This window comes from Pholcus phalangioides, unplaced genomic scaffold, assembly GCF_987345545.1.
Source record: "Pholcus phalangioides strain wild (caught in Gottingen) unplaced genomic scaffold, Ppha-v1.0 ptg000009l_1, whole genome shotgun sequence".
In the NCBI taxonomy this organism is placed as follows: Eukaryota; Metazoa; Arthropoda; class Arachnida; order Araneae; family Pholcidae; genus Pholcus; species Pholcus phalangioides.
The window spans coordinates 17,727,524-17,871,702 of NW_028301602.1; the positions used below are offsets into that span (position 1 = coordinate 17,727,524).

General features: G+C 37.1%; 5 protein-coding genes and 1 non-coding gene across 10 annotated transcripts in view; 3 read left to right on the forward strand and 3 right to left on the reverse strand.

The window, feature by feature from the left end:
* Nucleotides 1-11,774: 11,774 nt before the first annotated feature.
* Nucleotides 11,775-28,834, forward strand: LOC149082158 (uncharacterized). Of its 4 annotated transcripts, none has more exons than XM_089235674.1 (2): nucleotides 11,775-12,023; nucleotides 26,895-28,834. In XM_089235674.1, the coding sequence occupies exon 2, from the start codon at nucleotides 26,895-26,897 to the stop codon at nucleotides 28,548-28,550; it is 1,656 nt and encodes a 551-aa protein (XP_089091800.1). In that variant the 5' UTR covers nucleotides 11,775-12,023; the 3' UTR covers nucleotides 28,551-28,834. The 4 variants fall into 4 exon arrangements, with proteins under 4 accessions (XP_089091800.1, XP_089091797.1, XP_089091798.1 ...); XM_089235671.1 differs by lacking the exon at nucleotides 11,775-12,023 and adding an exon at nucleotides 14,874-15,227 and having other exon boundaries at nucleotides 26,895-28,833; XM_089235672.1 differs by lacking the exon at nucleotides 11,775-12,023 and adding an exon at nucleotides 21,078-21,370.
* A 21,081-nt stretch (nucleotides 28,835-49,915) lies between these two features.
* Nucleotides 49,916-103,219, reverse strand: LOC149082159 (uncharacterized). 2 transcript variants are annotated; one of them, XM_089235676.1, is made up of 23 exons: nucleotides 103,042-103,219; nucleotides 100,061-100,149; nucleotides 95,785-95,887; nucleotides 91,828-93,750; nucleotides 82,342-82,517; nucleotides 81,917-82,061; nucleotides 77,145-77,206; nucleotides 76,097-77,006; nucleotides 75,483-75,573; nucleotides 74,114-74,252; nucleotides 73,002-73,089; nucleotides 72,516-72,577; nucleotides 69,963-70,042; nucleotides 69,447-69,576; nucleotides 65,200-65,272; nucleotides 63,392-63,465; nucleotides 62,181-62,240; nucleotides 61,930-62,050; nucleotides 60,396-60,488; nucleotides 59,847-59,898; nucleotides 56,996-57,145; nucleotides 56,164-56,251; nucleotides 49,916-50,093 (listed from the first exon to the last, which is right to left on the reverse strand). In XM_089235676.1, the coding sequence occupies exons 4-23, from the start codon at nucleotides 93,692-93,694 to the stop codon at nucleotides 50,037-50,039; spliced, it is 4,518 nt and encodes a 1,505-aa protein (XP_089091802.1). In that variant the 5' UTR covers nucleotides 93,695-93,750; nucleotides 95,785-95,887; nucleotides 100,061-100,149; nucleotides 103,042-103,219; the 3' UTR covers nucleotides 49,916-50,036. The 2 variants fall into 2 exon arrangements, with proteins under 2 accessions (XP_089091802.1, XP_089091803.1); XM_089235677.1 differs by lacking the exons at nucleotides 91,828-93,750; nucleotides 95,785-95,887; nucleotides 100,061-100,149; nucleotides 103,042-103,219 and adding an exon at nucleotides 88,378-88,460.
* Nucleotides 98,255-98,328, reverse strand: TRNAS-GGA (transfer RNA serine (anticodon GGA)). Its single transcript has one exon. It is a non-coding gene; the product is annotated as a tRNA-Ser (tRNA).
* A 2,936-nt stretch (nucleotides 103,220-106,155) lies between the features above and the next one.
* On the reverse strand, nucleotides 106,156-113,490 carry LOC149082161 (tRNA-specific adenosine-34 deaminase regulatory subunit adat3). Its single transcript, XM_089235678.1, has 7 exons — nucleotides 113,437-113,490; nucleotides 112,211-112,281; nucleotides 110,220-110,436; nucleotides 109,866-109,965; nucleotides 109,013-109,166; nucleotides 107,848-108,007; nucleotides 106,156-106,727 (listed from the first exon to the last, which is right to left on the reverse strand). Exons 1-7 carry the CDS (start codon nucleotides 113,484-113,486, stop codon nucleotides 106,514-106,516), a joined length of 966 nt encoding a protein of 321 aa, XP_089091804.1. The 5' UTR covers nucleotides 113,487-113,490; the 3' UTR covers nucleotides 106,156-106,513.
* A 20,139-nt stretch (nucleotides 113,491-133,629) lies between these two features.
* LOC149082162 (uncharacterized) lies at nucleotides 133,630-136,305 on the forward strand. The gene is made up of 3 exons (XM_089235680.1): nucleotides 133,630-134,412; nucleotides 134,520-134,630; nucleotides 136,010-136,305. The coding sequence occupies exons 1-3, from the start codon at nucleotides 134,173-134,175 to the stop codon at nucleotides 136,088-136,090; spliced, it is 432 nt and encodes a 143-aa protein (XP_089091806.1). The 5' UTR covers nucleotides 133,630-134,172; the 3' UTR covers nucleotides 136,091-136,305.
* A 1,662-nt stretch (nucleotides 136,306-137,967) lies between these two features.
* LOC149082163 (uncharacterized) overlaps nucleotides 137,968-144,179 on the forward strand; it is a 9,627-nt gene continuing 3,415 nt past the window's right edge. The window contains exon 1 of the mRNA XM_089235681.1: nucleotides 137,968-138,438. Coding sequence (XP_089091807.1) covers nucleotides 138,211-138,438 — 228 coding nt within the window. The 5' untranslated portion in view covers nucleotides 137,968-138,210. The remainder of the gene's footprint in view (nucleotides 138,439-144,179) is intronic.

The window sequence follows — 144,179 nt, forward strand, 5'->3', positions numbered from 1 at the left end:
AAAAATAATTTTTAAAAAAATATGCGCTAATCTGTGAGAAAATATTTTTTCCCAGCTAAATTCGCAATATGGTTCAGTGTGCGACACTCTTGAGAAAGATTGGTAGCGCCCCTAGAAGCCGCGACGCACACTTTGAGAAATTCTGCCCTAATAACGAATTAAAGACTTTCATGTGCAGAGTTTTGATTGCCTCTGATTATATTTTCCGTCAAAAAGGGCCTTGAAAACGTCGATCTTGTTTGAAATGACACCTCGGTTATAACGACAAAATTTCGTAGTATCTTCAATGTCGTTATAACCGAATTTGACCGTACATAAGAATTATTTTAGTTGAAAATTGTTCAAAAGAAATCTCATTGACACAATAGTTAATAAGACATGATAAATAATTAATAAAATCCATGTCCATTCTGCGCTAATTACCCTCATAAAAGGAATCATGAATTATTCTATCTCGCCATCAAATTCCTTTAAATGGTAAGCAATGCCATTAAATGTCGTCCCGTTTCCAATGAGACCTTGTATTTGAAATTTCTCACACGCACCATATATTCACTAAGCATTTACACTTAATAATGACAGTTTGGCGGAAAAAGAAAAGAAGAACACATATTAATTTCTATAAACATCGGCGACAACATCATTTTCAGACATCTTGTCATGTCGCCACTCTGGTGGATACCCATCATCAGAAGGAAAGAGAAAAATCCTTGACTAATAGAACAATTCAATCCGGTCTCACCCGTTCAATACATAGTCATGCGTTTTTAAACCGCTCCCATAATATACTAGGCATTTTCTGTGCCAGATATACATTCTTGAGGTGGCAGGACCGCGTATAATAATGTCATTAAGTCATTTGTGGACAAGCACTCTCTCTCACACACCACATCCTTCAAATACAAGATGAGGGGAGAGAGAGACACCGCAAACAACAACCCGCCATAAGAAATTCATTAATGCCCCATCATCATTTTATGCGTAATACGGTTTGGGGTGGCTTCCGGTGGATGATGTTCTTGTTATTGCAGCAATAATGACCGCAACCTGTTAACTTTTATAGTGTGATGAGTGTGGTGGTGGGGGGGAGGGGGAGGAAAGGAGAAGATAAAAAGAGGTATTAATGTGTTATTACATGCTTGTAATGACCCTTAAAAAGTGCTATTACTGTACTTAAGGCGGTCGGTTAGAGAGATGGAAGTGAAAACACTGAAGAGAAATAGAAGAACCACCTTGTAATATTCTGCTGTCATCGCTACATAGTAGTTAGTTTGGTTTATTCATTACCTTTTTTTATGAGTATATGGTTCTAGAAGGTTTTCCTTTCGATTTCGGAAAACACCATGGGAATCTGTATCTGGGGCAACTCGAGCGCTATACGAATACGTAGGTCACATATTTTGTTTATCGCGAGTCAATATTGAGCCCAAATGATGGCATTATACAGCCTTGCTTTATTTTTAAGAGAAACTTTTGTCTGAGACTGAAACATTCTTCTAAATCACAAAGGGCAATAAGGAAACGATTTAACAGCGCATCGAGATAATCAGATTGGGACTGAGTTGGGAAATTTTTTAGGGATCTCGGGGTCTGTGTATTAAATATTGCTTCTTAATTCACGATTAGATGATTGGGGATACAGTAATTCCTCGGTTTACGTTCGGTTTGGTTTGCGAACTAGTCTTGGTTTACAAGCCCGCAAAACAGTCTTAATATCGAAGGAAACATATTTCAGAGAAGTGTCTAGCCACCTGTCGATTTTTTTAATTGATAGAATTGTTTGAAGCATTTGATTTCATCAGAGATGACAGTCCCGAATAGGACTTCTATTATCCACCCTGTGATCCACGTATTAGTAGATCACTTCTTTTCAAAAATTTTCTACGATAATTTGACTTTTCGAAACATTTTTTTCAATATTCTACATCGTATATTTTGAATATTCAGAATTTAGTATTGCTTATGCTAGCATTGACAAAGCTTGCAGAAAATGTTTTACTGAATTATGGATTTGGCTAGGAAGATAGCGTGCTTAAATTGTATTGCGAGCTGAGATTTTGAGGGCTGTCAACTCTGTGTGTTAACCTATTGTCAACACTGGGGTTTATAGATGATATTAATGAAACCAGGCATGGCCCCTGGCATCATTGTCATTTCCTTTCCATATTGCGGTTACTTTTCAGTCATGATTTTATTGGTTTCACGTTGTGCACAGGAGCTGCTGCAAAAATTATTGCTAGAAATTTTGGGGCGGGGGAGTGTCACACAGGAACAGATTAATTGATTTTACATTGATTCCTAAGGGGAAAATTATTTTTAATTACGAATGGACTTCAAAAGCGAATTAAGTTCGTAAACCGAGGGTTGGCTGTAATTAAGGGACTTTTTTTGGATCAACAGACTTTCGGAATGGCTTATTTAAGCTTCCAACAGTTCCTCAGTACTATAAGCAGTAAAAATCTTTGTTGGGTTGCAATATCTGTCTGTAGGAATATCCGTGTGAGTTCCTCGAAATAGTCTAATAATCATCACGGAGTTCAGCGCGAACTAAAATGTTGGAAACTTCTGCTGTAAATCGAGCACCGTTGAATCTGGAGCCCCTTCATCTTGAAGAAAAAAAGAAATCAAAGTGTCCAAGGCAAAACTCCTCAGGATAGCAGCAGAACGAGGCAATTTGCTTTTAATCTAATGGAATAGAGGGTCTATAGAAATCTCGACTTGAGAGAAGAGATTTATAAATCACCCTCTCGAAAAGTTATTAAGCCCCAAATCTGTCTTGCACCATATAGTCTATATATTAGCCTGAAATAGCAACTTTGTATCAAAGCGGATAGTACTTGAAATGCTTGTGGAAACAGCTCTGTGGAACCCAGAGCTTTTTTTTCTTTAACTGCTATGGAAACTCAAACAAAATGCGTATAAACATTGAAAAGCGAGAGAGGGATAAGCGTTGTAACCTTGTGTGTGTGTGTGTTATACACATACACTATTATTGGGATCCACATGGAGAGAAGATCAACAACGTCATCAGATGACGTTGATTTGTCTGTAGAAAACGTGCCGGATATAATGGCACTCACGAGTGGAGGATCGCTCGAGAAAATCTAGACGACAGTGATGAAAGAAAGCGTCGTGTGTATTTGTGTATGTGTGTGGTGTGTGGTTTGTGACGTCAATAAAGAAATGTATAAGGAAATTGTCTGGGGAGTGTTTTGCCGATTTTGTGGCGGGAAAAATCGACATTCAGAATGGATTAACTCAGCCAGACTTTTCACACACACACTCGCCTAGCTGGCGCGTGTGGTTAGAAATCTAGCCCTAGGCTCAACAGGCTTTTGTCCGAATGGCTGAGACAAAGTGTCTGCGTCCATTCGTATTTAATAGGACATGGAAGCGGAAGATGATCGTGGTATATCGGTTATGGAGAATCGAAACCAGTCGAGGTTGAGTCGACAAATCATTTATTAGGTGATATCATAAAGCAGTATACTCGACAAATGCCCAAGCACCAGGTCACCATGACCGCTAAAAAATTTGCACCCAGTTAAGAAAACCAAAATTTTCGAAATTATGTCAGTGTGCTTTAACAACATAGTGAAGGGATAACTAAGTCTTGGAAAAATTAAAAAAACATCTCACACACCGGTTTTTTTCCCGCAGTTAAAAAAAAAGTCTAGCTGGTGCCTAATTTTTTTTTTCTGGATTTGTCAGGCCCTTCTATCAAGTTTTCCAGAAAAATTTTAATATTATTCAACGCATGTGAGTTTAAAGAAAAACATGTTAAGAGAGGGTTTTTCAAAAAATACGAATTTCATTAAAGATAACATGCGAAATGACGAGCCATTTAAGGGCCTTGCTGAGGTTAGTAACTCAAAATGTCTGGAAGAGATTCTCTGCAGCCAGCCTCTTTCCATCCACAAGTGTACCCTCCAAGGACGTAGCGAGGGGGGGGGGGGACTTGGGGGGGTCTAGTACCCTTCCCCCCCCCCCTCCCCGAAATGCGAGAAAATGTCTGAAAAAAGGGAAGAAGATGGCCAAATCTATTGTTCTATCACATTGGCTTCCCTCCCCCCCCCCCGAACGAAATTTTTGGCTACGCCCCTGGTGCCCTCAATAAAGACAAGAAATCTTGCGTATGTCTCGGCCAATTTTGTACTCTTCTACTTATGATGAGCATGGAACAGATGTCCGAACTTTTTACGTACGCGGCAGCCTTTGGAATTTGAAATACCTCATAGCATCCCTGTATGATCTCAAGGCTCTCCGATGGCACCTTAAAGTCTAGTGACACACTGTGGGTTAGGGGGAATCTCTATCTTTATTTTCACAAAACGCATCATAATTTTATTGACTTAAAATATCTCGTGGTAGATAAGCATCTTGCCGTGAAGTAGCACAAAAATAGCAGCATTTCTTCAAAAAAAAAAACAAAAAAAAACACACATAACATTCATTCCTCATAAACAAATATTACGTTAGACACAGAACACATAGGCTACACGGCACATTCCCACATGCACGGATTCGTCAGAAGTTCCTCAGAGGAATGCTTACGAGGTGCATATGTAGTTCGGTGTTCGATACTAGAAGCGGTGGTATTGACGTGACACCACTGTAACAAAAATTCTCCTAATATTTCAAAAATATCGGAAATCCCCCTCCTCTATTTCGGGTAAATTAGCAGGATGCGCATCGGTATTTTCAATGAGTGCAAGCGCATCTTGGTACTTCAAGGGGGGTGTCTCAACATCGGATAGGAGCACCTTGAGACATTCGAATCACTAATCTAGTGTTTACTAAAGTGGGTGATATCGTCCTTTGGGGGCAATGGGGTGGATTAGGGGGAGGTGATCGAATCTGTAAATATATACAACAAGGGATCCTATGAGTTGACTCAGCAAAGAAACAATTGGAAGGAGTTTTTTCAAGGGAGGGGGACGAGACAGAAAAGTGTGGAATAATTTACTCTAATCTTATGCCCCATACATTCATAGAAAGTTTGCTAATCCCTGATATAGATAGAAAGAGAATGGATCGTAAATCATACAGTCTTTGCAGACAGCAAATTACTGTCAAGGGAGTTGAGTTAAGACGAATAAACGGTCACATCATTCGTAATCTAGACCCTTTATTTAGATCCAAGCAAGACTCGTTGGAAGCAGCAGCAGTAGCCAACCCATCAGACTGACGCTGGTTGCTGATGTAAAAGAGCAGGAGGGAGGGAAGTGGTGACTGACTCCTAAATCAAGACTTTGGTGCCGGATCGATTCTCTGAGATACGCCAGGACTAGGCGCAGCCGTAAACATGAATGTAAATTCTTCTGGGTCTGACATGTCGATAGATATGTTACGAATAAATTAATCAATTCCATTCTCAAAAATAACAGGAAATGCTGGGGACAGTGAGACTGACTACCGCACTCTCTTTATAATGATAACCATGGTCAAGAAAGTACTTCCTTTCGATATCTGTCAATAATGTTTTCGCCATCCATAATAAATACATCTAGTCAGCATGAATATTGTAAAACTATTGTGTTTAATCCATGATCAAGTTTTAAGCTGGTAAACGACAATAATCATGGTAACAACAATTTCAAATATCTATCCATGCCTGATGGATATTTCCATACTTTTATGAATAAAAAAAATCCTTCACGGCCATCACGATTAGCAATTCTTCAATTATTATGCGCATATCCATCGTTTCGCAGCGAGGCACTCACCATCACCACTATCATCAGTGAAGACAAATGACAACCGTGATAATGTAATACAAGGCAAGAAAAATTAAAAAAAAAAAAAATTAGAGGATAGGTAAAAACATGGTGACATGATGTCGCCATCTCACATTATTGCCGTAGCGTTAACAAGATTTCAAGTTGTCTAAAAAAATATCAAGTTGTCTTTTTTTTGAAGACACCTGGATTGAAGCCAATTTAAGAAAGAAAGGAAAAAGAAATGTTTTTATTATTATTATTTTCGTCTCAGCTGGATAAGTGTAGTAACATGGCAGCAGCAGCAGCCATTCCAAGACGACGTGTGATCATGGGGATGGTGTTGGCACGCGACGTAAATATGGCTGGCGCCCACACAACACGGCTCCAGCCGAGATTCGACAAGACCTTCTTCTTTTTCTTATACACGATATATTTTATTCTTTCACGTAGACGTGTTCTCACGCTTGTTTATTTTATTTTGCGTTTAATGCACTCATTCAAGTCCACGCGGGTTTTTTTTCCCCCCTTTTAACCTCCTGCCATTCACTTAGATTTTATACGTGGCGCCAAAATCGAGATCATTTTTTTTTTAGAACATTATCGCCATATTTGGCCTCTTCGCTGTTTTTTGAGACTGAAATTATCTACATAGAATTTTAGGAATGGGTGATCATTTGGTCATTCTAGTCACGCCCCGGTCATTCCATGAATATGGATGTTGATTAGACCTGGACCTGCAGCTAAAACCTAGTTCTCGGCTTTGTTTTTATGACTCTTATTGCGATTCTATCTCAGACTTGTCGACCCGGATGTTAATGCACCAAGGCAGCGGAAGGATAATATCCAACCTTTCGAGCACTATTCATGTTCAATATCAGAAGAAGAGTGCACCCATATGCCAGTTCTTAGGTACAGGACCTGTATAATGTGGATTTATTTGAATATTGGATCAAGACCGCAAGAAATTAGATTTAAGCATCGAGTACTTTTCAGTTTCTTGAGAGAGTACCCCAGTGCTTGCAAGCAACAGGTCGGAGATACCTGTACTGACCAGAGTGCTGAGGTAAATAAACCATGACCACAGTCCCAAATTTACATGTTTTGGAACTTGTATATGAACCAGTTTGCAAGACGCATTAAGTTTCATTATCCCAGAGGTTCTGAGAGGCGAAGGATTCATCGATGGATCGTACAAATCCACTTACGACCCGGTTGTAAATTATTTTGTTGTGCCGCTGGTTTTGAAGAGGGGAAAAACAGCCATTTATTCAGATGGATCAAAAACAGATGCTGGCACTGCAGCGGCATTTGTAAGGGTATCAAACGACTCCATTAACCATACTTTGTGCGTCTCTGCTTACAAAATGATAACTCTGTATTCCAGGCAAAACTGGTCGCCATTCTCCACGCTTAGATTTCTGTAAAGACTCCAAAAATAAAATTATTATTAAACCTTGCCAGTTTGAAGGCCATTCGAAATCCGAAATCCAGGCACTTCCTGGTGATACATTAGAAATCTACTAATAAGTAACAACCTGTTATACTTATCATGGATCAAAGCACATAAAGGTATTTTCGGTAATGAGGCCGCAGAAACAGCTGCAAAAGCAGTCACTCAACTAGATGAGTTAACTGAACTCCAACTTCCAGCTTCGTACGCCACAAAAAACTTCTCAAAACTTCATTATTTGCAGCTTGGCAACAAGCATGGAATGTCACAGAAACATCTACTAATGTCAACCTCATTGTACCAGAAGTAAGTCTCCTAAGTAATGCATGGACAAGAGAAAATACTATTTTTATCACCGAACATGGGCCCCTACCGACTTGAAAAGATTCCGAATTTCTTGAAACAAATTTTGTAATTGCGGCCAAATTGGGGACGTGATGCATTGTTTTACATCACGCCATTGCACACGAAGGCTTTTCATTTTCCGCGGTTCGAACAGGCTAATAAGATCACTTGGAAAAAAACGTATTATTCATTCTCAGATGCTATCAATTCAAGCAGCTTCCATCATCAGACAACTGGAGAGAGAGATTACCACGACAAAAGACGTATAGTACCCCACACTGATTCGTCGGAGACTTCAGATGTTGAGGACAGTTACTCTCCCCCCAATCACACGTAACAGGACTAGAGCTCGATGCCCGGTGGTCGAGCACGAGCAATGAAAATTCGGATCATCACCTGTCTTATTGCACCTGGACTTGGAAGTTCTCTGATTCCCCCAAGGCAAATGTGTTCACAGCATAATTTTGGACATTTAATGCTGTCCGCATTTTTATTTACCCAAATCATATAATTCTACATAATTTTTGAATCGTATGCTTTTTTTTACCTTCTTCTTCTCCTCCCACTATGGAAATTATATGAGTTTACACCTGCAATATATCCCGCGCCACATATTTACGTTCATTATGATCTACTACTAAACCACACACACACGTACCTCGTCCATATTCCTCTGCGGAACTTCTAACGAATTGGTACATGTTGAAATATGCGTGTCCGTATTGTAAATATTGTTTCTGTGTAATGCTTGTTATAATGCTGCCATCTACCACATATTTTTTGAACTATGAGTTAAGTGTAATGTTTGAGGATTTTACCGTTGTAGGCCTGTTGCTCTCTGCGGCGAGACTTTTTTTAATGGGGAGATCGGCTTGCATTCACACCTCGAAGTTGGGAACCGCAAAAAATCAACTTCAGCCGACCACCACTGCGGCGACGGTGGGATTCGAACTCGGGACCTCGCGATGCGAGTCCGTCACTACGACCACTCGACCACCACAGCGGCATTATGATCTACTGCATTATATGTTCACTTTTTTTTTTCAACATTTTTGAATGATGCAACCTGTGTCGCTCACCGCACTTCTCACATCACACGGCTACTTCAGCCCTTAGTTGATCTTCCGGGTTACTACCCTCAGCGGGGATGGTGACTGAGATGTTGTTTTGGCTTTGCTACCCCCGCCAGGGTCGCGGGATGTTGTTTTGGTTCGTCTAACTACCTGTAGCAAGGAAAACCGGGAGATGTTCTTTTTTCAACATTTTAGCGACACTATTGTAATGTTTTCCAATGTTAACTATGCTTCGATAACGTATTGATGAGTAGTTATATAGTTGTCTCTTGGTCTCTGGTTGGCATGCTACAATATCGTCTTTCAGGACCTGTGAAGTGCCGCTGTGGTGGTCGAGTGGTCATAGTGACGGACTCGCATCGCGAGGATCCTTGTTCGAACCCCACCGTCGGCGCAGTGGCAGTCTGCTGAAGTTGGTTTCCTGTGGTTCCCAACTTCGAGCCGATCTCCCCAAGTCTCGCCACAGAGAGCAACAGGCCTACCGAACGGTACAATTATTCATTCATTACACTTCCCTCATAGTGGAAAAAACTGGTGGCAGATGGCAGCACACTAAGAGTTGAGAAAAACTCATTGTTTGAAAAAATTGATTGCAAGTGGCAGCAGTACACATAACAAGCATTACACAGAAACAAAATTCCCGTCAAGTTTCACTACACGTACACGCACATTCCAACATGTACCAATTCGTTAGAGGTTTCCCAGAAGAATATGAGCGAGGTACATGTATGGTTTAGTAGTAGTAAGACCTGTGAAGTGCCTTATTCGGCTCCCACAGCTGAGTCGCGCTTGTATTAGTGTCTCTAGCTCAATATATGATCCTCTGGTTGGTGGGCGCTCGGGAGTGCTCGTGGTCGCACTGGGGGTTTGTATTTGGCGGGCAGGGGAAGTGTAAATACTTAGTGAATGAATATATGAAAGACAAATTTCAAATATAATGTCTCATTGGAATCGGGAATTTAAAGTAATAAAAGAAATACATGTGTGAGGGCACTTTGAAAAAAGTGCGCAGGATTCTTATTTGATTAAGAGTTCTGGACTAAGAACCCATCGGCCCATTCATTAAGGGGCCTCACTGATTAAAATTTTCAAACCGGATTCCCCCCCCCCCCCAGATGTATATTTTCAGTCCCTTCTTGAAAATAAATATAGCAGTTTCAACCCTACGAGGCTACAATATTCATTTATTTTTTAACACTAAACTTGCACAATCCCTCACGTCAGGCCTTTAACTAACTGAGGTCAAAAGAAAAAAACTCTATAGTGAGAACAAGCAACCCACATACATCTGTGGCACCAGGGTTAGGAATACATTAAATAAGCCCTTTTAAATTCGAAATAGACCCATGGGTAGCGAAGTTGATCGCGTCGCTAATTTTGGGTCACGGCTGAAAAACGTTAAGAATCCCTGCATTATCCCGTGCATTTTGCGGCCAGGCGTGAAAACAATTTTTTGGCCCTGTACAATATCTTTGCGTGTGTTTAATATAAATCGTAAGAATAAAAAAATGTTTGTTGATAAGCATAATAAGTTAATGGAATTTTAACCAAGATGAAAAATCAATATGAAATCTAGGAAAAATTCTCTCCATATTTTACACCTGCATAAGTTCGCCCGATTGCTGAGAGATTCCTAAATTTTTCACGTTCCCTGCAATCTTGAGAAATAAGATTGTAATTTTAAAAGTAGGCCTACACTAAATGGTGATTTTCCGATCTCGAAGATATTCGGGAGCACCTTAAAAATTGTCGTGACATATTGTTTTGGAATCACCGTCCACTATTTACCACTTTGAATACGATTTTACTCCCAAAATAGCTCACGGCAGAGCCGCCCTTAAAGGGGGTGTGCGACAGTTGTGCCCGCATTTACGGTAACAATAATTTCTTTCATAAGTTTTGATTTTTAATCACTTTTGTAAATCTGAATTTCCATCTAGAAAATAATTTCGGCGTTATTTCTTTCATAAATTCGGAATTTCTACCATGTCTGGAACTGGGTTCTTTTAAATTAAATTCTGAACTTTCATCAGTTCGCTGGGATTCTGAATTTTCATTAGATCTGAAACTATTTCCTTCATTTATTCTGAATTTTCATCAACTCTGGAATTCTGAAAAAGTTTTCATCAGTTCTCTGAAACTATATATATATATTTCTCTTTCATTTATATTCTTTTCTTTTTCATTTATTCTTTATTGTGAAAATTTTCATGAATTCCGAAATTATTTCTTGCATTCATTCTGAATTTTCATGATTTTCATCTTCTCGATATTTTTGATTTCCCTCTCTCACAGGAGGAAAAAGTCGGGGCTAAGGGGCTCCGCGTCTGGTAAGGTCGGCCCGACTCACGGCACACCTTTTGGGAAATAGTGCTCGATTGAGTAATTAAATCCGATGTCAATATGTGTTTACGGCAATTACCTATTATGCTCTCAAATCATTATGCGAAATTCCATAGCATTTATTTACAAAGCTTGGAGCAGGCAAACTAGGTGGTTTTATTGGAACAAAAATTTACCATTTAAATGACTCGTATAGATGGAAAATTCAATTACCGCGCGCTAATTGTATCCGTAAATTATAGATAATTATGATGACGTGATATTGAAAACCAATGCCGGAGCGAGGCGAGGCGTTATGATGATATATAAGCTGTATAATATTGTCAGAAAGCTTCTCAAAGGGATAGTAAGACAAGGGGGTGTTCACCAACGCAGAATTGATTGATTCCGAGGTGATCAAGGTGCGGTCGATTTCGTTTTTATTTATTTATTCACGTCAGGTTGTTTGGTGCGCTTGCGGAGTCAAAGTGTAATAATGACGAAGCCCCGCCTCCGTGTTAATTCTCGTACGTACTAAATACTACTTCAGGGTTACTCATTCACTCACTCGCACCGTAGGCCGAGCCACAAGAGGATTAGTGTTTCTCATTTTTCTCCCGTACTCCATTAATTACAACACTGTCTTAACATTGCGGTTGCCACGTTTGGCTTTTCATCTCACCCTCCCCCCTCCCCTTTTTACTCACTACGCGTTACATCACTAGCTTTTTTTTTTATGAGCTAAAATTATAAGTGTGTGAATGATCGTATTATTATTTATAGTCTTGAGAAATCGTATATAAATGATCGAACTCTATTTAAGATGAATGAAATAAGTCTGTGCGGTATCCAGACGTGAGAACCACATACAGTATAACACGGAAATACGATAGCATTAACTACGTTTCTTCAGTACTATGTATAGAGTTTCATCAAGTGCATGAAATAAACTGGTGTTAGCGCTTGTGGATTTCACGTGGTATAACTGTATTAAATGGACATGATCCTGCACGATGTGGACAAGAAATTTCGTTTAGGTGATAAGCTGGATGGTTATAACTTCGATTATAACTCGTAATCGGGTGACGTCCAAGGACCAAAGGATTGAAGAAGGTATAATTTCTAGTGCCTGTTTTCTTTATTTACTGTAATATGATCACTGCTTTAACTCTCTAGCCGAAGGCAACGCGAATTTCGCGTTTCACGTGTTCTGTAAAATTTCGCGGGGTACGCAATTATCGCGTTCTATATACAAAGCGGATAAAAATGCCCCGCGATTTTGTACAGAAAAATTCAAAAACTACCCCGTGGCTGGAAAGTTAAATCGTGAATCTTAGATCATTATTTCTTAACTTCTTTTTTTCGGCGACGAATTTTGCAATCGATACTTTTTCTTGTGCCCCCCCCCCCGCCTTGACCAGAGCCCCCCCCCCCTCATCCGGGGGGGGGGAATAAATCTGTTCTATTTAATAAATTGATATCTGAGTACATTTGTTGGGTACAAAAGTTTTATAAATAAATCTGAAACTTCGGACCCTTGGGCTAGATACACACCGAAATCTTTTTAGTGGGGTTTTTCCGGGTCGTTCTAGTAGTAGTCAAACTTTCACCATATTTTACTTGAATGCTTCTTTTTTTTCACAGAAGTGTCTGTGGCCTTCTTAATCAATATGAAATGGTTTCCCCCCTTTGACTTGTTTTCATCTATGGCTTTCCCCTTATAATATTCCAGAACCACAAGGGCCTGGAATATATTAAAAAATATATTTAAATAAAATAATATTTAAGTTGAAAACTACTATCTTAGATAATTTTGTCGTCACACGAGCTTCATATATGGATATACATTCTATATACATGGGAATGGTAGCTTAGGTTTAAGTTCCCACGAGAGAAGAGCGGACGTATCAGTCATGTTGGTTTTCAGTAAAAGGGTCTTTATCTAAGTAACCTTTACGTTAGAGGTTCCGTAAGGAATATTAACGTGGGTACCTGTTTGGTAATTCAAGTTCAAGCCATAAGTCCAGTGAGGCCTATATATCGGTTTCTTTATCCAAAGGAAACAAGAACCAAACAGAATTTATAGGAATTCGACGCTCAAAAGCATACCATTTTCTTATTGTCCAGTTCAGACATACCGTTTACGATGCGATAAACGGTAAAACTCCTCTTTCTCAGACAACGGTGGGACAAAACGGGGTACTTAAACGAGGTCCTCAAAATAAAACTTGATAACTATTCGGCCGAGTAAGTGACCGTCAAGAGGGGTTTCACTGTATTAATGTCTCGGGAATGGGTCGAACGGGGTGACGGTATAGAAGTAACACTAAATCAGCGGTGAATGCAAAAAATAATTGCAAGAAAATTGAGAAAAAACTATTCTGTCCGCAAAATTCAAATCATGAATGTATTAGATGGAATGATTTTTGGAAAAAAACTGTAATTTTTCAGCTTATTTTATCTAATTGGGAACACAGCTGCGCGTTCACTTGGTCATGTTACGGGTGAGACGTATGAACCGGAGACGGTACCGAAGCGATGTTGTGCATAGTTCAAAATTTTATCTTAACCAGCCTTTGGACACAGGGTGGCCGTTACCAGACGCGAGGCCAGGTGCATCTCAGTAATTTCGGGACAACAAAAATGTTTATATATATTTGAGTTTTCAAAATTTTATATATTTTGTGTGTGTGGGGGGGGGGGGGGGATCGACATCCATTGTTTCAGCACGTACAGGAATGCTGAGAAATATCCATACAAATGTTTTTTAAAACAAAATAAAATGTAGATAAACACAGAAAAAAAAAAAAAGGTAAAAATTTAGTGCTGAAGATAATTTTGAATTAATGAGAGAAACAATTCCTGAAACTAATGAAAATTTTAGAATTTAGGACTTGCAAATAAAATTGAAAGAAATAATTCCAGCACCAATGAAAATTCCGAATCGATGAAGAAATAATTCCAGGGTAAGAGGAAAATTAAAAACTAGAAAAGAACAATAAGAACAACAATTCCGTAACTGGTGAAAACTCAGAATGAACAGAAGAAAAAAATTCTTTAGAATATTTATGAAAATTCAGAATTAGTGAAAAAATAATTTCAGAATCAATGAAAATTTTCAGAATATTAATGAAAATTTTCAGAATAGATGTAAGAAACAATTTAAGAACTGGTGAAAGCCTTCAATATTTTACTGTAAGTGAGGGCCTCACAAAGCTCGGGGCCCGCTGCGACCGCAGCTGTCTCACGCCCCTAAGAGCGGCTCTGCCTGGACAAGCACTCCAAATTAGACCACAACTGTTTATTATTAATTGGTTGCTTTAATTAAGTTCAAATAAGTGTCTGGTGTCGGTTCCAGTTACTGGACTATTTTATTTGAATCGGCACCCCTGGCAGGAGAAGTTTTTCTTTCGAAAATCAAAACTCCTCTCCTATTCACGATGAAAGCATGCCTTCAATTATATGAAAAAAAGCGACAGAATAAATTTATAAAAAATCCGCGAAGTATTTCATTAGGAAAATAAATATCTCATTATAAAAAACCTAATATATTCAATAATTTGAATACGTATGTTGATTGAGTCAAGGATTAATTAATGCATTGGATTCACATTCATACGTGTGATCATTATTCCGAATGTAATCTGGATATAATGAAATTACAATTCAAAATTTTACACACGGATCATATAGACGACCTTTTTATCAAGGAACCTAATATACACAAACACACACGCGAGGCCGACAACAGCGGCGACATCAGTCCGCAAGGACATACATTACAAATTACATACATTGCCATTCTCGTTAGTGTCAGTTCACTTTATGGGGTTTTTCCTTTCGGTTTCACAATCGCAGCCAATGGTGGACGCAATCGCCAAATGGCGGCAGCGCCGAAACGGCGGGGGCTTGACCCCCTTGAATGTACCTGGAGTACCTACTTACTTCCCTAATGGAAAAGTTTTCTCTTTTGTCTTAAGGTTTCTTGTGAATCCTTGGTGTTGTTCCCATCAGGAAATGATGGAACCGAATCTTCTTCAATTATCAAATTCATTTGGTGAATTCGTGGGTTTTTAGTCTTTTTTTGTGGATTATAATTGTTAATAAGTGCTCGTTTTTTTTGTTTTGAGAACCATTCAGAGGCAAGTTTCGTTTCTCGCGAGTTATTAATTTTGTTTTCACTCGAACAAGACATTTATGTGACGAAGCTGATAAGTGTTTGGCTCTTCTCATATATCACGATGCTATCTAAAAACTTTGTGTCCTTTTGTGAAGGGAAAATGGATTCATGGATTGATACGTGAATTTTTCGTAGAGGTGAGTTTGAAAATTATTTTGATTGAATTTAAGAAATTTGAAAGGAATTTCAAAATTTTTTGTCTGTATTGACACAAGTAATATTTTCGGTGAAATTTTTATTAAATTAAGTTTTGGAAGTTGAAATTTTGATTATTAATGTGAATCAAATTTCATGATTGTAATTAGGGTCTGAATCTGGGAGAGGAGAGAGATTCCCGACTTTTTCTGTTTTTTTTAACCTTCGCAGCACCCCTTGAGAGTTAGATTGACGTTCACAATAACTCAGGGCACCTTTGCCCAGTTTCGAGTGCTTTTGCGGTATCTTGCAGCGACATTCTAGTTGAAATCAGTATCTTAATAAGATTGCTTAGAATATAATTTTATTTCATCAACCAAAAGATTATCACAAAATCCACTTGATTTCGCATAATTTTATCTTTGAAATACCTTTCAACGAACCTGCTCGATTACCAGGCACTTTAACGGCTTTTCTGTTGCAGCCTTGATTTAAAGGCACACTTTTAGTGCCATAGTCATACATACCGTTTGGAATTATTGTCCTAATTGCTGAGTTAAACCCCTAATGTCGATTTATTTGTGTACAAGAATAGATATGATTTCATAATTTTCATTTTTTACTGAATATATCATTTTTTTGTAGGTGTATGAAATTTTATAATTTAATATATAATTTTCACTGATTTTCCCTCGGTGTGTGCTTATTTTTTGTCATCGTATTATACTAGAATTCCATTAATCTGATCACCGGTTTGATTCGAACAGCTGGAAAAAGGTGCGTGGAAAAAGAGGGGGGGGGGGAAGGATCTACCCTGTATGTAGGGGTCACCTATGTAGGGGTAACCTTAAAAGTATATGTTATTGTGATGTGATGAATCGTTAAATTCAATTAAATAATGATAAATTTTCTTACATTTATCACTTTTTACCGGCGATTATGCACAATTCCCAAATGAAGTAGGTAATTTTGATGTATATGGGAAAAAATCATCACTCAAATTCAACTATTTATAGGTTTCCCCCGATTGGTGCACTATAAGAATTTTGCCATGAAAATCAAACTCAATTCAAATAAGTGAGGAGAAATTGGAGACAAAAATTGTGTTAACAGTCGTATAATGTTGGCTTTTTTCGCATTCATCAACATGTATGTACGCAACCAACATTACCATCGAATTCATCATCCTAGCGTAGATAGAAGTGTGAGCATAATGTCCGGAAAATGTAAAGAATTTATTGATGATTCATCGTAATTACCAATATTTAGGGCCGTCTTAAGAGCATCATGGGCCCCCGGACCAAGTGGTTTTCTTAGGCCCTACGTGGTAAATTCTAGAAAATTTCGACCAAATCTCATTTTTGTGAGGCCCCTCTTCACTTGAGGCCCCCGGGCCGTGCCCTAGTGGGCCCATGCATTAAGACGGCACTGCCAATACTAGCTGGGGATTATATAATCGGTAAATGTGTAATAAGTTCACAAAATTTATCAAACTTACCAAAATGGTCGGTGATTATGTATAATCACTGAATTTATCACATTTACCGTAACATATGTATTTAATGTTTTCATAGGGTTGAAACAGAGATATATTGAGGACTTTTATTTGTCATAATTTTTTCTTCCTTACTTCAAAATTTCATTCTATCCTGTTATTTGGAATTCTCGATTCAGTGTTAAACCACTGAAAGACATTTTTTACGGAAGTTGAAAATTACCCTAAACACTATTGTGCCGCGTGTCTCTGAGAGCCTTAAGACAGCTTTGGTTAAACAGAACTATTAGGTCAGTCTAATACAGTGTTTCCCAAAGTGGACAATATCGCCTCCTGGTGGGAGATGGAATGGTCCAGGGGTCGATAGAAGCTACGTGTATAACACAGGACCTTATGGGTTCGCTTGAGTTGGGGGCGATGAGAGGAAAAAATTTCTGATGAAGATGGCGAGATGGAACAAAACGTTTTTAAAACTATGATCTAGCCCAGTGTTTCCCAAAGTGGGCAATATCACCCCCCTCCCCCGGTGAACGATGGAATGGTTCGGGGGGGGGGCGATAGAAGCTACGTATTTAAGATAGCATCCTATGGGTTCACATGAGTTGGAAGGTGATGAGAGAGAAAATTTCTGAAGAAGGGGGTGATGGAATGAAAAGTTCGGGAAACTACGGTCTGACACGTACAGATAACCCCCAATGTCATTAAATATTTTTAAAAAATCAAGTTTGAATGATGAACCCCTGTAAAAGAAATTACCGCTGAACCGAAAAGATCCCAGTTCCAATTAGTTGAGATTAGTGGGTTCTACTGTAACTCGTTATTATTCCATAGAAATCGAAGCATACGGCATACTGTATTTTTCTTCGTAAAACAATAATAAATGAATAGCACTGAAGATAACGATCGTACATGTTTTTTTGAAAGATAGATCTTCAACTAAAATATTTGCTATGTATCGTATGGAAACTGCCCGATGAAATAAATGTTGACGATATCTTGAAGAGTAATATGTAATGATTAAATTTGAGAATCATATTAGCACGACCGCTAAAGGAAGGGATACTGACAGCTGTAGCGTGTGGAATCACATAATTATTTTTTACACGATCTTACGCATGCCCCCCCCCCACACATCCTGAAGCAGGGCCCCAAGGCTGGGATCTTTTACGGGTCCCTTTAAGATGAATTTATAGCGTGAAAAAACAATAAAATGATTAAAATCACCACGGGCCCCAGGGCTGGAGCCCTGTCAGCCCACCCCTTGTGGGGGCCATGATCTTACGCTATGATTTTGCTTGAAAGGCAATGTGTGAATTCCTAAAATATGAATTATTTAAAAATTCGGATCAACCACGTTTGAATTAAGCAAGGTCCCTGGTATTTAGGCAGAAGCAACGACCACTATATAGGTGCTTCGTTGAGCAACGGGTTAAAAACTGGGGAGGCTCTTGAGTCCCGCTCTAAGAGGGGCACCGAATCCGAGTTGAAAGGGCTAAAAAATACTTTGTCAACGAAAAAAAAACAAGGGCAGGGTTGGCCAAATAATAGGTTCTCTGCACGAGTGGAGATTTTTTCTCGAGTCGAACCTAGTTGAAAACGCTAATCTCTTACCATTCTGTTGAGTCAATGTTTTTTCACAGCAAAAAATATATTTGAATTTAAATCAAATAAATCATTTCGGATCAAATCTATTTCATTTCACTCGCGTGTAATTCAATGTAAAAGATATATTCTATTTAAATATGAAGTAATACTTATGCATGTAAATTACTCAAATTTTAGGAAGTTATCGTTTTAGTAAAGCGTGAACACTATTTCTACAGATTTCCAAGTTAATTTTACATGTAAAAAAGTATGTATATATATATATATATATATATATATATATATATGTATGTGTGTGTGTGTGTGTGTGTGGTCTTTTTTCATATTTCAAAAACGTTTAAACTCTTTCCCAAACTGGGTATTCAACAACATTGTCTTCATGATAGATTGCCATGGCCAGATATAATATGCATTTTCTGTGATTTTGAGAAATGCCAAAGTTCCGCGTAAATTCCAAGTATGGTATTGGAAAACGGAGGCACATAATTCACCTTTATATCTATGGGAGGAGGGGGGGGGGAAGGATGTCGGTGCATATTTAGAAATTGAGTTCAACTTGTATAGTATGTAGTAGATAAGTACATTGATTTTACAGAAGGAAAAAAGAAAACGAAGGCGTCTACAAGATGCCGACGACTGAGCGGCAAGAACCGAAACCGAGGCGCCTACTATATCATATCAACCTTCCCTCTAGTCCTATGGTTGCCGTGCGTGATACTACATATCCCTGTATGGAGGCAAAAAAAGAAGATATTTTTTTTTTTGTAAAAACTGACAGCAACTAAACGCCCCGTCAATGACGCCAATGAAGTAAAACGATTGTAGGACTTGGGTTCCTAGTCGAGCCTCATCGACGTCGTCATCATCAACCATTAACTTCTTGACTACCGCTCTGCCTCGAGGAATTTTCCACACCCTCGGACGCCCCAAAGGCGATTCGAACATGAAAAATGGATGCTGCCAATGAGGGAAAGATCGCAACATATTCATCCCCGACGCAAAAGAAAAAAAAAAAACAACCTCTTTCCCTTTTTAATTTAACATATACAATTACCGTATCAGTTGCAATGAGACTTACCATTCGAGTTTATTCTTCCGTTCTGAAGTGGTTTACCTTCGTTTAAAGAAAATGGATTTTCCCACAGAATTGATGGAATGCTATAAATACATTAATTAATCGTTTTTCATTAAAATGTCTCGTTTTTAAAAAAAAACTAGGACTGTTTGTGGTTCGTGAGGTTTTGAGCTTGTTTAATATTCTCGCACGTGGAGCAAGAGAGAACCTGGTTTTAATCCATTTCTAAGAGCATTTAAATACCAAAACTATGCAAAAGAATTTTTGTTACATTTTGTTACATTCAAACCGGTGACCCCGCAGTCTTTTTATATAAAACACTTCGAAATCCGATGAGGTTGCCGCAAGATATTTTGTGATAAAAACTGAACTTAAGTAAGGCATTGATTCAAACGAAACCTCGAGATCGGGCGAGGGCAGATTTTTCTCAATGGAACTTTTGCCCTACATCCCTTAGTTTATACCTTCTGAAATCGGAAGAAAGCCTATTTCAATAAAAAAATATGGCATTTCGAAGGAGGTTTAGTTATTTCTGCTGTGCTGCTTTAAAAAAAACCACAGTTTCCCAAACTTCTTATTCCATCGCCCCTTCTTCAGAATTTTTTTATCTCATCCCCCCCCCCCCACAACTCAAGTCAATCCATAGGGTCCTATGTTAAATCCGAAACTTCTATCGCGTTTCCCCGGACCATTCCATTGCCCACCGGGGGGGGGGGGGCTATATTGCACACCGCTTTCATTTGCAGAAGTCTAGGTTACCGCTGAAACGCCTCGAGATAGCCACTAGATATCTTGTGGGAAGAACTCAAATTAATGAAGCCATTTATTCCAACCGGGGTACCGCGACAGTCTGGGTTGGTGTAAAACTATACTTTTGAAAATCACTACATTTGGCCACGTTTTTATTTTTTAAATTTGAAGGAGTTTCAATTTTCTTGAGCAATCAGCTATAACAAAAGATCCTTATGTGACCACGTTGGTCGCTACAATCAAGCCCTGTCCCTTCCCACCACGGGAATCAATCGCTGTACCTATACGATTTTGTGAAAAATAATAATTACATCGTAGACTTTTTTTTTATATATAGTATTACCATATTCCCGAAGGTTGGGTAGAGTAGATATTCATTCATACCGAGAGTGTGGAGAAAAAATCGCATGATTGTACGAAAACTGTCGACTCTCCACGGTTGGGGTTTTCAATACTGTCTATAAAGTGTATTTGACCCCGACTCGGGGGCGACTGACTATTTCTCGTTGCACATAGTGAGAGAAAGAGACAGAAAATGTGTTTTCTCCGCAATATATGCATGAATACACGCAGGTTACCCCGCTGTGCTATCGCATGAAAAACCCTTGGTGGCGTTTGATATACGATGTTGTTAAGGTCTTGGCGCCACTGATCACATAGAATGAAGACACTGTGACGGCCCTTGTTATGTTTTTCTTATTTTCATGATTATTATTAGTATATTTTTCTGGTGGGGGGAATGTAAACATACAAACAAGCTTATACTTACTTACACAGTCATACAAGAAGAAGAGAAAAAAAAAATACTTAAGGAAACGGGACCGGGAATTAAATCAACGACAGAGATGTTGAGCGCGATTTATTTATTTATTTTTTTTATTGCCACACGACTTGCCAAAGATGTAAAGCGATTCGCGAGTAGGAGACACCAGAGCACTTAAAAAAACTCTAGTTATTACACAGTCGCAACTTGTTTACCACATCATCATCATCACTGATTTGCCGCTATAAGCTCACACGCACACGCTCACCGGGACTTATGAGATTCGTTAAGTATTCCACCAGTGTGTGTATGTGATCCGCCGCCTCTTCATATTCATCTGTTATCTAGTCTGTGTGTGTGTGTATGAGGGTCCATCCACTACATCTGTCTGAGATGGAGCCGTCGGTGCTGTCCGAATGCAGTCCTTGACGCCTTTCTTCTTAATTGTATTGCTTAGGTAAGTTTTTCCTGAAGGTTTTTATTTGGGTACCGACTATATAAGGACCAACTTCATCATTGTCTCCAAATTTAGTTATAGCTATAGGATTGAAATATCTTTCAATAAAATACCCGTATTAAAACTAAATTTCAGACCTTGACATGTCTATGCACTCATTGTGATTTATAAGAAAAAAAAAAATCGAAAGAAACAATACGACTGTGAACTTAGGTCAGTGGTTTTGTGAAACTTTTGTCACTTGTGGCTCCTTTTTTGGTGAAATTTCATTTACGGCTTCCCAGAATAGTCTAAATGTAGGCCAGCGGCCAAAAATTTATTTTTGAGGAAAACTGGTGTTTAAGGGGGGGGGGGGGGGGGGAGACTCAGGAGATAGAACCATAGACTTAACCATATTATTCATAAATTTCAACTATTTTCTCACGTTTCGGGTGGGGCAAAGGTCCCCCCCCCCTGATACGGGACAAGGGGACCCTCCAAAACACCGAATAGGCACACATCAATATCGTCAGCTCACTGTGACGCACACTTTGAGAGGCACTGTCGTAAGTGAATCCAAGAGTCAAATATATGACTCTGAGGTAGTCGATAGGTTGTATTAAAATTAATTCTGAAACTTTCAAATCCAATGATAACTTAAGTCATTAACTCAACCGTGACAAGACGTTTAGTGACAAAAAAAAATTGTGATCATAAATTTATCTTTGATTAATATCGTCGTTTTTTCCCCTAAAATTAAACGAAATCCACCAAAATTTCACTGAAATTTTGATGGGATGGGGACTTTCTATATTTTAGTAGCCAGAAGGTCTATCGAAAAATATGAAAATAATTTCGAACAAAATTATTTCCATTTAAATTACATACACGATTACTTGTTTCATTTTATTGAATACAGTGATTCCAACATGTTGCTGTCACTCTTCATAAGAGTAGAAGAAACCTCTTGAGAGAGGTGCTGTTCACATATACCCCGTCCTCCGTCGCAGCTGCTATAATTCAATGTTTACAAGATTGTTTAAATTTTAAAAATAAAAAACTGACGGTTCCATACACCCTCTGCGCCCATAAAATAAAGGCCACGAGCCCCTTTACAATGTAATATTCAGTATATAGAAATTTAAAAAAAACAGTGACTTGATTGTGCTTTATTTTTTCTTCAATTGCTAGATCGGAATTCCCGCGGTTCCCTTGCCCTCTGATCATATACCTGCAGCTCACTCAAGAAAATACTACCGCATAAACTCTGTTTCCTTCCTACAACTATCTATGTACACACAAACATCTTTGACTGGCCACGCCAATTCTAGGAGCTTCGACTCGCACTTTGAGAGCCACAAAGCTGGACCAGTGTTCTTAAACCGAAGGTACACGGACTAGTACCGGCTCTGAGAATTTCCTGCCGGTCCTCGCAACATTTTGCTCAATCCATGTAGCCACTATATAATTTTAGGATTTAACCCCCCCCCCCCCCCAAGATATCTCGGCCCTGTGTAAATGGAAGAGATATGCATTCAATCACTCTCCCTTCCTTCGAGACTCTTCATTGGTAACTCTTTAAAAGAAAATTGTCTTTTTTCCCCTTTACTTTGCATTATCTTTTTATTAGGGCGATCGATTGTTAACCACAGTTAAAAATTTTAGTTGAGTTAATCGACTCGAAAAATCCGATTAAAATTCGATTAAAATAATTATTAAAAGTTTATAATTTAGCTTGATTTATTTGACTAAACCGGTTAAATGTCTTAAACTATGTTCCTATACATGACATTTTAGATAAGTGACCGTATTTAAAAATATTTTAATCAATATTTTGATCAAATTTTTCGACATGAGGAAACACAAGTCGATTCAGCGAAAACTAGTGATTAAAGTTACTGATTTAAAAAAAAACCGACAAGATCCAAATTATAAGAAATTCCAGGACATGCTGAATCCTGATTTCAGCGTATCGTCCCCCTTATGCCAGACAATAAGAATGTGCGAATTTTCTCTTTTGGGTTTATCAGCTGGTTGGATCACTATTTTTCTAAGCTTTGACAGAAGCGCGCAAATGTATATCCCCTATTGAAACACATTTTACAAAACATTTTAGAACAACTTCCATAGAGTAACACGGGTAGAGAAAACATTCAAAAATCGTTTTCCATGTTCTATAAATTTGCTACACATTCATGTTTCTGGCAAAGGAGGACGACATTAAATAGCTTCAAGCGTGTGGCCTTTATTTGTTAAATCTGTTTCTATATTTATTTACATCTATTCAGTGGATAAATGCGTTAAATGAATAGAATATATTGCTATAGCATCGGTTAACATTATATAGTTACCAACACTACGCTTGCTATGAATGAATAGCATTTGAAAATATTCGATTGAAATTTGATTAATCGGTCGATTAATCGATTAAAGATTTTTGATATTTTTTTCTATATTTTTTATCTTTTCTCTCTCGCTACGGTTTAACGAGTAAAAAAATATAGTATTACATAGTGGAAGGGTGGGGCTGGGAGAAGGAGGAAGTATGAAGAAACTGCTCCTCAGAAATCGCAGTGGTTTCACTTTGTGGTCTTGTTTTCTGTGGTTCCTCTTTTCATTCACTTCATTAATATGGTCGGTCGATTTTAATGTAGTGACCGCATTAATAATACGCACGCAAAAACGTAGAAAAGAAGTGCTTTCGTTGTTTTTTCATGGGTTTGGAAAATCTTTGAAAATGCATTTAGATAGGCTGTGTGTGATGGAGACAAAATGTGAAACATCGTATGAGAAACATCATATTGTACGCACACATGAATTGGTAAGAGAATAGGGAGCAATAATAATAACTTCTGAAAGAGAGATTGTTACTTATCGCGATCTCAGATCTCTCTTTTTATGTGCGATATCAAAAGAAAAAGGCGTTGCGTTGTTATAAGAAGGTGGCGTCATGGATCAGGAAGAAGACTTCTTCTCCAGGATAAGATTCTCATTTTTATTATATTACCTTATTATCGCGGTAGCACAAGAAGAAGAAGAAGAATAGTAATAACACAAAAAAACAATTTTCATTTGTTCTTTTACGAAAAAAAAAACCGTGACGTTTAACATGTTGTTGCTAACGTTCTAATCGCAAAAGCAAAAGAATAGAATAGTAAAGAAAATATTGTACACGTTCTTGAGAGAGAGAGATACTTGGTGAGATACATGCGGTGTGTGTGCGATACATGCTCCTCCTTCTTACAATTATTTTCCGAATACGATTGATTACTTATGTATGGATCGACGTCATGGTCAGCGTATTTCCACCATGGGTACCGGAATAAATATGATATATGGATTGTTAATGGATTGGTTATGTAAATGAAGAGAGAGGGATTCGTAATGGATCATGCCGTGTCAAGTTTAGAGTGAGTCTAGTATTATAAGTGTATTACTTTATTACATATACGTATAAATATGAGTGTATAAGCGTACTTATATGAGGATATAAGACTCTTAATGATGGGTCTATGATTGAATATTCATGGATGGAGAATATGGCGTATACTTGTCATTGTATAGTTTATATTTTTTTATATCCTCTGGCAGTGTTTCTCAAAGTGTGCATCGCGGCTCCTAGGGGCGTCGCGATAGGCTGGGAATGTTGATTTATGTGTCTATTTATGTTTGAAGTAGTTGTTTTTATAAGTGAAAAAATATTTACTAAACTATTCTGAGAAGCCACGGATGAGCCATGAATTGGACAAAAGAGCCGTGGGTGACAAAAGTTTGAGAGCCACTGTCCTATGGGAATAATTTGGTTGTATAGGGTTATCGCTAAAAACTTTTTTGCTGATGAAAACTTTTCTTATTTGTGTGTGTGATGTGAAGCAAGCATCTTCAACCAGGGGTGTATCTAGGACTGTGCAGCAGCACTAGAAACTCGCGCGAAACCCTGAATATGCACTGAAACTATTAGGTACACATCAAACTGTTATTATGAGCACACACCTCCGGCACAACTGATTTGCTGGTGAATTACTCATAGCGATATATAGACTGGAGAGTTGCTCCCGATTTTAATAAAAGAAGGGCCGTGGAACAGCACGGGTTGCGGCTGTGTGAAGGATGCCAAATCAGAAGGAAAGGAAAAAAAGTAATTGCAGAAAAATTTAAAAAAAAGTGCTTTTCTGCCTAATGCAAATTATAAATGTTTTAGTGGGAACGATTTCGCAGAGACAACTGCAATTTTTATGCATTACATCTAGCCTCACTACACAGTTCCGAGTTTTAATGGTGAGACTTATATGCCGGCCGAGGGGAGAGGGGGCATGACCCCCACAAGGAGGGGCTGACGGGGCTCCAGCCTTGGGACCCGGGATGATTCTCATTTTTTTTTTTTTTCACGCCATAAATTCAGTATAAAGGGGCCCGTGAGAAGTTTGGTCCTGAAGCCCGCGAAAGTCCCAGCCTAGGAGATCTGCTCCAGGATGTGGGGGCCATAGGAGGGAGATAACTATACCTCATAAAAACTTTGTTTCGAGCCACCCCTATCTTCAACCTGTAGCTTGTGAGCATTAGAGTGCTCGATTGTCTATCCATGATTGTTTGACACCCATTATCAAAGACACGATGCTGACATTGTTTTCCGGAACACGAGTCCCACGTGTTGGAAACTAAGGCATCCGGCACAGTCCACTTTGTAAAAGCGTAGTAAATTTCCCTGTGGTGATCCAGTAAAACCCATCACATTCGGCCAAATAATAATTTCCCATTGTATAAAAAAAGTATGCATTTTGAACCCCTGATTAACGGTCACCCCTCTTTTACGGACGAATTATTTTGTCCTGTTTGGTCCATAAAAGAGAGATTTTACTGTATATATATTGAATCTACGTTTCGACGGTATCGGACTCAAGGTCTAGGGAATATGAAATATCTATGCTTGACATGATTTAGAATTTATGAGGAATTGTATTAATTTTACATGCCTTCCGAACAAATGATTTGGAGAGACAAAAAAAATTCTAATGAAGATTCGCCCCCCACACACCGTTTTGAAAGCCATATGATGAATCACACCACGTGATCCGTAAGATTAACGGACTTCCAATGAAATTATTGATAACTGAAGTCGTTTGAGTTATCAATAATTTAAATTGTGTACCCCTCTCTCCCTCTCCAGTTCCGGAATGTACCACCTCCTCATCCTTGGGAAGCATTTAAGTCAAAGTCCGGACCCGTTCTTAAGGCTATTAAAATTTTACTAATAAAATTCTTTTTTTTTTTGTCCTTGCTAAGGACTAAAATAGGGTGAGAGGATCGTGTATGAGTACGTATGCAAGATTAAGGGCGAAAATGGTTTTGAGCTATATATTCTCCCGGTAATTCAAAATGTGGTTTTAAAAATTGCACATTTCCATGATTGCATCAATATGAACTCCAGTAATTGCCAAAATACTGTATATGAGTTTGTATGAACGATTATTGGTTATTATCATTAAAATTTTATTTTAATTAGTTTTAATTGATTTTCCTGATGGTTTTTCTTTTTTCGTTCCAGATGCCGTTGCTTGAAATGAAGCTATTAAAAACGGACTGCGTATCGAAATCAAGATTTCGTGTGGCCCTCATGTTGTTTCTCGTCACAAGCGGAGGACTGTCTCTACCGCAGCACATGAAGGCAAAAATACGAACCAAAGAAGTAGCCGATGCTCACGACAATGCGATGTCGTCTCGACCTCTGAGTACCAGTGATAGTGAATCGTTAGATCTGATGGACACCGCGAGGACATTAGCTAATAACAGCCAAGTGCGCGCGCGTGTCAAAAGGAGGATCAGTGGCTCTGATAACCCTCACTTAGATCGTCGAAGAAATTCACTGGTAGAACCAGAAGACTACGATTCCAAAGACTCCTCCTCTTATCTTGAGAAGGTGAGAATGAAATCCCGGGTCTCATTTCCCAATCCTGTCTCGAGCAAATTAAGAGAAGAATCTTCTGACCAAGATGCCCACAGTGTCCACCATCACCACCAACAACAACAACACCATCATAATCATCACCTTACGAGGCAGCAGCGCGAGGAATTACGTCCAGGGTCCGAACACAGATCCGATCAGGAGCTTTCCTCTGAAAGATCCCCAATAGACTCAATTTTGAACGATGTACATATCGACAGGGGATCGGACAACGTCATCGACTATTATTTCGTCGACGACGCGTTGTTGAGAGAGGACGAGCAGCACCACGTTCGTCACGGCAGTAGCGTAAGACACGGAGTAATTATCAATTTGACGGGTTTGATCGCGAACGGTAGGGAAGAACCCGAAGAGGAGGAGCCGGATTCGGACAGGGCGGCTTTTATCGGTGCTCAACACGACGAGATCTTGGCTTTCAAAGCTTTCGAAATCCGTCCAAGTTTATCGGGAGTAGATCGTTTGGCGTCCATGATGGCGGATCCCGACGACCACTTAGCGGAAGAGCCGCCTAGTGGCGCTTCTATGGACTATTACGCGGATCACAGGGAGTCGCCGAACGATCATCGTCGTTCAAGGTCTCGCAACAAGGAGGAAGACGACGACGACGATGGAACAACGCCCGTCGTCGACCCGGCTCTCAGTGAGAACCGGAACTTGAGCCGGAAGAGGAGACAAAAGGCTCTTCCGAGCACCGAAGATGCCGACCGTCAAAGACGTCACCACTTCGGACGAAGACGTCGTCGGAAGCGTAAGCGTCGTCACCGCAACCCAGCGGCGTCGAGACTGACTCCTTCGAGTGACGAAAATAGCCACTCGAGAGCAGAAGTGCAGCCGGAAACACTTCCGACGATGACCGGACATCGCCGTCATCAACAAGAGAGGTTCCTATTGAAGTCGAACAGTCCTGCCTATGTGATCACCAGCGCCAGTGAAGTCAAGAAGGACTGGTGCAAAACGGTGCCCTTCAAACAGAAGGTCGTCGAGAAGAACTGCAAGGCGCGGTTCATAACGAACAATTTCTGCTACGGGCAGTGCAATTCCTTCTTCATACCTCACGTGGGCAGAGGCGCCACGAACGGCGCCGTCCCCGCCGCTTTCCAATCGTGTGCCTTGTGCAAGCCTCACAAGTACAAATGGACAACGGTGACATTGTCCTGCCCGAAGCAGGAACAACAGAGGGTCGACAAACGCGTCCTCATAGTCGAATCTTGCAGGTGCAAGACAGAGACATTACAGTGAACAAATTCCTCTCGCATCGTTAATTACTCAGCGATGACCAAGCGTCATCCCCAATTAATACAAACATTATCATCATCAAAAGTACAAAGTACGCAGTACACAATCCGAAAACACACACTCGAAAAATCAGTCTAGTCCAGTCCATAAATGAATGTATTGCGATAGAAATACTCTGTACATAAAGATTCTTTAATTACGTTCGATACGCAACTCATACGAATTCTAATATAGACATACGGTAGTAGTTCTCGAATTTTTATCTTACTGATTTAACAGGGGCTGAATTACTTTACCCCCCGCCCCATTTACAAGTGGATTCCTCGCTCTATTGCCCACGACTTTCTTACCCTATCCTCCGTAATTCATATCCGGGTCCTTTACCTTGGCCTCCATTTATCCACAACTCCCTTCTTTCTTACCCCAAGTGGCCAGTCACATGTGCCCGCGACTGTCTCATGGGAGTATTAGTTGTGAAAATGATCGGGTAAATTCTAACTTCTCTACTGATCAAAGTGTAAGCGTGCATCATTATGCTCTGCTCAACTTGGCACCCCGTGGAAGCCGTGACACACACTTTGAGAACCATTGTATTAGGAAAAAATCTTCTTTTTTTTTTTTTAATTCTTTCGAGTCACGACACCTTCCGTACCCAGCCTCAAAAGAAGGGCACCTATTTGGCGATTCCAATGTCTATCAAAATCTTAGCAAAATAAATTAATTCTTCAATGATATGATTCGATTGGGGTATCAATTAAAAGGACTCATGAGCACCACTTGAGTGAGCACAAACTTAGAACACTGTTGATGAGCAACAAAAATGTTGCACAACCTCGATCACTTCCTTAAGATTGTAAATAAAGAAAATATAGAATCTGTATACACATTCAGTGAGGGAATGTTATTGGAAATATTGGAAGGGGGGGGGGCACCTCGAAAAAAAAAAAACAAGGTGCGTTCTATAACAATTTAGAGTAAAATCATAGAAAATCAAGAAACATAGCTACAGCAAAAAATAATTTTTATAAGTATCTTCCCTTAGATCAGGTGTTCTTAAACTTTTTTTTCACCCGTGGCGCTTTTCTTTCTCTAATCAAAGCTTATCCACGGCTTCCCAAAGCAGTTTAACAAAGAATCGCTTCGAAAATCTTTGTCACAGCCACAGTCCCTTACAAAAGTTGATGGCACATCAGGGCGCCGCGCTGCACAGTTTGAGAACCCCTGCCTTAGATGATAAGCAATAGTCTCATCGTTCAATCCAATTTTTAAAGCAAGGAAGAAGGCTTTTTCTGGAAAATGCCTCAGTGAATCTCTGCCTACCTGCACAAATGAAATTTTTTCCAGTTTACGAGACTTTCTCGATGCGTGTTTTCGCAAAATTTTCAAAACTGAAACACATTATGTAAATACAATAATAAAATTATGCAGAAACTCCCCTTTAGATCCAGATCTCGCACCATGCGACTTTTGGCTGTTTCCGACGTTGAAAGGGAAGCTCTGCGGGAGAATCATTAGTATTTTCAGTTGTGCTTTGTGTAGGATTCATTGTGGCAGCTTCTGGAAAAAACCTTTCTCTACTTGCTTTTAAAAGAGGATTGAACGATCAGACCATTTCATATCATCTGAGGGAAGACACTTTGAAAAAAGAATAAATTATTTTTTTTTCTGTATGTATACAGTAGAATCTCTTATAACGGACGACCCGTTAATGGACACTTTTCTGATCCCCGGTCCCGTGGAATGGGGCTTTTAATGTATTTCACTCCCCGTTAGCGGACAGCTAAATCAGGCACAAACTCTAATTTATTAAGTTTTGGTCAAATCGAGATTTTATCACATTCAACTAAGTTTATGTTTAATCCCAAGCTCGTGTTGATAAATATGATAAATCACCAATTGATTACTTAATTAACAGAACATAACTACAGTCTAGGATGGTGAATTCGAATGGTAATGTTGGTTTTGTTTGTTGATAGCGTGTGAAGAAAGCCTACAAGACTGATAATGTTGATATGAATGTTTTTATCTTCTTCACAAGTATTTTAATTTAATTTAATTTTTACTGCAAAATATGTGTAGTGCACGCATCGTGTACGGGGAAAAATAATTATTTGGTTTAATGAAGAGAAGAATGGTTTAAAAAGGTTAAATTTTTCCATGTTTATCAGACTTTCCAACTTCATTTGGGAATTATGCATAATCATTGGTAAAAGTGATAAATGTAGTGAAACTCGAAAAAACTTTCTTTATCGAGATGACTGTTGACTATGCATAACCACCGGCGTATCGCTTTTACACATGACACATGCACAGTAACATATACATTTTAACATTAAAATTCTATTATTATATAAAATTGCGACCGAAGCCAGGCGTCGCATAAACGTAAAATTCTATTAAACGAATTTAAAACCTCCACATTAGCGGACAAAATTTTTTGATCCCCATGAGTATCCGTTATCAAGAGGTTCTACTGTATTTCTTGATTATTTTTTTTTATATGATTTCACTCAAAGTTCTTATGGAACGCTCCTTGTATTTGTATTTCTATGGGTATTATGGAGATGGTGGCTAATAGGCTCGGGGTCTATGCTCCTAATACAAGTTTACGTTTATGGTGTGAACATCTTAAAAAAAAAAAATCCTTGAACTTTAGATATCGCATTATTTTTCTTTCTTTAAAAGAAACATGGCGTCAGTCGCGTGTGTTTCTCCATATTTCTTTCTAACCTTCAAGACAATCTTATATTCGTCCTGGAAATGATTTATTTCTTCGGAGGAAACAAAAGAAAATTTTAAAACAAAAGGAAATTCGAGATAATTTTTTATCGTTTTTCTTTCTCTTTTTTTTTTTTGTAGCAGCAGCGACATTTTGCCGGGATCTTTTTTTGTTTTATTTTCTTTCGACTCTCTTTTTATCTCTATTTTGTGTTCAAGAGATAATATTTGATCTCCTATAAGAGAACGTGTACTCCTTCTTTAACATACATTCTCTTTCTTTAAAAAAAACCATATTTTGTAATTGATTCTTAATCAATTTTAAATTCGATTCATAATGAAAATTTCCGGATAATATTTGTTCCATAGAAACTTTTTTTTTTTGATTATAGAGAATATTTTTTTATATAATTGTATTATCTTTATAATAGTCATGATTGTCTTTTTAAATCATTTGCACGTGTTTTTCATGTAAATATCAGATTTGGGAATTTTGTTATCGTTATAAAAATTTAATTTATGGATCATTTGATTGTAAATAATATTATTCCCCCCCCCCTGTGTGTATGATAGTTTGATAGAGAAATTATTATTAATAAAAGTATAAATTTTCTTAGATATGTTTTAGTGTTTGGTGTTATTATTTCACTTCTTGGGAGAACAAGGGAGAATTTTTCATTTTAATTATATTAAAATTTCAAGTCAGTCGTTTAGAACTGCAATTTATCGAAGCTGATTCTGAACGGGCAGACCAAAGATTTTCGGAACACTCTTCTCACATTCTATATTCGTGGTACCCTTAATTGAGGCGTTCAGAGCTAAAGTGGATCAAGTCCAAAAGGATAAAAAAATTTGTTTGTTGCGGATTAATTCTTTTAATGGTGTATATTTTCAGAGCCATAGTGAACCAAGTCCCTGCTATTGCTATTTTCTAACAGATGGCAAGAAAAATACCTTAAATGCAGATATTGGCTTCTCGAAAGTAACTATGCCTACAAAAATTTCTAAATTTATTGAGAAGCAAGACCCGCCATACAAAACTCCAAGAGTGGTCACTGAGGCAAAGGAAAAGGATATGCTTTCACTTTTACCATTTCTTCCCCCAAACACCCAGGCCCATTTCAAAAGCCTACGGAGAGAAACTGCCACTAGGTCACAAACATCCCTGAATGAGGAAATTGCAGTAATATAATGACGAATCTCTCTTTGATTACACCACACATTTAAACACACACACCCCACACACACACATTTAAAGTTTGATTTCAAACTTTTTAGATTATTTTATGATACAGGTGTTAAAAAAGTAATAAAATGTTTCCATTTTTTCACTGTGTCGTATTCATTTGATCGACCTTATGCAAAAAAAAACATTTCAGGGAAAAAGTGGATCAAGTCCAGTAAATTCTGATTTAAAACTGAATTGCCACCTTGATTATTGTTTTCGAATTTTCAAAGTATGACCCATATTTAAGTTAGCCTACATACTACAACAATAAAAGGAAAATTATCCTCTAAATCACTTTAGGGTTCAATTAGTGTTAATAAACTTTAACCTTGATTATCTCAAAACTATAATTTACGGACTTGATCCACTTTAGTCTCAATTTTGAACCCACCACAATTGAGAATATCTCGCAGAAATTAGAGGGAAAATGTCTTAACGGGTGAACCAAAGACATGTGTACAATGCTATCATAATGATGATAGCAATGATGTTCTTAAGTCAGCCACCTCGTTGGGCAATTTGCCTGTTGTGGCGTGGTATTTGTATTTGTATAAATTGTTTCTTATTTTTAAATAAAAATCTTCCGAGGCATTCCCAGCCCCTTTACTGAGGTAAATATTTTCAATAGGTGGATGTAGCCTGAACTATTCTCCGTTGGTATGGCATGGCTGGGCCGAGCAAGGTCTCGAGCCCCAAATCCTTGCAGATTTTTTAACAGTTCTGCATTTTATTTTTGTTCTGAATTTTCATGAATTCCCAATGAAATTATTTCTTGCATTAATTCTGAATTTTCATTGGGAATAAATTTTCAACTCCCAATTTTTATAAATACTGAAATTATTTCTGAAATTACTTTCCCATTAATTCTGAATTTTTGTATTAATTTTGAAACCACGTATTAACTCCAATTTCTTTAATTCTGAGATTATTTCTTGTCAATTTTGAAAATTTCATTTATCATTTCAGCATTCTGTATATTCTGCTAATATATGTTTTATAGAGGTACTGACTCATAGGCGTAGGCGAGAGGGGATTTTTGGGGTTAAAACTCTTTCTTGAGCCGTGATTACTGCGTATTTCTGCAGTAAAAATAATCCCTCCCCGGAAGAAAAATTGAAACTCCTTTCCCCCCTCGCGAACTGAGAAAATTCTACATACGCTACTGTACTGGCCCTCGGAATTGAATTTGGGGCTCTAAAAAAAATATCTTTGGGCCACGGATTACTTAAGCCGACCCTGCTTGCGAAATCCTTTAAATACACTATTACTACTACTACAAAAAAAAAACCACATACATACATTACCTTGTAAACATGCTTTAGGCTTCCTCATTGTCTGACTGGGATCCTCGCTTGAGTGTGCTAATTGAAAAACACCGCTCTAGTACCAGCATATATTAATTCACCACAGCTCTTCGTTGCTATTTCTCGCGTAACCCCACGTTGTCTCTGAGAATCCAAGGGTTCCATCGAACTCGATTAAGAAACACTGTTCTAAGCCCATTTTCGGAAGAAGAAGAGCACCCATACGGTAATCCTGACATATTGCTTCAGCTCAAATCATCGTTTAACAGTGATCCTTAAATGGGGGGTTGTCAATCAAAATATCGAGAATATCGGGTTGCCGACGAGATACAGGTTAAAGATGCCACATATATAAAAAGTCGTCTCTCCGTATTCGCGGGCGTTATGTCCCAGGGATGCATGGCCCCCACATCCTGTAGCGGGGCCCCTAGGCTGGAATCTTTTGCGGGCCCCTCGGTCAGACTTTTAACGGGCCCCTTCTGTAGTTAATTTATAGCGTGAAAAAGCAAAAAAATGATGATAACCGTCCCGAGGCCCAGGGCTAGAGCCCTGTCAGCCCCCCCCCATGTGGGGGACCATGCAGGGATGACGCTGGAACGTAATTTATATTGTAATTTAATTACTGTTAGAATAGCCCAGTCCTTTTTGCTCTCTATTTTTACAATATCTGCTTTGTGTAGAAGTAGAAGTGGGTGGGGGGGGGGGGTTCAGTGATTCAAGGCGATGCTTTCAGAAAAGAACAGTACAATGTCTGTTAGTCGTTTCTTCTAAATTTCAGTTAATTTGTTAGAGTATAGTAACAAGGCTTCCTATACCAATTTTTTTACATGTGGGGGGAAAACGTACCACAGATGAGTCTATTTCATATGAACAATCCATTGCCAATTTAAACTTACGAAGCTTTTGCTATGTTTCTCATAATGAACTTTGTCTTCTATAATTCTCAGAATTTGCAAATTAAATAATGACGGCTGTAGTGTGCAAGTTATGCAATAAGTAACTTGCATACCTTTTTTTATCGCTCCCACAGAAAAACATCACTTTTTACATGAGAGAAATATGGATCCAGGGCTACATAGTAGCAGGTGTAGCTACAGCAACGGCTGATCGAATCTCAAGTTCTTTTCTCTTGAAATATTTGACTGTAGGCTAATAACGCGAAACCGCAGCAATGGAGTTAACCTTTGTCAATATTTCGGATTTTCGAATCGGCAATAAATTGTAGGTCCCGGTCCAATTAGCCCTCGTGTGCCGAAAATGACCGTGATGCGACAAAAATGATCAAATGATTTCGAATTTTCCTTGAAAGTTTTTCACTTTTAGAAACATTTAAGCAACAGTCTTGTATAAATATTTTCAGAAGAGGAACCGAAAAACTTTTAAGAGGGCTTTTTCTAAACGTTTATTTAACGCGTACAACTTATATGTCGTTCCGATACGGGAATTATTATCTCAACAGTGTTTTCTAAAAAAACTGGGAAAGAGACCGAGAATACCGAGGGCCGACTGCACTCCTTTTTCCTTTTACGACCGATAGATTGAAAAATTGTATTACCAGTCTCATAGAAGTACCTCCTAGGAGGCTTTGGTAACCTCCTAGTAGTATCTAGGAGGCTTTGGTATTACCCCTTTGCTATATGCATCTATACTCAAATTGCGAATTATCTATGTCATCATGACTGATAACTATAATGAACGACCCGTCATCTTCAGCGATTACAAAGGTGTTGCCAACCGTCACAATATCTGGTTTTTTTTTTCTCTGCCAATAAATCGTCAAATAATATCATTTTCAAGGTACAGGTTGCCGGTTTAATTACACAATCTTACAAATACATCGCATTAATAATAATAATAATAATAAAACATGAATAATGTGCATAACTTCGTTTCAAATCGCGTCTTTCTTCCCCCCCCCCCTTCTGATGCGCATTATTACGTGCCTCAGCCATAATCTCTAGAACATGATGAAGCCCTTAAAATGAATTGATTATGATAATTAACCTCTTTCTTGATGCCAATTAGTCTGACAAATAGGTGTTTACGGTGAGATTAACCAATACAAGGTAAATAAGATGTTACGCAGTTGACAAACGATGTCGATGGCGGCATCGCCATTACCCTGATTATTTCAAAAAAAGAAAGAGACGAGTATTTAACTTATTTTGTATTTGTTTCTTTTAAATTTCATTTATCGGTGTTAATGATTGTACACATATCCTTGGATACTGATAGGCAACCATTAAGTTAATGATTATGTTCGAATATACATAATCTCCATAAACATTATACAGTATAAAATCCGTCGTATTTTGAATTATTGTTTCGAGAAAAACTTCTCTCTGGCGGAGCGGAAGTCTTCATAAAAGAATATCAATTTCGAAATGACGGCTAATAGCCGTTTGGATGAGCCCAAAGTGTGTTCCAAGGATGGTTCCCAAAGTGTGTGCCGTGGCTCTCGAGAGGAGGGGCCGGGTGGCGAATCGATCAAGTAGAACTGGGGTATTCCACTTACAGCTCGCAGCCACACACATTTGGCTCACGAAGTTTTTTGTGGTGGCATACCGATTATTCTCAGAAAATAGTTGGAAACATTGAAAATTTATTCCAGTTATATATGATTCCATTGTTATATCGGGTATCGTTGTAGCGATGTTTCACTGTAAAAAAAAACCCGTCTCCTATCTATATATATAAAATTGATTTTCTGTCTGTGTGTGTGTGTTCTCTATACAAATCTACAATTTTAGATCGATCGTCGCCAAATTTTGCATATATACCAAATGGAACCCGACTTGAACGATAGGCTACTTTAAAATTTCGTCAGAGCAGGGCAAAAGCCCCAAACGGGCAAAAAAACTGTCCGGCAACAATGGTTTTTGGGCCTCAACAATCACTTTCCGAACGTTTACTTTGGTTACCGTGGTTCCCTAGCAATGCGTTTCAGACGTGTTTTATGCCTTTACAACGGTTTGTCACTTTAATTCTGTTAGTATATGTATATGCATAATAGTTTATGTCTTTATAATGGTTTGATACATTTTCAATCCTGCCAGTAACGAGGCTTTTTGAATAGACGTCATAATCATCATCAGCATCGCTTTGAGGGTCAAGAAAAGGGTGATCCTCATAGAAATCAGTGTTAAAATTGCCGATTTTACTGTAGAAATGATGAAATTTTGTGGAGTTTTCTGTCACATCAATAATTTTAAAAATTGTATTGAATTCTAGATTTCTGAAACATTGAGTTCTATTAGAGATATACGAAGCCCGGGAGATTAAATATTAAGTAATTATCCGGACCTACTTTTCAGTTGGATATCCATGCAATAAAATTGATTTAAACTTTTTATTTATATCTTCTCAAGCATGAAAATTAATGTCTCCGTATTGTCTTTTGATATTTATTTGCATCAATAGTTTAGGATGTTTTAAAATTAATTATGGGCCCGTAAAGTACATCGACGAAATTCCACATCTTCAATTAAGCATTTTTGAAAGCTGAAACAGGCAGAAATAGATAACTTAAAGTTGAAGGGGCGGGGGGGGGGGGATCGAAATACCTAGCGCCCCTTAAAAAAAGGAAAAACATATATATTCGTTTCTATGTTTCTTTAAATCTAGATTTGTTTATTTCATGAAGTCGCGCAGGAAGTCGCCATATTGGTTAACTTAGACACGGTTTGCATGAAAGAGGGAGATATCACGTGATTCAAACAGCCTCATTGAAGAAAACCCGGGCAGCGCCGGGTATTATAGCTAGTAATTCATAAAGAGATTGAGAAACATCATTCATATACGCATTTTTCCCAACATAATTACGGTAATTGATTTTTTTTCATCCCCCACGGTCATAAAAATCAGCTGGGCATGTAAGAAGGTAAGAAGCATATTATGCACAAACCTTTTCCAACAACTCCAAAATCGATCGCCGCCTCACGCTTGTTCAAACGGGCTAAACAAATGCCACACGGTGATGAGTTGGGATTGATAGGTGGGGAGGGGGGGGGGGGGTAATGTTCCGATGAAAATTCCAGTTCAGTTTCTGTAACGTCTTTTGTGTTGCAGCAGTGGCGTATAGCGCTTTACTTTTCTTCCTTTACTGTGGAGTAATCGCACCTTTGGACTTTAAAGCCACTTTTAGTCTCCACTAATAGACCATTTCACTCCACTTGCCATGCTTGTGATTTGGACATCATAATGTTGTCAAACCGCGTACGCAATCTACGCAAAGATTCGATTTGTTTCGCGTTCTTGTTTGCTGAAAATTCCACAATAATGTATTGCGTGACTGTAGACGGGACCTACAGTCGGACCTGACGCTGGCTCAAAGTGATCGTTACTAAACAAACTGTAATACTAATTCCGCAAATCTAAACATAAACATTACTTCCGAAAGAGCAGACGACTTTTTACTGTTGCCGAAAGACTTAAAAAATGGTTGTCGTCTGCTGTAGAAACGGTTTCGTTTATCTAGCGCATGTAGATTTTGTTCTTTAAATCAGTATTTCTTGACTTTTTTTTTCACCCACGGGTCCCGTTGGACCAGGGCCATATAACAAGGGCTGTTTTATGAGGCGCTGGAGTCGATTCCAGCTGACCTCACGGGTGACGTAATTTCTCTGCAGAACCGAGTACGAATAGGCCTACAACGGTAAAAATCATCAAACATTACACTTCACTCATAGTTCGAAAACTATGTGGTAGATGGCAGCACTATAACATTATACAGAAACAAGCTTCACGTTAGGTTCACAACATTGACGCGCACATTCCAACATGTTCCAATTCGTTAGAAGTTCCGCAGAGGAATATGGACGAGGTACATGTGTGGTTTAATAGCAGTAGTAGAACCGAGTACGACCGCTTTGCTACCATATTAATTACGATAGTTTGCAATTGATGTTTTGCCCATTTGACTGAATTACTTCACAAGTTATCTTTTCGACTATTGTCATAAGTATCTGCCTATTCACTCGTTTGCTTTTCTCAACTGTTTCAAAATTTAAATTGACGTATAACTTCCACTGATAATATTTTTACTCTGATCTATTTCAGTTGAATCGCACACGTTAACTCATCAAACAAATATTTTCAATTATCTTTTGAACTTTCTAATAATTTTTTATTAGCTTTTTGTTCTCATTTGAATTAGGCGTAGCTTTTAGAAGCCTGGACTTCGTTATTATCAATACAACTGTAACAAACACGGGAAGCAAATATTGAAAAAAAAAAATTCTAATATGTTTGAAGTTATCTTTTTTTTTTTTTGCCTAATATCAAAAGATATTATTCTTACCAACTGTTTCTAGGATTTAACCCATTTCTTAGCTCATGGATTACAAAAAAAAAAATTATAAAAATATCACACGTGCATATTTGTGACATCAGAATTTCTTTTTATAGTGGTCATGACACCCACCATAATATACCAGGACTCTACAAGGGTAGAGTGGTACCCTTGCAGGGCACTATCTCTATATGGTCCTTAGAGGAGGTATAGAACGATATATCTACAGAGTGAATCTCCGACCTATTCTGTTAAACGAAGGGTGGGGGGAGGTGATGGACGAGCCCAAATGGTTTATGAAACGCCCAACCAACCCTGTCCTATCTCAAAAAGTTTTGGAATTATGGTGGATAATTGATTACGGAAAAAAATGCGTCAAGTCTGAAAAAAAAAAAAAAAACAGAATTTTTGAAGTACCTGTATGCAAACTAAGCACATATTTGGAAAGAGCAGAAAGAATGCTATAAACCCAGTTTCATTGAAATATCTGGTTTAATGGCGAGCTACAAGCACTGAAAGATTGGCAAAGTTCAAAATCGAATTGTCGCAAAATTTTAATCGCCAATTCTGCAAACACCCTTCTAGTTACAATCGGTCAAATTTACCAAACATTTGTCCATTCCACCACCTTCCGAAAGAGATTATAATAAACCGAATTGGTCAGCTAGTTCAGGAGAAATTAAGTCGTTTATTTGCAATACATCACTGAAATCTGCGTTCGTCGAAGTAATTTTAGTAGCTTTTGGTGACAATGCGATTTTTCACTTCACCGATCTCTCTCACCGCTTGTAGCTCGCCACTAAGTACGGATATCCTGTAGATGGAGGTAGTGTCACCTTATAGGATTTTTGTGCGAAATCAAATTGTTGCTAGAACACGAAACAAGCGCAACTTCTAACATAAATACGTTAGAGCACGCATTCTCCGGCATGTGTACAGATTCATTAGAAATTCCATCGAGGAATGCGTACGAGGTGCATGTAAATAGCACACATACATGACTGCCATTAAATCAGGTACAAATTTGATGGCACACAACCCATATGTGGCGCATTGCAACACCACCAATGCATTAGAAGTACAGTATTTCAGAGGAATGTTTATACGAGGTATATGCTTAGTTTAGTACTAGTAGCAGCAGCACACCACAAAATAAAGTTCAGGGCTTGCTTAGGGCTGGCTGAATTTGAATCTGACGTGGGGAATAAGAAGCTTTCCATATGATGTGAAACAGCGTCTGCAGCAATTGATTTAATAATACCTCATATGCTATTAAACATTTGATAAGAGATCAAACACCGTTTGGACATCTTCAGAGCCAGAATGGGGGCGTGTGGGGGGTTCTCTCCAGGGCCGTCTTAAGAGCATCGTGGGGGGTTCTCGGGCCAACTGATTTTTCTGAGGCCCTACCTAGCAAATTCTTGATAATTTCAACCAGTTCACATTTTTGTGAGCCTCCCTCTTCTCTTGAGGCCCCGGGGTGGGCACATGTGTTAAGAAGGCACTGGTTCTTTTACTATGCTCGTCCCACTATGTTATGCAACTACTTAACCATAAATACACCTCGTACACATTCCTCTAAATGCAGCATTTCTACAGGATCTGTGCAAGCAAGAATGTGTTGTGTGCATGAGTGGCCCTAATATACTTATCAGACTTCCGCTCGTCTTGAGTTCTTGCTGGTGATACCATCTGTTTTCCATATTTTCAAGCGGAGATGCAAATGCTTGAATTTTCATGTTATGTAAGAATGATATATGTTGAAGATCTACCTACTCTTTGCAGAGGGACTTCTAATGGTTCTCTCGCTATAAGTCGTTACTTTTGGATACCTCAAAACCAGGGCTACAACTAGAAGCTTTGTCAGCCGGGGCACGCATGCATTTCGGTGCTCCCTTGTAATGTTGAAGAGTGAAATTTGTGCCCCCTCTGCCCCCCATCAGAATATTACAGTGTCAGGGAAAACAGAAATTAATTCTAAAGAATACTTGCATCAATCAGTTTGATATGGTACTGATTGCACACAGATAACATATCGTAACCCCCATACTAGAAGCATGAATGTGAATTTTTTTTTGTTATCAGCTGATTGGATGTCTTATTTTGTTATCTAAGTTTTGCCTGAAATGTAAATGTGTATCCCTATTGAAACACGTTACAAACCATGTAACCATTCAAAGGTCACACACACACACACACACTTCCCACAATCTTTTTTTTCAATGATATTGCACATTCATGCTTCTAGCATGAGAGGGGACGATATTTGAATACAGCACAAAAATGAAAAAAATGGCACACACAAAGAAACTTCACCTCTTTTTGGTAGGTTTAATGAAAAATAGCAGGAATTGCTGTCCCAATGGATCACATCTAAAAAATAAAACATTAAATTGTATACAACAAACATTCAAGTTTATGAAACTATAACACACACACGCACAGTTAAAAGCAAGAACACAACATGTAAAAAGCTCTCCTAAATAATAAAAAAGTTAAATAACAGCCATTTCATTCTGAGAGATTCAAAGAGTGATTGCGAACCATATATTGCACACATTTTAAAATGTATAAAGGAACTGTGATAAGTAACTGCCTTAAAACTTGATAATTAACATAATGTGAGAGAAGAAAAAAAAAATAACTACAGCACTCATAATCCTACTTAATTTAATATTGTACTAAAATATTTCCCATGAACATTTTAGAGAATGCGGAAACCTCTGAGGTTTCAAAGTTTCTGCAAGCGAGAAATGAACGATTAATTTTATGATTGTATTCCAAATTGATATTTTGGTCCATTCAAGTTCCACCAATTCAAATATTTGTATCTGAATACATAATTAGATTCATTTTATCGATGATATGCATCGTTTATAAACTTTAAAAAAAAGAAGCTCTCTGTTCAGAAACTTTGAAAAACCTCATTCACAACAAAAGCTATGTAATAGTTAATTATATGTAGCCCATAAATACTGAATTAGAATGTTAATACTTTCTCTTCTTCCTCTCCTATTATACAAGTAAATCGAGTGGTCCCTGAGATTCTATATCCTACCACCTCAGAATCATACAAAACTTTATTCTAGACATGCTAATAGTCATAGCTCATAATCTCATCACAAATCTCGATAATATGAAGGTACACTCCACGAAAACAAAACAAATATTTACAGTTTCGTTCCATAAATGCTAAGAAACAAGACAAAAACAAAATGCACACAAAAGAATGTGAAAAAAAGCTTTAACAAATATTATTTCTCGAATCAATTATGATAGTGTAGTTACAAAACCAACAGATCTGTAGAACAAGCACATACACTGGGTGCATAGGTAACAGGGAGTATGGCATTTTACTGGCAAACCGTTAGTCCTAGAGGCATACTTCCAATTAGAAAAAGTATCCAGATAACATGTAGTACTCGGATATGTCATTCATGTTGCGAAGGGTTGTACAGTTATTGGAATAAAAAAAAATAACTTTTTATACCGTCTCCGTGCACCCACAAACCCAACTAGAAAATTGTTGCCGTTTCTCCCAATGATAACAAAAAAATTCCACATTTTTAATTTACACATTCAATATTCAGAGAGATATTTGAATTCGAAAAACGAAGGAAAGTTGGGAAAAAAACAGCATTAAATGCGGGTAAAACTGTTTATCCGCATTTAATGCTGTTTTTTCTCAGCTTTCCTCCATTTCAATTTTTGAAATCAATTACCTGAGGGAATATTACACTTGAAAACGAGGAACTTTCTTGTTAGCATCAGGAGAGATAGGACAACTTTCTAATTAGATATTTGAGAACAGGGTGTCCATATAAAAAGTTAATTTCTTTATTTCAATAACTATACAACCCCTCACAACATGAGAATGACATATCTGAGTACTACACGTTATTTGGATACTTTTTCTAACTGGAAGTATGTCTCTAGGACCAACGATTCGACAGTAAAAAATGCCATACACATACTCCCTGTTACCTATGCACCTTGCATATAGTTTTAATTGGCTGTATTTCTCAGAATAGGTGTCACACGTTTATGAAAACATAATACGGTGCATGCTCATGATAATGGCCCCCTCATACCATCAAAAATGAAGCTGATATTGAAAGGAAAACTTATAAGATAACCGTTATATGAAAACATTTGGTACCTATCCTACCAGTCATTTTAATAGAATGGTCACAATAACGTGGGGTCATTATAATGAGTGTCCATTGTGCTAGAGCTTGTACAATTTGTGCCGATATAATATTTGTGATAGTTTTCATTTAGCAAAAAGCAATTTTACAATATTTGCAAGAAAAAAAGCCTAAATATCTATATAGCCTTGTTTATAGAATGAACTAGCATTCAATCACCTTCGAGTGCTAGTTCATTAATCATGAAAGCACAACGCTAATGTTAAGCCAGCAAATACTTTTTTTACTTATGACTTAAAGCTGAACTCACACCGTATTAGATAAGACAAGCTTAGCTATTGTTGCTAATGTTGATTTGTATGGCCCCAGAGGGGCAGGCATGAAAACATTTGAGGTGCTGAAAGTTTCTTGTCGTCCCATATATACGAGACTCAAATCCGTACGTAGAGGAGGGAAGATGTATTGCATTGTTTCTTCAGAAATTATTTGGGGGGGGGGGAAACACAAGCTCCTGGGTTCTTGCACCTATGTATGGCACACAGCACACCAGTTAGTCATACAGATTGAAACATTGTGCCATACAAATCAATATCCAAATAATTGACAACAATAACTAAGCTTCAGATATGGAAAACTGGATGAGTGAGGAGATAGCGATGTTTCAAGAAAATTCATCTCTGCCCTCATGGGGATGGATGAATTTTCTATTCATGAAACATCAATATCTCCTCACTCAGCCAATTTCCAGTATCTGTCATATTAACGCGGAAAGTGACGTCTTTTGTCAAATAACTAAGCTTGTCTCGTCTAACCAGTGTGTACCCAGCCCAACACTTATTCCGAGAAACACTATGAATATCATTAATTTATTTAGTCTTATGAGCAAAATGATTTTGCAGCCACTATTAAAATATGAGCAAAATCATTTTGCTCATATTTTAATAGTGGCTGTCGCAGTAAAAAAAATAAAAATTAATCATGCCAACATGTAGCCCAACAGGCCAATGTTGAAATCTTAAGTTGATAGTACATATCCCTTCAATGATTAAAATGCAAATCTTGGTATAATCAGCTATTGAATGACAATGATACAATAAAATGAAATGGGATGAAAAAATAACCAATAAGTTGGGAACCCCATTATAGTTTTCCTCAACCCGAAATCTGGGGGCAAATATAAGAACAAATAAATGTGGACACCTACATGACAGAGTAAAAAATGTAACATGAGTAAGTTTTTAACAAATTTAAAGTTGGAAAAAAAACACACAATTAACAATTTTCGAATTGTAATATATTTCAAGATACTATATGATAACTCTCAGCTACTTTTGAGGAAAAAAAATGATTGAGCTGAGAGCTAACTAAAGCCAAACCGCATCACTATACAATGAGCTGCAAAAAATAAGAAAAAAACTGAAAGGAATGGACTTTTCTAATCTTCACAAAACATTTGAACTAAGATATCAAAATACAGTGAAACCTCTATATAAAAATATTCCGGGAATCAAGAAAAAATTGTTGTAGAAACGTTATCATTACATTGAGAGGTAGTATTACCATCAGTCGCCACCAAATTCATGCTGTTGTTGGCATTTTTTCTGAATGAGCGCCGTTGGTAACACCATAAAATGCATTCATAAAGTATTTATTCGCAGAAAATAATTCTAATTGTTCGGTTTTCTTTTATTAAGGTCCTAAAGAAACAACTCATTGTGTTCCACAGAGTATGCCATGAGGCTTACAAATGTAACAACTAACAAACATGTACAGTTCAGAGAAACTTAAAATTGCAATACAGCATAAATAAACAAAAAAAAAAAAGAAAAGTGAAAGATAAATAAGAACATGTATAATAACAACATACAAATGCCAATTTAAACGCGCTACCACCAGTAGATGCCATAAAATAGCAATGCAAATAAATTGTTTAGTTGATGAATAAAATTCAGTTACTTGTGTTCTATCCCCGTAAAGTAGTTTACGGCACAGCGCTTTTATGAATTTCACAGAAAGTAACTTCATGAACAACTTCATTTCAGAAGGCAGATAGCTCAAAAACCAATGTTATTAAACACCTTGGAAAGAACAAGAATGGATGAGGAGTTTAAAAATGTATTGATGGTGACTAAGCAAAATTTAAAAAGTGTCGAAAATTTAAAATATTCCCCAAGAAATATCGTTATAGATATAAAAGCTGAGATATTGTTATATAGAGTGGAGTTTAATATTATTGCAAACAAGGTTTGAAAAAAAAATTGTTGTAGAGAGATTTATTGATATATAGAGTATCACTGTAGTGAGGTTTCATTGTACAAACAAGTACTTCAATCAGATCATGATAATATATTACAGGAAAGACTGTACATATAAATTGCTAAGTAAGAAAAATTAAAAGTTGATTGAACCGGTTTGATATAGTGTATCAACCAATAGCATGGTACTAGATTATAAATCAATCAATTGCAACCAATAAAAACAAATTGAAATAGCACTATTTTGTTTCCTCCTTGAATAATATCATGATAAACATAAATCATTAACAAAACCACAACAGCATTAAATATTTGAGCATTATCAGATGTTTGCAATGGGCAAAGACGCCACTCAGAATAAAGTTCATTAATACCATAAAACAGTGGTTCTCAAACTTTTATCACTCGTGGCTCTCTTGTCCAATTCATGATTCATCTGTGACACCCCAGAGTAGTTTAGTAGATATTTTCACTCATAGAAGAACCACTTCAAAGCATAAAGAGGCAGTAGGGGCAGGGTCATCTTAAGAGCCTCATGGGCCAAATGTTTTTTCTGAGGCCCTACCAGGTAAATTCTAGAAAATTTTAACCAAATCTCATTTTTGTGAGGCCCCTCTTCTCTTGAGGTGCCCGAGTGGGCCCATGTGTTAAGACGGCATTGACTAGGGGTGGCTTGAGCTTATCTGCCGCCTAGGTGCGAAGCCTCATATGTCCCCTCTGGCAGGAGGCAGACAGAGCTTCAGTGAAGGGTGACCTCGAGATAAATCTGATTTTTTTTCAGAAGAAAGCCGCACATTATTCTTTACTGTGCAAAATGTAGTCTTTACTGTGCAAATGCATACATCCCACTTTGAAGTAGAATTTTTTTTTTTGTTCCAGAATTATTTTATCATTCTTAATAATGCCAGATAACTCAATGTTTGAAGCACTTATTTTTGAAAACCATCATCACTTATACTGTAAAGATGATTTATAACGAGATTATTTTTATTATGAAATTTTTTTAAAAGGTGTTTCTGATACTCCAGGAACTGGACAAATGAGAAGCCAAATTTTTCCTTTGCTTTCATTTGACTATTGTGGAACAAATTCTGGGTGAGGGCATAACCACCCCCCCCCCTCCCCATCTTAGAGCAGGGCCCCTAGGCTGGGATCTTTTGCGAGCCCCTCAGTCAGACTTCTCACGGCCCTTCTATAGTTAATTTATAGCGTTAAAAAGTCAAAAAATTATGAGCATTGTCCTGGGAGTGCACTAAATTTTGGGGTCTTAACTAAGGTCTATGTTGCCACCCCTCACAACCTGCCATACCCCTTGCAACCTCACTTAAGCCGCCCCTGAGAAACACACACAAATCAATATTTCTAGCTTGCAGTAACGCCCCTGACAAAGATTTGGCCACACCCCTAGGAGCCACGATACACAGTTTGAGAAACGCTGCCATGCAATAAAACAGAATTGCAACAAAATGATACATACAAGATTGCATAGAGGTCAATGACGGTTGACATTGGAAGAGTATTAAAAATTTCGTCAAAATGTTATTTTCAATGATATGACTAATTTTATTTACTAAATATGTTTTTACCGTTTTATTAATCATATCACTATTGTTTTTCATATCTTTTCCTATTTCTTTTATGAATAAAATTGTGCCAAAAATATCTATTATTAATCACGATACATATGCTAAGCTCTTGCAATGCTTTTTTTTTTCCAACTGTGAATATACCAGTGCCAAACCTATTGCCAGGAATATTCTAAAATGTGAATAAAAGTTTGTGTGATTATAGTACTCTAAAATATTCATGTTGTTGGTTTAAATTTTCCAGATTTAAATTTTTGAATCAGGATTATTAATTGTTTAGATCAGCAGTTCTCAACCAGTGCTCTGCGGAGCCCCAAGGGATCCGTGTGCACCTCCCAGAGGCTCTGCGGCGACTCAAGGAAAATAAAATGAATCAGTAAATTTGACAGATAAGTAAATAAGAGAGGCCTACAAGGTTCTGCCATAAAAATTATGTACAAAAAAGAGCTCCTAGAGTCAAACAGGGCTCTGTCATAGAAATTATATACTGAAAAAGCGAGTCAAAAAAGGTTGAGAACTGCTGGTCTAGATCATAGTTTCCCAAACTTTTTGTCCCATCACACCCCTTCTTCAGAAATTTTTTTCTCCCATTGCCCCCAATGCAATCTAACCCATAGGATCTCATGTTATACCCGTAGCTTCTATCACCCCCTGGAACATTCCATCACCCTCCCGGGGGGCATTAACGCCCATGTTGGAAATCATTGGTCTAGATCACTGAGCAGCTATGTGACCAAGCACTTCATACACGGTACCTTTTGCATCTTTATTTTATACTGTGTGGCAACATAAATATCAACATGTTAATTTATCCTTTACTATTAAGAAAAACGTTTGCAGGTTGGAGTCTTAACATTTTTTATCACTGATGAGGGTGATCACCCACTGTGCTCATAAGCCTTAATACTGACTGATGAAGATTACTCAGCTGTTTTATTATCTTATGTGTATTTTTCAACCTTCCTTATTTCGCAGTATGCTTGAAGCTACGGCTCAACTTTCGTGGCATACTTGACTTGAGATTTTAAAAAATGCAGTTTTATTGATTTAATTACTAACTCAGACATTAAAAATTTATTGATAAATTGTATTGAAAAGACAATCAACATTCCTGAAACAAAATTATGAGTTATGATTGTTTAGACTCCTTCAGAAAAAATTCAGTCAATTTCTTTTCAACTGTCCGGCACCCTACGATTCTCTCACAGCACACTAGTGTGGCATGGCTCAGTGATTGAAAAACCCTGAACTATGTATGAGATTATCTTAATCAAATCGATGATTATTCGTATCACTTAAACACATCTTGATATTATCTGACCACTTTTGATGCATGTTTCATATGTTAATGAACTGATTATAAAGCTTTTGCTGCTTTTCCTTTGCACAAATCATTGTAAACCTACAGCTTCCTATTGTCATTCACATTCACTGTTTGAAAAATGGATGCCAGAATTTTTTGAATACCCGTTCTAAAATGCACTGACATATACAACTAAGCTTGCATACTTGGAATAAAAAAAAAGTGGTTTTGAGTAGAGCTCCAAAACCACTTCAAGTAAAAGCGTGATACATGCTAATATAACTTGCATGTTGTGATGTTTCTGACTAAAGTAGGAAACATGCTCAGTGATCAGGACAAACTTTGAAAAAACATGAAAAAATCAAAACATTAAATAGCTATAGATTTTTTTCAAGCTCTAACTCAAATTCCCCTTTTATATTTCTCCCCAAACTAAGAAACTCCATGCTCATGTAAAGCATGGCAATGATAAGCATGAATTAAAAAGTTTTCCCCATTTATTATCAAAGTGTTTCAATATATAAAAGTTGAACTTCATACAGTTCTATTCGGTAGTTTAGCAAAAGAAAATCTGTATAACATGTTTTATGACATTAGGTGTCCCCTTTAGATACAGGTATTTATTCACTTGGTGAAATTTAGCCTGCATAGCCTGGCCTATAAAAGCAATAATGACAACAGCCCCAAAGCAAATGAAAACTGCTTAGACTAAGCTTACACCACATCATAGCTGTATGAATGATGAAAAAGGAATGCTAATTACCTGCAGCGATTTGATCCTTTTTTCAATTGATATTGAAAAAATCTTGGATATAATAATACACCAAAAATATAATTCTGAATCAATTACAATAAGGTTACGAAAAAACTTTGAGGCATGTGGTTCAGCAATGACAAAATCATGTGTCCCTTGGAAGCTTTATCACTAATCATGTAACAATCATTTACAGAGAGGACTGCTTTGAGATACTATGATTGAACTAAAATTGAATGTGCCAGCAATGATAATATGAATGAAAGATTTGTAATAATTTACTAATTCTTCCAAACAAGAATTAGTAGCGTAAGTAAAGTATAAGACTCCAAAAATTTGTTTTGTGACTTAATCTAATAAATATACCATGTATAACCCCAGTAATCTGTCTTCAAGATATGGCAAACCCATAATATTTAGTTTTGTGTTTTTATTTAATTTTTTTCCTTCATGTCAACAGGCACACTGATATAGCACATACTTCTAAAAATGAATGCTAAGTTGAAATTTTTAAAACAGTGAGCAGATGAAGGCACTTCTAAGGTGTCTGAGCTATGATTTTTACACTGACGCAAACACAAGATAAGCATTGTCTTTGTTAAAATATATCTGGATTAGCTTGCTATGCGCATAATTGCTACATTGTGATCACAAAAAGAATTCAAGTTTGCGATTTGTGCTTATGAAATTCTTTCAATATCAAAAATGAAACAAAAGAATTTTCTCAACATGCATAACATAACTAGAAAAAAATTCTATACATAACACAGTTTTGTGCTTTTTCTATTGTAGAAAACTCCCAAAATACTTTTTCTTGCATTTCTCGTTTCAGATCCATTGAAAAGATATGTCATAGGCACTTTGATATAGGTTTATTTCATACTTCAGGGAAGGAAAATGCTCTTATGAATCCAGAGTGGGTTCTTTCAAAAGCATTCCTTTCTTTGCAAGCTTTGCTTTCTAGAATTACAAAAAAAGAATGCGAAAATTCGTGAATGTTAGAGTAAATGAAACAAATTTAAGCTGGTTGAAGTTGAACATTTCTAACATTAATGGTATAAGTTTTCCCACACATAATAATCTAAATAGGTTGAACATGAAGATGCATCGTTTAACATGGAAATTTAATGAGCAATGTTCACGAGCTTAACTGAAGTACAACATTACCATTTGCGCTGAATCTTTCCACAAGGAAGCCCATCTCACATCCGCAGCGCTATAGAGAATGAGAACTGCTCAAAAATCTTTTCTTTGACAGCAAAATCAACCATATTGTAAGAAGCCCCCCCCCCCCACATCAAAAATAGGCTTTCCATCAGTTCGGAATGGTATAGCATATGGAACCAGCTTAAAATTAAACCTTGAAAAAATTGTTCTTTTATTATAGCAGAAGTTCTTTTATACTCAGTTTAATAAAAAAATTGTGATAAAAAATAAATTACTTGTAAATGCTATGACACTTCATACAAATTAGGGTACTTTGTGAATAAAAATCCAATAATACATCTCAAATAAGCTACATCATATGAATTGTCATAAATTTTCAATTCTCATGGTTTTTGGTAATAAATATGAATACTTAATTTTTGAATGACTTTTGAAATCATGCTACCTTTGGTATTAAGTTGTATTTTCTTCCCATGATAGCTTTATTTTATTGAATACTTTTTGTTTCATGGTACTATGGTGATGCTAGTGCTGGTGGATGTGTCTGGTTGTTATTTCGGAAACATACAGTCATGACTCCTTTCTTTTTTTAGTTATTTAATAGAAGAGAGAGAGACTTTTACGACATGTTCGGTCGACAGTTGGAGCCAGACTGAACTCCAATACAAGAACACACTAGATAATGCCTAGCTAGTAAGTGGCATAAAAAATATAATAAAAATATAAAAATTGTACAAGACAAGTAGCGCCACAGTACTCCCCCACGAGTCTGAAGGACGGCATATGGCACAATGTACAAAATATGATAATATAGTTACGACGATATGACAATATAGTTACGGCAACTAATATGGCATTGACATGTGCAAAAAAAAGATTTTGTTCGAAAAATTCAAAAAATACGTAATACGAAAATGTTTTCAAAAAGTAATGAAATATTCATATGCACAATTAATAGTCGAGCAAAAAATAAGTTACAAATGATCAAAAATTAGTAAATGTATGTATATGCAAAAACGATTACTAGAATAGATAATAGACATATATAATATACATATAAGAACATTGAAAAATGAAAATTTTTTGCAAAACATAATAATAATTCTCAAAAAATGTTGCAAAAAACAAAAATAATGTTATTCATTTGAAAAAATATGCAAATAAGAATAATATCAAAGAATTCTTATATGAACCGTACGCCCTGATCGAGTTACATAAGGCTGTTTCGGTTCAGTGAACGGTGATTGCTCATTAAAAGTGCAATCAAGCAAAAATGCTGGTTTCAATCTGTCTATTGAGATTTTCGTTAGTTTGCCTTTCATGTTCACTGTATATACTTTTGGAGATCGTTCAATCACTTCATATGGCCCCAAATATGGTTGTTGAAGGGGCTTTCGTACGGTGTCCAGCCGCACGAACACATGGGAAGAAACAGCAAGTTCTTTATGAACGAAAACGTTGTGAGTCCCATGCCTTGAAGTTTGGATCGGACGTAAAGTGTTTATGTGATCTCGTAGAGCACGTAGGAATTCCGGCTGTGTTGGCTGAGGGTCGGAACTACGGAAGAATTCACCAGGTAGGCGCAATGGTGATCCGTAAACCATCTCGGCAGCAGAAGTGTTGATGTCCGGTTTGATGCTGGCTCGGATGGACAGAAGTATAGTAGGTAACACTTCAGTCCAACGTTCCGTGGCATGGCAGCGTATGGCGCCTTTGAGCTGCCGGTGGAATCTTTCAACGATGCCATTGGAGGACGGATGATACGCTGTCGTGCGTGTTTTCTGAGTTCCAAGAAAACGAACGAATGTGCGAAACAAATCACTTTCGAATTGTCTCCCTTGATCGGTGGTAACCGATTTCGGAACTCCGAATCTGCTGATCCAACCAGAGTACAATGTCTCTACAACAGTTTCGGATTTTTGGTTTTCCATCGGGAAAGCCTCTACCCACCTGGTGTATCGATCCACACAGGTAAGGCAGTAGGTGAAACCCCGAGAAGGAGGAAGAGGACCAACAATGTCGATGTTAATGTGTGAGAATCTGCATTGAGGCAAAGGGTATGCACCGATGGAAGATCGAGTGTGGCGATGCACTTTTGAGCGTTGACACACGATGCACGCCCTGGTCCATCGTGTGACATCCTTGCGTATTGAACTCCACACAAATCGTTGACGAATAAGGTCTACAGTTGATTTAACGCCTGGATGGGCGAGGTTATGAAGGACCGTAAACACGTGATATCGGTGTTTTTCTGGTACGTAGGGACGGATAATTCCAGTGGATAAATCACAAAAAAGTTCTGTACCCTGAGGACCGAATTTGATAGGTTTTATATCGAGCACCCCACCTGGTTGTCGGAGGGCTGTTAATTCAGCGTCTGTACTCTGTGAAGTAGCAATAGCTGCGTAATCAATCGAGTCAGGTAAATTAATTTCGGATAATCTGGAAAAAGCATCCGCTACAACATTTCGCTCACCCTGAATGTAACGAATGTCCGTAGAAAATTGTGATATATACTCTAAATGACGTCGTTGTCTGGGAGAGCTGTTATCATTAACTTTGTGAAAAACATAAGTTAGAGGCCTATGATCACTGTAGATCGTAAATGGTCTGCCTTCTAACATGTGTCTGAAATGTTTAATAGAACTATAAACCGCAAGCAACTCGCGATCATAAGTACTATAGTTCTTTTCAGTTGTCGTTAACTTTCGAGAAAAAAATGAGAGTGGTTCGACGACACCATCGGAAGTTTGTTGTAAAACAGCTCCGAGAGCGAAATCTGATGCGTCGACTGTCAACGAAAGATGAGCATCATGTTTAGGATGAGCCAAAAGCGTTGCATTGGTAATAGCATGTTTACACGTTTCGAAAGCAGCAATAGTTTCCCCCGACCAGGCGATGAGAGATTTATCTTTTTTCTTCTTTCCTTTGCACAAATCGTGTAAGGGAGCCTGGTCAGATGCTGCGTTTTTTAAGAAACGGTGGTAAAAGTTGAGAATTGCTAGAAATCTTCAAAGTTCATCAACCGTTTTTGGTTGCGGATAATTACGAAGAATGTCGACTTTTTCTGGCAAAGGAGAAATGCCGTTGCTGTTAACCAAAAATCCTAAGAACTCTATCTCAGATTTCCCAAATATGCATTTATCAGGATTAAGAATTATACCAAAACTGTTTAAACGTTCAGAAACCAATTCTAGGTCTTTAAGATGTTCTTCTTCTGTTGCTGATGCAACTAGTACGTCATCTAAATATGCATAACAGTTCAAGTCTCTTAAGACAATATCTATGAACCGTTGAAATGATTGTGCCGCATTAGACAATCCAAAACACATATATAAGTACTCATAAAGTCCGAATGGGGTAATAATGGCAGTTTTTTCAACAGACTCAGGATCTAAAGGTATCTGATGATAAGCCTTAACCAAGTCCAATTTAGAAAAAATGTTTTTTCCCTGCAGACCGTAACTGAAATCATGAACATGTGGTATAGGATATCTGTCTGGACACGTTATAGAATTAAGTTTTCTGTAATCCCCACATAAACGGTATTCTCCATTACGTTTAGGAACAATGTGTATCGGGCTTGCCCATGGACTTTTTGAAGGTCTCAGTATGCCCTGATCCATTAGTGTTTGAACTTCACGCTTTGCAATAGCAAGTTTCTCTGGAGAAAGTCTGCGGGCTTTGGTAAAGACAGGAGAACCTTTAGTAGTAATGCAATGTGTAACGCAGTGTTTTTTAGAAGTAGCCCCAAGCATAGAAGGATTCGTTAGATTAGGAAATTTAGATAAAATTTTCAAGTAAGGCGAATCTCCACTAATGGTCTTTAAGCCTAATGTAGGGCAACTGACATTGCTACATTTGATTGAAAGTGAAGTCAAACTGTCAATCAAACGAGACTTTTTTACATCAACTAATAGACCATAATGTTCTAAGAAATCAGCACCTAATATCGGGCGATTAACATCAGCTATAACGAAGGACCATCTAAATAGTCTGCGTAACCCTAAATCCACTGATAAAGATTTGCAACCATACGTAGAAATTTTAGTATCATTAGCTGCGTATAGCGAAAAGTTTGTATCTGCTGCTTTATGTACCTGTGTATCTCGTGGGAAAACCGAAATGCTAGCGCCTGTGTCCACTAAAAAACCAGTACCGGATTTTCGATCATGAACAAAAAGGCGAACTAAACGCCGGCCATCACCTGCTGTCGCCAAAACAGATGGGCCAGTTAGTTTTCCGACCAATCACAGGGTTTAATGCATTTTGATGCTTTTCGACCGAATTTGAAATGGTACCAACAATAAGGTTTACGTTTGGGTGTACCATCACCACTAGACCTCTCTCTAGACCGAGAATTTGAACGAACTCTTCCCTTTTTGTTAAAATTTTTCTCTCTATAGCGGGATAAGCGGTCAACAGCAACGGTCAAAGTCGAAATTTGACTTTGAAGTGATTGCAAGCTGATGATTTCATTACGGCTGACCTCAGAAATAGTCGGTGTGTGCCCAGTGACTTCGGTAATTTTATCTGCCATTTCTGCTAAATCCGGCAATGTATCCTTACTAACAGAAAGTATCTGCTGTGTATGGATAGGCAAACGTTGTAACCAAAGGGTTTTAAGCACTTCATCTGAAATTTTCTTGCCAGCTAATGTATGCATCTCATGCAACAACTGAGAAGGTCGCTTATCCCCAAGAGTGAGCTCTTGGAGTAGAACTCGTAAGCGGGAAGTTTCCGACAGTGAAAACTGTTGACAAATGCGTATTTTTAACTGGTTGTAAGAATCGTCTGTAACAGGAGCTCTGATCAAATCGCTAACATATGATAACACTTCAACATCGAGAGCTGTCACAACACAGTGAAATTGCGTTTTAGGATCAGTAATTCCCGCAATTTTAAAGTTCGATTCAATCTGAAGAAACCAAAGATCGACATCGGATTTCCAAATCGAAGGCGCGCGAAAAGAAACACGCGAAAGTTCTAATTCGGAAGACATACCTGTTTCTTCTGTAGCGTTCGGCATATCCAAAAAAAAGTTCAGCACAATCCAGGAAGAGAACTGAGGAGATGCCCCCTCAATCAGTCAACAAACGCACCACACACAGGGAAAAAAAAGAAGAAAGGCAGCAAGTAACATATTACGAAGCGAGAAAGGTCACCAGTACTATGGTGATGCTAGTGCTGGTGGATGTGTCTGGTTGTTATTTCGGAAACATACAGTCATGACTCCTTTCTTTTTTTAGTTATTTAATAGAAGAGAGAGAGACTTTTACGACATGTTCGGTCGACAGTTGGAGCCAGACTGAACTCCAATACAAGAACACACTAGATAATGCCTAGCTAGTAAGTGGCATAAAAAATATAATAAAAATATAAAAATTGTACAAGACAAGTAGCGCCACAGTACCAATTTTAAACTAGAATGCTGTGCTACTATGATGTGCGCAACATAGACCAAGGAAGTGTGACACATAAAAATTGAAAACAGTTACTATATCAAATAAAAAGTTTCATATCAAGAACCAAATCAGATTTTTTTTTAAATTAAATTTCCATTGCATAGCCAGTCAGACAAAAACACAACAGTATGACTTGGTGGCCTGCAGGGTTCATGGAAGTTTTAATTTGGTCTGCAATGTCTGACCCTTCCTCTAGGATTTAATTTATTTAAAATTTTGAACACTACAAATTTATTAGAAAATCACTACAGGGAATTTCTGCTCCTATTCTATTTTTTTTTATCTTTGTTTATGCAAATAATAATTAGTAACACATTGTTTCCTGTATCATATTGCTGTGGTATTTGGCTACAAGTTATCATGCAATATTGAAAAAAATTCCAATTAAGGGAAATTACCAAGCCAGATGACTTTTCTTTCATCTTAACAACTCCAGTTTTCTTCTCTTCTTTCATTTCTTTCACTTTCTTCCTTGCCAATTCCAAACTAGAAAAATATACATTGTAAACAATCAAACTCTGGAGATCACAATGAAATCTGGTACATAATATTTCAACCTGAAAATTTTGAAAGTTAGTATTTATGCTATTGCTATTTCAGTAACACGAAAAAAAAAATTATTATTCTGATTGAATAACATTTTAATTACATAATTCTCAATTTTTCCCTCTCGTTTCCTTTCTTGACTGATTTCATCCTCCCTCTAAATTCACTGCCTGTTCTGTTCCATCACACATCAATAAGGTTTTCATGTACTGCATAAGCAGATAATTCTGCGTTTAGTAAAAAGGAACACTCAAACTTTATTGGTTATTTGGCTTACAAATGCAAATAGGTAAAAAAATAATAAAATAATGTCAATGAACTAGACCAATTTTAATTACCATTTTTTTAAAATTTTCTACGCATATTTCTCTTCACCCTTATTGTTTGCAAAGCAATTACAAAGCAGTACTGTTTTCAGAGCGAAAAGATAATTTTCTTTCATCTTTAAAACATGTGACAATCAGTTTTGATAATTGTGTAAGAAAAACTGACTCTGATATTGCATTTCCTTTCAATTACTTTGAAATAAACAAGAATAAAAGTTATCTAGATAAAACTACTTTTCGCGAAACATTCTGGAGATCAGCAGATACAGAATTCAATAATTTCTAAGAATTATTCATTTTAGTAATTAAAAAACCCTAATACAAAGCACACAATAAAGGATTCATATAAAAAACGTACTCTTGTTTTGCTTTTAAATGCATTTCTTTTTTCCATATGTCCTTGAAATCATTGCAAAATGACCTGAAAATGCTGAAAAACTCTTGTGGCCATTCTGCAGAGTTTCCTGACTTGGCATTCCAGCTGAAATATTCTTTTGTTTCATGAAACCTGTTTATCAGAAATGAAAATGAATGAAATAACAATAAATGAAGACTTTCCCACTTTTGTAATTAAAAACACTCAGAATCTTTAATGCATACTCAAAATCTTAGTATTAAGAATTGTGAAATGTGCCCAACTAGCTGGTTCAAATAAATATAATATGGTTGAAGTGGTTAAATTTCACTGAATATAGTATCCCCTTCTCCTCACAACTACTACTACTTAACCCATACATGCCTCAAGTAAACATTCCTCTGGGTAATTACTAACAAATTGTTACAGGCCAGAACACATGCTCTGAGTTTATGTGTGACACTAATGTACACTGCTGGCCACCCAAATTGCAACACCAAGAAAGACAAGAGATATCGCAACAATATTTATTTTGTAGATAACATGTTGACCAAGCATCAAATGATTAAATTTATAGACTTCTGTGAAGTGTGGTTCCTGCCAAAATCAGTAGCCAGAGTAGCCGCCATTGTTGGAGATCACCGCTGCCACACGCCTCGGCATTGATTCAAAGAGACTTTGGATGTGTTCTTGGGGTACAGCAGACCAAGCAGCTTCCACGCGTTGCCAAAGTTGATCTGGTGTGGCAGCTGGGGATGTAATCTGGGTCAATCGTTGAGCAACCATGGACCACATGTTTTCTATCGGCGAAAGATCCGGAGAGCGAGCTGGCCAGGGAAGCAATTCAATCTGGCGATTGACGAAGAACCTTTGGACAATGAGTGCCACGTGTGGTCGCGCATTATCCTTTTGAAATGTGGCTGTGGGCAAGCCCTGAAGGTAAGGAAGCACAACTGGCTCCAACACCTCGGAGATGTAGCGCTGGCTTTTTAAAGTACCGGCAATGCGTACTAGAGGAGTGCGAGAGTGATATCCAATACCGCCCCATACCATAATACCCGGTGCAGGACCAGTGTGGCGGTGCATAACGCAGCTGTTCAGCATCCTCTCTCCACGGTGTCTCCAGACTCGAATCCGACCATCATGGTGTTGCAGACAGAAGCGTGACTCGTCAGTAAAGACAATTTCATTCCATTGTGCCGTCCACATCCTTCTTTCATCGCACCATTGGCGGCGCAGACGTCTGTGGTTCTGCGTCAAGGGTAGACGAAGCAATGGACGTCTTGCGGACAGACCACTCTGCTGTAAACGGCGTCGAATGGTACGCGCAGACACTGGATGATGCGGTACAGACTGAATGTGCTGTGCTATGGTTCGTGATGTGGCTGAGCGATCCGTCACTGCCATACGCACAATACGCCTGTCATCACGTGAAGTGGTGCACTGAGGTGGATGCGATCGAACACGTCGGTCCGTCGTACCCTCCTGCATCCAACGATCACATATCCGCATTACAGTTGTTTGGTTTCGTCCAACACGACTACCGATTTCCCTGAAAGATAATCCACAATCTCGGTAGGCCACTATCCTTCCTCTGTCGAACTCGGATACTTGATCAAAAGATGATCGCTGTTTTCTACGAGGCATACGTGATCGTTTTTTTGAAAAAACCACAAGAAAAACACAATTGCTGTACTTCAAATCGTCGAAATCTCCAAGCCTTAAATAGCGCTTTGAAGTGGCGCCACAGGCGCGCGTGATGTGCGTCTGCGCTGAAATTCTAATCATTTGCATATCTCACCTCTGCTAATGTATGTTGTAAATTTCATATTATTTGCATGCTTCCTTCAGGGTGTTGCATTTACGGTGGCCAGCAGTGTATTTATGCTGTCAGAGTTATGCATGTTTTGTGATCTACTAGTACTGGCATCTGTCTCCAATACCTTGAAGCGAAAACAGCAGCAGACTGGGTAGATCGTGCTATGTAAGTATTATGTTGAAGGTATGCAAATTTCAATGCCATTTCACAACTAGTCCGCACTTGACCGCACATGCATCTTGTACTGATTTCTCTATGAATTTCTAACAAATCGGTACATGCCAGAATGTGTGTTATGAGTGAATGTGTTACCCGAACATATTTATGTTGTCAGAACTGTGCTTGCTTTGTGTTTTGCTGATGCTGCCATCTGTCATCCACATTTTGAAGTAAAGATGGTGAATGCCTGACCTTTCAACACAGCATTGTGTTGTAGGTCTTGCCTGCTCTCTGCAGAGAGGCCTTTAAATGGGAGACCGGTTTGCATTTACTCCTAGGGAAAACTACAGAGTCAACTGAGCCAACTAGCACTGTGCTGTCAATGGGCCATTCCACAACTACTACTACATGCACCTCATCCATATTCCTCTGCGGAACTTTTAATGAATTGTGCATGACGGAATTGTGAACCTAACGTGAAGTTTGTTTATGTGTAGTGCTGCCATCTCTGTCATCAAATTTTCTAACTATGACTGAAGCGTGATGATTGAATGATTGTATTCGTTGTAGGCCTGTTGCTCTGTGTTGCAAGACTTTTTAATGGGGAGATCAGCCCCACATCTGCGCCATTTCACAGCTGAAAAACATATCTTTTCGGCCCAGAATGCAATGTCGATTGTGATATTCAACTGATGTCAATATCATTTTAGTAAGAATTCGAAATGAACACATAATCATTTCATCATTTACGATTTTTTTAAAAAAATTCATTTGAAATTTAACATTTCTACATTACATAAATGTATTACTTAACAGAATAATTATATAATTACTTAACTATAAATCACAAAAAAGGAGAAACTTTAATGAACCTACTTGAGTTTACATTCCTCAAGATTTTCTTCTTGTTCTTTATGCTCTGAATAAGCTGCATGAGTAAATCACAGAAAAAAAATGTCTAGAGAACCCTTCTATGCCAACAAGAGAAACTAATTTTAAGAGACAATTTACATCTTAATTTTAAGTTTTAAATTTTATTTATAAGGTAAAATTACATAAATAAAAAGATTATATATCAAAGTTATTTAATTTAAACAGAATTGAACGAATTAAGAAATTGTTTACGTGGGTAGTGCTTTACTATACAAACTGTTTTTTTAGACATTCAGCGTGAAATAAATTATTTTTTGTACTAGGTGGAATATTTTAATAATTAGTTTTGCACTAACAAAGTCCAATAATAAGAACATTTTATTCTTATGAGCCACAAACTAGTAGAAGCAGCACAGCAATAAAAAATACAGACCTAATAGTCTCGACAAAAACTGAAATTTTCATGAAGGTTTAAATTTAGTTACATGCAGCTAACTGCAACTGAGTATTAGTTTATTTAATCATATTATAATAGCCAATATAATATGTTACCTTTTTCTAAAAATTCTGTCATTTTGTCTTTGAAGGGTTGTTCATGTTGCTCATCGGATGATTTTAGCACTTTCTGAACTCTTGCCTCGCAACCTGGAAACAATATATTTATTTATCACTGTTTTTTCTCCAATTCTTTGAGATATAATCAAAATTAACAACATAACGTGGCATTTCCCTGCATTAGCTGGCAAACATTGAGGAGATCAGAGTACCAGGAAATTCGAATCAGATTCTGGAAAATTCTGAAATATCTTTATTATAAAAATCCATTAAAATTGACTGAATGCATACTATGATCAGTGATAGTTTTAAGTCACAGGGGTGGGAGAAGATAATCGGGATAATTACTACCGCCCCCCCCCCTCCGCCTTCCCAGATGAAGAAAATCCCACACGGAAAGAGAAAAATTGGTATAACATAGCAATCCCAAGGGAGGGGGAGGGCTAACTCCTGGCTGAAAAAAAATTACCCCTCCCCAGAGTCTCTGGAACCAACCACACCTTACCGTGATCCAAAATCAAACCTCATTTTTCCCGGCATGCTTAAAACGGACTGGAAATCGAAATTCAAAAATCTGGTGTCCCTCAAGTTTGGCAGCATACTGACTGGGGAATACGGTATGCATGAATACAGGTAAGCTTTTGTCAAAAAAAATTTGTAAGCGTTCAAATTCATGAAAAATGTTTGGAACATCCCCACATCTGAAATTGTAGCTAATTTAATGCTAACAAACATTAAATTGTATCATTTGAAAGATATGAAACACATTAAATGATTCAACACCAGGTGAATAATTTAAATAAACTAAGAAATGTTAATCGATAACAAATGATTGTACTATAACATAATTGATATTTTTGAATGCATGCATCAAAAGTATTCTATTTTAGCAACATCAAGAATTAAAATATAGAAAGTGAACTTGCTTCCCCATAGAAGCTGAGAAAAGAAAAACCAATAGACGAATGTTAACTTGCAAGAGGGAAAACACACAACTAATATTTGTATGTATTTATTTAAAAAATTAGAAAAAGTGTCATCAGTGCACAATTTCTACCTTAAAATATTCACACCTTAGTAATTGACTAATCATACTTGAATCAAAGAATAACAAATTCTTTCTCACGTAGGCACTTACTATGTCATAATTAGAGTCCAGATTATATGCAAATTCATGTGCACATATGCATTTCATATGCTGTTCAACTTACGTAACCAGTGACGACTTCCGGAAAGAAGAGGTGGGATTACCGGCATAAACTTATCATGTGAACGGTTTGTAGCGAAAATCCCAGTTACCGGGAACTTCCCGGGATGTTTTATTGTACATGTGAACAGGGCTTTAAGGTAGACAACAAAAACCTATATACATGGATGCAAATTAAAATACAAATACATTGTTTTTCCCTGAATAACTAAAAATAATTACAATAATTTCCAAAACAGAATTGCTGCAAATCAAAAAGCAGCTGAACTAACAAATAACTTGAAAAAAACTGGGTTATTCTAAGTCACACAAATGTACACATACTTTTTATTTGTGAATGGAGTTTGCGTAAATCACTAGCAATATCATCAAAATGAACCAAACTAGCTTTCTCAGCATCACCAGGTTCAACTACAGGAAATTTTGCTTTTTCCACACTGCACTCCTATCAGAATAAAAATATATGGAGAATTTCACAATCACGAATTTTACTGTAACAGTCACAAAGGAAAAATTCTGCTTTGTAACAAAAATCAATTGAAAATTCTGTCACTGACAAAAAAGTAATAATTTACCTTTTCATAAAGCCTGATATACGTTTTCACAATGAAATGAAGAAGGGTAAGCGAGTTGTCCTGGAAATGTTACATAAAGTGATGATATTACTGAAAAATGTTCATTCATATAGTAGTTTAAAAATGCATTTGATACTCAGCAAATCTTCAGCAATAAGCAAAACAAAATTCCCATTTGTCCAATAAACAGGAATCATAACATCAATTGGAATTATGGTTATAAAAAATTAACTTTTTTCAAGGTAATTTTTTCATAGACAGCATTTAGATACAATTTCCTTTAAGGTCAATTACCATTTAAAAAAGTTCAACTATTTTTTAAAGACTCATCCAGTACATAAATGTCAATTTTTTTTTTCAATTTCAGGAATTGGATGAAAAAGAAATGTTTCACGAGAGGCATAGACTTTTTGATGATGTCTTTCATTAGTATTTCCATGAGGACTCATAGAGTCAGCCTTATAATTTGAACAGATATCTAAACAGTGTGCCATGACACCCTAGAGTCAGGGCCGGACTTAGGCAGGTGCAAAGGGTGCGGCTGCATCGGCTGCTAAATTTTTGGGGCCACAAAAAAAGGGATAAAATTTTTTTGATTAAATTTTGACTTCAACTTCTTAACAAAACAATAGCTTAAAATTCAATCCAAGATAAAGAACCTCTGAGGTTGAGGGCCTGGGTAGATAATCGGTTTTCTAGCCCTGAGAGCCCTAAACCTTCAAATGCCTGGGGGGGGGGGGGGCACTCACAATTTTTCCACTGAGAAGTGGACACTTTTGTCCATATTTATTGCCAAATGGAATTTTTTTATGACCGCAAAGTAGTTTTCCCAGCCATTTCAGAGCACCACTGTGTACCTGGCACCCAGTGTATTGGAAAACCCCAGTTAAGAGGGGCCGCAATTTTTTTTTTCCACTGGGCCGCACAAAATACTTACTCCCTGCCTAGAGTGCTGCGCGATCCCCACGGATGCTGTGAAATACTTAATGGATTATATAGTAATAAGATCATTAACACCAACTGACATCACAGAAATAAGAGCAAGGCGCCACGAGATACTTAAAACTCTAATCTCGTTCCTGAGGGTGCTGGGAATGTGAAAAGTTTGAGAATTCATAGTTTAAAATATCATCTTTCTTTACGCTATAGTAATTCACATGTACAGAGTTATAACAAATAAAGCTGACAGGAGAATGTTCATATACACTGACCTTGCTCTTCACATCTTTTAGTTTTGGTAAAATTTCAAGACCGAATCCATCTGCTTGGCCTCGATTTCTATTTCCTTCAAAAGGTGCATTGTAAAAATGTAATAAGCCACACCAAACTTTTCATATTTTTCAACTTTGTAGGTATAAAAATACACTAAAACTCCTATATAATAATAACTGAGAAATGCATTGTTATAAAGGATTTATAATCAATCTATAATGATACATAGTATCATTATGAAAAAAGCATTGAGACAAGAAATTAATATCATTATATAGGCCAGTGATGTAACACCTTTTTTCTTCGGATTCAACTAGGGTCACCGATTTGGGAATTCTCATTGACAAGCGACTTAGGTTTTCTGAACATTGCTCAGCGGTGGTCAAAATAGCGAATAGAATGCTTGGTCTCATTTTCAAAAAGGTCTCTTCGCGTTCTCCTAAAATCATTCTTCCGCTTTTTCGAGGCTTAGTTCGTCCTGGACTGGAGTATGCTGTAAGGTTTTGGAGACCATACCTACAGAGGGACATAGACTTGGTTGAAGGGGTGCAGAGAAGAGCTACGCGTGTCCTTATTGGCACACAGGGCTTGAGTTATGAAGAGAGACTTCATTTTTTGAATATGTTTACATTGGATGAACGCAGGTGTCATTTGAATGAACGGTGTCGTCAGAACACAGGATGTCAAGGAGATATGATCGAAGTGTTTAAAATTTTCAATGGGATGGATAGGATGGACCATGAACTTTTAGTACACCACCAATCGACTGCTTTTACAAGGGGACACCAGTATCAATTGGTGAGGGACAATGCAAGGTTATGGTGTAGCAGGGAATTTTTCTCGAATAGGGTTGTTAATAAATGGAATAGCTTACCCCCGGAGGTAGTAAATTGTAACACAATTGACACGTTCAAAAAGAAGTACGATAAACATGTTGGGGTAAATCGATAAGCTATCCATTCTTAGAATAAGACAACCATAAGTATTCTTTATGGGCCTTGTATAATATTTTATCATGTGTACATATTGTTTATAATTTGTGTTAATTGCATTTTTAATTGGGTTGCTGTATTTTTGAAATATATGACAACCATATTTTTATGGGCATCTTTTTATCAGCCACCTCGTTGGGCATTTTGTCTGTTGTGGCGTTGTATTTGTATTTGTATAAATAATGTGTAGTACTCAGATATATTGCATTCATGTTTCAAAGGGTTGTATAGTTATTAAAATACAAAAATTAACTTTTTATACAATCCCTGTGTGCCCCAAAACCCAATTGGAAAGTTGCTGCTAGGTCTCTCCTGATGCCAACAAAATTCCACGTCCATAAGTCCAGTATTCACCGAGATATTCAAATTAGAAAAATGGAGGAAATTTGGGGGAAAAAGTGTTAAATGAAGGTAAAAATGTTTTCCACATTTAGAGCTGTTTTTTTTCCAACTTTCCTGTTTTTTGAATTTGAATTTATCAGTGAATATTGCACTTCAAAACAGGTTTTTTTTTGTTGGTATCAGGAGAAACAGGGCAACTACCTTTTAATGTTTTGGGGCACACAGAGACACTATAAAAAGTCAATTTTTTCCATTTTAATACAGCCAACCCCCTGCAACATGAATGACATATCTAAGTACTGCATGTTATTTGGATACTTTTGCTAATTGGAAGTATACCTGTAGAATCAATGGTTTGCCAGTGAAAAATGCCATACCCCTATTTGCTATGTACCCTGTATATTAGCATACATTTATTGACAAAATATTTTAAAAGATCAATGATTTTTGTAAAAGAATTAAAACAATCTCACCTCCATTCATGTAATTTCCAAGAGCCAAGATAATTCCAAACACCTTTTGAATGCTTTCATCATTCATAAGAAACTAAAAATGAAATTTTAAAATGAATGAATTTGCTTATGTATATTATTTTAAAAATGGATACATTTGGACTTCTATAAATCCAATTTTCAGCATCATGTGAAGTAACTTTAATCCCTTCCATAGGGACTTTTCATAATTTATAAGTAATATATATGTATCTTTTTTTTAAATTCAAAATTTTATTACTAAAAATTTTCAAAAATATTTCGAAGAATTTTTCTCGTCCCATCTATATTAATCAGTAAGTACTGAATCACCCCATCAATCAATCAGTACAGGAGATCAAATGATGAATGATCATCACAGTAATGGGATGAGGAAGGGGCATGTGAGATAACCCATCTTCAAACTTAATTATTTTGAAACTAATGTAAATTTTTTTTTGTTTGTCTGTTTAACATGTCAGTGTATGAAAAATATTTCTTACTAAATATGACTTACAAAAAAAACCAGCAGACATTATAAAGAAATCAAATTTCATAACTTTTAAAAAAATAATTTACCTAATATATCTAGTGTTTCTTTAATAACATAAATACCTAACAAATTCCCAAAGAATAATTAGTTCTATAATTATGAGTTCCTGTAATTGGTTGAGACTTTTGTATATTTTACATCTTGAGTTTCCAGAACTCAAATTATTGAATTTACAAGAAATATTCAGAGACTGACTACATAGTCTGTCACAGAAGAAACAATCATTTAACAATCGAAAAAACAATCCATAAACGATTATTTTTCTTGAATAACAAATCAATGGTTGCACATTTCGATCTCAAATTTTTGTTATACATGAAGCCCATGAAGTAAAGTAATTTCATGGTAGTTGAAAATAATTTTTCTCAAGAAATGAATTAACAAAAATTAAAACATTAAAAACAGCTTAACTCTAAAATATATAGACTTAACTTGAAAAAACTTGCAAAGCAACAGATTGCAATATTTGCATATTTTAATGCGGTTGCTATTGCAACGTATCCATAGACCCCCCAGTGGAAGGGTCCTTTGTCTAGTCATTTTTTTATATACATGTTTTTACCTTGCATATCATAGGGGATCGATCCACACAATCACATGCAGCAGATTGTGGCTGATCAGTGTTACCAGATCTTCAATGTTTACAACTGTGTTGATGCCAGATTTTAAACGGCATAATCAGTTGGTATTGTAAAACTACGTAAGAGTATGTAAACTAGCTTTTCTCTGTCTGAACTGTTATGCTAATTTCAATACCGACAAGTCTCAAAGCGAATTGGCTCTGGTGAATTTGCACGATGGGGCATTTCCCTTTATAACCGGTGTATGTGTTGTAAACATTCATTCTTGTTTGCTTTTGCATTCTGTTCTAGCCATGATCTGAGATTAGTTCTCTTCAGTGCTTGGGCACTTCCTGAATAAACAGAGATCTGTAAGTCTGGCCTTAGTGGCTACTCCTTCACCACTGTTGAAATGATTGGAAGGTAACAATTTCTTCCTCAAAGTTTCTCATCAGTACTTCAGCTATGATGAGATCCTGTAGATGGTGATAACTTCATAAAGCATTGGAATTCTTCTAATTTTCCTGCATTGGCCGGTTGTGAGAAGGTGTGGATCTTCTTGGACTCTAACTGAAAGAAACTGGCACTGGTTTCATGGTGTGACGGTTCCCGTGCATTAGACTTTGAGTGATGTTCTAGTCAGACAGATATGGTGAGATCATTCAAATTTTAATGCGATACTTCTGTGATATTTCTTTATTTAACTTCAAAACTAAAATTTGCATTATGTTGGAAGAATTTGAAACTGTTAAATACCTACAGAGAAACATAGACTTGTTTGAAGGGGTGCAGAGAAGAGCTACATGTGTCCTTATTGGCACACGGGGCTTGAGTTATGAAGAGAGACTTCATTTTTTTAATATGTTTACATTGGATGAACACAGGTGTCAGGGGAGATGTGATTGAAGTGTTCAAAATTTTCAACAGGATGGATAGAATGAACCATTAATTATTGGTACACCGTCAATCGACTGCTTTTACAAGGGGACACCAGTATCGATTGGTAGTGCCCGAGTGGCATGGTGGTAAGATGCTCGTCTACCATCGTGAAGGTTGTTGTCAGGGTCCCAGGTTCGAACCCAAGGGAGAATATCGATAAGATATTTTCCCTAACGAACTCGAGGCGACCACTGATAGACAGCGCCTTCGCTTCCAGCCCATCTCACTAATGGCAGTAAATTGCAATATAGCGATATGGCCAGAGTTGGTGTTTGGTGAAGTAGTATCGATTGGTAAGGGACAATGTGAGGTTATGGTGTCGCAGGGAATTTTTCTCTAATAGGGTTGTTAATAAATGGAATAGCTTACCCCCGGAGGTAGTAAATTGTAGCACAATGGACACGTTTAAAAAGAAATATAATAAAACTGTTGGGGTAAATCAAGAAGCTATCCATACTTAGAATAAGACAACCATAAGTATTCTTATGGGCATTGTATGATATAGCATCATGTATATATATTGTTTGTAATTGAATTTTTAATTGGGTTGCTGTATTTTTGAAATATATGACATCCATATTTGTTATGGGCATCTTTTTCTCAGCCACCTTGTTGGGCATTTTGCTTGTTGTAGCGTTGTATTTGTATAAATTGTAAATTGATCTTAACATTGTTAAATAAATATTTTCAAGTCGAAAAAATGTTGTCATTCTTTACTGCCGCTCGCTAATGATTTATTGTTGAGAAACAAAAATATTAACTGGGAATGTACTAGAATCAGTACACTATGACATAAGCATTGAAAGAATATAAATGCAAATTTGAAAACTTGCATTGTAAGTATTTTTCACTCCGCCTCACAACGATCATTACACTATGAGGGATTTGGGTAAAATTCGGGGGTTAGCATCTAAAAGTGTGATTGTCAAAGACATTGTAAAGATAACAGCAGATCAAGTATATATAAAATATTATGTAAAAGTGATAATGTACGAGGAAAATAATGAGCTGGAAGACAAAGTCACCATGGCTTAGAAGGATAGAGAGATTTTGAGTTTATAGAATCTTGCCAGAAATTGTCTGAGCATTGTATTTCGCGATGCTTATCAATTCCTGCATCAAAATACACTGTTCTTTGTCATTTTCAGCCCAGCAATAGGCATGTATTTCAAAACATGCGCTGCAGATCTCTTCTGAAGCAACATTACAAAGGTAATCAATTGACTTGGGCCAGAATGACATGAAGTAGAGGGATGAATGGTTCACTGTTGTCTTCAGAGACAAAAAGCAGTTCAATTCTAGGTGGACTCCATGGCTATACTTACTATTAGAATGTCTTCAGATGCCGTTTGTGGAAAGTGCAAGATTTGCTTCTGAAAGGAGGACAATTTGTCATGGAATAAGGAGCATTCAGATTCAATGGAATGATTGATATTGATTTTTTATAAGATCGGCAGAACTCCAAAGACTATCGGGACCTCTTTACTTCCAATTAGGAGAACAATAGATAGTCATGGTTAGTTGTTTCAACAGTTCAACGCTCTCCATTCCCACATCTAGATCCACAAATGCAAGGTTTACTGATAATAAATGTTATGAGTTGGAATGGTCAGCTCCAGACCTAAATCTAACAGAATACTTTTACAAGTCTATTATCACTTCATATTTATTCTCAATATCGTCAGTTTCCAAGTATTACAGCACTGAAACAGCACATTATGCAAAGTTGGCTTTTTCTGTATTCTGTTCTTATACCTCTAAAGGAGACTAAAGGTCAAGTTTCCACCAGTAACTGATGTTGCAAATAATTTTTCAGCATGCCCAATCAAGTATTTCAAACGATCTGTGACAACTGTGAAACTGTAAATATTAAAATTATGCTGATGTCTATATACTTTTGAGACCTGCTGTTTTTAATTTTTGTTAATTCATTTCTCGAAAAAATTCTGTTCAACTATTCTAAAATGACTACCTGCATAGGGCTCACGTATAAAAAATTTGAGATCGAAATGTGCAATGGTTGATTTGTCATTCAATAAAAATAATTGTCCATATACTTTGGCAAAAGACTATACATTCATACACATAATGAACGAAATAAAATAATAAAAATAATCTGGTCACTCAAAATCACTTGTATAAGGAACTTCCACATGAAAAATTATCTGATTGGACATTTCAGTCTACAAAATACATACCTCACAGCTTAACTTCAGATTATTTAGTCTATTTTCAATGGCACCGATAGTTTCAGTGAATGTTGCCTGAAACATTATACAAGACACTCTATCAGCATATTCTGGAATCTCTGCCAGGTCATACAGGAACCTATATAATTACAACATCAATAAAAATTAAAAAAACTAGGCAGATAATAACCATTTGCATAATTTTCCAGGTAGGCTTATCTCAAATCATCACATACAAAAAAATCTTAATTGTAGTTCTTTGCAGCATTCATACATATTCAGAGAAGATATCATACTAATTTACAGATCAATAAAATAAATGACTGAAATTAATGAACTTATCATCTGTATGTAAAAAATAAAAGTATACCCATAAGGCATTGCTGTGTGTATAAAATGTGAATTAATTTAGACTTAAAAATCAGTTTTGCCAAAGAACCTGCCATTATAACAGAAGGACAGGTTACATGAAATAATTCATCATAAAGAGGGAAAAACACATTTTGTTTATAATGCAAGACTTACTGTTCAGGTTTATCGAGTGGTATATCAGGTTTGGTAGTTAGATGATTCTTAATCAATTGCAACTCTTCCGGTAGCGGTCTCTATAAAATTGGTTGGTTATATATGGTCAGTTTACAGTTTGAAAAACACATGGTCATTCATTATCAAATACACATTTATTACATACATTTCAATCACATATGGTAATTTAATGTAACACCAATACTGAAAAAACTTACAAAACTGTGCATAAAAGTTTCATGAGAATGCCATTAAAAAAATTATATTGACAATCAATTGACATTCATGTTTATTCACATTTATCTTTAACATGAATCTCTTTTTTTTTTCAGTTTAGTTTAAGGTTTTATTAGATTTCAATTTGAATAGCCATATATTGCATGTGTTGAATTTTCATCATATGATTCAATTTTCATGAATTAAAAGAGCATTGCATACTTTTCTCAAGAGCAAATCAATAGATTTCAATATCTATTGTGCTTTTATTTCTTTTTTGTGATCACTATGTTTTCTCAAAAATGACTACCAGTAATGTTGGGGGGAGAGGAACAGAGAGGCGGTGCATGGTTGAAAACATTACACATGCATAGAAACATCATATTCATACATTTATCTGCAGTGTAACAGGTATGATCGGGTGAAAATAAAATTAAAATAAACATTGATTACCAGAGACAAATTAATTCACACAGAGAAGAAATATCCACCCATCTTTATTGTACCACATGTCATGCCCATATTCATACACCGACTCAAATGAAGCATGTAAAACAAAGTCTTATCACAAAATAACGTATAAATAAATGAGTTACTGCTTTTTAAAAAATTATTAAATAATGAAATTGCAATTCTAAAAACATGATTTTTTTCTATCTTCCAGATCCATAAAGCTATTTACTCATTTTGACATTTTGCATTAAATCAAATGCAATAGCCAATTAGCAGCCCAGAAGTTGTTTGAAGTTAGCTTGAAAATTAAATGTCCTGGTTGTCTAATTAGCCCTCCTGAATGTAAAATTAACGTGTTCTGGCACAATGATCCAACTTCAATGATTTCCAGCAAATAAGCAGAACTAAGAAGATGGCAGAAAAAAGAAAGTTCTTGTACAAACCCCTCAGCCTCTTTACATGCCACACTTTTGTACACACTGCAAACAATATTTACTTTAAAAAAATAATAAAAAAAACCCATATTCAAATAAAATTTGATATTGTGCATAGTTTTTTCAAGTTTTCTTTGAGAATTTCATAGTGCTATACATTATAAATTATTTTAAAGTAAAAATTTCATTTTTTTTTAAATTGCATTGAAAAGAAATACGGTCTGACCTCCTCTAATGGCCACCTCTGAACAACGGTAATCTCTGAACAACAGCCATATATTTTTTGGAACTGAGCGTGTCCCATAGACTTATTATTACATGTAACCTCCGAGCAATTTCTGTATTTACAGCCACTTTGGACATGGAGTAAAAAAAATGCATATAGCTATAAGAAAAATAATTTTCAAGCTGATTTTCATGGAATTTTTTTTTCTCTGAACTATGGAACTCCTCTTTTTATGGAGGAAAAAATTATGGAGGCTTTCTTTTCCTAGATATAAATGATAGATGGGTATATGAACTTTTTATTGATCTATTTATTAAAGGCAGTGGAGAGGAAAAAAGGCTTCTTAAGTGATCTATAGTTGTGCCATAGGCCCACTCAAGTGATTTTGAAAATGTGATGTGGAGCAATTCATTGGAGTGAGAATGTGCTGTGGGTCACTGAAGTGATCTGCGAATGTGCCGCTTTAGTTCATTCTTACAAAATTAGGTTTGAGATCACAGGCCACATTAGATGACTCAGAGAGCCACATTTAGCCCACGCATCATGGGTTGAGCATGTATGATCATGGATAGAAATAAAGAACTAAGTAATTTCTGTTGTGTTTTACCCGAGCACTGCAAGCCTAAATTTTAGGATGCCAAAATAACACTGTAGATCGATTAACAGGGCCTCAACTGAATGCTTGGTCAGACTGGGTAAACACATTTTGAAGCCTCACTCCTTGTAATGTTGAAGAGTTTAAAAGATGAAATTTGTGTCCCAGGCGCCAGACCCACCAGATGCGGCAATGTTAATTTATTATTATAATATTACAGTACAAATATAATCATATATTCCAATATAAAAAATTATATAAATATCGTAATCAATGGTAGAATGGATTATCATTTTACATGTTATTTAGATCACAAATTTTAGTTAGTTTGTTTCTTTTTTTTCAAAAATAAAATGGCCATCCCCAATAAGACAGGAACAAGCCGCCATATTCTCATGGTTCTGTTAGTGGTCATTGTTGGGAGGTTTTAATGTACATAAAAAATTCCCATAAAAATTAAAATCCCCTTCAAAGTTAAAAAAATCAGAAAAAGATTACGATTTTTAACTAGCCTCAAGAGCAAATATTGTTATTCTTAAAGCTAAGCTATATAAGCAGTGGCTTAATTATGGGAAATGCTATAAAAATGTCCAAGATTTTGAAAAGAAAAATTAATAAAACCTACTCACAACTTCATATATTGCTTGCAATCCATCAAGGTCTAGGGATGATGTATCAAAGTTATATACAGCTGGAAAATTTTTGAATAACAAAAAAGAATTAGTTTAATATAGTTTTACACACAGTTATTTCAAGTTATTGATTCGACACATTAAAGTGCCAACTCATTTTTCTTAGATTCTCCATTTTTTAAATCATCACATATTTCCTTGTTTAGAATAAAAAGAATCCAAGAAATGATTTTGAAAAAAAAAACCCTCTGAAATATGATCAGAACAAAGGTTTCCAACTGGAGTACCACTATTAAACCACACATGCACCTCGTCCATATTCCTCTGTGGAATTTCAAATATGTAAAAGCACACATTCATTTATAAGCTCAGCTTCAAAATTCATAAAAACTAGGATCCATTAACTATTAATTTTACCTCATTTCTATACACAATAAGAAAAATAATTCTTAAAAAAAAGTTAAGCCTTTAATTCATACTTACCGTTTTCGACATCAGATATCTCTATCCTGAGGCTTGAAATAAGGATACCAACATTTTGAGATCTTTTTTGGTCTAACAGTTTTGCTACCTAATGGTATAAGAAATCATATGAGAATGATTAACATGCACAGAAAATTGCCTGTAATTCATTTATTTCAGAAGTTAAAATTCAATCTTCATTCAGTTGTGTGTTTCTCTAAAAATTATTTGATAACAATATAAAAAAATCATGCATGCAAATATTCATTTTATTCATTTTCTACTAATATTTTTTTTCTTCTAGAGTAATCAATTTAACAATAAACAAAAAAATCAATCACATGGAATTATATCAATCATGCTTTAAATACAGTCAGCACTCGATATAATGACACCTTTCATCTCATTGAAAATGGATATTATATTGGGAGGGTAGTTATATCGAAAGCGCAACATATGATAGTCTTTCTATGAAAACATTTGGGAATTGTCCTACAGGTTATTGTAATGGAATAGTCACTATAATGTGGGGTGGTTGTAATGAGCATTGACTGCATTATATGATAATATTTAGTATATTTAATATATATTTAGTATATGGTAAAACTGGCTTATAAAGAACATGAATGTTACACACACATATAAATCATGATTTAACAAGGAAGTTTTTCCTTTTCACGTAAACCAAAAATTCAATACTCTTATATTTAAGAAGCGAATTGTCATGATAGTATTAATTATGAAATTTATGCAAATAGAAACACAATATAATGACAGATACTTTTTCCAATACAGCAGACTTTTACTGACAGTTGCTAGATTCCTTGAAACCACCTATTTCATGTTTATCACATATCGTCACCTTAAAATGAAAACCTTGCACATTAATTTTTTCCAAAAATGACTTTTTGACAGTTTTAGATTGAGAATAATCATATCTCACCAATTACAGCTGCTATAAATTAATAATCTGCACCAATCTGCTCTCTGTGCATAAAAAAGGTGCCACATATGTGTGTGTGTGTGTGTGTTGTTCAATGGGATGTTTCATCCTTTTTTACTCTTTCTGTAAAGTTGGGAATTTTTATGTACAAGATTTTCATTATAAGGTGACGACATACTTCACAACTTACTTCTTTTGATTTTTCTTTCGGAGCTTTGGCCTTTGATTGTGGCTTTTTCTCCACAACTTGCCTTGAAAAAAGATCAGAAAATTCATCTAAGCTTTCTGGTAAGGCCTCCTCCAATTCATTCCAAAGGTTTTTCTTACTTCTGAAATAACACAATAGAATATCAATTAAAACAGGTATTGACTGTATGTAATGAATCAAATATTGAAAAAAAAATTGTTGCTCAAAACATAAAAGATTCAAGTTTCTGTGACTTATGTGCAGACTATTTCTAAAAATAAAATAATAAAAGTAATAGTTCAAAGAAAAACAATACTCACCATAGAACCTATAATTCTATTTGTTTGATAGTGGCAGAAACAAGTAATGGCAAATGTTGATCCTTCAACAGTGAAAAATTTAAACTTAACAAGTCACAAGTGAAATAATTCTATTAGCCTCAGAGAAAGTCTCAAAGTAACTGGCATCAGAGAATTCATGGCTAACACTAGTAAATAAAGGAATTGGCAACCTCATGTAGACATAATGAGGTGTAGATCTTGTCACTAGTAAAAATGATTTCCTCAACAAGACCTTACACTGAGTCCACAGATGACTGTAAAATTCAATAAATTGAGGTCAGGGAAGCAGAAATATAAAGCTAAAGTATGATGAATGGAATTTGCTCTCAGGTACTGCAGTATGGCAATATAATTTTTTTTAATGATAAAATTTTCCTTTTTAATATGGAAAGACTTAAGGCAGCACCATTAGAACACAAAAAATACATAACTCTGAAGTCATAAATACATTAGGACCATACATGCACTCAGAACACACCTTACGGCATGTACCAATGCATTAGAAATTTCCCAATTATGAGGTGCATGCACAGTTAGGTAAATAGTGTTATAGTGGTAATAGTGTTAAATAGGTTTAATAGTGTCATCTCCGTAGAATATCACAATGCCATTGTAGATATATTTTGTCATGTATTATTATCCGTATTGTTGGTTTGACTTTCCTTGTGAGAGTTTACAATCACTCTGTATATACCACTCAGAGTATTTAGTAGTAAGAATAGAGTGTTTTATTGAGTGTTAAGACGCCCCTCCCCAATCAGGTATATACACTTTTTTGACTTACAGAAATATTCACACATGAAATGGTTCCGAATTTTAAAAAAACACACACAAGTCACTTTTTACAAATATGGAGATAACTAGCAACATTTATCGCAGACTTTTTAAAAATATTTTTTACATAAAGTAGAACCATTACTTAGAAAACTAAGTAAATACTGACAACAGAAGTAAAAAGTAAAATGATGCATCAAACTGGCTCATACTATTGACTGCATATAAACAGTAAACACTAAAAAAAGAAAACCTACTCTGTGCTCACAGTCTGTGGAGTTTGAACTTGAATTCTTGTCCAGTACAAAGGTTTCATAGGAACTTTAGGACTGACTGGTGGTTTTCGAGCTAAAAAAAAAGAAGAAAAAAAGGGAATTATAAGCATAATACCAAAAAAAAAAAAAAAAATTAACAATTAACTTTAGTTCACATTTTCTATATAAAAAGCTCAATATATGCAGCAGTCAATAGAATATTCATAGAATACTCTAAGAAAGTCATGGGGAAAAGTAAAGTATCACACTCTTTCTATGTGCATAGTAGTCAAGCCATAACATTATAATCCCCCTTTGCAATATGTAAATGCATGTTAAAAGGGAAGTTTCAAACAAAATGCAGGTCAGCACTGTCATGGTCAACGTTTTGCCTCAACATCAGATAAGATAGTTTTTTAACACAATAGCAAAGCAGATGGTTATGCAAACTGCAATTATGATAGGCTGTTCATGCTTTGTGATGATTAGCATGTTGTATCCATGATGATGCAAAACAGGTGGCAGTATGAACCATCAACAAGATTGGGACAGACACCTCACTAATTTAGTTTTATTGTTTTGGCTTGACTCTGTGTAATAAGTTAGGATGAGCTTACCAGCTGAATATGCACCAAGCCAACCTCCCATCGGGGGTGGAGGTAATGGTGATGGTCCAAGTCCAGATGGTGAAGATGGCGGAGGAAATGGTGGTAGACCTGGAGGAGGTGGTGGCCCTCCTCCAGGAGGGGGAAGAGGAGGTGGTGGAGGCACTCCGCCTCCAACAAAAGGTGACATTGGAGGAGGAGGTGGCGGAGGTGGTGGAGCTCCCACTCCAACAAAAGATGGCATTGGAGGGGGAGGTGGCGGTGGAATTGCACCTGACATTGGTGGCAAAGGTGAGGTGCTGATTGATGATAATGGTGGTGGTGGTGGCGGCGGCGGTGGTGGTGGTGGGGGAGGAGGAGGTGGTGGAACTGAAACTGGTGTTATAGAGTCAGAACTCGGTTCTTGAGAAGGTGGCAATGAAGACTGAACAGCACTTAAACTGCTTGTTGATGGAAATGAAGTTGGCATCTCTTCCTGAGATGTTTTGCTAGCGGCTGCTTGAGGTAATGGTGTTACCGCTTGCACGAGTGGGGTTTTTGTCTTCTGATTACTATCAAAGAAGTCCCTTATAGGAGATGTCCCAGAATCTTTGCTGCAGGTAACATCTGTCTGAGTTGACATAGACTTTCTTCTTTCTTCCAATGACAACTCAGTTTGGCACTCAAATGATTTTGTTGAACATAATAAAACTTCAGTCTGTGTCGATGCAGTCTGTGATAAACTGAGAAATTTCTTCTCATAGTCTGGTGATAATGGGCTAGAATCTAAATCTCGCTTTGCTTTTCTGGTCAGTTCTTCAATCGCTGCTAATGTTTGATATTTGTCCACTTCCCGTTCCAATCTAGCAAGTTTGGTTTGGTAATCAGTCATTTTCGATGCCTGCTCTCCTCTTAAGTTAAACAAAGCTATTTCTTTTTCTTTCTATAAAAGAAACAGAAGGAAAATAAAGGAGCAAAACTTTAAGTGCAAACATTTTTTTTTAAAAAAAGGTAAAATTAACATTGTTAGACGAATGATTAAATAGAAATCAAATGAAAATAGATTTAACTTTTAGATTACCTGAACTCTATCTATTACTTCTTTATGCTCTTTCTTCATGTTGATAACCACACTCTGCATTTCTAAATTCCAGGGAAATAATAAACATTAGAAACAATGGAATAATTTATAGCAAATTGAATTACTTGTAACTTTAAATAATTCAAACAACTGGTACGTCATGATTATGTTATCTCTTTTGCCACTAGTTTTCATTAATTTTCTATCATCAAATCAATATTTATGAAACAATATTTTGGAAAAATCAAATTGGTATGAAAGCATTTATATATAAAAAAAAAGTTTATAAATGTAGACTTTTTTTTTAATTTTCAAGAGAAGAGACATTGAACTTCATTTAAAAAAATATTTTTCCCCCTTTCAAATAAGATATATAGTTTTGAAAAGCTTGTCTTTAGATTTTTAGAAGAATAAAATGGGTGTTAGACACATTAAAATAATAAAATTCATACTAAATATTCAACATCAAAAATCTACACTTAAGCACCATAAAACGGCAAGTATTAAGTACTAAGCTTCTCAGAACAAGCGCTTTGCAGTAGGGAAAATGTATTAGTGATCTTAGCATAAAGGTCCCCAGTGATTCCCATGAAAAGTGCACTGCACCTTTCCAATTCCAACCAATAATTAAATTTTTTGCAAAAATTGTATTTTAAAACCAAAACAAACAATTTCTCCTATCAGTGTGTGGCTCGATAAATTTCTAAAATTATCTATTGAAAATGCGAGCACCACAGCAGATAGGCCACTAAATGTGATAAGTGGAATCAAAGACGGATAAATAAAAAACACTGTCAGAAAACTATAAGTGAGAGAAACTATTTAAAAATTATTTTTATTATAAACTGTTTGATGAGACTGAATATTTAGAAAACATTCCCACCATCTTACTCTTATTTATAAAAAAACACACACACCACCCTCCTAATTCACATGAAATTTAATAATTCCACAAAATAGAACATAATCTTTAACAGCTTTTTTAGACAAACAAAATAGCCACTCTAAACTAAATGTCACTTGATGGGCATGGTGCAGCCATGAGTTATTAGAATAGTACATGCAATACTGGCAAATCAAATACCATATCCCATGGATATAGTCTGAATAAATTTGCATATATATTGTCTTTTCTGACAAAAACCTGCTTTATCTGAAATAACGGAAGTAAATTGCTAATTGAATCAGTCCTTGGGTTGAGAGCGATTCTATCTATATGTTGTCCTAACAGTGACGAATTTCGCAATAATCAGCAATGAAAGTTGCAATTGTAAATTCCAAAATGGTATTCTAAGCAATAATGCAGACATAAAAAGAAATCAGTGAAATATCTAACCAAAACATAAATTTTCAGATTTCTGTTTTGTAAGGACGCATGCATGGTCAAGATTATATCTGTTACTGGAGGTAAAAGGCACTATGTTCTTTTTGTCAGTATTGGGATATTGCTTTCAATTTTCTGCCACTAAAAAGAGGTATAAGACACCAAGTTCAATTTCAAATAAATAACAGAGGCATTCACTTTATAAACCAAGCAAGCTCTACAGCAAGATTGATTAAAAAAATCTTTAAATGGCTCTCCTATAAATTTTTTCTTTTGTGATATGGTACTCTTTTAACTCCGGTATATAGATATTATAATAAAAACTGAAAAGGGCTACGAAATGCTTACTAGAAAACTGGTTTTTGTATTATTTTCAACAACAGTGAACATAATACTGTATAAATAAGAAATATTTTACCATCCAAAACCTTGGTAAAATCATTCTGTATGATTTCGCTTAATATCAAAGAACAATTTTTTTTTGCCTACAATAGGATCATCCTCAATATGAGAGAGCTTAAATCAGCTTGAGCACAAATTAAAATGCTGATTTCATCAGAACCAAAATCATTCAGTTATAAATAATTGGGTAGGCAATATATGTAATGTGTTATAGCAATGACATGTTGCTATAGTTCATAAAAGACAATAACAATTTTACTCTTCATCCAAAGATTTAAAATAAACAGACACCAACATGCAAACAATGTCTCATGCTGAAAACTATCAGAAATAAACAAAAAACAATCAACAATAGTAGTTTTTAATGCACATAGGTGTAAGCAAAATGTTTGGAAACAAGGTATATCATGTAACTAAAGGCATAAAATGCAGCCACAAATATTCAAGCTATGAGAGAACAAATTTGCAATATTGATAAAATTAGCTTTCCATTGCCATAAACTTTTTCCATTCCTTTTTCAAATGCATTTTTTTTAACAAAGAGCTGGTGGAAATGAATAAAAAATTATATGTCTATAAATAAAAACAAACTCAAGACAGGGCGGCCCTATTCATATGCAACCTTAAAGGGTTTATTTGATCGCACAATTTAAAAATATTTACTAACCAGGGCCCCTGTCACTCTGCACAGAAGTTTCAAGTTCATTAGAAACTGCAAAAAAATTGTTTCCATGAGTTTTTACTTTTGCCAAAAATGAATACACATCATGAAAATCAACGCATTGCTTAACAAGAGGATTTTTTTAATGAAAGAAAAATTCAAATTTAATTTAAAAAAACTGTAATGAAAGGTGTGAAAAAGGCACTGTGGCAAAAGGTGTGAACTCATGCAAATTTGTACCACTGATGTGATACTGACGTCATGCTGCTTGGTGTATAAATAACCTAACAAATATTATAAATCATGTGTCCCCCTTTTTCAGCTAACATGTTTTCATAGTTAATTTTTTTTTTATTATAATAAACATGAAGTTATGTTTCTATTGAGTCTTTTCATTTTGCTGGGAGGGCCACCTTAATTTGCGCCCCAAACAACCAAATTTCCCTGATGATCAAGTCAAATATCAGGAAACCTGTTTTGCTGTGCTTTGTAGGGTGCAGCTGAATCTCAGTGGATGTTATCTAGCAGCTTCGAAGTGCTTATTTTGGTTCCCTGTGATGTTGCAGAAATTTCTAGAATGTTGAAAATGTGAAAGAGCTTCAAATCCAAGGGCGAGATTCAGTTTTTGTTTTGACCTTCGGTTGTGTTAATTGATATTTTATCCCATAAAAATATATGTTTTATTCTTATATGCATTTATGTGGTATAAAATATTATTGAAATATATATAATAATATATATATATAAAATAATATATATATATATATATATATCTTACACATAAAAGATTTCTAAGAACCCACTGGAAATTCAGTGTACACAGATTACGAAAATTGCTATTTTTTCCTATAGAAACAATACGTTGTCTGAAAACATTTTTCATGGTATCACCCAGTTTAACACTTGGTGCGATTTCACGATATGACGTACTATCTTATCTCAATCCTACAATTCTCTTTCGAAAGTCTGCTAGTAGTTCATAATCTTTTGTTCTGCACTGAGGTGTGCAGATTGTGATTGTGCCAGTACCCTCTTTGATATTCCAGCGTGCCCTAATCCTTTGGAGCATAGTAATTACATACCCCATGGGACAAAGCCTTGGGGCCCATGTCTGGCTTCACAGCAGCTTAAATTTTTGATCATTTCCGTTTCTGTTGTTCGTAGTTGCGAAGTGCTAGCATTAAAACCCTCATATTCTTCATCATTGTTCCTCACTTTACTGAGGATTAATTAGTACCATGACAGACAATATGGTTTTCTGAGAACAATCTCTAAAGAATAATAATTAAAAAAATTGATTTTTATGAGAATCACAAATCTTGATTATCCCAGGGAAAAATGGTGGAGAGAAAGCACAAAATGACGAACCAACAAAGATATTTTTTGAATTTAAATGTTATTAGATTAAATTAATTTTAAATCAGGTTTCAATTAACATAACCCATGTGCCTAAATCCTATCTATCCATTACCTCTTTTTGTGTTGTGACTTCTCTGAACAACCTGTCTTAACTCATATAATTAGTATAATTAACTTAACACTCAACTCATATAACTTAATACCTTGTCTTAAAGCTTATTGTCCAGAAAACAGAATAGAAATTGAAAAATAAATATCTTATGAAAATAAATATCTTATGAAAATAAATATCTTATGCAGGGTGTGTACGAATATTGATTGTAAAATATTTGTAAAAAAATATCAGCAAAAACAGAAAAATTAAACTGATTGTTTTATCTCAGTAAAATGGTAATTGAAGAAAATTTTTTATATGGCTCAAAATCCCAAATATAAATTAGTAACATTTTCACCAATTTTTATAATGCCAAAAGAAATTTCTCTCTAACATCTGGATGAAAACTCAATGAGAAATCAATGGCTGAAGATCTTGATTTTTGTCACTTTTGAATAAAATGATAGTTAAAAAAAAATTACAGAGGTAGTTTTAGAACAACAAAAAATTGGAAAATTCAATTATCGATATTTCAAGGAATTCCCATTCAAGTGTTATGGAATAAACAAATTTCTTTCAGTATCACAAAAAAAAGCACAAATTTTACTAATTCAGATCTTTCAATTGAGGGTGGGGACGCAGTCTGATTTTCCTCTTCCTGCTGAGACCTTTTCATACTTTATCTTACAAAAACTCAGATTTCATCCCTCTCTATTTGGACACTCTTCATAAAACACCACATATGATTTTAAATTATATAATTTGCAATTGATCCAACCTGTAATTTTTTAGCTTTTTTTTAAGTACTAAAACTAAGGTTTGATGAGAAACCTGAATTAGAATAAATAAAAAGGATCTCTAATTTAAAAACCTGTGTAAAAGTTAATTGAAATGAACTAATATGAATTTGCAAAGGGAAAAAATTATCATACCAGCTTCAGTATACCGCAATGCAGATCTGTGTTCTGGAACTTCTGGTATAGTAGGAGTATGCCATATCGAAGGTGATAGTTTACCAGGTGGAGGAGCACTAGATGGTTGTGATTCGGAATGTGTCCAGTAATACATGAGGTCCGGCTGCAAATTCAAATTGAAAAAGAAATTTAAATTTCTGTGAATAATTATGAAAATTTAGCAACTTGTTTACGTGGGAGTACAATGCGTGATAAGCATATAGCACTTGTATGTACAATATTTCAATAAATAAATAAAAGAATACAGAGGGGTGTTTGGAGGCAGTTCTGCTGCAAAATGAAAATTTGTATGCATGCTATTCTGTTGTGAAAAAATAGGGGATTTAGAGACCCTGATTAAAACAATTTATGACAATAGAATTTGTGTACTAAATCAACTGTACCCTAAACAGGTTGGCCAATGGTGCATTTTCATCTTCAATTTGGCGTAGGACACCAGCAGCCAGCAAATTTGTACAAAACTGAGCAGCCAATATCTTGAGATCCTGTTTTGATAGCAAAAATCGAAGATAATGATCATCCGGGAATGCTGAGCACAGCCAGTGAATAAGCATTTGACCTAAAATGATTGGGTGTGATTAATTAACAAGTTATATTTCCATAATATGAACATAACACAAATTTATTACACAATAAATATAATGGGGGAAGGAGGGTTGTCGTCTGATCATGGGACCAACACCATAACACAACAAAAACAGCCAAAACACCTAATTTCCTCCTGAATTTCTCAAGTCACAATACACCCATTAGTGGCTCCAATGCAGCCTGAGTGTATGGTTGCCCTGGTTGACAAAGTATTTAGTAGCAGGCCCTGGCCATCAACCAGAGCATTAGCAAATTATTATTAATGTCATGGATTCAATTTTTTCATTACAGTAACCTGAAATTTTCCACAATACACAAAGCTCAGGATAGTTTGAAACACATATCTGTAAGATCCGATTAGTCTAGAATCGAATATTAATTAGTGTATGAAAAATGTTCAAAACTCATATAAAGTGAGGGTCTATGGCAGGAATGGATAGTCTAGGGGACAGGTATGTGATACGGGGGCAGCAACAGCCCAAAGGCAGGAATCTAGTGTACCTATCGTGTAGTGTGGAAGACGGATGGAAGACTTTGGAGGGGCAGCGCCGTTTTAACGCATGGGCCCACACCGTGGGCCTCACAAAAATGAAATCCGGTTGAAGTTTTTTAGAATTTACAAGGTAGGGCCTCAGAAAAACCACTTGGCCCAGGGGGACCCATGATCATAGGCGGAGATAGACTTGGAAGTCTGGGGGGGGGCGCACGGTCATTATTGCTGGGGCGGGCGTATCTCTGCCCATGCCCATGATGCTCTTAAGACAGCCCTGGGGAACCGCAATTGGGCCGGAGGTTGTGCACTCCTGGTCTATAATCAGTCTTTGTACCGTATTCGCCGGCATGCCGGGAAATCCGAATCACAGATTATGAAAAATATTTGTCTTAAATCTCGCTTTTCTTCGCATGCCGGAACGGACCAGAACCTTACATTTGGTGTTCGAGTTTGGCGGCATGCCGGCAAATATGGAGGAATGCGGTAAATGGTTTGTAAAGGTGGTCACATCGGACCTTAGGGTTCTACAAGAAGTTGTTAATGAGTCCACGAGCGTTTCAGACTAGGCTGTGTATTTTCACTCTTAATTTCTGCTATGACTAGACGCGGATCCAGGGCAATGTGTTGAAAGGAATGACATTATTTAGGTTCGTATGACTTACTAGTTGTTACCCGCAGCTTTGCTCGCGTAGATTTGTTAATCTGAAAATTGCTTGGCGATGATTCCATCCAATAACATTTGAATCCCTCATGACCCCATTGGGTGTTGAAATTTCCCGTCTTGGCGAATCTCTATATTATAAAATATAATACTGACCGAATTTCATATTTAAAGCTTCCAAGAGTCCCCCCCCCCCACACCCCAGCGTCAAAGGTGAAGTTGACTGATCTAATGTATATATGCATACATAAATTGACATCATCATCATCATCGCGCCCTCCCGGACTTCCAAGTCTATCTCCGCCTATGGGTGTGTGGGCTAAGCAATGATTGCCGAATATAACTTTTGAACCCCCACCCCCTCCCCCTACAGTATGAATTTTGAAAAATTCCTCGTTAGTGAGTTTTCAAATTACAAAATAAAACTACTGACCAAATTTTATAAATATTGCTTTAACAGTTTCGGCTCGACATGATTTCTATGTATAACCTTTGATCCCCTTATGGGTAGAATTTGGAAACCCCTTCTCAGTGAGTCTTTACGCCATGAAATAAAACTACTGAACAAATTTCATAAATATAGCTTCAGCCGTATCCGCTCGGCGATGATGAATCAGTCAGGACATCTTATTTTATATATATATTATGTAGGTTGGATCGTGTCCCGCAAAGTATGGGACAGGCCAATTCTTCGCATATTATTCGGATTTTGGACGGGGTGATCACCCCCACCCCCTTGTATCCACACCTGGCTATGGCATAGCCCAGAGGGGATAATTGTTTGACTAGGGCATCCTCCTAAAAGTGCTGATTGAAAAACACTGGCCTATGTGTTTACATAGACAAACAATGAATGCTAAGTTTTTCTTTGTGAATATATACAGCATATATATATATGAACTAATGTAGCTTTTACTCAAATTTTTACCAGGTGTGACAGCTGCTGAGGTGAATAGGTGATTTATTACTGTGCTGCACACATATCCCCCCCCCCTACCTTCTCCGGGCCTTTTTCCTAAAGGAATGGAAAAAAAAAACCATTCATGGGAACCCATCAACCTCTACGTGCTATATATAGATAAAAGCAGGATAATTTATATACCATGAAGTCAATTATCTTGTCAGATTATAACTTATATTAGATTATTCTGAGAGTAATATCTACCACGAAAGAAGTGATGGGTAATTTAGGCCTATAATTCACCCACCCTCATATTTTATTCGTAGGTATAACTCAATTAATGCGTTGCGTTAGCCATTTTCTCGTAGACACGCGTAGATAGTTAATAAAGAAAAGGTGGAGATGCATACACACTACGTTTTTTGTGATTCCGCGATATAAGTATATTGCACCTGAAGATGACAATATTTTCACCTTCCTCCTTTATGTGAACTAGCGCGGAAAAAGACCCCGGGGCTATCACTCCGATTGCCCCTACGTAGTTACGGCTCTTCATACAGTAGAGTCCAGTTACTATGCAAGTGCAAATGCATACTTTGGCCTTTTTTAGGATTAATGCATATAAATGCATAAAATCAAAGAATTTTCAGAATAAGTGCATATTTTTGAAGGTTTAATTAAGCTCAATCACTTTTTTTTTGTGTGTAATTTTTCAAATAAATATTGCTCATAATATTCTCATACCATTGGCAGGGCTAGAACTGGGGGGGGGGGGCAACTGCCAAGGGCGGCAATTTTAGGTGGGAACAAAGAACACCGTTTGTAAAATTATCGGATTTTAAAGTTATGGGGGGCGGCAAAATGTTTGCCCCGGGCGGTAAAAATCCTAGTTACGGCTATGCCATCGGGGTTTTTTTCCGGAGGTGGGATTTAGGAAAATTAATAGAGATGTTTGTAAAATGAAACATTTTCAAAATATCAAACGTTTACTGTAAATTTTAAGTGCATATTTTGGCATTTTCAAGTGCATATTTACATATTTCGCCACTTTTTTAGTGCATATAATCCTGGCTCTAGTAATAGTACAGTCACCTATCTCTCACTCTTGACGTTTCCCCACTTCCGTAAGATGATTAATTCTTGTTTGCAAAATTTGTAAACGAAAGTTATTGTTGCAGTGATATCATACATCTTCCACAATAAAAATCAATGTCTAGCTTTTTTATCGATGCACACTGCAAGCATGTGCAGAAAATAACTTTTCTATAATTCAACTGTGAATATGGTTACTTATTTCGTACTAAATCATGCAATTAATTATAATATTCAAACAATGATTTTGCGTTATTCATTTGACGGTAATACGAACCATCAAAATGAGTGCTTCGAGTCAACGTTAACGGAGTTTTTATAATGCTCTCCAGAGAACTAAGTTGATCGCCAGAATGAAAACTTCCCATTTACTAGGTCTTTTTACCTCATCGTGCAACGGTACGGATCCAAACAGAGAGAGAGAGAGGTTATTATATCTTATCTAATACCTGCCCAAAAAAAGGAAAATATTATTATCCTATTATTCAGATGGATTGAAATGAAGTAGGATTACCATCAACTATGTGCGTCTGGCCGGAAAAAAAATCACAATTTATATAATCGCGCACTTCCGTACGATGTCATAAAGCCCACAAACTTCGTGATGAAAGTTATTCAAGATCATTTCAAGAAAAAAGAAATTGAGAATAGATTTATTTCCCAACATATCAAATCTAATGACTGAATCATAATAGAGCCTCCTTTCTTAAGATTAGTTACGAATGACTTCCTAAAACACGAATATTCTGATTTGATATCCCGAATTGAATTCACGCATATCGCCGTGAAACGTATAATGACTTTCCATTTATTTTTAAACACAGAATAAGAGCGTGTGAAAAGCTCGATATTATCCTCATTTCCTTTTCTTCACGTACTGACAGTCAAAACTAGCATTACAAATTCTTTCTTTTTAAAAAAAACTTCCAATACAAAATTTTAGAACTGCAGATTTATTACGCAGATATTTCTGAGATTTATCAATACTAATTGGAGATGTAGGCCTTCTCCTCCAAACCAATACCTTATTATAGAAAATCATGTATTATCAATGTAGTCACTGCACAGACTAAAAATATAATACGGTATTAATTATGTTTCAAATCTACGAAACGGTCGTGAATAGTCAAAGACCATCATAAGGAGAAGGAAAAATTGAACAAAATCGTCTTTTTTTCATCCCCTCTCAGCAATAGTCTGTTGTTCTCTAATCTAATCCTACCGATGACATGTTCGATTTCGACACGTGCACAGCATACATTTGAAAAATAATGGTAACAATGTAGCAGAATCTTTTAATTTTAGAAGATTTAGAACCTCTCTTCTAGATATTTCATCATAGCTTGATTAAAATATTGCACTGGTGATGCATGACACTTCATTACTTAACAAGTTGTGTATAGACCGGTTTTTTTTAAAGAAAAGCTCACTCATCACGCCGACAGCGTATGACGGTACGAGTATAAAAACACGAGTTAACTCGTGTTCGGTGGAACAATGTGTTAATCTGCGAGTAATGTTTATATGCAACGACTGAGAGGTTAACCTTTCGCCGGCCGAATTTAGAACTGAATTAATTTTCATAATTTTTTCCCTTTTAGTTTTCCTTCTGAGAGATCCTTCAGTTTAGACATAGCAACCAAAAATTGCATGAGAAAAATTTCCTGTATGTGTGTATGTGTTTTCTGGACTTGACTATGTCCATGGAAAAAACATTAAAATTAAAAGCAAAAAAAATTTAATTCCTTCTTATAAAATAGGTGATTGAAAAATTAAAATTATGACGTGTGCTGAAGTGAATGAAATTTTTATTTGTAAATAAAGTGTGGAATTTTCAGGAGGAAAAAAATCAATGAATCAAATTTCATGAACGAATAATGTTTTTTCTAATTAATAAAATCGGTTCCCAATCGGGAATATTGCAGTTAAAATGTTAATTATAGTGCTAATTTTAATCCATCGAACTGATATAATCTGCCTTTTTTTTTTCTTCGCTGCGAATGAGAGTATCGAGAAGACTTTTGGTACTAAGCATAGGGTCAACTTAAGAGTGTCACGGGCTCCCGGGAGAAGCGATTCTTCTGAGGACCCTCACCTGGCTAGCAATGCCTGCCTACCAATTTGCATGCTTGCTCTCGAAATTTTCAATCCTATCATTTTCATGAGGCATTCGGGACATACGTTAATACTGACTGACTATGCGTCCCGACCTCTATAAACAATGGGATTACAGATATCTACCATCAATGTGACAATACGGACGGAGAATTCTTTCAGGACCGGAGCCAGAGGAGTGCAGAGTGCAGAAGGACAACTGCCCCTGGTGGAAAAATTTATGGGCGGCAATTTCAGGTGGGAACAAAGAACACCGTTACAAAATTATCGAATTTTGAAGTTGTGGGGGCGGCAAAAATCCTAGTTACGACTCTGGATTCTTTATACATTTGTTAATCTTTATTGTAATGATCTTTATTACAATTTCAATTTAAGAGCTACCCTCTTGATACCAAGCGCGCAAGCAATTCCCTACAAGTCTCTTTCTAAGTGAAATAATTAGAAGACTCTGTCATCATTCTACATCAATGCACAAGATGACTTCATAAAAATTTTTTTTGAAAGGAAAAAAAATATTCCCCCTATTTTTTTCGGACAAACGGGGAAATCGGACAGCTGATAAAACTCACCTTTCTTCAGAACCATGATATCTATCGCATATATATTCAGAGCAAGCAAAAAAGCATGTCAGATAGATCATAACCGATCATTAACAAAAGAAAACAATCAGATAATATTGAGATCTTTTTCCCGTAATAAGAAGTAACTAACTGACTATCGGTGTTTCGGAACAAGCAGCCTATGATTCAGACAATGCGAAGGAGAACCAGTCATAAAAACGGCACGCACAGAGACAGAAAAACGTAGATATAATACACTATTATATACATGCATACATAGAGAGAAACCCCCCAGCCCGTCCAATTTCCCTCTCAAAAGAGCACACGTACAACATCGACCCACGTGCTTTTTTTTCATATCTGGTTTCCACAGGGTGAGTGAGTGGGTGCGGCTGCCGCAGAATACAAATGACGTAAAAAAATTGAGCAGGGAAATGAGAAAAGAAAAGATGCCCGTTTTGCAAAACAGGAAAAATTCTCGACCTTAATGATAATTAGGCGACGGCGTAAACACGCGTATATATACAAGCACACCTTCCGAGCCGGAAACGACAGAATATCATTGGCTGTCAACTGCAATTAAAAGGAGTCAAGTTATGCGCGAATGCAATTAATGGACGAGCCCACACGCGAACGTTCGCGCGTATAGACCACGTTACCTAGTTAAAGGGACATTGCGGCAGTTCGACTTTTAGTAATGGGCAAAAATAGCTTTCTGCGAATGAGGCCGCTCGTAAGTCACCACTGCTAGATGCACGAGGGTAACAAGCTTGGGGGAAAGATGCATTATGTAGATTGCTCATCGATCGATATGCCTAAAAAAATCATGAGCAAAACGAGGGGCAATAACTTTGATGATCTTTTTAGCGATACATCTGACGGGTGATGATTGCCCTTGTAATATCAAACAGAATTCGCCGTCCTCGTGGATTCTAAATACTGCACTTCATTCAAGAATCCCACGAATAGTTTTTTTATACATCACACAAATAAAAAATAATCTTACTGTTAACATTCGTAAGTTCCAGTTATACGGTTTTCGCATATATACAATGCATTTTTAAATCATATAAGCAAAAAATTCTCTTCCTCACTATTTTATCACGTGGATTGTGGAAAAATTAACGGACTGTGTGTGTGGCGGAGCTGGGCTGGAAGAGTTCTCGGTAACGGGAAAGTCCGGTGGCAGAGTTCTGGAGTTCATGTGATTATACAACATAATGAGTAGGCTACAAGTGACGAAGTTAAAATTGAATTTAAGACAATTTCGAGCGAAGTATAAAAAAATATCGTTTTAGCGATTTCAAAATCTCAAAAATATTATTGTAGAGGGATTTATCGTGGTAGAGGATATCGTTGTAACATCAAACTATAGACAATTCCAAACATGGTTTAAAAAAATATCGTTGTAGAGGGATTTATCGTTATATCGAGTATCGTTGTAGCGAGGGTCCATTGTACATTAATCCCAGTCCGTGTAGCCGTATCCGCTCCACCCCCTCCTGTGAAAGGACGATGATTGCGCTCTTCAGAATGTGCGCCTCAAAAAATAGAAATTTTGCAAATACTAATTTTTCGTGTGTTTCAATTTTTTTTAACGGAATTTAACATAAAATACGGTATTAATTTAATAAAATTAGTGATTACTAATTTGAAGTTGATTAAAAGTTAGTAATTAAAAAAATTAGTTATTAAATATCGAAATGACGTTTCCATCCGGGAAAGTGCAGCCCTACATATATTGTGAGGTCACCACAAGAACGATTGCTGAATAATTTTTAAAAACCCCGCATGTATAGTCTTCGAACTGCTGTGAACCTGATGAAATTATTTTCGGAACTGAATCATCTTGTGGTTTTGAATAACAAATATAAAAACCGGCTATGAATCGGAAGGTATTTTGGAGTTGCTATGTAGCCTAACATCCATTTTATGCGTGTATATGTGCTGTTCCATGCATTCCATATGTGGAACGAGTTCGTAATATTGGAATGGAAGTGGTCTAGGACTGGGGCGAATGTTTTGGAAGAAACACGCTCGTATCTATACTATAAAACAATGGTTCTCAAAGTGTGAGTCGCGGCCTTTAGAGACGTCAGTAACATATGTCAGAAATTTTGAGAGCAAATCGGCCAGCATACAACAAAATTGTGCGCTCCGGTAGACTTGACCTGGCTACTTCAAGCAATATGAGGGTAGTACTTTTGTATAATAGTCTGTGTTCGCCAATATGCATCTAGATAAGTGATTCATGCATAAAAATTCACTCCAAATTTCAGTGGGGAATGAAAATATTCCTTTAAATTTTTTATAATTTTTTGGGGATAATTTATTTCTGTTTTTCATTTTAAAAAAAAAAAAAAAAACTCTTTTTACAAAACTACTCTTTCAAATTCTGGAGAGGAATGAAATTACTCTTCGAAATAATTTTTTTTCGATAGCACTGATCTGTGTGTAATCCGGTAATCAAGGCTAAAGCACTGGCTGGTGACTTCAGGTTTGCTGTGTAGTGACTAGAAACTACATCTAGTTGCGAGACGTCTGAGAAGAATGAGATAGGACCTGCCATCTTGAACCTGTTGTTAGCACGCACCATCATGCTCCCCGAAGCACCAAGAGTGCTTAATGGTCGCGTCCTACTTCGTACTCGCAAGAACTCGTATTTCGTAAATTGCATTCAAGAATTAAAATTGCGCAGATTTCAGGCATACGTATGTCAAAGTTGCCGTATGGGTGCTCTTCGTTTGATGGCAGTGCTCGCGACTCAAGAAAGGTTGCAGACCCCTTACCTAAAAAATCCTTATCTTGGATCGGCTCTCTGCTTGTGCTGACTATCGACTCGAAATCTGGCACCCGTCTCAAATCGCTAGTTACGTAATGCCAGAATTGCAGAGTAAGCCTTTGATCGGAAGGAGCATTATGAACCTCTTACCATATACTTACATATATAATGAATTTATATATAATATTTTTCTTCTGGAGACGACACCCAATGTGTGTCGAAAGGCACTAGGAGTTATGTATTTTCCGTGCATAACGAATTTATCCTGGAAATAATTCCCGAAGAATTTCAAGGGTAAAACTTGCTGTAGTAACTTTGACAGGACTTTATTAGGTGTTGCAACTGACAGGTTTAAGAAAAGCCGATATTAGACAAGAAATGGTGCAGAAAGAAGCGGATACAGACTTCGGGGAAAGGGGAACATTGAAAATACGGATAGTGAACGGAGAGGCGAACATGTCCACCTCCTCTCCCTACCAATAATAGTTTTTTGACTGAGCGGGGAGGGGTGATCATCCACCTATGATATGGGAGAAGTTATCCTACAATTCACCACTAAAGGAAGATGGATTGCTTCGTCTCGTAACGTGTATCGAAAAATACACCGGTTATTAAATGTAGAAAAAATTAAAATTTAATTATAATTGAAAGCACGCAGATCAAGAACATTCACTCACCTTCGAATTTCTCGTAGAGGCTGAAGTCTAGTTTTTCGGGAACAAATTTCGGCCTGTTCACTTTGGAATCTATGGTGGCCTTGTCCAGGGTGAGAGATGCCACTTTACGGAGAACATTACCATCGAGAGGCGGGACATCACCGTACGATGAATGACGCCTCGGCGAAGCTTGTGGCTGATGGTCACTGCTACTGTATAGTGCTGAAGGCCTATGAGCAGATGGTGGTTCTTCGGTCGCCAGGTCCTGCTTGCTGATGGACGAAGGTCCGTTAAATTTGTGCGGTGGGAGGACAACTTTCCTGTGGTGTGTTACCGTAAAAGGCAGAGTGGCTGTGCCGGACATCCCTGCGTCCAAGGATCCCCTGTGTCTGTTGAAGGCGAAATCTCCGCTGAGGGAACCGTTGACGTCTTGGCGAACGATAGTCGTAGAGCTTGAACATTGATCACCCCTCAAAGTTCCGCTGAACGATGCGGTTTCGACAACGTCATTCTGTGAAACGAACCGGGAATCGTAGGGCACACCTGGAAATCCAGAATGATACACAGATTCGAGGAGAGTGTCCGGTGTACCTGGACACGATTGCGTCGACGATGGCGGGCCTCGACCTCGCACCATCCCCAACGGGTCCCTCTTGATGTCTTCACAGAAGACGGTTATGTCACTAAGGCTTCCGGGCGAGGTGTCCTTTAGCGTTGTCACTCCGTCATCAAGTATTTGCGAATCGATCAGAGAATCTCCGTCTCCGGCCGTGATTTCGTCCGGCGTCGGCAAGTGACTATGAGTGTCAACATACACTGAGCTCGAAAGCGAACTCTCCGGACTTGGAGTGGATTCCGGAACATTATCCGATGCCATGACGGACAACTGCTGCCCGTTGTTGGCACCATTGCTATAGTCCAAATGCTCCGGTTTAGACAATAGCTGTCCCGGTGGATCTGGGGCACTCTTCAGATACTTCTTTCCGGCTTGCTTCTTCCCATCACCTTTCCCAAATTTGAATTTCATTCCCGGACTTCCTTTGGCTTCCGGCTTTGAGTCTTTACCAGACCCATCCCCGGAGCGGCCTTTATTTTTCTTATCACTCGGCTGGCTTCCCAAATTGCCCATTTCTTCTATCCGCTCTTCGTTTAATTGCTTGGTGTCATCAACCACCGCAACATCATCAACAAGAGATTCTCTCGACCCGTTTGCTCCTTGTGCACCGATTACATCTAGCGGACAGCCGCCGCTGTTTGATTCGCAAGAAAAGCTTGTAGCGCTTCCGTAAATATTTTGCCCACCCTCATGTCTATTTTGCCGGCGACCGCTCGGATTTACACGAGAAAGGGGCTCGCCCGATTCACGGCAATCGATATTGCAGTCCGAGCGCGTTCCACTGCAGTTGTCAGGGGAGGAGCAAGTATTAGTAGTGCCTGGGTCGCGGGAATTTCCGTCCTCAGTAGGGGTGGAAGGAAGCACGCCGCGGACGATTCCCGGACAGGCGTGCCGTCCGGACTTGTCCACAGATGTCAGGGAATCCCGAATTCCGGATCCCGTTTCGGGAGAATCCGGGAAAAGCAGCGGCCGAGTCACCCCGTTTCCGGGAGCGTAGTTAGTCGTGGTACCCCCACAATCCGCTTGTTTGGACTTTTCCCACGTGTTCGTCGAATGGGGATCCGATCCCGTATCGATCGTTCTCCAGTCGGGCATAATACTACATGAGAGGGGCGAACCGCGAGCTCGGAAGGCTTCGATCTCTTCCGCGAGGAGGTCGAAAGGCTCGGATCGCCAGAACTGCCATTCGTTGAACGCTTGGTAAGCCGCTGCTGCGAAACAGTGGACATCCTTGAGCGGCGAGAGGCTGGAATCACTCTCGCTGTTGTCCATCCTTCCGGACCGTTAGCCATCCATATCACCGGTCTTTCGTACTGGATGATGTTGGACTAAAGAGGAAAATATTCGGAGAAAAGAAAGTTCATTGGCAACACCAATAAAAGAAATATATATATTTTCTGCAGGAAACATTCCAAGTCACGTTGAAAGAGCATCACAAGCGAAACAGAGCGACATGGTCAAGCAGAACTCGACCATACATCATTAATAAGGTATGTGTTAGACTGAATAACCATTTTTTTTTTTTTGCAATAAAATATTATATGATGTAGATATTTTATAACTACAAAATAATTAAGTTATTAATTACTTAATTTTTTTATCTGTGTATAATATTATCGTGTGTATATTTTTTTCATGTATCATCACTGTTGATGTTAAATTTATGACCAATAAATGAGTTAAATGATGAAATCTCTTGTAAACTAAGTTGAAAAATGAGGGTTGTAAATTTTAAAAATTAGGCACATTTTTACACATTGCATTGACTACACCCATTGATATTTAACTGAAATTTTCTAGAAAACCATTTTACTACAGGAATGTTTTGCTTTTAGAAAGCTTGTTTTTCAAGCCAATCTCTTTCTTTCCTTAGATATTATGCATAAAAATATGAATAGAATGAATGCATAGAGACGACTTAGAATGAAAACCTTGTACATAAATTTTTTTTTCCTGAAAATTACTTTTTGACAGTTTAAGATTAAAACCTCACATATTACAGCTATTAATTAAAAATAATCAGAACTGATCTGCTCTCTATGAGAAAAAAGGAACCATGTATGTCAATTGTTCAACTTAAGTGGCAAGAACTTGTATTTTTGATTAGTTTTGATATTGTTAAGGCGCTATAACCAAGTCACAATTTTTTTTTTTTTTTTTTTTTTTGTTCTTCATGGAATATACAAAGGTTTTCATTTTAAGCCATTGATAGGTAAGAAAGTCAGACATGCAATTAATTCATGAATGTTTTGATAAAATAAGGCAGAATCTTGAGCATACGAAAAAGTAAATAATCCTTTCACAGAAGGATCAAACATATACCCACAGCAGTGAAATTCATATAGATAAAACTGAATGTAAATTTAAAATTGCGATTTAACTACTTAATCAATTATATTCCAAATATTGTTTTCCATCCAATGCCTTTTTATTTTAGAAATTAAGGAAAAAGAAAACAGTCTGAAAAAATACTTATTTAGCCGAAATTCAAATATTCTAGATGGGTTTGAAGAGAAATATTGGTAAGTCTTGTCTCTTTTGCCTTGTTTGTCTTGATATATCGATTTTCTCAGCATGATTGATATGTTAATTTTATGATATAATTGTATGAAATTAATTTCATGTAGTAAATAACTCATATTTATATCCCTGTAAATAAATACCCTCATTAAACTCATAAGAGTTGTATTCTTTCTTTGTTAAAACACTACAGGATCACCTGCCAGTTCTAGATGCTGGAGTACACAGCTCTGGGACAATATACAGATATAAAAATTATAACCACACAAGATGGACAAAACATATCTAAAATTCATTCAAATTTAATGAATAATTTAAGTCGCATAAGAGATCTGAAATTTTATCATGTATCAGAGTCAATCTTTAGCACGTGAAGAAATCATAGGCAGAGATAAACTTGAAAGTCTGGGGGAACGATGATGATGACGTCAATTCATATATATGCAAAAACATTAGATCAGTCGCCTTTACATTTGATGGTGAGGGGGGGGGGGGCATTGCTCCCCTCTCTGCCAATGGAAGAAATAGATAAATAGATTGCTAGTAAAGGTCATGATCGCATAGGAACTTGCAACATAGCTAATACTCTGCCTTAACATCAGGGCCATAAGTATGATTTTTTGTCATGAAGGGCAAACTGTAAGCATACATAGAAATATTTCAATATAAATTTTGCTTTTGTCATTTTATATCAACCATTTAATTTGTCAAATTTTTAATTTTCTCATCTCCTTTCTCTTCTTTTCCATCAACAACAAATTTAAAAATTACTATAACGTGAAACCTAGGTATTAACATGTGCCTAAAAGAAAACACAGTTTTAACGCTTAAATTACACTTACTGTTGTTCAGTGTAGCTTTGGAGAAAAAACTGTTTGCGGTTCATCAGAGAAACATTCAGTATTCCCAGCGGTCCATTATAAATAATCACAGCCAGATCACATACTAATAAAAAAGTATGGAAGGCACAAAATAAATATAAGATAATCAAAAATTTTATGCTAATTTTTGGCTTGGAAAACTATATTGTCTAAGAAAATTAAAAACTCTACAAACAATTATGTATCATTTTATTTTTTTTAAGGACGCCTATCAGATATAAGTGAAAAAAATCTTATACTATGTATACAGGATGAATTTCAACTAATCTGCCAAACAAAAATGGGTAATTAACAAACTTAAGTGGATCCTAAAACAACATAGCAATTCTGTCCTATCTCAAACAATTTTTGAGTTATGATGGATAGAAGGAAAATGCATCAAATCCGAAAAAAAAAATGAATTTGTGAATTCCTGAAAGACATAAATGCAAATTAAGTGCATATTTAGAAAGAGCAGAAAAAGAGCAGCCGTCGGGCAGTCCAGTGGTTAGGGAACTAGCTTCTGATTGTGCAGGTCAGGGTTTGAATCCCGGTTCGGGCATGGATTCTACTAACACACTAACAAATTTCCTAGATAGATCGTAAAGATCTCTTGGGAATACGTGGTGATCACGTTATCTTTAAAAAAAATCCCTTTAAGGAACACCATTTTCATTAGAATATCTGGATTTAATGATGAGCTAAACAGCACTGAGAGATTGGCAAAGTGCAAAATCAAATTGTCGCCAAAACCTGTAACTGCCAATTCTGAATGTCTACTTCGATGAATGCGATTTCAGTGATAACAAAGGTTAAATTTTTTCTGAACACCGATATGATTTATTGCTGGCTCTTTTAGAAGCTGGCAGAATGAAAAAGTTTGCAGTAAATTTGACAGATTGCAGCTAGAAGGGTGTTCATAAAATTGGTGGTTACAGATCTTCGCGACAATTCCATTTTGCACTTTGCCAATCTTTCAGCGCATTTGTAACTCTCCTTTAAATCCAAATATTCTGATGGAAATGGTGTCACCTTATACCATTTTTTCTGCTCTTTTTTTTTTAATATGTGCTCAGTTTTTGCATGCAAGTCTTTCAGGTACTTCACAAATTTAGTTTTTTTTTTCAGATTTGAAGTACAGTCGAATCCCGTTATAACGAACTCCAAGAGACCGACGAAATAACTTCGTTAAAACGAAATTTCGTTATAAAGGAATTCCAGGTCTTTGCATTGTTCCTATGCAAACTTATCTGGGGGATTAGAAAAGTATTCGTTATCGTTACAACGAGATTTTCGCTATAAGGGTATTCATTAAAACGGGATTCGACTGTATTTCTCTTCTAACCACCATAACTGGAAAAAACTAAGAGATGGGACAGAGTTGCTATGGTGTTTTATGATCCACTTAAGCTTGTCTATTACCCCCCCCCCCTTTCGTTCGTCAGATTGGCTTTATATAGGGTGAATTTCACTCAAAAGTTAATAAAATGCATAAAGAAAACCTTACAGTTCATAATGTGAAAAATATGTAAATCAAATGTTCGTAAGAATAAATGAACGCCAGAACTTTGCCACTGAACTTATCCCGTTTCCAAGATCTCTTCTGGCCCAGCTTCATGGCAGAGTCCGGAACACTTTATTTTGTCAAGGAAACAGTTATTTTCCGGATATTATGCTGAGGTGAGCTCGGAAAGAAAAGTCATCACGTCTCCGCCAGGACTCGAACCCAGGCCCTGTTGCATACCGGGCAAGCACGCTACCATCTACACCACTGGAGACACATGAATCTGCCTTCCTAATTTCATGCACTGTGTCGTGAGGCGCTGAAGTAGAGGCATTAGTAGCCTCTCTTAACTTCAGGAAATGGCCCCCGGGTGGGACGGTTTAGAGAGATATAGATGGCTTTTTTCTCAGCCAGGGATATCAAGGAAACAGTTATTTCCCGGATATTATGCCGAGGTGAGCTCGAAAAGAAAAGTCATCACGTCTCTGCCGGGACTCGAACCCAGGCCCTCTTGCATACTGGGCAAGCATGCTACCATCTACACCACTGGAAACACATGAATCTGCCTTCCTAATTTCACGCACTGTGTCGTGAGGCGCTGAAGTATGCGCCCGGTATGCAAGAGGGCCTGGGTTCGAGTCCCGGCGGAGACGTGATGACTTTTCTTTCTGAGCTCACCTCAGCATAATATCCGGAAAATAACTGTTTCCTTGATATCTCTGTCTGAGAAAAAAGCCATCTATATCTCTCTAAACTGTCCCACCCGGGGGCCATTTCCTGAAGTTAAGAGAGGCTACTAATGCCTCTACTTCAGCGCCTCACGACACAGTGCATGAAATTAGGAAGGCAGATTCATGTGTCTCCAGTGGTGTAGATGGTAGCATGCTTACGAAGGTTTTAACAACTGGATGTTGTGAAGATATATTTTGGAAAGAGAGAAAATTCAACTGCCCCTGCGGGGAATCGAACCCACGTCCTTTCACTTTCCAGGTGAATGCCCTAGACCACTAGACTACAGAGGCACCGAATCTCTCAATCTTTCCTTGGAGCTCGTGTACACTGAAAGGGACCGTACATAGGACAAGTCTAAGTCGCCATCTGGTGGCAGCGTCAGCAGTTGTGAGCTTGGCCTGAGTCTGGTCCGGCCGTCCATGTACGGTCCCTTTCAGTGTACACGAGCTCCAAGGAAAGATTGAGGATTGAGAGATTCGGTGCCTCTGCAGTCTAGTGGTCTAGGGCGTTCACCCGGAAAGTGAAAGGACGTGGGTTCGATTCCCCACAGGGGCAGTTGAATTTTCTCTCTTTCCAAAATATATCTTCGCAACATCCAGTTGTAAAAAACCTTCGTATGATAGCGGAGAGTGACGTCATCCTTAGTAGCATGCTTGCCCGGTATGCAAGAGGGCCTGGGTTCGAGTCCCGGCGGAGACGTGATGACTTTTCTTTCCGAGCTCACCTCAGCATAATATCCGGAAAATAACTGTTTCCTTGATATCTCTGGCTGAGAAAAAAGCCATCTATATAACTTTATTTTGTGTCAAAAAAAAAAAACATACAAAATTTTTGCAACATATTTCCTCTGGACAATTGGGTACTGTCCTGATTAAAAAATTTTGTGATGATTACAGATGAGATGGGGTCGGGAATTGGAAAAAAAGTTTCTGGGTTTTGTTAACGGATGAATGTACACGTATTAGGATGGAGGTATATTTTAAAAGCAGTTGGAGGGGGTCCCATGTCATCTCATCTGTTATCTTACACTTGTCATATTATATACACAGGATACAAAAAAAAAAAAACGAAATGAGAGAATCTTATTGTGAAATATAAATATAGGCTGTAATTTTTTTTTTTAATATGTATTTACAGATATACATATTCACAACAAATGATGAAATAAGTGGAAAAAACGGGAAACTATTTTTTTCCTCAAAAAGAGGAACAAAGAATACATATTTAATATTTATATTATTATAATATTATTATATATATTAATATTATTATATATATTAATATTATTATATATATTAATATTATTATATATATTAATATTATTATATATATTAATATTATTATTATTAATCATGATTATTTGGTGAAAACTAAAAAATTTTCACCTTAAAATGTTAGCATTTAATGATGCAGATGCCAGAATCTGAATCAATATCACACATAGGATAACAATTTGTTTTCCCACTTACATACTTAGCAAATTGAATGAAAAATATTTAAAATGTATCGGTAATACAGAGAATCTCTATAGAACGGTTTTTAAGGAACCAGAGAAAATTATCATTACCCAAGGATTTATCATTATAAGACAGCATCTGATTTTATATATATTATCACAATGGAAAATTTTCCAGGCAAAAGAGAGTAATATCTTTATATATGTCAAAGCCCAAAATTGACCAGTTTGCCCAGCTGACATGGCCAATGCCCGAAATTCAGGGTTTCACTGGCCCCTATATATTGATCCCTATGATTCAGGGGTCATCATCAGTTGGCATATTTTTTTTGTGGTAATTATGGTCATTTATGAATGAATACTGATATCTTAGTGATCTATATATAGGGACAGACATATAGGCTGAAGTAAAAGCCTGAAATTCAGACATTGGCCAGATCAACTGGCCAACTTCAGACTTTGGCAGGAACATATAACAAGACTATTGTTTATGGAAGTTTCACTTTATTACAGATCCTGTCAGCAGACAGTGACTGAAGAATGAAAAAAAAAAGAAATATACGTACATATTATTAACTGACCGAATACTTTTCAGAGTGCCATCAATGCATTTGGTGCGGATAATTGAGTATCATCTGGATGGACATAGATAAACCTATACATTGAGATAAAAAAACATTATATAATTCAATGCATCTTTATGTAAAGCATGATGTGACCATATTAAGGGAAATATTTAAAGAAAATCATGTAATATAAATGTTAAAAATGTGACATACATAATCAAATTGCCGCCTATCAGTCCAGTGGTTAGGGAACTAGCTTCTCACTGTGCAGGTCTAGGTTTTGAATCCCGGTTCGGGCATGGATGTCTACTAACACTAACAAATTCCCTGAACGGATCGTGCTGATCCCTTGGGAATACGTGAAGACCACGTTATTATAAAAAATCCTATAATGCAAATAATATGAACAGAATGTCCTGTAAATTGGCCTCATTAATTTTCTGCACATATGATCTCAGGGCTGTAACTAGATACTTTGTCACTCAGGGCAAACAGACATTTTGGTGCCCCTTACCATATAGAAGCAGTTAAAGGGTGAATTTGGCTCTCCTGCTAGTCCAGCGCCTGAGGCACGCAGATCCACCCAATCCTCCTCCTAGTTGCAACCCTGTATGATCCATAATAGCTGAATAAATCCATAAATAATCACCACTAAACAACAAATTTTAACAAAGTTTCTACATTCAAAACAAAAATAGTCATTTCTTATGCAGTTGGATGTGCTGAACATGTATTTGACCATTAAAAAAACTGGATTGGCTATGGCTTTTCCCTGAAATTGCATATATAATATGCATATCATCGACGCCACGCCAAAACCATGAAAGTGCAAAAAAGTTACTTTTGAAAATAGCACATTTGCAGGTTAGATATCTAAAAAATCAGGATTTCAATGTTGAATATAAAGGTTGAGATTCGACCTTTAGATTTTTCCTTTCCCCGACATTGAAATCCTGATTTTTTAGATATAATCTAACCTTTAAATGTGCTATTCTCAAAAGTAACTTTTTGCACTTTTTTTATACCGATGATACAATAACACATTGAAACATAATACAAGTATATTAGAAACATAATAAATATAAGAAAAATATGTGAATACACAGAAACTTTTCCAATATATGAAGGCACAACATTAATATGCATAAAAACACAATACAAAATCTATATAAATGCAAATGTATTTTAACATAATAGTTCATTTATCGTGTCTGACACATAATTTTTTTTGCATTTCACTTGTACTGAACATTAAAACCACCTCTTACAATTAATTGTCCAACAGTAGTCAACCAGCATCCAAGTTAATCATTTTCTTTATTTCTATGATCCTTACCACTTTTTCACCACACAATAACGCTCATAAAGCACTCTTTAACTGTTAGCATGATAACATGTCAAACACAAAAGCCAATAAAATTATGATGGTGATATTCACGTTCAGCAAGTCAAAATCATTAAGTATATTTTCATGTTGGATGCAATTTCATTGTTTTCCATTGCAATCAACAATCAGTGTCAATTTTGGGAATTCAACTTTTTTTATAATGAACATTCGATCACACACACTCTGGAAATAAAAAGTTTTACACGCAAAAATTAGAACCAACTTAATTTTTGTGATTCACATTACTGAACCATTCAGGAAATCAATGAAACTATCTACACATTGCACTGATGGCCAACAATAAGCATTAGTGGTAATTTTGATGTCTGATTATTGAAGGTTATTATTAGCAAGCTTTTTAATATTGAAATCATCAATGAAAAAATTTATTGAAAAAACGAATTACTCAAAAAATTATACAGGTCTGACATAATTTCTTCTATTGCTTTTGCATAGACTACGAATGCCTCAGAACCAAATGAGAAAACTACAGGTCTATAATGTTCACTCATGGAAATCATGGTTGACCTATTAGAAAAAATATTTAGGTGCCAGCCAAATTTTTCAGGAGTCAAGAAAGGTTTTTGCTCAAGAAATATGGTCCTAAATTACGTTTTTCTCAACTCTTCCAGGAACTTAATAACTTCGTCCCATGTTGAAAAAGTTAATGTAAGGAAATCATAAAATTCTGTGTCATTCTTAGACTCGGATTCAGCAATCACGCATAGAAAATTTTAGGTGCCAATACCAATTTTCTATTCACCATGGAACCTAAGATTTGTCAGGTCCTGATGTAAGTAATGAGTCTAACTTTGAAAAAAAAAACCAATTACATTAATCAGATCAAACAAACAAATCATTCACATAAAATATGCATCACTTTATTCAAGACTGTAATCTGTATGTAAATGATTCAAAAATATATTTGCCATTGAAATGCTCTGGCTACATGAATAAAGTAAGAGAGGATTTGATTTTAAGTTATTATTTGATTAATCCAGGGTTTCCTACCAATGTGTGCATGCTAACTTTCAAAATTTTTAATCGGATCTTTTTCATGAGGCCCTCTCTGCAGTTGAGGAGCCCGGCCATGCCCAGGTAGGCCAATGCATTAAGACAGCATTGCTTATACGGATTCTAATAGTTCTACGAAATCCTAAAAGTACTAAAGTACTCTTTTTTTCCTGCCATATTTAACTTGAAAGCCCTCATTTCTCTAATTTTTTTTACAGCTCTTTGTGGTCCCATTTAGCCACCTGTGATGAATTCCATGGCTCCTCTCATAATATCCCATGATGAGGGGGGGGGGGCAGATAGAGAACCACTGGGTTAATTAATACTGAATCATTGTAATGAAATCTTATTATTTTTGCCTATTTCACTTCAATATTAGATGTTACAAACTCTTCACCAAAATTATGATTTCAGTTCAGGGAAAAAACATGTACTTTCATGTAATCCACATAGCATGCAAAAAACATAAAAAAAGGTAACTATAAACACATGCACATGAAAAATCGTGAGTTTTTTCCCCCTCCTTCAACATTATCCGATGAGATATAAAATGCAATCAACAAAAACGTTTGATTCTTACGATTTTTTCCGAGCATATAATCCGGCATCTTTTCATTGTCAATTTAATGTACGGGAGCGAGACTGGCGATAATAATGGAATATACATTATAATTTCAAGGTCCATGACATCTCCGCAAAAAACCGGATATTTGTTTTCAAACACGCCTCTCACCTTGCTGTGCTGCATTATTGTACCCGTTTTGATTCGCTCGTGTCGCCATCTATTATTCAGATTTTGTAACAATGACAAAAATTATTAGCAATCTCTCCTTTCCTCCACCGCTTTTCAAGATTTGTTACAAAAAAAAAAAAAAAAGAGAAGAAAATACGGTTGCAATTTTTTTTTAAATTCCCGAATAAATTCTTCAAGCTAAATGTTTCCGATCCCACACAACGCACACCGAATCGAAACTAATCGTAAATTAACGTTAGAAAAAACATCTTTACCAATTCACGTGTTTTTCATCACCCATAAGACTGCTGATGCGGAAATTTCGACGAAAAAAAAAACGAAACGAAATACTATTTCAAAAAAAATGTCGGTAATCATTCAGTTTTATAATAGCTCAAATCGTGATCCCCCACCCCAATGGTGTGGCGAACAGGGCTCCAGCCAATACCTCCTAGATCAGTGTTCCTCAACTACCGGGCCCTGACATAGTCAAACCGGGCCGTAAAAAAATAGCTCACCGATTCATTTCTAAACATTTGTACCCCATTAGGCGTGCGAATAACCGGGCCTCCAACTTACATAAATCAACTGGGCCGCGGACTTCCAAAGGTTGAGAACCAATCCTAGGATAGCTTAAAGGAAAGTGGCTTTGGAGCCGGGTGGTGCTCGAGCACCCACGGTAATTTGTGTGACGGGTCTCAACATTTCTAGAAAAGATTCAGAAATATAAATGTTGTAAGTTCTTCTCAACCCACGGATATATTCCGATACCTTTGCACATGAATGACCAAAAGAAGTAATCTGGGGACGGTGGCTTTGAGACCCAGCACCCACGGTAATTTATTGCATGGGGTCTGAGCACCCTGAATTAATTCTGAAATCAAAATTTCTCATATAAAGATCAAGACGAGCACCCCCACAAGTTTCAAACACTTCCGACGTTCCTGGCTTAGGACGTAGTCATGGCCCCCACATCCTGAAGCAGGGCTCCTAGGCTGGGTTCTTTTACGGGCCCCCGACCATACTTTCACGGGGCCCCCTTATAAATTTATAGCTTAAAAAAACAAAAAAAATTATTAAAATCACACAGGGGCCCCAGGGCTGAAGCCTTGTCAGCCCACCCCTTGTGGGGGCCGTGGACGTAGTATCTAAGTGGGGAGGTATCGCTCCAGCCCAGAAGCCCGACATGATTCTCATCATTTTAGTTTTTCCCAAGGTATAAATTCCCTATTGGAGGGGGGGGGGGGGTTGAACACTCTAGCTTAGGGCCACAATTAGATGTTTGATCAGCCGGGGCATGTTCGCATTTTGGTGAGTTATTGTCCTGTATTTGTGTAATGTTGTATGTGTGTGTATTTGTTTACAATAATAAAAAAAATAATAATAAACTACATATACCAAAGCAAAAATATTAAGCACACGCTTATTTCACTGACCGACTATGCACATTTACATCTGGATGCTGTAATTGGGATGTAGAGGGTTTCTCCGAGAGAGGAAGGGCTATGCCTGGATTTATTTTTCTTCACTCCTGAGGCTTGTGATCATGGGATGCTGGCTAGGAATTTTCGGTCTTGATTCTGAAGCCGTATATTCGGAGTCATTGAAATCGTCAGTCTGGTTAATTGGACGTCTGAATTCATGCATGTTTCAACATGTTTAACAAGTTTTAATATGTGATTTGCATCCATTGCACTTCTGATGATGCGTCGTTTCTATAGTGTCAGCTTGTCCTGGTCTGGTAATTTAAAATGGAACTCTGTGGTTTTGGGGCACTCTGAGATAAAATAAAAATTGTTTCCCTCTTTTTGGCAGAGGCTACTATTTTGAATCTTGAATCCAGCCAGGTAAGTCGCGAATGGCCCGTGTTCTGTGAAAAAGATGGTGATAATTCTGGGCCATGGCAAGTGGTGTATAGTGTATACTGACTTTGGGTAGAATTTCGTGAATTTTACACCCAGTACATTCAGTGTCCCATCTTTCTTGCAAGTGACGTAATGATTCTTGCACCCACTTTCGTTTGTATACTGATAGAGCGATTGGTAGGGTATGGGGAGGGGGGTTCCTTCCTTGGTGGCCAGCTTTGCGAGGAAGTTAGCTCGCTCATTTCCTGGATCTTTGTTTTGAATAAGTAGCTTACAGACTTCACGGGCGATTGGATTTGTTGTGATTGGGTCTTTGAGAGCTTTCAAAGAGGACAGGCTGTCTGTTTTTATTATGGTATTATCCGGAAATATTGTTGCCACTTCTACAGCTTTCTTGATGGCCAGCATTTCTGCTTGGAATGCTGTATTCCGATCGTGAAGTTTGGAGAGCCAAGTAGTCTCTTTCTTCGTTGTCGTTGAATATGCTGTAAGCTGCTCCCACTCCCTCCATTGTTTTGGACCTATCCGTGTACAATATTCCTCCATGTGTTTCCAGAATATTCTGGAGAAGTATTTGCACTGGTGCAATATCTTCTGCTGGGTGATCTGTCTATCCCATGATTTTGTTTTCTATGATATCCATTTGCGAGAACTTGTCTTCTAGTTGGATATCTTCATTAAGTCGCAGATTAACGGTTTTAACCTCGAACGTGAGCTGAAGATCTTGATGTTGATGAAGAGGTTAAAGGGTGAAATTTGCCCCCTCCCAATCTGGTGCACCAGACCCACCTGCTCACCCCCTTATTGCGACTTGGGGTGCAGGACCGTAGCATACATTTAGCATTGCTATAATTGAAATTTTGTGGGGGGGACTCAAGACTGGTCTTTTCTTGATTGAAATGAAATAAAAAATTTTGGTATAGATCCATAACAGCCAAGCCACATTTGCAATAAAGTGATAAAATTCTGAAGTAAATTCAAAATTTCAAAGTCCCTCTAGTAATACCAATTTATAATTGCATTTTCCTATTATGCATTAATTAACCATCACAAATGATGTGTAAGCACATAAATGAAGTCCACTAACATGAAAATAACATGTAATATCGTTATATTTTGCTAACAGAAATGATTGTTTTACAAGTGTTTTCAAGCCGTATTTTTTACTAGCAGACATAAGACCAATAAGTGCCAATTTAACATTTTTTAATATTGATAACATTCAACATTACTGACAATACCTGCCACTAAATTCATAATAAATAAATAATTTTGAAACAAAGAGGTATCAATTAAATAATATAATATCCTTTATACACATTAAAAAATCGATGCAAAAATAAACCCCCCTTTTGGAATGAGAGAGAAATTCAGATTTTTTTTCATTAAAATAATCATTTATTTTTTTCCTAAAATGATATGATGAACGATGGAGGCACACTTACAGAAATGCGTCAAGATGCAGATGTAGGTGGAATTGTACATTGTGAAAAAATATTTGCTTCTAAACTGGCACATTCATCTGCCAAGACATTCTTCCATACTTCGTAATGATGATTAAGTCCGTGCTGAAGATGTATTTTATACTTTGTACCTAGAGCACCCCAGGGTACTGAAGTCCCATAGAAAACTCGATGAATACGAGAATGTACAAGCGCCATTGCACACCTAAGTGAAAATTAATATCAAAACAATATAGTAAGAAATGCACACAATACTGTATGTTATGCCATTATATTACCTTGCAATATGTTGTGGATAAAATTTTAAAGGTGAGTAAATTCATGGTACACTTAAAAACCACAAAAAATTATTATAATGTAATGAAATAGGTCTCATGGTTTCACAAGTTCTTCAAATAAAATACATTCTTCATATTAATGCTAAACTCAACTTCATGTTAGAATCAAACTAATTAAATTTAAAAAAAATCTGCATGAGAATCTCGTACGATAGAAGTGAAAATTTTCTAGGTTGTTTTGAGTCTGATTTGACATGATTAGATTCATCTTGCCTTACATCTATCTTTTACTGGTTGCAAGATATCGAAGTGTGGGAAAACACACTCAACCTTCACTCAATATTCTTTTCTTCCAAACTGTGTGCATCTACCATCTCTAAAGGGGGACATGATACGATTCCAGCAGCGTCATGGGTAAGGGGGTAGGGAAAGGTAATAAACTGCCTGGCACAAACCACAAAATGGTTCAGGCAACTGTTTTTAAGGAAAAGGAAAGTTTATGTTATTTTCGTTCCTCTGTTTCACTTTTGCATTGACGGAAAGGAAAGGTTACATCATTTTCGTTCCTCCACCTGTTTCTCCTTATATGGGTCTGAAAATGCATTACCCCATGCCTAAAGAAGTTTCACTTCAAAAATTTGATTAAAGCTATTTCAAATTATTGTACGGAAAAAGAATCAAGCATCACTAACATCATAGATACAAAAAAATTATCAAAACGATGACAACATGGTTCAAAGTGCCAATTAATATTTTTCCAAATTCCATTCATATGATTATCTATGGCACATTATAATATGAAAAAGATAAGGATATTTGAAACATGCTGAGACTTTATCTGCCTCTTAATAACATAACAAATTTGACAAACATTATTATTCTGAATTTCCAATCATAATCATTCAAAAATAAGTTATGTAAATTTAGTAAGGCAGTGAATGAACTTGATTAATGTATGACAGTGATATTTCAAGTCAAGTTTCAGTAATGTTTTTCATTGTGGTTCACTTTTAGGAAAGATAAATTCATCAATTTTATTGTACTCACATCACACAAGGCTCTCTAGTAGTATACAGATCATAACTTGTGCATATATAGGGCAGAGATTTCTTGGCATCACTTGGACTTATTTCACCCTTGATCAGGGATTTGTCGGAATTCTCATCCTTGTGAATATCCTTACTGTTTGAATAATATAAATGAGGACCTGGAACATAAGAAAATGATATCGAGATAGATATCATTAATTTATTGTGCAAGTATCATGAATTTCATCAATTTATGCTACAGTTTGATCAGAAAAAGAATTAAATATATTTTGTGATGAAAGTAAATACTTTAAGTAATTATAGCATGGCACTAAATGCCAAACTCTATCACTGGGCTTATCACATTGCCAAGATATCTTCCAGACCGGCTTTGTGGCGGCACAGGCTGGAACATTCGTGTTTATTGAAACTATTACTGTATATTTTTTAATATAATCCACAGATTATATGTTAAAGAAACATAATTTCTTATTGTTTATTATATATCACTGCGTCTTATCTGCAGTTTTTTCCTTAAATAAGAGGCTGAAATAGAAATACTGTATTCCTCCACATAAGTCGGTATGCCAGGAAACCGCGAGAGAGATCAGCATGCCAGGAATACCTGTATTTTCTGGCATGCTGGAAAATTTGAGTCACAGATTCTGGAAAAAAATTCTTAAATATCTCCATACGAAAAATCCATTGAATTGGCTAAACAAATACAAAGCCACAACAGGCAAAATGCCCAGCAAGGTGGCTAAAAATTGCGGACCTTATAAAACCTTTCTTTACCCCTACAAGCCGGGAATGGACCAGACCCTAATGCTGAAAAGGCTGGTGTCCTTTGTGTTTTACAGCATGCCGCTAATGCAGCGAAATACTGTAAATATTTTCAAAATTAATTTATTAAAAAATAATTTTTTTTCAAGATTTATAGATGATGCATAAAGGTGGATAGAAAAATATTTTTTCTACAATAATATGACGAACAGCCCCTTCCATTTCTCAAAATTTCATTACAAGTGAATGAAATTTTCACATGTTGATTATACACTGCTGCTGACTATGATGGTATTTTTTCTTGAAGTAGCAAAATTTGTACCTATGGATTATATGCAGTAAATTATGGTAGTTAGCACTGAAGTAATATGAAATTTTATCAGAAACCTACAGAAACATACTTTTCAAATCCCATGCTCCACCACCTTGGCTTTTAGCTACAAGATCAATGGCAACCATTACAGCATGCTGCATAGGATGAATATGTCTAAGATCATGTGCTATAGCGACAATTTTCTTTGATTTTGGATCAACCACTGTGGCTCCAACTTGAATCTGTGTAATTGAAAAAAAAACCAATAAAGCAATGATAACTTGAAGTGAAAAAAACTAAAGCTAGGAAGAATCTTTCAATTAACCCTTTAACTGGCATAGCAGGAATCAAACCCCTTTAAAATGCCATATATTTTTTATTGAACTAGGCTTTCTTCTGATCTTTACAAAGTATCTGTGCTTGTCAATGCTAAAATAAAAAGGGTTTTCTTGACTGGATATATACGGCCTCGCCACTTAAGGGTAAAACAGATTTTCACATATACACATGCAAGCATGCATGTTTAAGAATATGGACTGTATGAATTACCATATTTTAACATGTATAAGGAATCCCTGATTTTTTGGGCTTAAAATTTGGAAAAAAGTTGAAAAGATATATCTATAATACTATCCATGTATAAGGAACTCCTCCTATTTTTGAGACCCAATTTGGCCAAAAGGGGTTCCTCATACACATTCAAATACGGTAAATAATCATTCAATGGTAACAGAAGCCTAGTCCTGTTAATCAACATAACATAAGAAATATGTTTCATTCAAATAACAGCAGACAAGAAAAGAAAAATTCATATAGAGACTATTTTGCTGAGATTTTCTCGACTTTTTAGCAATATTTCCTCTTCTCAGCAATACCAAAACGTCAAAATTTATTGTAATATTAAAAACAAAAGAACATGTTTATGATTATGAAACATTTACTTCACCATGAGTCGAGACTTCCAAGGACTTTCTCATGAAACATTCCATCATTTCAACTTCCGTTTCATTAAATATTCTGTTATTTAGGACACTCTCTACACTGAAAACCAAAATGATTCATATAACTAAACAACAGTTTTATTTAAGTCACTTCTGCATTGATAAATTTTTATATAGCTCATACATATAATCTGACTTGATATATATACCATGAAACAAATACGCCAACAGCATGATTTTCCTGAACTGTAGCAGTTTTTTTTAACACAAAATATCAGTAGAATGGTTATTCACAAAAAAACATAAAAATACGTTGTGAATTTTCAAATTAAAAAATGGCAAAGAGCTGCTTACTATTTATCTTCACGAAATTTCACAGGCCAGAGTCTGCTCGATTCCTCGAATTGGCATTTTGTTTTTGGAGGGTATTTTGGGATTTGATTGATGGCAATTGTGTCAGAAAGCCCTTTTGTATCAAAATTCACATTTTTCATTACGCTCAATAACCGCAGCTGGGAATCATTGCATAGACCCTTATCATCAACAGGTTTGAGAAGGACCTCAAAATATTCTGGAAACAGGAAAGAGCTATTACAATTATTGTGTGAGATACAAAAATATTGTAACTACATTTTTCAACAAAAAAAAACCAAAGTTTATGACTTTTAATTAGATAGCTAATTTTACTCATGCTTTCATGATCTCAGAGTACAATCTACTGCAAAAACTTTGGCTTCCTTAATAATAAACTTGTATTGGGCCCATGGGTTCAAGCTCTTCCTTCCCCAATATTTACCAGTATCTCAATAACCCCATAACACCTATAAAAATATTGGGTTTGAAACACCCCCCCCCCCCAATATCTTTGAAAATACTCCCAATATTTCCAATTACTTTATGCCCATGAAATATATTCATCTAAATCAACCATTTCTGTACGAAGTTATAGTGTTTTTCCTGTTCTGTTTTTCATCTATATAAACTGTACAACTTGCAAGGCTGAAACTGGGGGGAGGGGGCAGCAGCAAATATTAGGATATCAAAAATACTGTTATAAAATCATAGAAATTCATAGTGATTGGAAAAGGCCAAATCGTGTTTGCACCCCACCCCCATCTCACAAAAATCCTAGTTATGACCCTGTAGGAATGCCCATAATTTGACTTCCATTTTTCCTCCCATTCTGTGGTTCTTAAGTGTGATGAATGGTGGTGTAAATCATGTCACATTTTTTATCATCTGAACATTTCTCCCTATGCTATAACACAAGGAATAATAGATAAACGAAATACAGAAGCTACGTCAGCGATAAAATATGGCAAAAATAAGTTTCTCAATAAAGAGACGAAAAAGTCCTGCCAGTTAAACTGTCTCTTTATCCATTCAGCAACATGTCATCCATACAGGCAGTGGTGATGCTTAGTGCATGCTAAAGAATGCTGCATTACACAACCACAAAAAATACAGAATAGATATCACTGGCCAGATATTTTCCTACAGTGTAAAATCTGAATCACTCCATCAGCCTATACATGTTTTCTTCAATATACAGGCAGCAATTAAAAATACATAGATAACAATACTCGCCACTAATTTTGTTCTAAGATTTTTCAGTGATTATAAGGTGATTTTAGGGCACCAATTCCTAATCTGACATTGGTTTTTGCCACATTCGCTCTAGTTTTTGAGATGAAGTGAAAGTTAAATTCCAACGGCAGTACACATAAGCAACATACAAATCACATTCGGGACGTGCGAAATGTAAACTAATAATAAACTTAATATTAGTATATGCCACTGATGTCTGATAATGTAAATATAACTATAGTATGCAATATAATATGTAAATATAAATGATAATATAAATGTAGTAATAAATGATAATATAAATGCAGTAATAAATGATAATATAAATGTAGTAATAAATGATAATATAAATGTAGTAATAAATTGAATAAAATAGGGAAATACATAAAGAACTGAAAGTAAAAATTTGAAGCAAAAATTGGTGGCTGCAGACTGTATTGATATTGTTGGAAGTATGCATTATCTTAAAAACAGGAGCTGATTTGGCAAAACCAATACCAGGTTTTAAAATCAACAGTCCCAAGGTACCCTAAAACCATTGAAATTTCCTTGGGAACATGAAAAAAAAATTTGTTGAGCAGTTTTATCAACAAAGAAATAATTTCAAAGCCAAAGTTCAGCAGAAGATACTTCATACTCCAATTGCAAGAAGAGTTTCGAGTTTCTTACATACCCCCCCCCCTCCAGTGAAATAAGGGTAATTGATTCAATATTTTTGAGAAAACCATTATAAATACAAGAATGATGCAAAATATTACCAGCTGATGCCACTCTTCTGATACGTTTCAAATGTGGTTTCTCACATAGAGGCCATATGGCACATATTTCTCTGCAAGTACACAAAAACAATCTACACCAAACACAATATTTTAATGAGACAATCTCATTGACAACAATATGAAAAACCATAGCACAAGGACAACATACTCTACATTAAAAAAAAAGTATCCTCTCACATTTCAAGTGTTTATAAACATTTAGGTTTCATTTCAAAATCAATATGGTGTTCAGCCATCTTTTACTGCAATTACACTCAACATTTTTTTATCAGAGAGTTTTTACATTGCTGTGAAATCTTGATATAATGATACTCATAAACCACAAAAAAATACTATTTGAGAGAAATTATTCATGGTACCAAAAGGCAGCAATTAAACTATAAGCGTTTCCAAACAAGGTATGAAAAAACATAGTTGTAGAGGGGTCATTCCTCCTTTCACACATAAGCTAGTTGTGACAGCGAAGACAAATAACTTGGCAAGGTAGTGTTTCAACTCATTCCAAAGAGCGTCAATCAGATTGAGGTCAGTACTCTGAGAAGTTCTTATTAAACTACTGCTTAACCAACCATGCAGTACATCAGATCATGTTGTTATGCTGAAACAGATACGACCCCAATCTTTGACATAGGGACAAAGTAAGTAACACTGAAATGCCCTGATGTGTTTCAAAATACATGCTGCCAGCTATATTGGCAACTTTTGTCACGCCATAGTCCCTTTCTACACACAAGGGCTAGTTAGACCAGGAGCTACAGTTTATTGCTAATTCCGAACAGCAGTGTTTGTCATTGTTTATAGGTCTTGCACAGAGGTAAGTGGGCTAAACCCTCAGTGGGGGAGGACTTCCTGGGATAGCAATGTGTTCAATGATAATTTTATTGCCGTTTCTGTTGCACCTCTGGGTCAGGAAAGGTACTGATAAATAATAATTATGTATGCTACTGGCGGTACTTCCTTCCGAACATCCTGTGCAGCAGTGACTGAGTATCTTATTGACTTGGGCTATAGTAGTGTCCTGCTACCAGCTATAGAAAATGACTAGTCCTCGTAACTGTAATTTGCATATTCCTACAATGCAAAAGGTTCCCAAACACATTTTCGCTACAATCTCATTAATACAGATCATCAATTATTCAGATAGGTTTCTCTGGTTTAATATAATATAATAAGACGTTAACAAGAATCAAAGTAAATATACTCACTTTAATAAACGAGATGTTTCACTTTTGCCTATTATTCGCCCAACAAACATTTTCTCTACATAAGAAAAAACAAGTAATAAGCAACGCATAATTTGTTTCCATAAAATATTAGGCCTATATGAAATATTCTGAAATCATTTTCAAGGAGACAATTTCAAAATGGGGTCAGATCCTGCTTTATAAATATAAAGGGAATAAATATTTTTGTTTATAAAGTATTATGCTATGGTCTTCGAAAAATTGTGCTGCCATGCACATGTATCATTCAATACTTTGTCACTGTACAGGTTTTGGATAATGTGCATGTGTAACAGTATATCAAACAAAAATACTTTCTAAATATACTTTCCGAAATGAATTTTGGAAAAAAGAAAATTTGTTTTCTTTGGGACCTTATGCGGGGTGGGGGGGGAGCATGTATCTATATACATCACTAAATTTTGCATACATACAAAGTTGGGACAGACTTGACCAGAACTGAGTAAAAAATTGCCGAGCAACAATGGTTCGCAAGCCTCTACAATGACTCTAGGAATGTTTACTTTGGTTAACGTGGTACCCTAGGAAAGTTTTAGACATACATATACCTTTACATCTCAATTTAGACATACATATGCCATTACAAAGGAGACAGTTAATGTGTCTCATAAAACAGGATGTATAGTGTATATGTTATATTTTAAAGAGTGGTATGTGCATCAAAAATGGTCTATATCACAGTGTTTCGCACCAAAAAGGGCAATATCACCTACTCTGGGATGGAATGGTCTACTGGGGGCAGTAGGAGCTCTTGATGTGACATAGGATCCTATGGGTTGACCTAAGTTGGGGGGTGATGAGAATCAAAAATTTCTGAGGGGGGGGATAGAACAGAAAGTTTTCGAACCTCTGTCCTAGATAGTGGCACAGCTTGAAATAAGGTTGGCCACCAGTGGCATAGCATAAAAAAAGAGACACAAAAGAATTATTATCAAAGAATCAAATTAGAGCTTTGTGGTTGCCCATGGAAGACCAGATTCAAAGTATAGTTGATGATACTGGTTGCTAACGGTGCCTGACATACTGTGGTATTCATTATTTTAGGCATTGATAAAGAGCAGCATCATGCGACTTGAAATCATGTCTCAATAAAAATAAATATTGATTGATAAAATGACATTCTTACCTACAACTACAGGCCTATGATATTCATCAGCTAAAACTGCCTCCCATTTAATCACCTTTTGTTTGCTATGCATACTCGAGCAGCATCTCATCAATTTACATTCACTTTGATCTATAATGAAATTCGTAAAAATTGAGAAAAAAAATTTATGAACATTAAAAAGAAATATTTCATTGATATAATTATATTAATATTAATGAAATATTATTTTATATTAATATTTCATTTATAACATAGTGTTAACACTAGAACTGCCGTGCAGTAATTTTTTTGACCACACTTGGAAATTTTGTTTTTATCCGAATTTTAAATACACTCTGAATGCATTTTTTTAGGAAATATAAAATTATTCATTTTTCACTTCTAAAAATAGAGTACAGAATCGCCCATGGATATTACACTGCGGTGAACTCGGAAAGAAAAGTCATCTTGTCTCTACTGGGATTCAAACCCAGGGCCTCTTGCATACCGGCACAAGCACGTTACCATCTACACCACTGGAGACGACCCTGTCTTCCTTATTCCACTCACTGTGGCGCAAGTGCCGAAGTAGAGACATTAGTAGCCTCTCTTAATTTCAGGAAATGCCCCCCCCTCCCCCTAGGTGGGACGGTTTAGAGAGAGAGATAGATGGCTTTTTCTCAGCCCAAGATATCAAAAGAAACTTTTCTGGATAATATACTGAGGTGAACTCGGAAAGAAAAATCATCTTGTTTCTCCCAGGACTCAAACCCAGACCCTAGTTTACACATTTACATTTCAGGCCTAAACAAACATACAGGGTGTTTAAAAAAAAGGGATAATTTCTAAAAGGCAGTAGAATGCATTCAAATAATCCATGTCTTCACATGTATATAACACAACTATTTTGACATCATTATACAATTATATGAGAAATGATAAAATTGTTTGCCAATTGCGACACAGCACGTCATGCTCTTCCTGCAAGTACATTGAGCATTAGCTTCAAATGTAAAATCTCTTGACTGCTCCAGCTGGGATGAGGGCATAAGTGGTGGAACCCTAAGCCCCATTTACATGTGCAAATATTGCGGTAGCATTGGGAGTTCGAGCACCCACTTGACGACTTTTTCCCTTCATAAGGAAAGAAATGTAGAGGAGTCATTGGTGAAAATTCTTGAAGCAGGTTTTAAACCTGCTTTTTCAATTTCCCATGTGAATGGGGCTCTAAGGATCCAGGTCACACACCCCTCCCCTGTGTTTTACCAAATTCCTTATATACAAAAAGTTTGGAATCCCCATAACCCTTCATTGTTATGCCTTATTGAACCCCTGAGTTGGAGGTGTCACTTGATTGTCGTAGAGCAATTTACATTCCAAAATTTTGAAATTAATAAATAATACACAATATAAATTCCAAAAAATATGAACATAATATTTTTCACTGGGTTGGGGTCCGTTTCCCTAAAAATCTTCATAAGACAATATTTCAAAACAGGCAACCCTAGTTCTTATGGCAATATATTCTTGGTGCAATCTAAAAATGTATCAACATTTACAGTGGTATCATGAATTTTTGCAATAGCTAGTTCTAGTGTTAAAAGAGAAAAAGTGACAACAAATACATGCCATCAATCACGAAACCTAATGAAGTATGAAAATATGACAATCTAATACACACTAAACTCCATAGGGTTCTACATCAAGGATGCTCAACATTCAGGAGAGTTTGGGCCACTTCATTGGTTTGAAAACATGTCATGGGCCACTTCAGTGATCTTTAAATGTGATCACTGAAGTGATCTGAAAACCTGCTGCAGTCCATTTAATTTTTGCCGGAGATGCCCTGGTTCCCCCCCCCCCTCCAGGAGGGCGAAGTGCTTACGTTGCTTCTTGCGACAGTGTCTGGGTGTGTCGCGGTTTCTCCAGTCCATTTAATTTATCTGTAAATATACCGCAGTGTGCTAAAGCGATCTTTGGGAATGCTCCGCAGACAGCTCAAGTGCCTTGGACCAATTCAGTGATGAGTAAATATGTCATGGATCACCCAAGTTATCTAAAAATGTACTGTGCTGCAGGCCATTTAAGTGATCTGAAAATGCACAGCAGGCTGTTTGTGATCTGAAAATGTGCTGCAGTTCAACTCATCTGTAAATTTGCCACTGTGTGCTTCAGTGATCTGGGAATGCTCTGCAGGGTAATTCAAGTGCTCTGGAACTGTGTCACAATCTAGTGAAGTGATGTTGAAATTGAGCCCACAGGCAGCTCTAACGCTCTGATATTGTGCAGTGGGTCTCACTCATATGATCTGTAAATATGCCCCAGGCCACTTTAGTGATGTGGATCTGCATCACGGGCAGCTTACCCCTGCTGATCTGCAAATGCATCACAGATCACTTCAGTGATCTGGCAATGTGCCGCTGTCACTTAAGTGATGTATAAATGTGCCGCTAGTTCATATTTACAAAATAAGGTTTGAGGTCGCGTTGACTCCGAGGGCCACATTTGGTCATGAAGGTGAGCATGTAATATGTTTAAAATAATCAAATGAATTATTTCTAAATAAAGCGCCAATCACTTTTTTGAATATCACATTTTCTCTTCGACGCATGGTGTCGAGCGTTACCCTGATCACACCGGTCCATGTTTAAGTGAAGTCTTCGGCTCAACTGTAATATTATTCAGAGCTTTATGCTTCTATGGCCATGCCTAAAAGCCTTCCGAAATGTAAACAAACGTAGACACGTGCTGCCACTGCTGCCACCCCTTTTATGCAAAAGAAAAAAAAATTTGATGTCATTGGCGAAAAGATGACCGGATTCTCACAGTCACAGTAAGTTAAATATTTCATAAATTGCCGCGAAGGAATGACGATGAATACCACTTGACCACCGAATGGGATTTTAAAAAAAAAAAAAATCACCAATAATTAAGCTGACCATATTTACTCGAGAGAAATACGGGAAGTTGGGATTCCAAACACAGGAAAATACGGGACATTGCCAATTATCACCAAAAACAACGCCAAAATGCACAATGTTGCCAAATATTGCTGAAATTACTGAAAAATCGCAATGGTGGGAAACAAAGCATTACTGCAAATTGCAGTGGATTAAAATAAATTCCACGAAATAAAACGTTCAACATAACAAATGTGGGAGATTAATGTTCTTATTTATAGTTGTAATTATCGTAATGTAAGTTAAGAGCTAATAATAATTTCAATCTTTTACTTCAATGAAGAATAAAAATCGAAGTAGATTTCGAGTAAAATACGGGAAAAACCGGGACACTTTTGCCAAAAAGTCGGGACGGCTAGAAAAAAGGGAAAAAACCGGGACTGTCCTGGGAAATACGGGACATATGGTCATTTTACCAATAATATTCTGCATGCGAGCAACAGGCACTGAGCTATAAGTAAACTCAAAATGCAAATTACTTATAGCCACTGAGCTCAGTGCTTATAGCTTTCCTTATAGCTCAGTGGCATGGAGGAACGAATAATTATTCTTTCCTCCATGAGTTTGTAGAAGTAAAAAAACTCCGGTCACTGCCGTCAGCTTCTGTCAAGGCCGCCATTTACATTTTTCGCCCTTTGTGTGTTTTTGTCGTCGTTCACTCGAATCGCGAAGTGAGCAGTTTTCTAATCAACGGCATTTGAAATTCCAAGGTATCCCAACTCTTTATTTGTTTCTCATTGTCATTTTTTCATCAAAAAGTGTACAGTTTATTCGAATGGGCAATGACGAGAAAAAAAAGTAAACAGTTACAACCATACTCATATCATTCGTGGCGAGACAGACCTCTAGTTTTTTACAGCGAACCGGGTGTCAAATCAATAACATATCCTAATAAGCTCAACCATTTAACACAGGCACATTTCATACCAAATTATTACAAGGACTTCCCAAAGATGACGAGAATTTCCAATGAGTTTCCAATTTCCAACCACCTTCGACGAAAGTGGACAGGAAAGTTTTGGGAAGATGTCTGGGCTCCAGATAAAGACCACCGGAAGCAAAGAAAATTACGAGATGTCAAAGCGAGACGCATCGGCATTTGAACTAGACGCTCACGTAAATATTGGCAATCTAGGTAAATGTCCCCAAGAGCCACGCATGGACAATAAAGTTAAGCAACGAGACAATTCTAACGAAGTTGAAGGTCAAGAACGGAACAGCATCAACAAAATTAACAAGGGTGTACAGGAAGACTTGAAGCAGGGAAGGACAGCTGAAGGTAAAGATATTAAAAATTTGAACAACACAAACCAAGACAAAGATAGAACCGATCAGAACAGTGTGGGAGAGGAAAAAAATACTTACTTAGACAAGAGTAGCCTGGTTGAAGAAGCGACAGCAGAACTGAACCAGAGCAGTTCTGATGAAGACCCAGATCAGGACAGGACTGATGAAGATGAAGACCAGGACAGCACTGATGAAGATGAAGACCAGGACAGCACTGATGAAGATGATGACCAGGACAGCGCTGATGAAGATGAAGACCCAGATCAGGACAGCACTGATGAAGATGAAGACCCAGATCAGGACAGCACTGATGAAGATGAAGACCCAGATCAGAACAGCACAGACCAAGGGGAAAAAGTAACCAGTTTGAATCAGAAAAGTGACAAAGAAATTCCTTTCCTTGACCAGGAGGGAGTTGATAAAAAAGAAGCATTGGATCTAAATCGGGGCAGCACTGATAAAGATGCAAAACAAGGCACTGATAAAGACGCAGAACAAGGCTCTGATCGGGGAAACACTGATGAAAACACCAAACAGGATTCTGATCAAGAAAGTGCTGATGAATATGTAGAACACTTGACTTTGATCGAGGAAGCACTCAGAAAAGCACTGACCCAGCTCACAACAAAAATTGAGGAAAGTTTGATGACTACTTAATCAGTACATTGACAAAAAAGAGATTTCTTACCTGGATCAAGATAGTGTTGATAAAGAAGCAGCATCAGATTTCAACCAGAGCAACACTGGTGGAGATTCAGAACAGGACTCTTATCAGGAAAGTGCTGATGAAGATGTGGAACACTGTACTTTGATCAGGACAGTACAGACCAAGAAAAAAAGGGAAACTGATGTGAATCAGAACACTGACAAAGAAAAGACTGCTTACCTAGACCACTATAGTGTTGCTAATGAAGAACAGGCAGCAGATATGAAACATAGCTGCACTGATGAAAATGAAGATTTTGACAATAAAGGCAAAGGTAAAAATATGAAATCATACAATAATGGTACGTGCAGTCAGATAATGTTCATTGACGATGAACAAGACAGTATCTGCAAAATTAATGAATCGGAAGGCCCAAAACAATACAGGGTAGCTAAAGGGGAAGAAAATGAATATTTAGATAAGAACACAGACCAAGAAAAAGAGGCAGCCAGTCCAAACCAGAATAGTGTGAATGAACACAGAGACATCGTGAGCAAAATTAGAGATGCAAAAGGCCTGAAACAAGATCCTGTAGATAATCAAACTGAAGATTTGGACAAGGGGAATCTAGACCAAAAGAGTATTGGTGAAGACCCAGAACATTACTCTGATTGGGATAGCCTAAATGAAGATGTGGAATCAGACCCAGAATTTGTCTACAATCGTATATGTAACCAGATGAAGTTTGTTAAAAGCTTTGTTAAAATGTCTGTCTACAGAAAAGAACCACAAAAAATGCAAAGCCTGGCAGACAGTCTAGCCACTGTCCTGAATGACTTGGCTGCTTTGAACGTGTTTCCCAAGACGCAGCTGGCTAAGACGAAGTCCCCTCAAAAGTCAAGTGAAATTAGAAGAACAGATGCCAAGACCCAGTCAGAAGAGGATAACCCAAACCCTCACTATAACTCTACAATGACAGCTGTAGTCAAAAGCCCAATACTTGCACCTCAACAAGAGAACTTTCATCTGAAAACAGCCCACACATTCCAAAAGCCCCAAGAGAACAAGAGAAAACAAGACTTCTGCTCATCGAAAAAGTTAGTTCAACAAGTTAAACCAAAAGAGTAAACAAGAAGATACACCCTTCTGTTGTATCCCAAAAATAAACATTGGAATGAAGATGATAGACAATTTAAATTATCAGCACTCATTGGTCAACATATCTCTGTGATGGCACTGCAAAAACCAATACAAGCTGTCCGACACATCCGGGGAGGAGAGGCCCTGGATTGTGTCTCAAAGAAAGACCAATACCATCTGAAAACTCTGCTACAAGAAGATGAGACATTAAAAGATGCCATTGTTGTGAAACTTCCGAGAGACCAGCAGCGGCATATCATGGTACACAACATTGAGAAACAAGACATAAATGACGAAAAGAAAGCATTTGGTACCCTGATGGCATTTGCCATAGAGACCACAAGCGACAGAATCATACCGATCACAACCATTAGATCACGACAGAATGGCAGATTCCATCAAGTCTTCCGAGTGCCAGACTCAGCCGAGGTAGACAAGGCGATCAAAAGAGGCTATATTTGTATGGGATTCGATTGTGTCCGTATCTCGGAGTACTTCTTCGTAAGACGATGCTTTAAGTGCCAGCAACATTGGCATTATGCTCATCAGTGTAGTAGCAGAGTCAGCAGGTGTGCGCTGTGTGCCGGACTCCATGACACAAGAAGTTGTCAAGAAACTTTCAGGAGATGTGTCAACTGCACACTTGATGGAGCCTTAGACAACGATGAACACATAAGTCATGCAGCATCAAGTACATCATGCCCCATCTTCAAAAGATTAGTGGTTAGAGAACAACAACGGAGGTTAAGTCTTTATGGTAGCAGATGTCACTAAGTAACCAGGCACATGTGAACACGTATGCAGTAATGGAAAACAGGATCAAGAAATAATGAACTCTTTACAAAACATACAGCAAGAGTTCTTGATGTGCAGAATATGTCCTTGTAAAGTATCATAGCTGCTAATCTCCCAAAATTCTACCCTATCTCCTGAACTCTTTAAAAAAATATCTATCTTCAGATATTTTCTGTAATTGCAAAAAATCCCTACTTTTGGGGGAGGGGGGATTATCCTCAAAGAGTTCGGAACAGGTGCTGTATAATCCAGAGATTGGCGATTTCTGGTGACTTTTTTTTTTTGGTGCCAAACATGTCCAACAACCCAACCAAAAGTCACCAAGGCCGTTAGACACTGCGGACGCCGGAAAAAAAAATCGCCAGCATTGAAAACAATAATAAAAACCCATTCAAATATGAAAAATATCATGAAACATAAATGAAATATAATAGTATATTTAAATAAACAACGGTTGTTGCATGTTGTATAAATAAGTATATTCTAGGTATAAAAAAATTAAAAACCCGGACTTTTTCCGGGTATCCAGATTCTTTTAAATAAACAACGGAAATTAAATAAAATAACGAATATTAATAAGAAAAATAAATAAAAAAGGTACAACCTTACTGGTCGACGAAAATGTAATCCTATTGCTCGGAACGAAAAAAACTAAATGACTATTCAAACATTTGAAAAGAGACACTAAAAACAACTAATGAAAGGTAATCGCATCGGGAATAATCCAAGACAACGACGCTACTGCACAGAGGGAAAAAACATCGTTATCCGTTTGAATCGCCTGCGCTTTAAGCACCATCTATAATGGATGGGTAATGGAAGCTATCGAGGAACAATCTAGAACAATGACAACCCGGCAAAACAAGTGAGAACGCCGGCGACTTATAGCGCCCTTGGCTATCTGGATTATATTGGATTTGGCGGTCTGGATTATACAGCACCTGTACCAAGAGTTCAACTGCAAAAAAATCTATTAAATGTTTTTCCCCATTAAATCATCACATGCATAATATTAAAGTGTTTCCATTGTGCTAAACCACGTCAAAATGGAAGAAAAGATCAAATATGGCCCCGATTTGGCATCTCTACAGTTGAATTGGTGAGATTACTTGTGTGTTGGATAATCGTACATCCAGTTTGAATAACCATGCCCACTTTGTCTGATGCCAATTTTTTGTAATTGATATTTTGATTTTTTTGTAGTAATTATAGTCCAGGGCTTGACAAATCCCATGTGCCAGGTTGCCACGGTGACTAAAAAATAGACATTAGTACTTAAAGATTTATTTGTGATTATCAAATTAGGGTCTGAGAACAAAACAAAATTTTTGGAAATTATGTCAACATTGAAAAGTAAATAATTCTTCGCCAGATAATAATCACAAAAAAAGAGCCCAATGAGAAGAAGGCAAGTAAGACATCGTAGCAAATACACAACTTATGTGTTATTTACCTTCTTCATTCACCTCTGTTTTGCGATTATGTCAGTGTGTCTACCCACAGGAGGTGGGGTTGCATAGTCCCAGAAAAGTAAGAAAAAAATTTATTGTACAGCTTTTCCTCGAAAAAAAAAAGCTTTTGACTCCTAAGAAATTCTTCCTATATATTTTTTTAGATTTTTCAAGCCCTCGTATGTCCAACCTCTCTTTTGATGATGGATATACAGGCAGTGCTCGCGACTAGAAAAAGGTTGAAGACTTCTGGGCTAGTACAGTGTCCTGTTTTCCTCTGTAGCGACCTCTATTTGAACTTTCACCGATTGCGGAAAAATAATAACGTCGCACTTCGCAATTTTCTGGTGCGAATATTTTGTTACCTAGCAACGCAAGTTGTGATATAAAATCGAATGTTTTTCTTCGCAGTCGGCAAGCAACCATTGTCATGTGATGTCTTTCATTTTTATGTGTCCGTACCAAATTAAACATGTATTATATAAAACCTTCTGATTGTTATTATATTTAATAATGGAGCTCAGCAACCGGTCCTACAGATAGGCGCCTACACACCGGTGCCCTGCATTGGTCCCTAAACTGGGTGCCTAAACTGGCGACGCCGGACGTGATTTCGAACAGCGCCATGATTTCGAACAGCGCCGTGATTTCGAACAGCAAGCTTCTCAAGGTAAGCGAGTAATCGTTTCCTCCGTTCCAAATGGACAATCCGCCGAATGTCGATCGCGTCGCTATAAAGCCGCCTCCATTTTGGAGAAACAATCCAAACTTGTGGTTCATCCAACTAGAAGCACAATTCTCGATCGCAGCGATAACTGCCGATGAAACGAAGTTCAACCATACTATCGCTGGTGTCGATGCCGATATTTTATCGACAGTCCAAGATTTAGTTCTAGAACCTCCCCAGCAGAATAAATACGACGCGCTGAAGACACGGTTGATTCAGGTTTACGCGGAGAGCGAATCATCGAAAATCCGTACGCTACTGCACGGTTTAGAACTAGGAGACCAAAAACCATCGCATCTGCTTGCCCGAATGCGTGAGCTTGCCGGACATAACTTTAGTGATGACTTGCTGAAATCGTTGTGGTTAGCGCGACTCCCCGCTAACGTCCAAGCTATACTAGCTGCTTCGAGCGAAGGGCTTCCACAACTGGCTTCGATGGCAGATAAAATCGCCGAGTTGGCCATTCCAAATATCTGTTCAGCATCCGGTCGACCTGAGAACGCAATCAGCCAATCACTGGAGCAACAAGTCGCAGCTCTGACCAAAGAGTTGAGTGAGCTGAAGGCCGCTATTCACACTTCACAGCGACAGCCTAGACCTCGATTCCGTCATCGAGAACGGTATTCTCGCTCGCGATCCCACAGCCGAGCCCAATACAAACAAGCTGAAAATGGCTTCTGCTTCTATCACACCAATTTCGGAGCTCAGGCTAAGAAATGTCAACAGCCCTGCTCCTTCAAAACCTCAGCGGGAAACTAACAAGGCAGTCGTCCACCGGCCAAGGCCACGGCTGCCAATTCGTCGACAGAGTCATACTGGCCGATCCTTCCACCAACTGGACTTTTTTGATCGGCACGGGCGCTGATGTGTCAGTCGTCCCCCGAACTGTCGTCAATACCCACAAGAAACCCGAGAAGTTGATTCTTACAGCCGCCAATGGTTCCTCTATCTCAACTTACGGTACCAAACTTCTAACATTGAATTTGAACCTCCGAAGGACATTTGCTTGGCCGTTCATCATAGCCGACGTAACCCGACCAATTATTGGTGTAGATTTTCTATCGCATTTCAACCTGTTAGTCGATAGCAAACATCATCGCCTCATCGATGGAACGACACTGCTATCCACCACTTGTTCCATTGCAAGAAATATCGCAGCTCCATCTTTTTGCTTGAACGGTATCGATCTATTATCATCGCCATATCGGGATATAGTCAAAGAGTTTCCTGATATTCTCCGTCCACACATCCAAAATAAGAAAATTAAAGAGCACAATATCAAGCACTTCATTGAGACTACAGGTCCACCAGTTTTTGCCCGACCTCGACGGCTTTCCACGGAAAAGTTGAAAGTTGCGCGAAAAGAGTTCGAGTTCATGATGCAACAAGGACTTTGTCAGCCTTCGAAGAGCAGTTGGTCTAGTCCACTCCATCTAGTGCCAAAGAAATCTGGTGACTGGAGACCGTGTGGAGACTATAGAGCACTAAACAAAATCACAGTTCCTGATCGTTACCCGATTCCTTTCCTCACAGATTGCTCTCACATTCTCCACGGAACGACAATATATTCTTCAATCGACCTGATTAGAGCGTATCAACAAATTCCAGTGCACGAGCCGGATATTCCAAAAACAGCAATTACTACACCGTTTGGACTCTTCGAATTTCCGTATATGACCTTTGGATTACGCAATGCAGCGCAGACCTTCCAGAGATTCATGAATACGATCCTACAAGGATTGGAATTCGTATTCTGTTATTTAGACGATATCCTGGTAGCTTCTCCAGACGAGCAAACTCATCTCCAACACTTACGTGAAGTATTCAGTCGACTTGACGAATACGGACTGTGCATAAATGTGCCAAAATGCATATTTGGCGTCCCGACCATCAAATTCTTGGGATATGAAATTAGCAAGAATGGACTCAAACCGTTATCCGCCAAAGTAGATGTCATCAAGAACTTTATGCAACCCACTTCCGCCACTTCCTTGCGCCGATTTCTGGGCATATTGAATTTTTACCACCGGTTCATACCTAAGTGTGCGGACCTGCAGCGACCACTCACCGCTATGTTAGCAGGTCATGCGAAAAACAGCCGGAAACCACTCAATTGGACTCAACAAGCTTCACAAGCCTTCACCGATGTCAAGGAAGCGCTATGCAATGCCACTTTGCTCGTTCATCCAAAGCCAAACGCACACATTTCTCTCGTAGCAGATGCATCGGACAATGCCATCGGTGCAGTGTTACAGCAAGAGCATGAAGGTGTGATCCAACCCCTCAGTTTTTTCTCTCGCACACTCTCACAGTCTCAAGTAAAATACAGTGCGTATGACAGAGAACTTCTAGCTATTTATAGCGCAGTTAAGCATTTCAAATGCCAGCTAGAAGGACGTCATTTTACCATTTATAGTGACCATCGTCCATTGATGTATGCCTTCAAACAAGACCCGAACAAAGCTTCGCCTCGACAACTACGGCAATTAAATTATATCGCAGAATTTACTACTGATATCAGGTATATTCCCGGACCAAACAATGTAGTTGCTGACACTTTGTCACGCATCGCAACTATTGCTTCTCCATCACCAATCGACTACGATGCGATTGCCGACTCTCAATGTGACGATGAATTACGTGAACTCCAACAAAGCTCATCATTGAAAATCGTCAAACTGCGTTTGCCGGACAGTAATATAACGAAGCACTTGTTTTGTGACATTTCTACGGAACACATCCGTCCTTATATTCCAGAATCACACAGAAGACAAGCTTTTGAATCACTCCATACGCTTTCTCATTCAGGTATCAAAGCTACTACCAAGTTGGTTTCTCAACGCTTCATCTGGCGCAACATCAAAAAAGATTGTCAGGCGTGGACTAGAGCATGCATTGCATGCCAACGTTCTAAAGTTCACCGACACACTCGTTCCGCTCTGGCCGAATTCAAAGTACCAAACAATAGATTTCAACACATCAATCTCGACATAGTTGGCCCATTGCCATTATGCCAAGGCTCACGGTACCTCCTAACGATAATAGACAGATATTCCAGATGGATCGAAGCCGCACCTATGCCAGACCAAACTGCCGAAACAGTCGCCAAAGCCCTAATTGCGATCTGGTTTGCCAGATTTGGCATACCACAGAAGATTACTACAGACCAAGGAAGACAGTTTGAGAGTCATCTTTTCCAAACCTTAAGCAGATACCTCGGATTCCAACATCACAAGACGAACGCATATCATCCTCAGGCGAATGGACTCATCGAGAGACAACACCGATCTCTGAAAGCTGCCCTAAGATGCCGAATCCAATCCCATGCAGCTTGGGTTGACGCTCTTCCATTAGCACTACTAGGCCTGAGATCAGCAGTGAAAGAAGATTTAGGATGCTCCTCCGCCGAAATCCTCTACGGATCACCATTGCAACTGCCTGGCGAGTACTTCTCCGCAATACCAGACATCAAACAATCCGATTTCGTCCATCAACTTCAAAAGCTAATGCGTTCAATGAAACCCATACCTACAACAACTCACGGATCTACGCCAACATATGTTCCTACATGTCTACAATCCGCATCTCATGTCTTCCTGCGTAACGATGCACCACACTCTGCCTTGCAACCAACGTATCAAGGCCCATTTCTGGTCAAAGATCGACGAGATAAATTCTTCGACATCGACTTCAACGGGACATCCAGGAGAATCTCCATCGATCGGTTGATCCCAGCTTTCTTAAGTGACCAGCATACCCAAGTGCCTTCGACGTCACCCGTCCGTCCAAGTACAGTACCAGCAACTGTGACTCGTTCCGGTCGTCATGTCCACTTCCCCGACAGATACTCGACCACGACATTTCGTTGACACTAGGGGGGGAGTGTGTAGCGACCTCTATTTGAACTTTCACCGATTGCGGAAAAATAATAACGTCGCACTTCGCAATTTTCTGGTGCGAATATTTTGTTACCTAGCAACGCAAGTTGTGATATAAAATCGAATGTTTTTCTTCGCAGTCGGCAAGCAACCATTGTCATGTGATGTCTTTCATTTTTATGTGTCCGTACCAAATTAAACATGTATTATATAAAACCTTCTGATTGTTATTATATTTAATAATGGAGCTCAGCAACCGGTCCTACAGATAGGCGCCTACACACCGGTGCCCTGCATTGGTCCCTAAACTGGGTGCCTAAACCTCTGATCAGGCAATGTGCAAATTATAATCTAAAATTTATTTTTGGGCAATAAATAGCAATTTTAGTCATTTTAGCTTCTCCCTACTCCCTCCCATTTGCAATTAATTTTTTACAGCTGGTTTTTCAGTAAAAATTTAATTTTTTTTATTTGTCTCAGTAAGCCCATGGATATCCACTTAAAAATCTCCCTAATTTCCCCATTCTCCAGGGGTTAGCAGCTATGGTATATGGTATGTACATTTTTGTTTGTCACTGTAGCCTTGCTTATGAGGTGTTCTTCATGTCAAGAATGGAGTAAAATTTTCTCAATCCCCCCCCCCCCACTGTATTTTTGGAAACAAAAAGTCTGGTATTAAATAAGCTTGCTCAGCCGGGATGAGCACACATTTTGACACCTCCCCCCCCCCGTGTTGGAGAGTTGAAGGAGGGAGATAAGAGGGTGACTTTCGCTCTCCCCTTTGGTCTGATGCCAAGTCACCAGATCTGCCTGCCCCCCCTCCTCCTTAGTTTCAGCCCTGCTTGAGAGTTTCTAGGTTTGAAACAAAATTTAATAGCAGTTGTCTTTCTGCTGATATTAGACAGTGACATGGCAGAAAATTTTGAGTTAAATAAATGACACTTACTTACCACGCAATTAAATGTTACTGTGATTTTGAAGTTTCCCATCAATATTTAACAAATTCAGTCTCAAAACTTTTTGCATAGACTGTAGGCCAGTAACCAGGTCAAATTAGGGATCCCACGAAGAAAACAGTACACTTATTTTGTTTATTTCTTGGAAATTTTTGGTTTCTTGTTTGAAATACAGTCAAATCCTGTTTTAACAAATACTGTTGTAGTGAAAAAATCTTGTTTTAACAAATACTGTTGTAGTGAAAAAATCTTGTTTTAACAAATACTGTTGTAGTGAAAAAAATCTTGTTTTAACAAATACTGTTGTAGTGAAAAAATCTTGTTTTAACAAATACTGTTGTAGTGAAAAAATCTTGTTTTAACAAACACTTTTCTAATCCCCCAGGTAAGTTTACAGAGCTTGAAAAAAGGAATTCCAAAAACCTGGAATTCCTTTACAACAAAATTTTGTTATAACAAAGTGATTTCTCCAGTCTTTTAGAGTTCGTTATAACAGGATGTGACTGTAATCTGCAAGAGAGACTCGTTTCCTATACAAATCATGAAAAAAATTGGGGGGGGGGGGTCAAATTCCTCCTTTTTTTAAGCATAGCTCTTTCGGGGGGGGGGGCAAGAAGGCACGCTACAGCCCTGATCCACGGCTATTCGTTGCAGTAGATTCCCAATATATGGTATTTGGGAAGCCACTGCTTGGCGATTATTTTTTTATCACAAAAACAGATTTTTTTTCTAGGGATGGTGTTCAGCCAAAACTGTCTTTCATCCATCAGACTTTCATCCCTGAGCTTTTCAGGTTTAATAAAAATGAAAATTCCAACTTACTTAACTGTAAAGCATACTAATATGTATGTTGATGAATTTTTGCTGTTTTATGTGGTTAAAAAAATTTTGTTCCCCCCTTGTTTAAGCAATTTCAATGTTTTTTTTGGTTAAAACTGTCTGAAATTTTTTTTTAATTTCAAATTTATTTATATTTAGTCTAAATATCCCATGTTTGGCCAGTTATGTGAGTACTTAGCCTCATATTGGTTAGAAGTGCCTGGCATTCTTTTGCCCAAGTGGTGGAGTGGTTAGATGCTCGTCTCCAACTATGAAGATTTCCGTCAAGGTCAGTGGGTTCAAATCCAGCCAAAAGAACAGAAAAAGTTCTTTACCTATCGAGGCTGGGGTGACCACCGATAGATGGCACCTTCATTGCCCCACCCATCTCCACTAGTTGGAAATTGCCATATGTCGATACATGACTGGAGTTGGTATGCGGTAAAGTAGGCATTTTTGCACTGACCCTGTATGAAACAATTTTCTTGAATTCTCGGCTAAAAAATCAGTGGATTTGTATTATATGAGAGTGAAAAATGCCCATTATTATGATGTCTATGATCTGCCACTTATTTGGATGACTGTTCAGCATTGCCTTGAGCAAAGTTTTTGTCCAGTTAAGTATAGTAAATGTAAATAGTCTGAAACTAGCGCTTATGTCTGTCAGGAAGAATTCCATAGCAACTTATGTAAGCCTACTTAAAATTTTCTTATGAGTACTTGCTCCACATTTGAAAGTGCTGTGATACCCTAACATAATTTCAGTAATTTATTCCAAGAACGATGGCGTAAGTTGAGGTAAAACTTTCCAGTGACAATGAGCCTTTCTCCTCTGGAAGAGAAGGGAGATAAAAATATGAAGATCTTTCTTAAATCTTTCTTATCTAGTCTTTTTTTTATGTGACTTTCTCTCAGGGAAAATTTCTCTCTAGAATGTGATGTCAAAAGCCTTCAAGTTTTGTTCAAAATGTGTGATTGAAAAAATCAAACAAACATTTTTAATTTGAGGCGAGTTGGAGACACATGAGTAGGGTTATTACTGTTTTAATGCTCTCACTTCCTCGTTAATATATAGATATTGGCCATCTTGTGTGCTTTAATACATAGTCCACTATGCCATGTTTCTCTTTGTGTGTGTGTGTGCACACGTTTTTTTTAAACAAAATGCTGTAGATTGTTCTTCCTATATGAATCATTCTCACATCATCATGAGAATGAAGGAAGGTATAGGAAGATAACAAATTCCTCAATGCTGCATTCCATGTATATAAAAATTTTATACATCCCTATTCTTTGCGGTGGGAGAGAAAAAAAGAAATTGTGTGATATTACTGTTGTTTAGTCATATAGAAATGTCATTCCAGTTAATTTTTAACTTTTTAAGAAACTGATTGTGTACATAAATTCAAGCAATGTATCAGAGAAAAAAACCATTTTTTTTGGGGGGAAGGGGTGTTTGTCTGCCACTAGACATGGTATATGTATGTATATAGTGATATCTCTCTCTGAAATTATTTGTGCAATGTTTCGAGTAAGAAAAGTTGTGAGCATGTATCTGACTTCCAAACATGAGAAGCTCATTCAACTCACAAATGCACACTATTTTTTCTTGTAACCAAATAATTTTCCTCTCTGTGTACAGATCATACTGTATTGCACCATGATAATTAATTTCAATACAAGTAGGCTGCAATGACTTGAATCTAACTTGCGCTTTTCCAGAACTGAACCTGTTTAATTTATATGGGTATGTATTAGAATCAGGCAATATCAAGACGCAATATGTCCTTTTGTAGCTGAAAAATAAGGTATATAGACTTAAATACGGACAGCAAAGATCACTGACAAGCCATACCACACTAGTTACTGGAAATTTCTCGGGGGAAAAAGTAAAAATTTAATTTATGCATTTCATGATGTACTTTACTCTAAGGTCCAGGTTTTTCCCAACAATCTTGTTTCCAGTGAGCTAATTGAAAAGGGTCACTGGCATTAAGATGGCATAGGTAACTAGAATAGAGTGTACCACAGAACATCTTGCTGCAACCAGAGGCCTATTGTACTGTATGGGTGCATGTTAGATTCAAGTAAATACAGCAGGGTTGGCAAGGTTTTGGACAGTACGGTAAAAACCGTGGTTTTTACCGTACTGTCCAAAACTGTCCAAAACCTCCTATTTATAACTATAAGTGAAAACTTTGCAATTTGATAAAGAGGTAACTTCTATAATCAAATATTAAACTTTATATTATATAAATTATATTATATTATTAATTACATTAAATATAATAAAATGTTGAAATTCAAAACAATATATGTACACCTTTCTGAAATATTTTTGATTTAGTTTTATTTTCTGCTAGTATTTTTTTTAATATGTTAGTGTCATGAAAAAAAAAAAATCCAAAAAGTTTCCACATAAAATTTTGAAACTTGGAGGTTTTGGACAGTTTTAGACAGTTTATCCCATGTATCCTGTCCAAAACCTCAACCCTGAAATACAGTATCAATATTTTAGGGATGTGGAAATAAAGAAATCAGTACTATGAACGTATTTGTTACACATATATTATTGAACATATATACCTGGGCTTGACAAATCCCAAACGCCAAGTTGTCGTGGCGATTAGAAAATTAATATTGGCACCTAAACATTTTTCAATCAATCAAATCAAATCAATTTATTCATTTACAACATACAGAGATTTAGATTAGTTTAAACAAAACAAAACATATTTATCATCCAGAGGCTGTGATGCCTGTACGGATGATTGAAAATTTACATAATTAATGAATAAAATATCTAGAAATATACGACATGAACAGAAACATTAAAAAAAAAAGAAAAAAAAGAGACAGATATACAACATAAAAGAGACAAAATTATCACTGTCAAATAAAAAAATACGTAAAGATAAAAAAAAAAATAAATCAAGGACGAAAAAACACACACAACACAAAAAAGTTCTTAATGCATGGCGAGAAATGTAAAATAAAACAAAACATTATAGATAAAAAATATATGAGGAAAAAAATTAAACTCGCACATACATAGACAAACACAAACAAGAACAATTTTTTTTTTTTAATTGAAAAAATATACATAATTAAAGTGGCAAAGCAAAATTGAATAAATTTTATTGCTCCTCCTAAAGGTCAAAATAAGAGTCTACATCGTCTATTGAAATTAATAATTTGAATAATGATTTTTTAAATGCCGCGTGTGTGGGTATATTTTGTATTTCTAGCGGTAGTGAATTATATAATTTCGGAGCTAAATAATAAAAATGTTTACGAAAAATTTCTTTCCTAAAAGTAGGAATACGGTAAATCATATGAGTATGTAATTGTCTAAGAATGACACAACCCATGCTGATTTCAGGGCAGGTTGTCTTCCAACATAGAAAAAGGCCATTTAGTCACGGGAAAATCAAATAAATATCATTCAGGACCGTTTTCCCTGAGAACAAATCAGAGAAAACGGTTTTTGAAAATCTGGCTTTATCTAAATTTTTTTTCTGATTTGTTAAGCCCCTGGTAAGTACTGTAAATTGAGCATAATAGATGACAAATAGGTTTATTCAGTTGTTTGTCAATTCAATGTTTGAAAGTTGTATTTTATTGTGAATCGATTATATATAAATAAAGAGCTTAACCCTTTAATGAAAGATGACTGGTTCACTGCAGGAACGTTCTTTCTACTGCAATATTTATCCACTAATTTTCAGAATTCTAAATTTAAATAATTCGAAATTGTTTATAGTGAAATCCGCATGTTAGGGTCACAATGTGTAAACTTATGAAATCGCAAATGCCGAATCAAGTGCATCCAATGCTATAAAAGGAAAGAATAATTGATGTAAATTTTGGCAAGAATAACATCTTTTATTTTATAAAGTAAGTTAAGTTCTCAATAGTATCTTAAGGATATCAAAAAACCGGTCCCCTCTCTTAATTCTTTGTGTGTCAATAGCTCAATTTTACCTCCTCTACGGCATTTACGAGATATCTCGCCTAACTTGATGCTTTGTATTTTGGCAATGCCGAGATAACCTCACCCTAACTCTTTCAGAACCCGAGCATTCATTTTTTGGAATTTTCAAAATGTTTTTGTGTGTGTAGTTTTGATACTCAAGAAAAAAATTCATTAAAAACATAAATGTCAGCACATCTTTTTATTTTTCAATTTTTTTATTTAATTTATTTTTTGTGAAGAAATAATTCACATATAATTTTTTATATAATTTTATATATTCATCCGGAGGCACTTTCTCCTGGAGAGGCTATTTCTTATTTCGGCAATGACGTGCCAAGAGATTTTGTAAATGTGTTTCTCAGTTATACATGTTACCTAGAGTCTCTGGAATATACCATGCTGGTATATAAAGACATCAGAATGTTACCCCAACCTGTCAGATCAACTGCCGTTGGGCGGGGCCAGCTTTTGTTCACACACATCACGTCTTAAAAAAAGAACAGAGACGTCATTTGAAATCCTACCTTTTGTTTTTTTCAACCCTCTTGGGTAGTAAAGGAATATGCGTGCAGATACATTATACTCACATAATACGATATTTATACAGAGTTATGCCAATATCACAGCTGAATTTCCCCGGACTTTAATTTTTGAATCAATCGTAGAATTTTTTGTCTTCGTGTATACCTGGTAAAACGGAATTTTCTCCCGCACTTTTACAGTTTGCATTTCTTCTACGAAAAACGCCAGAGGAAAAAAACCGAAATTTTCGATCCTACTTTGTTTTTCCGAATGGTAAAGGCGTCTTATCGTTTTTTTTCTTCTCAATTACCTGCCCAGATGTGTATGCAAGACGATGTGTCGGAGGGTTTTTTTTTCTCGATAAAGTCAACAGGTGTTACCTGATGAGATGACAAATCGTTGGATAACAGGAATATTACTGCTATCGAATGCCATTTTCAAAGGTTTGTCATCATGTTCCGTTTTTTAGCATTCTCCGGCTTACACATATTGATTGCTGTAGTTATTGGTGCTAAAACAATAATTCTAGTTGGCGGCCACGAATTCGAAGACATGGATCCAAAGAGCTCCAGAGCAATCGAAATAGCAGAGACGGCGATGGAAATCCTCACGAACTCGTCGTATTTTATAAACGATCGTTTGTACAAGATATTTAAAATCAACAGTATGCTCAGGCTTCTGGAACCTTTTACGGTAATTAACGTTTTTCAGTTTCACTACGCATAATTATTTCAACACTAGTAGCTAACAATTACATGAATTTTATTGGCAGTGTATCATTGGTATCAGCTTTTTTTTAGAAAGTCGGAGGTTATGAGCACATAGTGGACCTCACCATTCAGAGAACCAAATGCAAGAGAACAGAGATCAGCTACAAGCAGGTCGGTTGCTGTGGACTAATTAAAAATGAAGTAAGGTGGCATTAAGTGATAATTTTGTTAATTTTAAAGGAATATCGATATGATAAAATTCTCATTCACATATTTATAATAACGAAACAGATTTTTGATTAGTTTCGGCAGCCATAACGAACGTGTTAGAAATTCCGTAGAGGAATGTTTACGAGGTACATGTACGGTTAAGAAGCCATTTCGGACAACATTGTTTTACGTACTTCCCTTCCAGAAACCTTGGAAGATTCTATCTTCAATCCTCTGCATGCGTTGTATCAGGGTCTTCCAAACGTATCTGTTTCATCGCCCTTCCGAGGGAAAAAAGTTTTCATCAGCCCTTTCTCTAGCCAACCCATAAGATTCCATGCTGTATCAATAGCTCCTCCCAGAGCCCAACTATGACTTGAAGGGCACCTCCCAAAGGTGTTTGGTTGGAAAGCAATCATATAAATTGTTAGAATTTTCCCTCCACCAAATTATGCGGCCCTCAGCAAACTGGGTCCATTTCACCTGCTTCCCGGCACCCCCTTTCCCCTCGCCTTTCTCAGGGACAACATTGCCCACTTTAGGAAACCCAGCTTAATATGAACATTATACGTGGGGTGTTTCACTGAGAACGTCCGAAATTAATGAAAATTCTACGGTTATGTAAAGATAGTTTGAAATATGGAAAAATATAGAAAAAAAGCATATTCAGCTGAGGATACAGAGGTGCCTCCGTAAATAATTTTTCTACTCTCCACATTCGAAGAAAATATCAATTGCTATTAAAACTTGCCTCTCTTTTTACAGAATCGAAGGAAAAATTTATCCCATGACACTCACCGAGATATAAGCGTACGCAGAATTTTCTCTCGGTGGTTTCAGATTTTTTTTTTCCTTCTGGGGTGGGGGGGGGGGGGTTACGTTTTTTTCTGTAAAATAACACTATAATCTTGGCTCGGGGGGGGGGGTAGACCCCTAAACACCCCCCCCCCCCCGTGTTTTGCATACGCCAATGCACCGAGATATCAATGATTGAAAGTCTTTAACTTTAGACTTTTCGAAAGTCTAAAATCGAGAATGTCTCAAGAAATTTTCATCCAAATGGCACGTGTTAAACCAGAATAAGAAACAGAGATGAGAAATTTACCATTTTTTGGAAGCAGTATGAAAATTTTTATTTCCCATATTCCCCCATAAATATAACTCCTACCATCACTTAATTCTATTTTTACCGATATTTTTTCGATTTTTACTTCAATTTTAGAATCAACTGTAAAATTTGTTTCCCTCCTTTGGACACTTTTCTGTAATACCCAATGCAATTGCAATATTATTTTCACGACAGCTTAATATTTTTGTGTCATGATTTATTTATGAATTAGTTGGTTATATTATATTGTTTCTCTTTGCAGTTCCAAAGATGTTCCTTCAATTATGTTCATGGAACGAGTCACGGAAACTTGATGGGCACCATTATTGACTGCGCGAAGTGACAGAAATCGCGATCTGTAGAAAAGAAAACGAAATCGAAGCTGTATTGCGCGCTCATAATATCGTGACGTTTTTTTTTGAATAATGCGATATTGTATATTGAGCATAAAATACTATTTTCATTCCTGAAATCTGTTTGATTAGTTCTGATGGATACACGCAGAATCATCTTATTGCTTGTCTGCAAACGTTAGTGCACAGTGACCCTTGGTGCATAGAACCCCGCGAAAGGCATAATGGTAGATGGTTGAAGTTGGTTTTCTGTAGTTTATCCAGGGCCGCAACTAGATACTTTGTCACCAGGGGCAAGCCGGAATTTTGGCACCCCTTGCATGTAGAGGAAGCAGTTAAATGGTGAATTCGGCGCCCCTTCTGGTTCAACGCCCGGGGCACCAGACCCGCCTAATCCCCCCTAGTTGCGGCCCTGAGTTTATCGAATTCGAGGTGCCCATTTAAAGCAGTCTCTTTACAGAGAGCAGGCAGATCTTCACCACGATACTTACATGAACACAAACACCTACCACTTTCACTTCCATAGTGAAAAACAGGAGACGCACTCCCTGAACACGAAACATGTATAACTCTGACTTCATAAATATATAACTTTGTCAGGGGTGCCCCGGAGAGGTTTTTTGAAGAGATATTTCGTTAAACTGCTCTGGGGAGCCGCGGATAAGCGTTGATTAGGGAGATGTTATAATAATAATATGTTATAATAAATTTTTGTTAATTTCAATGCTATTTTTCAAACTTTCTCTTTAAGAAATTCATTCTGACCTGCCTTCTAAGCCATATATGTTCAACCCGTGGGTCATATGTGGCCCTTGGGATTATCTGATATGGCCAGGCGCCTCAAACCTTATTTTGTAAAAATGAACTAAGATGCACATTTTTACAGATCACTTGAGTGACCAATGGTACAAATCCAGAGCATTTAAGCGGAGCCGCACATTCCTAGATTACTTGAGTGACCCGCGGCATATTTACGGATCATTAGAGCGGCACAGTTGCACAGCACCTAAGCGTCCAGGATACATTTCCCGATCACTTAAAGGATCCGCGGAACATTTAGAGATGACTAAAATGGCTCTATAGAGGACTATCAATAGGTGAATATTAGTTCAGGTGCCCACAAACAAACAAGGGAAAAGTTTTTCCTCGTTTTTTGGCACACTCAGTAAAGATAAGAATATTTCATATTTTTATAAAATGTGGTTGATGACGTAAGCATCATTCAAACCACCCCCCACATATTGTCATCAAAAGTCTGAAAATCGGAACCCCCAATCGATGCTGACGTAATACTTGAATGACCCCTAATTAGCGTTGGTCTGGTGCAAGTGGCTTTCGGATGTGACTGACAGATCTTGCGAGCACTGCAGCTGACTAGCGTCCGTACAGGGAACCACGAAATATGTTAAACTCTATACTCACAATAATAAAAAGTCCCACGAACGTGAAAAAGATTGGGAATATATTTGATAAGAAATAATTTTGTTCAATGGAACAATAAGTGCCATCCGTGGCGGGGAGTAAGCCTACTCCTATTTATGGTTTGGGGGTAGGGAGTCGAGGAAAATGTTTTCCCACACACAAATTTTGCTCTTTAGAACTGCAAACGATTCAACTTCTACTCGAACTCTTTTTCATATGGGGCCATTCAAGTATTACGTAAGCAGATTTTCAGCCATTTTGACCCCCCCCCCCTGTCAGCAAATGGCAGCAAAACACTGACCCCCCCCCCCCCCGTCAGCAAAATTTCGTCAGCAGCTTAGAATATTTCATATCTTCAAAAAGGGGTGGTTGATGACATAAGCAACCTTCAATCCCCCCCCCCACATTGTCAGCAAATCCGAAACCCCCTCCCCCCTCGATGCTGACGTAATACTTGAATGACCCCTATTCTGTAATTTCAAACGCACGTGTTTTCCTACCTATCGAGTCTACTCTTCAACTCCTTTATCGCTTTTTCTTCCCAATCAGGAATTATCGCATAAGAAACAGCAGCACCTGCATATGTTTTTTCAAAAATCCTAGATAATAATAATGATAATTCTGTTTTACACTCTCAGAGTACATATTCCCTGGTAAAATTTTGCATATCTTCCGCGCCTCGTCGACGATGTTTGGACTCGCAGACCGATGTATTTGCTTGTGCGCTGCGGTGATGGTGATGATGCCATCAATGGTTCAAAATCGGGAATACGTGAATTTGGATACGTCGAGTAGCGAAGTCCGTGAGGTCGCTGTAAAGGCCATGGAGTCTCTGACCGACTCGTTATACTTCGAGAACAATTATCTCTACAAGATAACAGGGGTAAACGGCGCGAAAGTCTTGCGACCACTACCGGTAATGTCCAATAGATTCATTCCGCGTCTTATAGTCTTTATGATAGTTACAAGACTTCCGTATTCAATTTGAAAACGTATAAGAATTTATTTTCAGCAGTGCTATTTGTGTGTCTTCCAAAAGCACCGCATTCAAAACTCTTGATTTACGGAAAATTCGTCTTCGGAAAATTCACCGACAATAATCCACCGACACAAAATTTAACGATATAGTTATAAAATAGAAAATTCTCTGACTAACAATTCACCGCCAACAGTGCGTCGTCACCAGTGAGTGTGTGATAGAGTGATTGAGCAATTAAGTGAATATGTAAACATGTGCATAGGTGTAAACTTGTGTCCGGCCCATTGGCCTGAGGTTCCCCTTTTTTCCCCGCAAAATTTGTCAAAAATTTCCATAGTAACCTACAGTAAGTAATCAAGTAATACAGTAAAATCTGTCTTTAACGGAGTAATACAGTAAAATCTGTCTTTAATCTGCATTAAGCGGAAACCTGTCTTCAATGGAAAAAAATCTTGGTCCCGTGATTTCGATGCCCAAATACACATTTAGAAATCTGGATTATGCGGCTGTCTAACGCGGAAACGGAAAGAAGAATTGTTTACCATAACGGAAAATTTCACAAAAAACATTTCGAGTGTTTCGCGACTAAGAGTCATACGAAATGTTTTATGCAATCTCTGTTTGCCAATGTGAGCTCTACACACACCCACACCCTTAAACGATTACGTGACGGTGAATATGCCCGTGCGATTACCAAAAACCGTTTCCGTACAGTCTTTGATTCTGTGGTTTTAATAAGTCATTATGCAGTAAAGCAGTTACTTTCCGAAACTATTTTTTTCGAAAAATCAGGTTTTTCTGCAAGGTGCAAGTGTAAAGGTTGGCTTTCCAAATGATATGCAAGACAGAATTGTATCCAAGCTTTCTTTCTTTCAAAACCGAACACAATTCAGGTCTATCGCTTTAGGCAATTCACTACCTACTGTGTTGTGCCGGAAGTTTGTGTACCTAACAGTCTGAATGCTTATATATTGTCTGATTTTTCAGTGCCGTCATCTATATTTCAGAAATTAAGTGAAACGATTGAATATTTGTACCGTTTGCAGGGCTGTTGTTCTCTGAGACTTTTTAACAGGGAGATCGGCTTGCATTTGCGCCTCGAAATTGGGAACCACAGAAAACCAACTTCATCCGACCACTAATATGACGATAGTGGGACTCGAACCCGAACCTCCTAGAGATAGAAAGCCTCCGCACTCAGCTTGTCACGTCAGTAAGCAGTCCATTTCCCCTCAGAATATTCAGGGGAAAAAAAATTCCCTGCTCGTGCCAGTATCCAGACCAGACCAGAATAGAATTTTTAGCCGATTCCCATCCTATATGGACGACTGTCAGCATACAAACTGGCCAGGAAGGCCTATGAAGAGGGAAAAGAATGTGAAAAGCTTAAGGGAAGAAGAGGGAAAAGGAGAAACAGTCAGCAGGTCATCAATGGTCAGACTAAGCAAATTTAAGCCAGAGATTTTTTTTTTTTTTTTTTTTTTTTTTGCCACCACAACCAACAGTCCTTATGCAGAACCACCAAGAACAGTCCTTATGCAGAACCACCAAGAACAGTCCTTATGCAGAACCACCAAGAACAGTCCTTATGCAGAACCACCAAGAACAGTCCTTATGCAGAACCACCAAGAACAGTCCTTATGCAGAACCACCAAGAACAGTCCTTATGCAGAATCACCAAGAACACCATAGAGAGCTTCACTCGTAAACGTCCATTCTATACAGGGGAAAAAGAGGGGAAAAAACACTGCATGGGGGACGCAGCGCAAAAACCTCAAATACGTTTTGAAGATGTAATTATCCATAAACAAACATATTATGGTACCTTTCAGTTATTGGCAGTCCTAATGAACAACTGACTGTAAGTTAGTATTTCGCCATCATCATTTCAACTCCATGAGGGTTTACAATCATAAATCCAGATGGTCACATTCAAAAGATGCCACTATTATTCCAAATGTTCGAGATCAAAAGTATACAGTGAGATATATACATACATAAGAGTTCTAATCAGTAAGTGCTCAGTAATTTAAGAATTATGTACAATCACAAGATTCAAACCTCTAATGAATACAAGAGAAAATTTCAATTATCGTTATATATACATAAGGAGCCAACATTTTCATATATACAAGTATCTGCTATAGATTATTCCAATTTAGATGGAATATCTGCTGTGGTCTCCTATATTCCCCTATGGCTTGTACATCATAGTCCACTATGTCTGCAAGGTGTTGGTACGTAGACACTCTCATTCTGTCAAACTGATCTTTGTTTAGAGTTTGTATATAATCAAATATATGTGGGATATCCAAGTCTTTTCTAATATTAATACCTCTGCTGAACCATGGGGCATTAGTGAATCTTCTAAGAATTTTATTTTGAACAGTTTGTAAGTTTTTAATATTCATCTTGCAAGCATGGGCCCAAGCAGGGGACGCATAAAGTAGGGTAGGTCTGAGTATTGATTTAAAGAGGATGATTTTGTTATGCAATGTCAATTTGGCCTGTGGAAACGTGATTTTGTTTAACATGCCCATTACTCCGTTAGTCTTATTTTTGATAAATTCAATATGTGAAGAAAATGAAAAATTTTTGTTTAGTGTACATCTCAGATACTTCACCTGGTTTACTGGTCTTAAAAACTGGTCACCAATTTGGATAAGTTGTCTGGGAAGTTTACGTCGTCGCGTAAACCACATGAATTTGCACTTGGCAGAATTCAATTTGATAGCAGATTTATCACACCAGTATTCGATGCGATCCAAAGTATCCTGTAAATTTTCCACAGCTTGAGTTGCACATCTGCTGCTGCACAACACCGCACAGTCGTCCGCAAATAACGCTATTGTTCCATTCAGCGGAGCTGGTATATCATTGATGTATAAGAGGAACAATTGCGGGCCCAACACACTACCCTGTGGCACAGAGGCTCGGATGGTTTTAACAGCTGATAAAGAATCTTGTATCTTAACCTGAAAAGTCCTCCCCAAAAGGTAATTATAAAAAAAAAGATTATAAAATATGTAGGGAAGTCAAGATGAATTAGCTTGGCAAGTAATGTGACATGGTCGCAACGGTCAAAGGCTTTTGAGATATCAAGGAACGCAGAAGCAACATGATCAAAATTATTAAATGCATTTGTGATAAATTCTGACACTCTTATCAGCTGAGTAACGCATGAATGTTGGGACCTAAACCCATGCTGCTCAGGTCTTATGACGTTGTTTGTGTCAATATACTGTATTAGCCTGGGTGCCACAATTCTTTCGAATAATTTGCCAAGATTACTAAGAAGACTAATTGGTCTATAATTTCCTGCCAATATAGGATCTGTACTAGGTTTATGTATTGCCCTGATTATTGATTTCTTCCAGGGGGAAGGAAAATAATTGTTTTGTATGGCAGAATTAAATATATTCCTAATCGATTCCACAGTATTGTCTGGTAAACACTTTAGAGCTTTATTGCTAATTCCATCAATACCAGCTGCTTTTTTAATATCCAGATGTTTGATAATGTCCCGAATTTCATTAGTTGAGGTTAGTTCCATGTGCCCTTGTGGTGAATTCGCAGCATTATATAGATAAGCGGCCACCCTGTGTCTCAGTCTTTGGTATGTGTTTACTGGTTGATTGGGATTCCTGGAGAACTGATTTTCATACACTTCTGCAAAAGTGTCAGCTATCTCTTGATCAGTAAAAACCAGATTCCCAGCTGTTGTCTGAATTTTATTAAGTCTTGTATTTTTGGGTTTACAGATTCTCCAAGCTTTCCAGAGACCTCCGTTCTCTGCTGTTGCATTGCCAATGAATTCTGAAAACCTTTCATTGACATAATTTGCGACCTCTTTTTTGATTTCTTTCTGTAATCTGTTTAGTATAATTTTATCCAAATTGCCCCTGTACGTTTGCCATTTTTTCCTAACTCTATTTTTGTGTTGGATTTTTTCAAGAATTTCTTTTGGTAATCCAAAATTGTTTTTGGAACTTCGCTTAACTGTTGTTACTTCATTTATTGTATTGTTAATTACAGTAGTAACATGATCAACTGCTTGGTCAATATCCAAAGCACTTGGATCATTAAGTTCAATGACCGGTAATTCCTCTAATATGTTAGTGTATTGAGCCCAGTCAATTTGATTCCAGATTAACTTTTTCCTTGGAATCAAGAAATCTATTGTGAGGAAAAGTGGATTATGTGGAGATGAAAGCAATGGTTTGACATGCATATTAATATTGTGTAAAAAGTTCTAAGCAATTCCAAAGTCTATAACATCCGGAAACCCAAAATTTTGAGGGGGGTGATGTGTAGGCTCCGGAGAAGATACAACCTCCAAAAAATTATCCAAGCAGAATTTCCTCAATATCCTACCCTGTCTGTTTGTTGTTCTGGAGTGGAAAAGAGAGGATTTACAGTTCCAATCTCCAATGGCCAAGATAGGTAAAGTAGTGTTAAAAATTTCTTTTAAGAGATCCATATCTAAATTGTTATTCGGGGGCTTGTAAATTGCACAGAATCTCATAGCCACTCTGTTTACATATATGGTGGCAGCTACTGCTTCAATATTGTATGAGTCAGAGAGTGCATATTGCTGAAAAGGGATATTGTTCCTAATAAATAAGGCGACTCCTCCCCCCCCCTATTATGAAGTCTATCCCTTCTTATACATTGGTATCCATTAATTTCGTATTTATTACTAGGCAATAACCATGTCTCATTTATCAATGCAATATCAATTTGATGATCAAAAAGAGTTTGTTTGAAAATTTCTTTTGTACTTCCTCTTAAGCTATTTGCATTCCAGGCCATTAGGGTTAATGGCCTAGGGGGGGGGGGCATTAATTAATTGAGCTATTGTTAGGCAGGCTGTTCGAGAATTTGAATCAGAGTTGCAATAATCAGTTTAGCCTTATCATCGTTGTGAGGAAAAGAAATGAGCTGGCTCAGAATTGGCGATTTCTATGCCCCACATCCAATCACTATGCGGTATTTGTGAGCCAATCAGGAAGATTCTACGCCGAAATAAGAAGAAACGAAATAGGATGCTGTGTTTCAAAATGTGGCAAATTTGCTAGGTAGTCTGAATGACGTTTATGGCAAACAGTGCAGAGGCCTTCTATCTCTAGGAGATGATTCTCGAACCCGGGGTCCCCGCGATGCGAGTCCGTCACTGTGACCATTCGGCCACCACAGCGGCAAGCCGGATGCGAGCTGCTTTCCGTGATCACAGTGCTGAGCAGGACCGGAGGGAAGCGAAGGGGGGCAACTGCCCAGATGGTAAATTTTAGGAGGGAACAAAAACACTGTTGCAAAATCATCGAATTATAGTGTGTTACGGGGTGACAAAATCATGTTGCCCCAGTCCCAAAAATCCTAGTTACGGTCCTGGTGCTGGAGATTGCATAAACACAGATGACAATGTACCACAACTGCATCTGGCACAACAGATGTGTTGATACCCTCATTCAAAATTTTAGAGAAAGTCAAGTAGAACGTGAATGTCGTCATTTCAGGAGAAGAACAGTGTAGGAGGACTCTTTTTGCAAATGCTGTTAAAACCTAAAGTTATTTAGTAAAAATTTCGTCCTTTACGATTCCGCTGAAGACAGATTTTACTGTATTGAGTTTGAGCCTTCCCCCCAATAATTCTGAGCCCTCCCAATATTTCCAATAAC

Excerpts from the sequence above, each read along its gene's own strand:
- LOC149082158 (XM_089235674.1), top strand. The coding sequence starts at position 26,895 with ATGCCGTTGCTTGAAATGAAGCTATTAAAAACGGACTGCGTATCGAAA.
- LOC149082159 (XM_089235676.1), bottom strand. The coding sequence starts at position 93,694 with ATGGACAACAGCGAGAGTGATTCCAGCCTCTCGCCGCTCAAGGATGTC. Across the intron at positions 60,489-61,929 it reads ACTCCATTCACAAATAAAAA|GTTGCGAGGCAAGAGTTCAG; the intron begins GTATGTGTACAT and ends TATTGTTTCCAG. Across the intron at positions 56,252-56,995 it reads CATTTAAAAGCAAAACAAGA|TTTGGAATTGGCAAGGAAGA; the intron begins GTACGTTTTTTA and ends ATATTTTTCTAG.
- LOC149082161 (XM_089235678.1), bottom strand. The coding sequence starts at position 113,486 with ATGTTTGTTGGGCGAATAATAGGCAAAAGTGAAACATCTCGTTTATTA. Across the intron at positions 112,282-113,436 it reads GAAACATCTCGTTTATTAAA|AGAAATATGTGCCATATGGC; the intron begins GTGAGTATATTT and ends GTGTACTTGCAG. Across the intron at positions 108,008-109,012 it reads TGGAGCATGGGATTTGAAAA|GTCCTCATTTATATTATTCA; the intron begins GTATGTTTCTGT and ends CTTATGTTCCAG.
- LOC149082162 (XM_089235680.1), top strand. The coding sequence starts at position 134,173 with ATGTTCCGTTTTTTAGCATTCTCCGGCTTACACATATTGATTGCTGTA. Across the intron at positions 134,413-134,519 it reads GGCTTCTGGAACCTTTTACG|AAAGTCGGAGGTTATGAGCA; the intron begins GTAATTAACGTT and ends GCTTTTTTTTAG. Across the intron at positions 134,631-136,009 it reads GTGGACTAATTAAAAATGAA|TTCCAAAGATGTTCCTTCAA; the intron begins GTAAGGTGGCAT and ends TTCTCTTTGCAG.